Below are 124546 nucleotides of genomic sequence, written 5' to 3' on the forward strand. Positions count from 1 at the left end.
TCTGAGCCAGCAGTTTGATGTTTACCCACAAGCCAGGGACCCCTGGGTCTTTGGCCTACTCCATGGCCCGCCTCTTTTATTAGGTCAGAAGCGGATCTGAAGGCTGAGAAAACACCGGTCCGCTTGACCTTTTACCCTGCTGACGTCAGGCTTGCTGCTTTGTATGGACTTTTCTGTGGATGTTTCTGATAGCCTCTTTAGGGAACCGAAGGAAGAGGGAAAAACTTCACTGAGGGTCTAGAAGAAAAGGGAGGCTAGTGGGAGGGGGTCCTCTTGTGAGTCTGGTGACTTGGGAGTGTAGAGCTGGGGGGATGCTGGAGAGTACCAAACTCTTAGTGCTTTAAAGCAGTTTTAAATGGTGAGAGAGAGAGAGAGAGAGAGAGAGAGAGAGAGAGAGAGTGTGTGTGCTTAAGAGTGTGAGATGTGTGTGTGTGAGAGTGTGAGTGTGTGTATGTGAGAGTGTGTTTGAGACTGTGTGTGTGTGAGAGTGAGTGTGTGTGTGAGAGTGAGTGTGTGTGTGAGAGTGAGTGTGTGTGAGAGAGTATGTGTGTGTGTGACTGTGTGTGTGAGAGAGTGTGAGTATGTGTGTGTGTGTGTGAAAGAGAGAGTATGTGTGTGTGTGTGACTGCATGTGTGTGTGAGTGTGTGTATGTGAGAGAGAGCTTGTGTAAGACTCTGTGTGAGAGAGACTGTGTGTGTGTGTGTGAGAGTGTGAGACTGTGTGTGTGTAAGAGTGTGAGTGTGTGTACGTGAGAGAGTGTGTGTGAGACTCTGTGTGTGAGACTGTGTGTGTGTGAGTGTATACGTACACACAAGTGAAGTGTCTGTAGAAGGTGTTGATTCCCTGCAGCTGAGGTTACAGGCACTTGTGAGTGACCTAAAGTGGAAGAACAGTAAGGACCTTTAACAGCTGAGCCTCACTAATGCTCAAGTCTTTGGTGCTAAAGCTTCCCATGCTTACAAACCCTCAGTGTGCAAGTGGCTCTCAGGCAGTACCTCCTCGGACACACGCTGACGTAACTACCCATGAAAAATAAAGTTTATTTTTATGCTTCCCGGGGATATATAAACCATCAGCACAGGGTGAGTGCGTTCTACGAAGCCAGGGAGAAACTGGTACTTTCCTGGTGCCTGATTCCTGCGCTAACTGACAATGGAGAACAGCATGGAAATAAAGTAGTGATAGCGACAGTTCACTGCTCCTTCACACGTGAGAGTACTGGAGGTCAAATGAATCCACAAAATACAAAGTGTGACTGTCTAAGGCGCAGAAAACTGTGCCTCGGGGAAGTTTTAAACAGATTTCACAAAGACAGGTCAGTGGAGAGGTAAGAGAAGTAAGAGCAAGGCCAGTTTGAACCTGTCCTTTATTCCTGCATTGCCTGTGCCTGCCAAAAGCAACAGGTTCGCCGAAATTATGTAGTATAACAATTCAATAACTCTCTATCCATAAGTGACTGTGTATCTATCCTCCACCAGTTCCACTTCCTGTCCCCCTTCCTTCCTTCAATTTCTTTTTAGACAGTGTGTGACTGTGTAGACCAGGCTTGCCTCCAACTCACAGAGATCTACCACAACCCCTGGCTAATATCTACTTTCCTTTTTGGAGGGCATTTGTGGTTGCATTTCTATGTGAGCTGCCATTGGGTTTTCCACTCACATTATTTTATAACTTCTTTCTTTTGTTATTGTTTTGTTTTTTTCTACCCCATCTCTAGTTTATCATAGAGACATGGTGTAGACCTAAAGGACATTTGTTTCTAATCTTTTCTAATCAGTTTGTCGAAAGATATATATATATATATATATATATATATATATATATATATATATATATATATATATATATTTATTTATTTTTTGCTGTCTGTTTTATAATGGCTGTAAGGTGACCACAAATCATCTTTGTGATTTGCAGGGTAAGCTTACTTTTATGGTATCATTTTATGTCAGTTCTTGTTTTTTTGTTTTGTTTTGTTTTGTTTTTGTTTTCTCCTAGCTCTTGCTGTATTTGCTGGGCAGGGAAAGTAACTCTCTCATTTTTTTATGAAACATACCATAGAAATAACATAAGGGTGGTGTGGTGGTATACGTCTTTAGTTCCAGCACTGATGTGCAGTGTGTGTGTGTGTGTGTGTGTGTGTGTGTGCGCGCGTGAGAGAGAGAGAGAGAAAGAGAGAGAGAGAGAGAGAGAGAGAGAGAGAGAGAGAGAGACAGACAGACAGACAGACAGACTGAGACAGGTGGCCAGAGTCAGGTAGGTCTCTGGATTAAAAGGTTATTATGGTCTACATAAAGAGCTCCAGAACAGCCAGGACTGCATAGTGAGACTTGTCTCAACAAGAGGAACAAAAGACCAAGGAGGTGAGCCCTGACAATATATACATACAAGTAACGTTATACAGACTGAGCAGGCTGTAATTATGTATTTAGTTTTACACACACACACACACACACACACACACACACACACACACACGTGTATGTAACAAGGTAGAAAAGATCTTGATTTTGAAAAAGAACAAGGGAGGTTTAGAAGGAAAATAGGAAATTATATCATTGTAATCTAAAAAAAATTAAAATATAATAAAAAAGAATCTAAACAAATCCTGGTGCCTGCCAGCCTTCTTTGAACAATCTGGATGCTGTCTACAACCTTGAGTGCAGCAGTGTGTACGCAAGCCACCACACTCGGGAGGGCGGGGTGCGTGGCAGACACCCAGGTCAAATCTGGTTTTACCCGGTTTGGATCACAGTTGAGCTCTATCCTTCACGAAGGCAGTAGGGACAAAGCAGACAGAGGCACCAAACCGATATTCTGTGTCTCAGCTTCATCCTTCCCTGCCCCAGGTCCCCTTCATCCTGGGAACCGCCTGGTATCAGTCCCCAGAACTGATCTGGTCAACGGAACAGTGCGTGGCACCCGCAGCCCTGCTGGGAGGGTCTCGCGGAAACTGAGCCCTCTGTCCCGTGCTCCAGTTGCCTCACCAGCGCAGCTCTCCAACACTTGTCTGCTAGCGTCAAGTCCCAGGACACAGTGTGTCTTTGTCTGTTTCTGTCACTGTCACACACACACACACATACACACACACACACACACACACACACACACACCACTGGCGTCCCTGTGTGAGCCCTTTCCAAGAACACTTTGCTTGGCCACCGCATTGCATCTACCTCGTCCAACTTGATCACTCCCAGGGGCTACATTTCAGTTTTGTTTTTAATCCAAAAATTAGGGGTCGGGGAGGTGGTGATATAATCCTCACCTCCTTTACTCAAAACCTGAAAGGGGAGACCTGAAAAGACTGGCGTCCACTATTAAGTTTATTCCAACTTTATTCCAGCCGTTCTGGTTGGCACTGCTTCTGTCTGGTCTTGGTCACAAGCTGCTGGCTAGCTCTGGCCCCTCCCCGCCCCTCCCCGCCCCTCCCCTCCCCGCCCCGCCCCGCCCCACCCCGCCCGGGAGCCACAGCTTGCAGGCACTACTGTCCTTCGCAGCCCGCCAGCGCCTGGGAGGACCATGAGCGGCCACCGCCTCCTGCTGGAGAACGCACAGCAAGTGGTTCTGGTGTGCGCCCGCGGCGAGCGATATCTGACAGGGTCTGCGCTGCGCAGCCTGGCAGTGCTGGAGGGTGCCAGTCTGGTGGTGGGCACGTGAGTAGCCAGTAGCTGGGGACAGGCGGGATGGGGTTCCCGGAGCTAGAAGCGCCTTCTCCAACAAAACGCCTTCAGAGCATCTTTCATTATGATCATTGATCCCGTTATAGCTTCCGAAGTACTGCCTGGTGTGGGTTTGCTTTGCTGCTTCCAGAAGATTCTGTAGACTCCTTTTCTCCCTCAAATCCCGGATATTGATCTAGGTGTGCAGTCCCAACACTAAAGAGGCAGAAGGTGAGGTCAGTAATCTAAGGCTATCCTTGACTGTATGCAGAGTTTGCATGTGAGATCCTGTCTCAAAAAATAAACAAGTACAACAACAACAAAACAAACAAACAAACAAACAAAACGACAGGGTTTCTTTGTCTAGCTCTGGCTGTCCTGGACTCATCTTGTAGACCACGCTGGCCTCAAATTCATTCACATCCAACTGTCTCTGCTTTCCAAGTGCGGGAATTAAATGCATGTACTGCTTTTAAATAACACTAATATCACCTCCGTTGACCCTCTAAAAGCACCCCTGGTGTAACCAAGCATAGTGGCCATGTCTTAAATACCAGCACTCTGGAGGCAGGGATAGGCTGTCCAAAGCTCGCTTGGCATTCATTATTCCAGGGCAGCCAAGTGAGACCATGTCTTAAAACAAACAAACCCCCAGCTGACACGAAAAATCACTCAAACCCTGCATCAGGGAGCTAGCTAATGTTAACATGCAGGCACTTTGGTTCTCAGTCGTTTTCTGAAGTAAATAAAGATGTGCCAACACCCACACCTTTTAAAGCGAAGGAATGGATGTGTATTATTTTGTAGCTTATTTTTTCTCCACTTAGTAGTAAACAGGGAAGCCTCACCATTCCATTAAGAACGTTTAATATCTACTAAAGGACCAAAAATCCTAAGACCTTTGGAAGGTGGTTTCTAGCTTTCTTGAGTAATTACGCTATCAGATGTGTGCTTTGTTCAAAGGTGACTCTAAAACCCACCACTGAGCGACAGCCCACTTTCTTAGAAGACAGCTGTGTGGCTACTGTGGTTCAGAAGAGACCCCCCCCCACACTCATCCCACACAGGCTGAGGCGATCAGAGATCTCCATCTTGGACCTGAACTCATTTAAAGTCCAGTAGCTCCCATGAGCTGACCGGCTTCAACAGGCGGCTCTCTGTAGAGCAAGCCCTTTGCCAGACTGTTTGCCCTGTGGCTCCTGGTTAATGGCTAAGGTTCATGCCAACCTGGACACACCTCTGATAAAAGAAGGGGAAGCATTCCTAAGTCCCAAGGGAGGGCTTTGTGTCTGACCTACACTCACAGATCAGCTTCTAAGCTGGCTGGTCCTTTCCACCACCAGATTTACTGCAAAGTGGGCATTTTATTGAACTTGGCCCAGATAAAAGCTGTCTGGCTTCAAAACTCAGAATGCAATATTTATAGATTAAAATATAGTTTCTCGTTCTCTCCTTGAATTTTCCCTCCTCTACATGCCCCCCCCCCTCCGTTCATGGGAGCTTTCCATTACTGTGACAAAACACCTGGGGCACGAGCAAAGGAAAGTTCTAGCAGGTTTCACTGTGGCTCTGAGGCTTGTGATAGGACCACATGTCTTGGTGGCAAGGTGGGGCACAGGAGATCGAAGACACTTATCCCATGGTGACCAGGAAGCAGAGACACAGAGAAAGAAAAGAACCAGGGAGAAGATACCGTTTTGAAACGCATGCTCCCAAGAGCCCGCTCCCTTCAGCTAGGTCCCAGGTCCTAAATTCTACCATCTCCCAAATACCCCAACAACTTATGAAGCCATCAATGGAGCAATTCACTGATGAGACCAGTGCCTTCTGGTCTCTTTGTTTTTCCAGAACCCTACATTGGAAACCACACTTTCAACACAGGAACCTCTGGAGGGCTCTTCAGAGTTAAGTCCCAACTGATAAGCTGAAGTGACAAATGGGAGTCTGGGAAATGTAGTCTTTACTGTGAATGGTCCTGTATTTTAGGCATAAACTAGGGATCTAGGACTGTGGAAAAGTGGAACACTGATCTTAGAGAAAAAGTAGCAATCAATCTCTTCTACACATGGTTTGGCTTTTTGTGGTCACCATCTCTTTCCTAAAAGCCCATGGAGAGAGAGGGGCAAGGGGAAGGGAGGTAGGGAAGGAGGGAGAGAAAGAGGGATATACAATAAATTTTGGCTAACACCAGAGCATCCAAAACATATTTAAATCATTTATATTTCAGAAAAAAATTTTTTTTTCAGAAAAAACTTTCCTCAAACTTAGTCCCTGTTTCTTAATTTTTATCCCCCTCAGTGATGGACTTATAAAAGCTGTCGGCCCTGCTGACTTTATCCAAAGACAGTTTTCTGGAGAAACTTTTGAAGAACGAATTGATTGCTCTGGGAAATGCGTCTTGCCAGGTACTGATGTTCTTTCTCATAAAACTCTGAAAGCAGTTTTAACAGTGGCTCCAGGACAGAAAAGAGGAAGCCGGTCCCCGTTTGTTTTCAAAAGGATCTTAACCACAGGGTTCAAAAGTATCCCTGGTCCCACCCACTGAAGTTCTGCTCTGCCAATGTGATTTTATGTGGAATCCTTGTAAGGTGATTATAGATTCTCCTTGGTTATTTTTCCTGAAGCTATACAGCTTCCTCGTGGTGTGTTTTCTACTCCTTGGTGATACTGTTCCCAGTTTTGCTCAATAGTAGTTTAGCCACTCTGGCTTCAAGGTTTCTTTGGGAACGTAGTTGCTGAACATGGGAGCTGGTTATCTCTAAGGGATATTTGTCTTGTGTTGAGTTATTCTTCTCTATTAGAACCTCACAAAGTCTCCCCTCTCGCCCTCCTCCAAGCTGGGTGGCTACCACCATGTATTCCGAGCCGTGAGTAATACAGAACAGTCGGTCATGGCCTGAGCCCCTTTTGTCTTTCTTACCTTTGGTTGCAGGTTTGGTGGACGCGCACACACATCCGGTGTGGGCTGGGGAAAGAGTCCATGAGTTTGCAATGAAGGTAACTGGAGCGGACGGTAGCAGATCAATAAAGCACGAACAGGATGTTTTCTCTAATGGCTGCATCAGTGGTTGACCTGTGCCGTGTGCCTTTTTTTACGGTTATCTTTATTTGTCTTAATGAAGAACATAACTGATGATCAGGGCATCACATCTCATTGCAGATGGTTGTGAGTCACCATGGGGATGCTGGGATTTGAACTCGGGACCTCTGGAAGAGCAGTCAGTGCTCTTAACAGTTGAGTCATCTCTCCAGCCCGACCAAACTTAATAGAAACGGCCCCCAAATTATTGTATGATGTATGTATAGAGCAACTGATTTGAGAAAAGAGGTATTTGAAGATTTTTCCACTACAGACTCTTTTTTTTAGAACAGAGTTCAGCAACTCACTGGCAGATTTCTGCTCCCATCTTGTATTTCAAAATCAGTATTTGTAATTTTGAACGCGTAACTTTTGAATGAGTTTCAAGAAATAGTTTGAAAAAAAAAATCACAGTTCACTGCAGATGAATTTGGAAAAACAGACTGCTAAACCAAAATAATAGAATGCCTTACATTAGTGTCCTTAGGAATATGAACGTTGAGAATAACATAGCATGTGGTCATATCAGTTACAGGAGCCATAACCGGCTCCTGAGCGAAGCCATTATCTCATTAAGGGGGAAAAGCGCAGCCTGGCAGTGACATCATACTGTTGTGGAAAACAGGAGAGGAATCCTGTTCTTCTGCTATTGTGTCTCTTCTTCAGCAAATCAAAAGTGCTTTTGAAAACAATTTTATCATTACAATGAATTTCAGAGCTAAAAGGCACCTTAGAGACTGTGGTCCAAGTGCAGACAGGTGATGGAGAGAGTTGGGTCTGGGAAAGGAGGAGCTAGGGGAGCCAGCTGAGGGTGGGGGGGGGAGCTGAGCTGAGGGGGGGGTATCTGAGCTGAGGGTGGGGGGGTGGGGGGGAGCTGAGCTGAGGGTGGCAGGGGGGTAGCCCAAGTCTGGTCCAAAGGCTTGCATATTTTGTTTGGAGCACACGTCCCTATTGTCCAGATAACTAACTATTCATTACTGGAGTTGTAGAAAGAACCTCTTTATTTACTTGAGTGGCAGGAGTTAGGTCCCAAACTCTGTGCCCAAATGACATGGAGTTTGTCCTTGGTCAGTAGAGAGCGGAGTAATTGCTTTGGGTTCCGGAAACACCCTAAGCTTTGTTTTCTCAAACACGCTGAGAGACAGTGAGTGAGCTGAGGCTCAGCTGGCTGTCCACTGGGGCTGACTCCACACACTGGAACACTCCCATATCTAATCGATTGTTACTGCTTTCAGATACCATAAGCCTACCCACCACATGGCCCATCTCTGCCACTCAAGAACCTTTGGGGATTCCCTTCTGCATATCTAGCGGGGGAGTCTTTGAGGGACTATGTGCCTTCCTTCCTGATCTTGCTGTTGGTGCCTGTGCCCTATTGCTCATTAAACTAATTTCATTGATTGATGGAAACAGGGTCTTATGTCACCCAGGCTGGTCTGTAATTCCTCATATAGCTGAAGTAGGCCATGAGCTTCTGATCTCCCTGCCTCTGCTTCCCAAGTGCTGGCATCACACACAGGCTTGCACCATGCCTAGCTGCTTCTTAACCATCTTGTAGAATTTATTTTATTTTAGCTTTATTTTTATTTTTTAATATTTTCTCCTCCCTCCATCCCTCCCTCCCTCTCTCTCTCTTTCTCTGTGTGTATGTATGTGAGAGAAAGACAGAGACAGAGAGACACAGAGAGATTCTCACGTAGCTGGAGTTACTGGGGGTTGTGGGCTGCCAATGTGCACGCTGGGAACTGAACCCCGATCCTCTGCCACAGCAGCACCAGCTCTTAACTCTTCAACCCCTTAATCGTCTTCCAGTGGCACCCATCCGGGGAGGTAGGTTCTGTAGACTTGCCTGTAACCTCCCTGAGTGAGCCATGCGTTCAGTTGGCAGGGGCCACTTACATGGACATTCACCGTGCTGGAGGAGGGATCAACTTCACGGTGGAGCACACGCGCCAAGCCTCGGAGGAGGAACTGTTCGGTTCCTTCCGGCAGCGGCTGCAGTGCATGATGAGGGCTGGGACCACGCTGGTGGAGTGCAAGAGCGGATATGGCCTCAACCTGGAGACAGAGCTGAAGATGCTGCGTGTAATCGAGCGTGCCCGGCGGGAGCTGCACCTCAGCCTCTCTGCCACTTACTGTGGGGCTCACTCAGTACCCAAGTAATCTCCATGGTGGGATCCTGCTGTCACTCGGGGGCGTTGGGAACTGCCAGGGCTGTGTTTTCTGGAGGGTAGAGGCTCTCAAGCACTCCTGCTCTTGCCCGGAAGATCATCGAGAGAAGTTTCCGGAAAGATGCTTCGTTTCTAAAGGCCAGGAGTGGTGCCCAGGTGGTTTTAGGAAAAGGGTTCCAAGGGCCTCATCTGCTTTTCTAATCCTTTAAGAATGAAGGGGGGTGGGGAATATTCCTAAGCTTTCTATTCATTAGTATAAAGAATGGCCCCTTGCCAGTCCTTTCAAATTACAGCTACCAATTCAGATTTTCCACGATAATCAATTAGCATAAAATACTGCAAAAATTACTAGTCATTTCCTCTAGGAGAATAAATTGTGTAGTCTGCAGAGGGGTTTTCATTAATCTGCTCACTCAAGAGCAAATATTTTTATTTTATTAGTTTATTTTTTCTTTTACTTTTCTTCTTTTTCTTCCTCCTCCTTCACCTCGTCCTCCTTTTCTTTTACCTCCCCCTCCTCCTCCTCCTCTTCTTCCTCTCTCTCTCTCTCTCTCTCTCTCTCTCTCTCTCTCCCTCCCTCCCTCCCTCCCTCCCTCCCTCCCTCCCTCTCCCTGTCTCTCTCTCTGTCTTTGCCGTTGCCTTTATCTAAAGAATTTCCGATGCTTTAGGAAGAGTACTCCGTCTCTTTATGCACTTACAGTCTAGCCCTTCAGTTCCTTTCTGTCCTGAAACTCCTGGACAGGAAAGCCCACCGGTCCAGGTCTGAACGGTTGGGAGAGCAGGTGTGTCCAAGCTCTTTGCCCAATCTACTGCTTGAGGGATGGAAGGTGCATATACCTGACCTAGACTTAAGTTACAAACGGTACCTAAGCTCAAGTCATTTCAATTATTTGTATGTTTTACTCTTATGAACTTTGTACTTTGTTTGCTAATTTAAAATTGTGCGTGTGTATCATATACAAGATGTTTGGAAAGGTGCATACATTGTGAATGGCTGGATTGCACTGATATATGCGCGACTCCACTGATCACGTTTGTCTTCAATCAGAGGAACAAAAAAATTAACACTCCGTGCATGATGGTGCACACCTTTAATTCCAGCACTCAGAAGGCAGAAGTGGGAGGATCTCTGTGAGTTTGAATTTGAGGCTAGCAGGTCTACACAGCAAGTTCTAGGCCAACCAGGGCTACATAGTGAGATCCTGCCTCAAAAAACAAAAAAACAAAAACAAAAATTAAAAAAAACCTCATACAACTGATTATGCAGAAAAATGTCAATATTTAATATTTCCAGTGATCTTCATTTTAACTTTTAACATTTGTATTTTTTAAATTACTGAAGTATGAATTGAGACTTTTGAAAGAGTTTGTCTACTGAAGTGATAGTTGTTTTCAAATGGAATATAACATATAGGGTACCCTGCTTGTTTCCCTAAGTAATGAAAGCTGGGCTTAAACGCATCTTCATTGCTAGCTGCGTGACTTTTAAGTGTGTTTCTTAACTGTTTCAAACGTGAACAACACACATGTAAGAAAGAATCACATGTACCCTGTTTTCTGTCCGTGTTGTGGGCAACAGAAATAACTTGTAAATACCCTTCCCCATGACCTCCTCTGGTCCAAACTACCTGTGTTGTTGAATGAGGGACACTGTGCCAAATAACAGGCTGGAGTTGTACAGAAACTGTCTCCAGCTGCTACTGAAGCTTGTGTCTTGATTCCCGTTGGTTTATCCCAGAGTAGCAGATCCCAACCAAATCACATGTCTAAAGTTTCCAAGTGAGTTGGGGTGATGTTAAAAGCTCTGCTCTTGTTCATGACTAACAGCTCCCAAGTTTAACAGAGCATTCCAAGGCTTTCTTCTCTCTGATCCACTCCTGTTAGCAACACAGGAGGCCTTAGGTGATGGCTTCAGGAAAACTTGAGCATAGAGAAGAAGCAAAAGACAACGTGATAGCTCAGGTCAGGATGACCTCTAAATGCCCTTGATACAGAGATGCAGCTTTGTTGGCGTCCCAAAGGCCACACAGCTTAGTGAAGCTGAGCAAGTTACCTCTCTGTTGTGTCTAAGAAGATCCTGGGACCGGAAGTCTCATTGCTGCAGACCAGCTGTGTGAGCTCTGCACAGCTGCTAAATGCTGAGTTCTTTTACAGACTCTTTCTCTCCCTTTCTGAAGCTTAAGCTCATTTGTTTATACTGTTTATTAGCCTTCCTTTATTAAACTATATATATCCTTAAATGTATGTATGGTATATATAATAACATATGTATTAACCAACGCATGCCATATCGCATATATTAAAGAATATGTATATTAAAAATATGTAAGTATCACACATATAGAGAATACGCCCGTGGTGATCTCATTTTCTTCCATTAGAGGAAAAACTGCCGTGGAAGCTGCTGATGACATCATCAGTCACCACCTGCCAAGGCTGAAGGAACTCAGCAAGACCGGGGAACTACATGTTGATAACATAGATGTGTTCTGTGAGAAGGGTGTCTTTGATCTGGACACTACCAGAAGGATTCTGGAAGGTGGGAAAGAGATGGGGTTACAGATCAACTTCCACGGGGATGAACTCCATCCGATGAAGGCTGCTGAGGTATGGCTGACCGCTGCTCTTTCCTGCACACTTCGTTTTGTTCAGAGTTAAGGCAGCAAGTGGGAAGTTTCTGGTCTGGCTGGGCCTAGAAACTTTCTTGAGGAACTAGGAAATGACTCTTTCAATAAAACACTGGCCTTGAAAGTACAAAGACCAAGTCTGATCCCCAGGACCCATGTAAAGCAGTCTAGGCTTGGTGGTTTGTGCTTTGAATTCTGGCCCTGCATGGATAGAGATAAGCTGATCCCTGGAGCTCTAGGCTAAGTGCTTGGTGAATTCTAAACCACACACAAAAAAAAGACCCTGTGAAAAAGAAAGGAAGGAAGAAAGGGAGGGAGGGAGGAAGGGAAGGAGAAAGGAAGGAAGGAAGGAAGGAAGGAAGGGAGGGAGGGAGGAAGGGAAGGAGAAAGGAAGGAAGGAAGGAAGGAAGGAAGGGAGGGAGGGAGGAAGGGAAGGAGAAAGGAAGGAAGGAAAGAAGGAAGGAAGGAAGGAAGGGAGGGAGGGAGGAAGGGAAGGAGAAAGGAAGGAAGGAAAGAAGGAAGGAAGAAAGAAAGGGAAGGGAAAAAGAGGGAGGGAGAGGAGAGAGGGAGTAAGGAAGGAAGGAAGGAAGAAAAGATAGAGAGAGAGATATAGATAGATAGAGCTTGAGGTTGTCTTCTAATCTTCACACATTCACACTCACACACACACAGAGTGAGAGAGACAGAGACAGAGAGACACATTTACACACATTCACAACAGACACACACACAGAGAGAAACTCACACACATACATGCACACAGAGACATGTATACAAGACATATACATAAGACATATATATAGACACAGACACATACAAACACTCATAGACACACTCACAGAGAGATACAAACACACAGGACACACACATACACACACTGAAGGATCCACACAGACATTCATCCCTATACACAGACACACGCATTCATACACACAACTTATTTCTGTTTGTCCTTGTGTCCTCTGGTGGCTGTTGCCTGCACATGCTATGCAGGTGCTTGTGTACTGTGCTACCCCAGCCAAATTGTTTCTTTATTCCCTTTCCCGATGACAGTCATAGAGAAGAAAGAACCCATGTGATCTCACTTTTTGCCAATTTGATACAAACTAGAGTCAGTCATCTTGAAGGAAGGAACCTCACTTGAGAAAAGGCCTCTGGCATGTAGGCGAGTCTGTGGGGGCATTTTCTTGATTACTGATTGCTGTGGGAGGACCCTAAACACAGGGGACAATCCCATCCCTGGGCAGATGGTCCTGGGTAGTATAGGAAAACAGGCTAAGCAAGCCACAGGAGCAAGCCAATGAGAAGCACTCTTCCATGGTCCTTGTTTTACTTTGCATCTCTAGGATCCTGCCTTGAGTTCCTGCCCTGACTTCCCTTGATGATGAAGTATAACCATCTAAGATAAAAATACACCTTTTCCTTCCCATGTGGCTTTTGTCCATAGTCCTTAGGACAATAGGAAAAGGCAAACTCGGGAAGAACTGAGGACTAATTCTCTCCCACTCCACAGAGCCACACTAGCACAGTGCTGCCAGCTCACATGCAGCTTTTAGGACCTTCTGTGATAGCAAACAGGTTGATGGTCTGCTGTATGTGTAACCCTGGGATGGCTTGTGTGACTGTACAGGCTGCCCAGGTTCATTCATTCAAAATTTCAGCAGTGTGCTAGGCCAAAAGTCCAACAGTGAGGAAAGTAATGAAGAATTGATCTGGCTGGCCTGGAACTCACTCTGTAGATCAGGCTGGTCTCAAACTTTTAGAGATCCACCTGCTTCTGCCTCCCAAGTGCCAGGATTAAAGGTGTGCCATCATGCCTGGCTGAGTCTAGGTGTCTTTCCTGTAATCCTAGAGCTAAAGAGAGCAACCACCCTTGAGACATACACATTTGCAAATGTTTCACCCGTGCCTCAAGTTCGAGACTTGCTGTCTCCGTGCCACTGTCAAACTTGACCTGTGATTTGTGTCTCAGTGAACACTACCATCCACTGTCCGTTAGCTAAGGCAAAGACTCAGGCGTCCATTTGAATCCCCACTTCCTTTCACCCACTGTGTCAACCAATCCTCATGCCTGCTCAGATCCATCCCCAAGTATCCCTATATCCCTGTGACGCACACCACACGTGGCTCATACCATCCCCTGCTCTCTCTCCCTTCAGTCTTGCCTCCGCATTAAGGATGCCTTCCAATCTGCTCCCGGAGGCAGTCTATTCCTCCCCTCTTACAGGCTTTAAGGGTTTGAGTCTTCAAAAGATGGTGGGACTTCTAAAAATTGGAATCTCTATATTGAAATGTTTATAGTAATGTGTGATCTTTGTTTTTTTAAAAGAGATTTGTTCATTTATACATATACATATACACTGTAGCTGTCTTCAGACACACCAGAGGAGAGCACCAAATCTTATTACAGATGGTTGTGAGCCACCATGCAGTTGCTGGGAATTGAACTCAGGACCTCTGGAAGAGCAGTTGGTGCTCTTAACCACTGAGACATCTCTCCAGCCCGATCTTTGGGATGAACAAAAAAAAAAAAAAAAAAAAAAAAAAAGGAAAGGCTATCAGTTAACAATTGTATGTGTGTCAAATTGACGAGAGGCCATTTGTGATGGCTATTTTTTGTCAGTTTTACACAGGCTGGAGCCATCTAAAAGCGGGGGGAGCCTCAGTTGAGAAAGTACCTCTGTAAGATCTGGCCATAAGGCATTTTTTTAATTAAAAATCAGTGGGTGGTGCCACTCCTGAGCAGGTGGTCTATAAGAAAACAGGCTGAGCAAGCCCCAGAGAGAAATCCAGTAAGCAGCATCCCTCCATGACCCCTGCATCAGTTCCTGCCTTGTTTAAATTCCTGTCCTGGCTTCCTTTGATGACAAACAATGATCTGGAAGTAGAAGCCGGAAACCCCATCCCCTAGCTAGCTTTTAAGTCCCAGTGTTCATGGCAGCAGCAGAAACCCTAAGACACGGCTTAGAATTTTGTTCTTAGGATAAATTCTGGCCTCTGTGGAGAAAGAGGAACGCTTCTCCACTGTTGGTGGGGTTGTAAACTGGTACAACCACTCTGGAAGTCAGTCTGGTGATTCCTCAGAAAATTGGACCCAGTTATTCTACTTCTGGGCATATACCCCAGAGATGCTCCAACATACAATAAAGACACATGCACCACAATGTTCACAGCAGCCCTATTTATAATAGCCAGAAGCTGGAAATAGCCCAGATGTCCTTCAGTAGATGAATGGATACAAAAATTGTGGTATATTTACACAATGGAGTACTACTTAGCTATCAGAAACAATGACTTTATGAAACTCTTAAGAAAATGGATGCATCTAGAGAATAACATCCTGAGTGAGATAACCCAGTCACAAAAGAACAGACATAATATGCAGTCACTGATAATTGGATGCTAACCCCAGAAAGCTCTGAACACCCCAGAAACAACTCACAGACTATATGAAGTTCAAGAAATACAAAGGCCAAAAAAAAAAAAAGATGAAAAATCATTATGCTTAATCTTTACACACCAAGAAAACTTTGACTATTTTCAGGGTACATCTTGTTTTACACGTACTTTATGCTCATTGTAACTAGAAAGATTTTAAGGCATACTATCAAACCTTTAAAAAAAATCAAGTACTGACAAAAATGTATTCATATACTTTTATGCAAAAATGCTTTTAAAATCTGCACATTTATCTTTGTTTTTTAAAATAAAGTTGTTCAATTAAAGAAAAAAAAAACTTAAAAAAAATTCTGGCCTCTCTACACAGCCACCAGGATCTGGGCCTGCCTTATTTCTCCCTTTCTCTCTCTTGTTTCTGTTTACCTCCCCAGCCTCTCTATCAGAAATCAAGCACAGCAGACTACCTTTAGCATCCTATACCAGGAACCTGCTGTTTTCCTGGTACATATGAGAATATAGTGAGCCATAGTCTCATCCTTGGCCCACCATAGCTACTCTTCCTCTAGGACCCCATCCAAAATCTCTTTAAGATTGTATTGTGCCCTCACCCTGGTTTTCTCCCCACTGACTAAACTTGTGCCCAGCACTTGGATCTCACTATCCCTGGAGGTCAGCACAGTGCCTGGGGTATAGGTAGGCTTCTGCAAGTAAATATTTGCTGACTTTGTTGTATGAATGTGACCCATGTGGTCACTGAGTGACTATTGATTAGAGAAAGCAACTAGTGGGTAAAACAGAGGGAACCCAATACCCCTAATAAGCAAATCTGATTAGGAAAGCAGGCTGGTTGGAAATGCCCCCAAGGGGTTTCCTGAACCAGCAACCTCCCAGACCCTCTGTTCCAGACAACAGTGTCTGTGCACAGACAACAGGGTCGGCGCTCCCTCCAGTTAGAACATGGCAGCCTCCCACGACTTCAGTGTTATAGCAAGTGACAGTTGTTTAACATGGGTCAAACCCTGATGTTTCTGCTGGGAAAAAAAAAAAAAACTTTTAAGTTGATGCCTCAAATTACTTAGAGTTTTTTTTTTAACTGATTTTTTTTTAACCCCACAGTGGATAGCATTCTGAGACATCCGTCTTTATTTCTGTGGACTCTAGAGAAATTAGATTTTATTACTGACATTAGTCCCATTTTTTTTATTCTGATCCCCAGGAGTCACAGAATTGCTTCAGAAAATACAGATTGTGCTTAAGAGTCATTTATTGTGTGTTTCTTTGTCTGCTTCAAGGTCTTTCTCCATTGCTCTGGATAGCCTGGAATCCAGTGTGTAGCCAGCCTAGGCTGCCTGCTATCCTGCCTCACTGCCTCATCTTCCAAGTACTTGGATTACAGATCCACCACCTCACTTTAAAGACTTGTTTTTAACCCCAACATGCTAATTTTCAGATGGCTGTCTGTGACAAACCCTGTGTCTATTTGGGAGCTTGTGCTCAGCAGAAATACTTGACAAGAATTCTTAACAGGGCAGGGGAAGCAGTGTCATCGTGTTTAAGTGAATTGTTGTATGTTAAGCCTTTCCTTCTCTGCCCATCCTGCCTAGCTTGGTGCCGAACTAGGAGCACAGGCCATCAGCCACCTGGAGGAAGTCAGCGATGAAGGCATCTCTGCCATGGCTGCGGCTCAGTGTTCTGCTGTCCTTCTGCCTACCACGGCCTACATGCTGAGGTAAGGACCTTTCTTACCCTGACATATGCCTTTGAGTACAGGTCGTGAGGACACAGACTTTGGAGGTGCACTGTTCCAAAAACTCTTGAGAATGCTGACGGTAGAAACTTAGATGCCAAGAGGTGTGAGAACAGCAGCATAAAGCCATCATCTTAAAGGTGCAACCAACAAATCCATAAAGTGCCGGGTGTTGCTAATACTCTTGTCCACTCCACCACTAACCCTGGAGCTTTTTCTCCTCTTCTAGAACATGAATGTTCCCTTCATCCCTGCATTCTGAAAAAGTTCCACTGGAGACTGACACCTTTCCTCCCCTTCCCTTAGGCTGAAGCAGCCTCCAGCCAGGAAGATGTTGGAGGAGGGAGTCATAGTTGCTTTGGGCAGCGATTTCAACCCCAACGCTTACTGCTTTTCCATGGTAACTACCTTCCAGATATTTTTCTTAACAGGGTGTACACAATGGAGCATATAAAGGTTTACGTTTTTCAACAGTCGTGAAAACGTATTTAAAAATATAAAATGATTTCCTTGAGAAGAAAGAGGAAAAGGGTTTAGTCAGTGGTATAATTGAATTTTTTTCGGCACACACGAATTCACTCAGTTCTGAAGAGATAAATCTCCAGTTGAATTATCTTCTGACACGCCTTAGACACATAAGAGTTTGTAATAAGCCATTTTCCTCCTCTGGGGCATAGCAGAAACTCAGCGAGACTTTAGTGAGTAAGGGTAGAGATAAGCTTCTCACACAGCACAGGGTCTTAAAAAGCTGCAAGTAAATATTAAACGTGCAGTGTTATTAAATATTAAAAAGAATTGCCCCCAAAATTTAAGGATCTTATGTGTAAATTGCATTTTCAATAGCAACACACACACACACACACACACACATATATATATATATATTACATACAGGTGTATAGTATATGATGTAATATATGTATAAGCAATATAAATATATATACACATATCACATACACACAACATAATATGTAAAATGATATATAATATATTACATAGTATATGTAATATACTATGTTACATATAATATGCCATTTATTGTATATACATTATATATTTTGTATATATTATACTTTTTTTGGATTGGGAGTAGAGTAAAATCTGGGGCCTTTTGCATCTGAGCACACACTATTCCTGAGCTATTCCTTCCAGACACACATTCAACTGTCTTTGCTTGTGCTGTGTGGAGAGGCACTCTAGTTGCTACTCTGTTGTTCTCCAGTGCTCTCTCTCCTTGCCTTAGCCGATGGTCATGCACCTGGCCTGTGTAAACATGAGGATGTCCATGCCCGAGGCCTTGGCCGCCGCCACCATTAACGCGGCTTTTGCATTGGGAAAATCTCACACCCACGGATCTTTGGAAGTTGGCAAACAGGGAGATGCCGTCATCATCAATGCATCCAGGTGAGCGCCCTCCCAAGCTAGTGGTGACCACAGCAACTATTAGCTGTCTTATTTGATGCCATGTAGACAGGTTTTAGATCCCTTCTGACTTGTAATTAGTAAGTATCAGGTTCTGTGTAGATGCCACGCTACCCTCTATCTTTACCTCTTTCCAATCAGAAAGGCTCCCTTTTGATCCTCAACTACATAGTAAAGCAAGTCTTCAAATCCTTTTATGTGCCCTGCCTTTCTCGTAGGCCTTCAATTCCTGCTGTTTTCCTGGACTTGGGACTTGTCCCTGGACCTGTGTGTTTGATTTTATGCTTGCCTCCTGACCTCTTGTTTGTTTACAGCTCTATTTATCACCTGGCTCTGATTTATTCATTCTCTGACTCATGGAATTGAAGGACTCTCAAAGCCTCTACTCAGCTCTTCTATTCCTGGGTTCTTAATACTCACCTGTGGTCTGCTACAACCTGGGCCTCCAATGACACAAGCTTGGTCCTAGTGTGTAAATCTAAATGTTGGAGATGTTATGTCCCTCATGTTCAACAGAAGAGAGTAGCTCCATAATTTCAGTCCTTCTAGAAGCATCTCCTCCTTCCATTGAAGATACTGTGCATGTGCTACTCATGAATTAGTTTTTTTAAAGTTCAAGGGCTGGAGAACTGGCTCATCTCATAGAACACTGGCTGCACAAGCATGAGGTCCTGAAACTGAGCATCAGTACCCACGTAAAAAGCCAGGCGTGGCAGAAGGGACCGGAGCTCTGAGCACTGGGGAAACAGAGACAGGGGATTCCCCAGGTTTTCCTACCAGCCAGTCTAGTCAAATAGAGGGACTCCAGGGGTAGTTACAGAGCTGCTTCAAAAAAACAAGGTGGGTGAACAGGAAGACACCGATATGGGGGACTGATCTCCACGTGCACTTACACAGGTGAGCAGGCATACCCACACATGTATGCATGTACATGAACACACACACATACATACACATGCACACACATGCACACACAAGCACATGCATGGAATTCACTTTAAGCTAGTATTAACTGACGTGATAATGCTTTTGATTTATGTGCACTGAAGCAACCATTTGCTTTCTTTCTAGATGGGAACATTTGATTTACCAGTTTGGAGGCCATCATGAATTAATCGATTATGTTATAACTAAAGGAAAAGTCGTCTATAAAAAGTAATAGATCTGGACCAGTGAGATGGTTCAGGGCGATGAGTTTCCTGTCACAAAACCTGATGACTAGAGTTTGACCCCAGGGCTCACGTGGTGGGAGGAGATATTGCCTAAGAGTTACCCTTCGATCTCCACATACTCACCTGCTATGTACCAGGTCCCTCCTTTCCTCCACATAAATAAATGTAATAAAATAAAAATATATTTTAAAAAAAGCTAGACCTGCAAGGGAAGATTTGATACTTTGTATCAAATAACTCCATGTAAGTTAAAACCCTTGGCAGAACTATGTCACTTAAGCCTAATCATGAATCAGTCCTTTAACTATTCACCCCAAACCCCAAGGGATTGACCTGTTTGGCTTGAACATGTATGTGTACTGGATGTTCAAACAAAAGCCTCTCGTGATGAAACGTAGAGTTGTTTTTTGTTTTTTTTCCCAAAGATTGGCTACCGATGTTCTAAGATGAGAGTATGGAGGCAGCTTAAAAATTACTTTTTGGGAGAAACAAGCTTGGTCTGAGAGTCTGTTTTGTTTCTGTAAGTGCTATGCCCCGATGAGACCAACAGTACCATTGCCTAAGAAGAATACAGTCTTCTTTCCCTGCGTTTTGCCTCTTGAGATGTTTTCTAGCCAGTCAGGGCCTTCTGGGGCAGAGGTGTCCTTCCATTTTTAATAATTTTTGTCAGCCCTTGAAATAAAGCTTGAACCACAGAGTTTAAGACTTGATATCATACACAGGTACAGAAACTCTTCTCTACAGACACATTTAAGCCAATGTCAATGAGGTTGTGTTAAAAATCTTTATATTAATTTTTTCCTATATCACAAAGTCATGGAAAAGGCTTATAGTTCTCAGTAAGTATTTGTTGTTATTACCATTGTTGCTAGACAACCCCAGAAGTAGATCAGCAGTGTTATCTACAGAGTGTTTTTGAAATGTTCAAAAAGTGGATTGCAAAATTATTTGCAGAGTGAATGATTCTTCATAGAAACTGGTATTTCTAAAGCCACATCTGTTTGAAAACTTGTAAAATATTTCAGCGATCTTTGTAATCATAATACAAACTAGTGATTTCACAAATAGATGTTAGTTGCCAAATGATTATCAAATTCAGGCTGGCAGGGGGGCAATTATGAGATGTTGTTGGGTTCAGTATAAATCAAGTCAAGATACTGCACTAATTGGGTTTTGCTGCTGCAATACCAGAGGTGGTGTTACTTGTGTAGTGAAGGTGTTTATTTAACTCATAGTTGTGAACTCTGTTGTGGTAGGAGCTCTAGAGAGCCCCTGCCCCAACCCATGGTGCCCTGTCAACTCAAGGCAGACTGCGGAGGGTGAGGTTGAAAGAGCAACCACACCCCCACACAGGAGACAGACTAGGTGGGGTCAAATCCAGGCTTTTATCACGCTGGCCTTTAAAGGACTATTCACAGTCCCAAGAGAAATGTTCTCTCTCTCTCTCTCTCTCTCTCTCTCTCTCTCTCTCTCTCTCTCTCTCTCTCTCTTTTTCCCCCCCCCCACCGTATGTGTGTGTTCATGTGTCTGTCTGTCTGTCTGTCTGTCTGTCTGTCTGTCTGTCTGTCAGTCTCTCTGGCTTTTTGAGGTAGGGTTTCTCTGTCCTGAGACTTGCTCTGTAGACAAGGCTAGCCTTGAACTCACAGAGATCCACCTGCCTCTGCCTCTTAAGTGCTGTGATCAAAGGTGTGCGCAACCACAGCCAAGTGCCTTAGTCCATTTCAAAGACAACTCTTTACCACATGCCGCAGTGGAGATAGACACCTGAAATTCTCACACTGGGGAGGCAGAGGGATTGAGACCCAGGCCAGTAGCCTGTGCTACTTATTGAGGCCCTGTCTCAAACATAGCTGAATAAAATAATCAGAAAAGAGAGGGAAGAGGAACACAGGCCTATAGGCTGTCCTAGGTCAATTCAATTTCATCTCTTTGCCTGCCAAGCAGTCTCATCCTTTGGGAGGCAGTATCACCCTTCTGAGGTGAGACAGTGCCAGCAGGTGCAATGCAGAATAGGCAAGCTAACATGTTCAAGAAAAAGACACACATGAAGTTCTCATCACCATGGTTTTTCTTTAATCTGTCTGCAAAATGCAGAGATAGTGCCCTTTCTGTCTTAAGTTCTAATTCTTAGGTGAGCATTGCCTTTGGAGAATTTATGATCCTATTAAGGCCAGAATGGACATTAGAATGTAAAGGCAATGCCAGACGACCTTAAAGTCTTCCTCCCTCAGAAAACAACTCACTGATAAACATGCTTATTTCATATGTAGGTTAGTTTTTACCAGAAACTGAAATCTTCAGTTCTTGGTCTAAAAAGAAGCAGTTCAAAGGCGAGGCAATGCCAGCCTCTTTTATGGGGTTAAAAACCCAAAGACTACTCTGCAATACCAAAGTCTGTACTGGATGTCTATATTAAGCCAGCAAACCTCTGCCTAGTGAGAAGCACTTCTCACAGAGCAGGCCCTAATGTATATTACGGGGAGGGTTTTAAAGACAACGTAAAAGAACTACATCCTGGTTGGCAGCTGCAGAGGGAAGTAAGCAAGCAGTTATACAGAAGCCAAGAACATGCAGTTTGCTGAGCATTTCAACCCCAAGTTTCTTGAACAGGGTTGGGTGCTTTCCCATGGGACTTTTCAGGAAAGTGGATAGAAACAAAAGATGGCTTCAGCTGAGACAAGATGGAGAAACCTTTACCATGTTACACATCTTAACGAGAATTCTTTTCTACTGATGGGTAGTTACTCTAAATTTTTTAGAGTCTAAAATATGAAGCTACATTTGTTTTGGTTGGTTCTATAGACGCTATCATGGGCAGGGGTCACCTAAGAACCCATGTGCTGGAAAGTACCCTGTGCCAGTCTGGCTTTACTTAGGCACTCTTGGGAGCTCAAAGATCCCACCCCACCTCCACCTTTACCTAAAGCTCACCCTCCTCCAATTATGCTCTCCATGACATGCTTTCTGATTGGTTCTTCTCATTACTACCCCATGGTATTTCTATACATGGCGATCATTTGTTTTTTAATCTGGCTCCCTGCCTGGTCTGTAAGTTGTCAGGGGCAAAGATTCAGGTGATCTTGGTTACCACTTGTTTAGAAATTCATCCGCCAAGTCTTAACTGCCGAACCATTCATTGCTCCAACCTCATGCCAAGTAACACTTTAAAAATCATAACTGGCACACAGGAGACCATAGGAGTGATTTCCTGGCATGAAAATCTTCTGACACTGACAGTTCCTTGAGGAGACCATAGGAGAGATTTCCTGGCATGAAAATCTTCTGACACTGACAGTTCCTTGAATTTCTCCCCTTTCTCCCTTCTCTGACTCGTACCAGCAAATGCCAGTCTGGCCATCTGCTTTAGACCTTCCCGATAACCTAGTTATATTATTGCAGTTGTTTGGTAGTTATCACAATGTGTCCTCGACTAGAGAGGAAGGTCCTTTAGTACCAAGCTGCATACCCAGGTGATGGCCTGGGTCATCCCACACCCTGTGCTAAGTGACATGATACACAAGACAGTTGTCAAAAACTTGACTGGATATAACTTTACAAGTGTGTGTGTGTGTGTGTGTGTGTGTGTGTGTGTGTGTGCGTGTAAGGGGGAGTGTTTCAGAAATGGCTCTGCAGTTGAGAGTGCTCACTGCTCTTCCAAGAACAACCGTCTATAAAGGGATATGATACACTCTTCTAGCCTTCACAAGCACCAGGCATGGCACATGGTAAACACACATACATGCAGACAAAACACCTAGCATATAAAATAAAAAAACATAATGTATTTCATTTTTAAAAGTAAGGGGAAATTGGGCCTGGTAGTACAAACTGATTATCTAATTACTTGGGAAACGGAGACAAGAGGCTCATGAGTTCAAGGCCTCCTTAGTCTACAGATGTTCAAGACCAATGTGGTCTTGGTAGATAGTTCCTATCCTGGTCAGATCACAGATGCTGGTCCTGTAGAAGGATCAACACACCTTATATCCTATCCTGGACTTTGTCTAAGACACTAGACTCTGAGACCTTCCTCCCATTAAGTCTATAAAGCAAAGAGTTCCCATCACTCTGTGGTTTTATTTTGCACCCCATCTTCTCTTGTTGTGCTTGGAGTTATCAAAGGACTTAATTGCCTCTTTCCCACATGTCTTATTGACCGTCTGTACCAAAGCAGTGCCCTAGCTCATTCCTCCCTTACATAAGCATCTCAAAATGAAAACCTAAAAGAGACAATTGGGGATATATAGCTTGCTTGAATGTATGAAACCCTAAATACAATCCCAAGGGAGAGAGGGAGGAAAGGAGGGAGAGAAGGAGGGAGGGGAAGGAAAAGGAAGGGCAAAGCAGCTTTTCCAGCTCACCACTGGAAATTCAGAAGCAGGGCAAGTCCCCTTTGGTATCAGCAACTCAGCCTCACAATGACCCAGATCCCTTCCTGCCTCTGCTCCACCATCCAGCAGGGCCCTGGGTCTGGCTGTCAGTCAACAGACCCAGTTTTCTGTCTGCTCACTCAGGCCAAGCAGGAGAGAAAGATGACTTCCCTTGCTCTCAGGAGACAAAATGCTTTCTTGGAGGTTGCCCATGCTTTTCTTCAAGTCATTAGCCCTGTGGCCATCCCAGGCCTTTCTTGCGCTAAGCAGGTAGAAGAAAGCACAGCACCCTCCACGCTAATGTGTATACTAAGCAGGTCTACCTCCAAGCCCAGCAGACACTCTCTAATCCCTTGTTTTCAACGTTCATGTCTCATATATCAGTACCTTTAACAAAAGTAATCAAAAAGGGCAAATTGATCAATTGCTTATTTTTGTTGTTGTTTGTTTTTTTTTTTAATTTTTGATCAGTTTTTATGACAGTGATTCTTATTACCTTCCTAATGCCACGCAATTTTTTAATCTAGTTCCTCATGTTTGGTGAGTCCCAACCATAAAATTGTTTTTATTGCTACTTCATCACATCATGTTGCTACTGTTTTGACGTGTGAATATCTGTGTTTTTCAATGGTCTTAGGCGACCCCTGTGAAAAGGGGTCATGAGCCACAGGTTAAGAGCCACCAGTTTAAGATACACATTCAGTATAATACGGAAGGTATCTCTTTTAAAGTATTGGGTTTTATAAATTGGGTACATTATTTGATAATGGGGAGAGATCTCAGTCTCTGGCTTGCCATGTAGCATACGTTGGCCACTAGGGAATCAGAAAATGTACCAGCAGAAGTTTTGGAGGACCTCATACTTGCTTGAGGACTCACATTCTCCTGCTGCCCCAAGTGGAGAAGTCCAAGCAAGCATCTTGGGGAAGGAAACTGTGATATACCAGCTCATTATCCACAGCTCTGCAGCAATGAACAGCAGTGGTCTAAGAGCTAGTGATGGTTTATTATATGTTTGGCCCAGGAAGTGACACTATTTGGAGGGGTGGCCTTATTGGAGTGGGTGTGGCCACAGTGGAGTAGGAGTGTCACTGTGGGCATGGGCTTAAGACCCTCACCCAACTGCTTGGAAGCCAGTGTTCTGCTAGCAGCCTTCAGATGAAGATGTAGAACTCTCAGCTTCTCCTGCACCATGCCGGCCTGGAGCAGCCTTCAGATGAAGATGTAGAACTCTCAGCTTCTCCTGCACCATGCCGGCCTGGATGCTGCCATGTTCTCACCTTGATGATCATGGACTGAACCCATATAAGCCATCCCAATTAAATGTTGTCATTTATAAGTCTTGCCTTGGTCATGGTGTCTGTTCACAGCAATAAAACCCTAACTAAGATAGACCTGTTAACCTTTTCTGACTAGATCTCTCAGAAACTTGTGAAAGACTTTCTCTAAGGAGATAGAGGTGTGTCTTAGTTAGCTTCACTTGACACCCTGACGTAGCCTGGAGTCAACTGGGACATTTCCACTGTGGGACTAACTGGATCAGATTGGCCTGTGTCCATGTTTGTGAAGAGTTATCGTAACTGATAATTGCTGTGGGAAGGCCCGGCCCACTATGGGTGGCATCATCTCTAGGTCCTGGGCTGTATAAGAAAATTAGAGGGTGACCCAGTGAACAGCCAGGAAGCAATATTTCTTCCAATAACTGTCAGCCATGATGGGTGGTCCATGGGAGTGTAAGCCGAAATAAACCCTTTCCTCCGTTCCTGCTTTTGCTGGAATGTCTTCTCAGAGCCGCAGAAAAGCAAATATGAGGTGTTAAAATAAATGCAAATAGGGGGTAGGAGTGGAGCTCAGCCAGAGAGCATGTGCTGAACACACACAAGACCCTAGGTTCAATTTCTCCTCAAATCAAAGAACACAATGACAGCAAGCCATTGACAAAGTCTGTCCCCTCTGACCATACTCTTGAACAGAGATATATACAAAACTGAGGGATGGAGTCTGTCAAAGGAAGGCAGGGCTGGACGGGGGCCAGAACCTCTAAAACAGGAGTGGGAGCAGGCATTATTCAATGGAATCATTCATTGCCGGCTTGGGATCAAGAAACTGAGAATAATGTGCAATTAAGCCTGTTCCAGGGGAATGATGCATCTCGGGACCCTGTAGTCTGGGAGCAGCTCAGGGTGCTGGCAAGTGTGTTGTTAACCAGCTGTAGTCTTTCTAGCCATGTCTTCCTGATTCATGCGCATGTTTGCAGTGATGAATGCCAAGTTATCGATCTTAGCCTTGGGATGCCAGAGGGGTCACGAGACCCTTCTGACCAATTACACAAAGCATTCCCAGGAGGTTCCTTATCTGCTTGGGGTAGGAACAGAGATTGAGCAATACATTCGAGGGCCCAGTCTAACCTGTGTCAACAAAGCTCCTTTTAATGATTACCTACTGCAGGCAGTGGGTTGGCCCCCACCCCCACCCTCAAATGCCTCATCTGAGCAATGGGAGGCTGCTTAGAAAAGTTACTAAGAATATGTGAGCCAAGTACTAAGTTGTGGGAAATGACAGGACTAACTTCAGACTTCAACTTGGGCATGTCACCGAGCATTTAGGATAGATAGACAGACAGACAGACGGACGGACGGATGGACGGGTGGCTGGCTGGGTGGGTGGATGGGTGGGTGGGCGGACCGACGGACCGACGGACAGACAGACAGACAGATAGATAAATAGATAGTCCATGTGATAGAGTGCCTGCGTGACAGACAGATGGTCTCTGTGACTGACAGACAGATGACAGATAGACTGAAAATGTGTATGTGTGTAGGTGCACTTGCTCACACGGGCACCTGTAGAGCCAGAGGCAGATGCTAAAATGTCTTGTCAATGCCCACATCATTTGTTTGCTTGAGCCTGAACCTGGAATTCACTGTTTTGCTAGACGGTCTGAGCAGTGGGCACCTGGGAGCTGCCTGTCTCTTTGTCTCAGCACTGGGGCTCAGGTACCCACCACCACACCTGGCTTTTTTACCGTGATGTTGGGGATCTGAACTTGGTTTGGATCCTCACGTTTATGCACCGCCTGAACTAGCCCTTCTCGCTCGAGACTCTTTTCTAAGATTCAGAAGGAGAGACTTTAAGAACAAATTCTGACTTGAAACGTATTTGTCAGATTATGGCCTAGTACAATCAGCCAATTAGAGTTTCCCAAGACAATTTTTTTTTTCTTTTAAAAGTTCACAAAATTTAATGTTTTTAAACAAAGAATGCTCTGAATTGGTTTTCTTAATACCAAGAGTAGAGACAAACCTATGGAAATGTGGCTGTTTTTAAGAGGACGCAGCCTGTTTATATTATCAAGGAAGAAAATTCCACAACCAGTACCCAGTACTCCTCGAACCACAGCAACAAGAAAGCAAGAACAGGGCTCTGGGTTCAGCCACTGCATTGCTGCCGTGGCCTAACCAGGGTATGTTTGAAAAGAAATGAGGTCTACACTTCACAGGTGGTTCCGGGGGCTCTCCTGAGCACAGTCCGATGTGCCTGTCCTCGAGGAAGCCCCTTAAAGGTCGTCAGACTCTGGGATTGTGGCTGAATTCTTTCTGAGAGATTCCAGTGAAAACGCTGTGGGAGAAAGGGGTCTGGACTCTGGAATGTGCTCCATTCTGTATTTCTCAATGTACGGTGCGGCGACCTCCCAAACCTGAGAGGCAAAAAACAAGGCACAAAGTCGAAATATAGACAAGATGTTTTCTACATGCTATGATGAAACATGAGCTTTGCCCCAAATCAAAGCACCCTCCGTGCCTGGTCAAACAGAACTGCAGCTTTCTTGCTTGTTTTTTTTGAACGTTTGACACAGAATCTGTGTCAATTACTTGTTGGATACATTAAAGGGTTTTAAGATACAGAGTCTAAAAACATGCTCATTTTTTAAAAGGTGTTTAAACTCCTTCCTCCTCCAGAGCAAAACAAGTAAACACACACACACACACACACACACACACAAAACCCACCAGAGCCTTGGCAGCTCATAGCAAAATGCCAGATGCTCAGGCAAGGCAGGGTACCACAGTGCAAGACTTGGAAGCTGAAAGGTGGGACAGTAAATTCCACAGCTGTGTTTCCATGGCCACAAATATGCAAATATGGCCTGTGTCCCAGCATATCAGAATCGGATTCCACCCTTCAGTTGAGATACATTTCGTGGAACTTGAATTTGCATGTGGTGATAAGAGTCACAAGCATAGCCAAGTTTCCTCTACATCTGCCAACCTATTTTCTTAAAGCCCCATTTCCCCCACCCCCACCCCGCCCACCAGGGCTCCCTGACAGCCAAGGAATCTTTTCTGCTCCATGACCTTACAAAATATATTCTCAGCTAGTGTGGTGGCTCCTGCTTGACTCCTAATGCTCTTGGTTTTGGCATATGCTGAAAAGAAAAGATTTCTGTTTCACCCGAGAGGCCAGCCTGGGCTGCTCTGTGAGTTCTAAGTCAGTCTGCGCTCCATAGCATGAGATACTGTCTTTAAAACGAATATTTATTCTTTTCGAGCTAGCCCCTCACATGTTTTTGTACTGGTGGCAGAGAAGTGTCCCCTCAAAGAATATGAGGGCTTACTTCAAAATAAGACATGTGAAGCTTACAAGGGAAGTTATTCGCAGAGCAGAATCACAAGTTTTAAAGAGAATCAAGTGATTCTAGAGAATGGGACACTAATAATTCAAAGGGCTTAAAACATTAAAAAATACATATATACATATGCATATATGTGTAAAAGGTATATGTATTAAGTACATGTTATGTACTTTATATAGTAGACATATATAAATATGTATATAACATATACATATGGATTAATATGTATGGAATGTGTATGTGTGCATGTGTGGATGTGTGTGTCTATGTAGTTTAGAAGATGGCTCAGCCTTGTAGGCATTTATAATTACCTAAGTCTATGGTCAACATAACCAAGGGAGATAAGCATTAGAGAAAACAGTATCTTGCCTAACCAGGCAGATACAGGACACAGTAGCAGCCTGGCACTTCACAGTGCCTGCTTCCCTGGGCAGTGTCAGCTGTGCTAACAGCAAGAGAAAGGATTTTACCATCGCAGAGAGGGTTACTGAGCCACCTCCCTCATACTGTCTGCAACACTCCAGTTAAAACCCATTTCCATTTCCAAATCCTTCTATAGTCAGTATGTGGGTCCTATCTGGGCCCTTTGTGTGTGTGTTGGGGGGACTATCCAATGTCTTTTAGAGTCACCTTACAAATCAGTTTCTCTTCCTAGGAACAGTCAGGAGAGAACGGCTGAGACAGAGTCTCTCCACACCCAGCTCCCACTTCACTTCCCCCTCTCCCACCCCTCCAGCCCTACCCCCCACCATAAAGTTGTCAGCTTGCCTTTTGGTCAAGAAGCAACCTGTGTGCTGCCTCGATGTCCGGGGCCATAACGCGATCTTTTATCCAGGGCCTATAGAGAGAGCAGATCTAAGCATCAGCCACAATCGTGTGTCTGCAGACACCCACCGTTCAGAAGTGGGGCAGGGTCCCAGAGACCTGTTGCCTTTACCTTACTAAGGAGCGCACCAGGTCGTACACCTTCTCCAGCGGGGTGGTTGTTTTCAGGGGGCGCAGGAACTCTATGCCCTGGCAGGCTGCGAGGAGCTCAATGGCCAGCACTAAAACAGGGAGAAATAGCTGGTTAAAGTCTGGCTTCATCCTTACGGGGCTGAAACCACCCACGGTTGCTTCTCTCAGGAGCCGACTACACCGACAGCTGGCTTTCTGTGTATTGGTAAAATGAAGTAACCCTACAACCGTGCTTGTAGCTTTTTATTGTTCTTATTTTGAGACAGGATCTCAAGTTTCGCAGGCTAGCCTCTAACTTATTTTGTAGCCAACGGCCCTCCTGCCTTCCATCTCCTAGTGCGGGCATTACACGCATGCGCTATTGCAACCCCTTTATGTGGTGCTGGGGTTGAACCCAGGGCCTGTGCATGCTAGGAGGCGGGCACTATACTAACTGCGCTATATAAGTCCCCGGCCCTAAGTTAGTTTTAAACCTCTTTTTTTTTTTTTTTCCTAACCTCCTGGTTGTATCTTCGTTGATGAGCGGGAGAATCGATTTAGCAGGATAGAGAGGCAGACTTCCTAATCCGCCAATTCCCACACTCACCAAAGTTTGTCAGCCAGGTTTGTGCCGTGTGGATAAGAAGGGAAGTCTGCATGAGTACCCCAACCCTTGCTTGGAGCCCCAGTTTTACTAAATAAAGATGTGACTTTTCTTCTAGGTCCATACTGGGTTATGTGTCCTCTCTCCCTTGCGACTTTTCAGTACTCACCTGAATTTGTAATGTGCTTCAGAAGAAACCAAAAGTCACAAAGTCAGATATTTCTAACACACCATCTGGGCTAACCGCTGTGAACTGACGTTCTCAGGCAGGGGCTGGGGGAGCCACACCTGTGTTAAAGGTCCTACAAAGCTAATGAACTCATTGGAACTTTGTTATTACTGAGGATTGAAACCCAAAGCATCTCAGGCTGACATTAGTCCTTAATAGCCATCAGTGACTATTAGTAGGCTATTAGTATCAATCTTAGTGTCTGATCTATCATCAGCATGACTATGTTGTGAAACCTTCTGGGAACTAGTAACAGCGTATCACCATCTCCCTCCAACCTCCAAACAAAAATAGCACCAGATAGCATCTGAGACTGTGGCAAAGAATTCTCTGCTCTGCTGGAACCACCCACCTGCTGCTCCCGTGCTGGAGAAATGCCTGGATTTAGGACACTCTTTTGTTCTAGCACTGTAGAAAGTTCACCCTCGGTTACCATGTTAGAAACATGGAACTTGGGGCAGCCTAAATCTGTGTTCCTAGCCATCCAAAGACTCCACTCCAGAATAAACTCTTATCCCCTCGGAGGTGAGAGCTGGGCTCCTTATGTTGAGCAGAGAAGGTAGTGGACTTGAACCTGGGTTTAGATCCCATCACTGACGTTAAGACTGTACAGCTTTGAGTACATTGACCTCTGCTTTGGTTGCCATATTTGCCAACCAAATGCCTCCCTGTGGTGACTATTTTATGTTATTATATTATAAATTAAATGAGTTACAAGACTGGGTGCAGGTAGAGACTTATGATATATGTTGTATTACTTCCGAAGAGGAATGGCATTGAGACTGTGCCCCCAAGGACTGAAAGCAACAGGGAACACACATTTGAAAAAAAAATAAACATGAAACACTTTGAAAAACTCTAGAGTTGCCACTTGTGACACATTTCGCTCTGCATTTTGCTCTGTAGCCAGCCGGTCTTCCCTAAGTCCATCAACTTTGTCAGGGCTACGGCAATTCTTCATCCAGATGGATGCTTTTTATACAGTGTTCCTTTGTGAACAAGCCCAAGGTCTACCCTTACTGTGCAAGCTGTCGTTCAAGCACATTGCCAATGCCTGGTGAATCATGGCAATGCCATCTAGTTCTAGGATTCATTTCATTTAAGTAAAATTCACGTGGATTAAAATTACCCAAAGCATGTCAGCGTTTAAGCCTTCAGCGGGGGCACCGAATAGCCACAGAGGTTAAGTGTGGAATAAGCCCCTGGAGAAGGAGGCAATTGTAAGGTAGGAGAAATGGGATGTATAGCTGTTGAGAGACTGTCTGGGAGGACTGCAGTGGGAAGATTAAATGGAGAAGGGGAAGGGAAGGAAGGAAATACAGGCAGGCTCAGCAAACACGGAGGGCTATTTGAAGGGTCCTATGGAAACCTAGTACAATAGACAATTCTTAAAATATATCCATGTACAAAATAAATGTAAATGGAAGCATCACATGACAGGAGAAATGATGCCACAGCTCGACTTCCTACACCACAAAGTGAACACTCACATCAAATCGAGTTGTTGGCCCGAAGGGGCTCCCATAGGATCCCCCCAAACGACTCAGGCTATTTCCAATTCTACTGCTAGCTCTTCACAAACCGACACCTACAAGCCTCACCGAGCACAGAGGAGGTGAGCTGGCGCCTGCCTGGAGCCTTCACCCCATGGGACTGGAAGGTACTGTGCATGCCACTAGGCAGGAAAGCTAAAACCCAAGCCAGGTACAAATCCCTCTGTCTACAATGGTGACCTGCCTGCCTCCTGATACATTGGTACCCAGTGGCACAAAAGGTGTAGGAGCAACCGGCCACCATCTGATTGGACTTAGGGGCTGCTCCATGAGATGAAACCCAGTCCAGAAGCTACTCCAGTGGCCAAGAGCCTGAGACTAGTTAGGCCTAGAGACAAATCAGATAGCATTGTTCTAATAAAAGAACCTGGCAATAAAATGACTCCTAGTATCATTCTGTTGTACTCATAGATCAGTGTCTCATTTGGGCATCATCAGAGTCCTCCTGACATAGATGGAAACTAATGTAGTTCTGCCCACAGCTGGACAATGTGATCTTTGAACACTCAGACCTAAATGAGAAGTCTTCGTGGATCTCCCCTATACCCTAGACCTCGGGGATCCATGCAAAAGGGAAGGTAAAAGAGTGTAAGAGCCAGTGGGGATGGATGACACCAACAGGGGATAAACACACACACACACACACACACACACACACACACACACACACACACACGCACAGACTGTAACAGCATGCCCAGGGCCTGCACAGGTTCAAGCCATAGGGATCCCAGGATGAAGACAGGAAGAGGACACAAGCCCCCATCCCTAACCCAGAAGTTATCTCCAAACCACAACTGCTTGCAAAGGAAAAATTAGTTTTCTTCAAAGGAAAACTCACTGGGTGTGCAAACTACACTTAAGGGAGGCCCGTGCCTAGCAGTGGACAGCCAAACACAAGTTAAACGCAATGGTGTTGGTGAAGCCAATTTTGTGTTTTCGTGGGGTTTGTGCATGTGTCTATCTGTGTGGGGGGGTGTGCTTTTTCTTTTTTTCCTTTCTCTTTTATGTCTGTTTTCTTCTAGTTTGTTTGTTTGTTTGTTTCATTGGTCTTTCTGTTTTCTAGGGAGAGAGAAAGAAGGCGTTTGTTGTTGGATGGGTGGGGGAGGATCTGATGGAAGATGGGGGAGGAAAACCAGAGGGGATACAGTAATCAGAATGTACTGAAAAACAAAAATTTACTGGGAATTAAAAAGAAATGAAAGTACCCTGAGCAAATACATTCCAGTGCTCCTTAGCTGTACTACAGATGTGTGTGTTACTCAGGTGTGTGTGTTACTCAGATGTGTGTGTGAGTTACTCGGATGTGTATGTTACTCAGATGTGTATGTTACTCAGATGTGTGTGTTACTCAGATACCTTGTAAGCATGTCGAGTACTTTTAACCTATGGTCTTTCGGAAAGACTACCCTGACTTTACACCTCTTCCCTCCCTTCTGAGCTCTGCTGCCCAGTGTTCTATGGGAGGGCATTCCCTTTGCCCCACTTTCCTTCCTTCTTCCAGTCAGCTATTGTACTTCAAGTTCTCTGTCATCCCTGGTTTCATCAAAGCCATGCTCCTGTCCCTCATGCCCTTAGTCACCTCTCCACACTGACCATAACCCAGGTTTGTCCCCAGGCTTTGACATCTGTTCTTGGATGTCCCATGTCTTCCTAAACCAACTGAGTGTTCACATACCCCTTCCCTTTCCCTCATAACAGTAATTCATCACACACACACACACACACACACATGCACGTTCAGAGATGGCCGTATATTATTCTTGTCTTAATCTTGGGTTCTCCTTTGAGGATGCCGTTTCCAGTCCCTTCAGATTTGATCAGGTTCAACCTTTTCCTCCTGTAACTCTGCCCTTCATCATTTTGTTAATGACTACAAAGAGTTGTCAAGTTGGCCAGTGTCTGCTTCTCTGAATAGATGTTGGTTTCCGTAAAGGCTGAAGATGAGTTGACCTCATTCACGTTCTTACATACTCTGCTCAAGTGACACGTGTCTTTCTACACTTTCCACACTCCTATGCTACTTACGTGAGCAAATTCTGAGTAGGCTTGGTGATAAGCAGGCTCATGTCTCATGCTTAGAGCCAGCAGTCCTGGATCCCCAAATCGGGAGGTTATTTGCTGAGCACTTGTAATCAAATGGTCATGTTTGTAATAGAGCTGACACTTGTTGGTTTGTGGCTGATTCCCCTGCCATTTTACAGAGAGGACAACATTGATGCGCTAGGCAACCATCTGGACAGACGATGCCGACTTTATTGCTATGCAGATATCTGAGCAATAAAACTGAACCAGGCCCACCTGGTGACACAATCCAGGCAGACAAGATTCTTGCCATTGAGGAAAGACAAACAATCCTAGCTGTGTCAGAGGCACTGAGTGCTCCCAAAACAGAACAACACAAAAATAAGAAGGGGGCATATGCCAGGTGCTGCCCTAGCTGAGGCCAAGGAAGATGTGTGAGAACATTGGGTAGCTATAAGAAGTGGGGAAGGGAGCAGAAATGCCTGGAGTTGGTGCTGTAGGCAATGTGTTTCCTGGCATTGCAGGACATTACTGTGGTTCTGGGGTAGCGAGGGCATGGGAGAAGAGGTGGCAAAAGGTCAGATCTTGCCAGGCTTGCAGGCCTAAGGAATGGGGTCAACAGGGTTTTGAATGCCGGAAAGTAGATGGCAAGTTCTCAGATGGGGCATGGTGTGGTCTGAATGACATCTGCAGATGCTCACCCTGTTTTGTAATACACAGTGACTCCACAGGAGATTAATCAGAAGTAGGGATGGGCTTGATCTGGTGTGTCTGGAAGATGGGGTTGGTGTCTTGATGAATTAGATAGAAGGTGTGGAGATGGATAAGAGGAACTCAAGGCTATGGTTTCAGTGAAGAACTTTCTGCTAGACAGACAAGTCCCGCTGTGGATGTGGGGAAATAGATACATTTAAATTCTGCCAGTAGGCCATGCAGCAGTGTATATCCACTGTGGAGAGCCATCTCCAGATCCCCATAAAGGTGGGTGGGGAGCTACTATATAAACCAACAATTCCAGTCCAGACAAACGAAAACATTCATCCCCATAAAAACTATTGCTGAGCAGCCAAAATGCACAAGCAAACCAGTCCTTCCACTGGAGTGCATGAATTAAGTGTGACTGTTGATCAGGACAAGCAGAGCCGAACGAACCGGGTGGAAACGTGCTAACACACTAACAGACCCTGAAAACAGCATGCTAGGTAAAAGAAACCAGACGAAAGGAACGCCCAGTGTGTGATTCCACTCATGTGAAAGGCCCACAACAGACAAATCTATAGGGACCTAAAATAGTGGTTGCCTAAAACTGGGGAAAATATGGAAGTTGGGGTGTCATAAACTAAAGACGTCAGGGTTTTGGGGGTGCAGATTGATGAAAATGGTTTAAGACTTATGATTGATCAATTCAGTGAATATACTAAAACCTTTGAACTGTGCGCTTTAAAGGGCTGAGGTGAATTATAAATGAAAATAGCTGCCTACAGAAAAATAGAACATTTTTTTTCCTTCTGCTATTCTTTCCTCATGGGACAGGACCTGGGCAATTCTGCGACAGCTCGGGGACTTAGGGAGGCTCTATCTAATAGAATGTTGCACTGTCCCCAAAGATAAACAGCAATTGGAATGGCAGAGAGAGGGTGGTCAAGCACAACTCGCCTAGTCATTTGTCTCTGACAGCAGGGTGAATCTAGATCTCTTCACACCGTTTGAAATCAACACCAGAGTGGGGTCACAAAGAAGCTACCAGAAAACCCAGAATGCCAGTCTTCCTACAGGAGGATGAGTCTGGAGTTCAATTTCCTGCTGAGTCAAAAGCCAGCAGGAAGAAAGCAGGGGCCAAGGGTGATGCTGGGTGAAGAGAGGCTTGGAATCAGGGCACCAGAATTTAAAACAGGGGTGGGGGGCAGGAATGTCGGCTGACAGTCCCAATGGGAAGGCTGAGGTCCTGCAGCTGGGAGCATTTGGATTTGTGTTTGGTGCTGACACCAGCCCCCAGCTGTTAAATATTGTTAGGTGTGGTACGATGGTCAAGAGGAAAGCATTTATAATAGGAGCTGAATGAGAATGACACAAATACATATGTTAACGGGGATGGGGGAAGCCCATACAAAGAACTACGGCCAACTACAGACCCTATGAGCGGTACAAGTAAGTCTCCAACGGGGAAGAGCTCAGCGGCAGGCCACGTGACACCAAACAGCCAGGAAACATAGATAGAACTGACATTGCACAGACCCGAAGGATTACACTTAGGAATACATGTGTCTTGCTCCTTGGCCATCTTGGTTGGGGGTCATCCCGAACATAAGGCAAGAAAATGGTGGCCGCAAAGAAGACAAAAAAGTGTCTGGAGTGGATCGACTCTAGGCTCCAGCTTGTTATGAAAAATGGAAAGTACGTGCTGGGTACAAACAGACTCTGAAGATGATCAAACAAGGCAAAGCCAAGTTGGTTGTCCTCGCCAACTACTGCCCGGCTTTGAGGAAATCTGAAATAGAACACTACGCCATTTTGGCTAAACCTGGTGTCCATCGCAACAGTGGCAATAATATTGAACTGGGCACAGCGTGTGGGAAATACTACAGAGTGTGCACACTGGCTGCCATCGACCCAGGTGACTCTGATATTATCAGAAGCATGCCAGAAAATATTGGTGAGAAGTAAACAAGAAAATTTTCCCTTAATAAAACTTTTCCTTTTGAAGAAAGAAAAAAGGAACATGCATAGACACACGTGCAGGTAATGGTAATTCAAAAGGAGAGCATAAACTCGAAAGAGAGAAATGGGGGAGGGTATATGCGAGAGTTTGGAAAGAGGGAAGGGAATTATGATCTTAAGAAAATATTTGTTTTTATTATTATTTACTATTAATGGCTTGTGTGTGTGCCCATGCGTGCACATGAGCATGCGTGAGTGCTGGGACCCTTGGAGGTATAGCTCCTTAGTTCTTAATATTCAGTGAGGGACAGGATCTGCCTAGAAAGCACTTTAGCCACACTTCCCTCTCCTGCCTAGCGTTTCTGGAAGGGGCCAGAGGACCTGTCTTCCCACCGAGTCTCCAGAGAATACCAATTGTGTAGGCAGTGGCTCTATTTCTTGAAAGACCCAGGAAAGTAATTTGTGGACGAGGCCCACCTCCAGCTGCTGGCTTTACCTTGTTCCACGTGCTCGATGACCCTGAGGGCTTTTCTGGCTGCCCATCCTCCCATGGAGACGTGGTCCTCCGTGGCAGCGCTGGTGGAGAGTGAGTCCACGGATGAAGGGTGGCACAGAGCCTTGCTCTCAGACACTGCAAGACACAAGTGCCAGTAACTCAGCCACCCTAAAGAGAAACCCTGCCCAAACAGCATAGAGCTCCCTCAAAGTCTCCACAGTATGGAAGGCCCTCTCCGGGGGTTCATGATTACAATCCAACTACTAGCTGGCACAGAGCCCCGGTGGGAAAACACATGGGTCAATATTCTCCCAAAGTGGGAAGTATCTTAAAATCCTGGTGAGTTCCGAGATAAGATGGACACAAAAATATGGGAATGCTTATATCGTAAAACCATGCCAAAAATACTAGACACATTCAGCATGCTGGGAAGACAAGTGGGGGAAGGGTGTTGTGGAGAATGACTAATATGACCAGCTACTCAAGATGATTTGCTTACTTTGACGAAAGAGCCAGGTTAGAATTTAGAGATGGTATTGAGAACCAAGGCTGGGCCTATAGCTCTTGGGCAATCCTAAGGAGCTGAGGCGTTGGCTCCAACCCATGCAATTAGGCGTTCTTGGCTTGAACAGTAGCTTCCTGGTAACCAGAGATGTCTGGGAAGTGAGTGGCATCTATGGGGGGGGGTCTTGAAAGCCTGAGTTTCCATATTAGTCAATAATCCTGCTATAGGGCAGATACTGAGTTTGGGATGGTCTCTGAGTTCCCCATTGCTTGCTTTAATAAACTCCCACGTGATGCTGCATTGTTGACCTGAGGCGTTACACCTTAAGGAAGAAAACTGAAACTCTCAAGTTTCTCATCCCCAGCTCTAGATGCTAGGAAAGGTCAAACTTGAAGTCTTCTCTCTTCCCCTGACCTAGAAAGTAGCTCCTCTTCTTTTCTGTGATCTAAGGCAACAGCTGTTCTCAGCCCTTTCAAAGGGGTCACGTAGGACCATTGGAAAGCCCAGATTTGCATTACAATTCATACCAGTAGCAAAATTACAGCTCTGAAGTAGCAATGAAAATTATTTTATGGTTGGGGGTGGGGGTCACCATAGCATGAGGAACTCTACTAAAGGGTCCCAGCATTAGAAAGGTTGAGAAGCACTGGCATAGGTATCCAGCTTTATATTAGGGTGATCAGTTTGTCCTGGTCTGTACAAGATCTCACGGTTCGGTCACTAAAACTTGTATCCCGAGGGTTATACTGACCAGAACCTTTATAGAAAATACAAACTTACAAGTTCAAAAAGGTAAAGGATAGGATCAATAAGGGAAGGAACATTTTCAGTAAGAACACCATCATGGGTGGGTAGCTTATGAGGCTGAAGTCATCCAAGTCAGTCTTCCCAAGGGCCATAACATCCTCTGGAAATTAATTACTGTTGCTCCACCGTGAAGTGAGAAGTCTCTGTGTTAAGGGTGTAGTTTAGAGACAACAGAGGGAGTAAACAGAGGATTCTGGGCCAGAGAAGAAGGTGAACGTGTTGGTCCTTTCTTGGTTGATTGTAATGAGTTTTAGTGAGGAAGGACTTGAGACTATATTATTGCTGAGCTTGGTGTTTCGTGCAGTCCAGCACTGGGAAGTCAGAGGCAGGAGAATCTCTACAAGTTCCAGGTCAGCTTGGTCTACCTGTGAGTTCTCCACCAGCTGGGGCTACACGGTGAGAACCCGTCTCCAAAAGAGATACTATTATTAAATAGAAATGACTGCTTACTTAGTGCTCCTGTGGCAGGCAGAGCGCCAAGACTTTATATGAACAGTGATTTCATTTACCCCACAAGACAAGCCTCTTAGAGAGGGATGCCAGTCTGTACTCTGTGTAGCAGGGAACTGCAGAAGTAATGGTGAAGAGGCTTGCCAGAACACAGTTATAAATGGCAGCTCCGGGCTTTAGAGATTCTCTGTCCTACAGCTCTGTACACCAGGCTGGGCTCGAACTCACGGAGATCCACCTGCCTCTGCCTCCCCACTGCTGGAATAAAGAAAGTACACCACCGCGGCTCAGCTCCACTGGATGCTTTTAATTAGCCATCGTGTTCCCTAGTCCTTAGAGGTACGATTGTTAGAGAAAATACAGTGTGCTCAGCTAAATTGGGGCTTTTGTTCTAGTTGCCATTGATGGTGGTAGTTTTGTTTTAATTTTAGGTGCTAAGTAATTCAAGCAGAACTGGGCATCTTACATTTTTGTTTGTTGAATCTGCCCCACTCTATTTTATCATGAACACAAGATTCTTGACATCAATCAGTAGCAGAAGCAGAGGAACCCTGAGTAGCCCCACTACCCCAGCAGCCTAGTGACTATCACAGCTGGGAGCAGCCACAGCTGCCCAGCCACCATCTTGGCAACCCAACAGCATTTAGGCTGGTACCCCAGGCAGTCTTATATGTACAGCACCTGCCCAGGATGGACAGTTTTCAAGAGAGTAAAGTGGTTCATTTTAAGAAACAGAGTTTTCATCAAGAGGAATGACATCAAGAAAGATATGCAGAGGGCAGGAAATGTTACAGGTCCTGGTGGAGTTTGGGCCCAAGGCAGGAAATACATAGCCCATTACAACCATTGTAGACCGTCTTTGTGAAGTACAGGTCCTCCAACAATTTACCAGCAGGGTTATCAGAATAATGAGGGTTGGGGAGAGACTGGGAGCCTAAGTACACTCACTTTTTTCTACAGAGCTTTCCCCTTTCTACATGCTGGGACCACCCTACTCTAACCCTCCTGTGACAGGCTAGACAGAGCATGCTGGGGGTGAAGAACAAGGCAGCAAGGTAGACCAGAGAGAAGGAGAGGGACAGGAACAGGGACAGGGAGGAGACTGTGTTTCAGGTTACAGGCCATGATTCTGTGGCAGCCTGCCTCCCCAGAGACAGCCTAGAAAGGACACCATTGATGAGGGTAAGAAGCCTAGTGGAGATGAGACCCAAGATCAGCAGCCTCCTCAAAGTGTTGCAACTTCAATTACCCTGATACCCAGAGAAAGGCGAATACCACAGGATGACAAAGAGACTCGGGCAGGCTATTTACCAGCAGAGGATTCATCTGCGAATGCAGAGCAGGGCGGTGAACACCCCTTGTCTAACCACAATTGAATACCTGCTACCAGTTTAGTAGTACAACAAATTAACATAATAAGCAGGTCCAACAACAGCAAGTAAGAAGAAGGAAGCTGAAGACCTTAAGGGCTCTGGGTTTTTGTTTGTTTGCTTGCTTGTTTTTTTTTTATTTTGTTTCGTTTTGTTTTACCATTGGACCAAATTCGTTAAAAACTATCTGCATTGTCTATGAAGCATGCTGGTTTCTTGATTTGTTTTGTTTTGATTTGTTTTTGTTTGGTTGTTTGGATTTTTATTACTTTTACGTAAAGACATCTCCTGATTTTGTTGCTTAGTTTATTTCTGTTTTGTTTTAATGCCTGGTTTTTCTCAAGACACCATTGAAGGTTTATGTTTGTTTGTTTGTTTGATTGGTTGGTTGGTTTTTTTGAACGTTGCTTCATATCTGGTTGAGGATTTTTTTTTTAATTTGTAACAAGTTTACTGCTTGATTTTCTTTTAAGTCAACACACTGAAAGTACCTGTTAATTAAATTCTTAAATTATGACCAAGATGGTAGTAGTGGGGGCATATATGCCTGTGTTTGACTTCTGCCTTCCATCTAACTGCTGTGCAATGTTGGAAAAGCCACCTAGCCTCTTGGGTCTCTGAATATTCATCTGGCCAGTGGAAATTAACAGTGCGCTCCTCTTGGTACTAATGTTACAAAGAAATGAGGAGAAATAAGCCAGGCCACTGGCACTAACTTTGAGGCTTCCTTCTGATGAGCCTCCTGCAATCTCTAGTCAGGAATCATCTGCACAGAAGCCCAGCATCCACGAGACACATTGCTTCTTGAAAGTATTTTTATGTTTCAAAAACATCTTAATCTTTTAGTTGATAGTAGATCCAATAGTATATCTCCAAATTTAATCATTCAGTTTGCCATAAACTATATCATCTCTGTCTCCCTTCCCCCTGTGGATGAAAAGCTACATCAATGAAGGTCAAATACAATGTCAGATTCCTCTCTCAGAGGCGATTGCCTATGCCTGACTATCCCAATGTTGTCTTTCGGCATTACATCGTTTAGGTTTCCTTTTCTCTGGAAAATGATAAGAGTCAACCTGCTTGCTGTGTTACGCATGGGAGATAGAATACACATCAAAGAGGAGAAACATCAGGGCTCCCAAGGCAAAAACTGATACTTCTGGGAAAATTGGGTGGACAGGCTTGTGTTCTGACTAAAGTCCTGTGCTTACCCAGGGCGGCTGCGGTGCAGTGCGCTATCATGAATCCAGAATTGAGACCTCCTTCAGACACCAGGAAGGCAGGCAGCTCGCTGAGGGAAGGATTGCACAGTCTTTCAATTCTTCTTTCACTAATTGCGGCAAGTTCATGGACGCCAATGGCCAAATAGTCCAGGGCCTAAAAAACACCTCAGTTTAGCCAGCCTGCACTGGAATGCACGTTCCGTTGTTAGGAGCACATTTAGAAAGCTTACTTTGGCTGGGTATTCACCATGAAAGTTTCCTCCCGAAATTGTCTCCCCTCGACTGGCAAAGACCATCTTTCAAAACAGGTTAAGGCTTAACATCATTGGCCATCAAAGGTAGGTCCTGCCCCCATTGCTTATTTTTAGTATTGAGGTGGCTGTCACTGCACAAATATAGGGAAAGGACAAATGTTCCCATAAACAATATTTGATATAAAACAGTGTTTCTCATTCTGTGGGTCACAACCCCCAAAGACCATTGGAAAACACAAATATACATTACAATTCATAATAGTAGCAAAATTACAGTTATGAAGTAGCAACAAAAATAATTTTATGACTGGGGGTTACCACAACATGACAAACTATATTAAAGGGTCTTAGCACTAGGAAAGTTGAGAACCACTGACAAAAAGGAACACACACACACACATGTGCATGCAGGCACATGCACATACACACATTTAAGGACACTTGTGTACATGCACATACTTGTGTACACATACACATATACACAAACATGTGCACATATGCAAGCACACACACACACACACACACACACACACACACACGTACAAACGCACACACTGAAGGTAAATTATTTCCATGTAATTGGAACCAAAAGGCATGGGGCATAAAATATTTCCTCTTGAGATCAGAGATGTCAACCCCTGTAACTTTTATAATCTGCCAATTTAACACTTATAGTCAAAAGCTAAAACTATGGTCATGAACCATTTGTTTGAAGTCAAATTCTATTTCTTCCATGGAGATATAAATCCATGCTCCATAGAAGCTGTTAAATGAAAGGTGTGGTTGACAGGTATCCATCAAAAGGTCTATAATAATCAATGCTGGGGTTGCTTTCCCACTCTGTCCTTTGAGTTCCTGCAGCAGCGTTCAAAAACAGATGGCAGGCAACAGATCCTACTGACCCACTTCAGCTGGAGGGAACTTTGGACTCAGAGGTTTGAGTGTCCCCAGAGATAGTTCCAGTCTATCACACACATTGCTTGAGCCAGCAGACACAAGAGCAAAGCAGTAACAGTTTCTCCTTCCTGGCTCTAAAAGTTAATGCATTCTCTCTCTCTCTCTCTCTCTCTCTCTCTCTCTCTCTCTCTCTCCCCCCCCCCAACAATATGTTTAACTAATTTTCATCTCAGTATCAGCCAACCTCTGAATGACAATAATCAGAAAAAACATTGTGTTTATACTGTGTGCTGACTTTTTCTTGTCATTATTCCCTAAATAATACAACAAAGCAACTACTTATATAGTGTTTACATTGTATTAGGTAAGCTAGCAAGGAGTTAACATATACAGGAAGAGAGGTAGGTTATCCTCAAGTATCAGAGGGATTTGCGAGTACAAAGATTTTGCTATGGGAAATGTCCTACACTCAATCCCCAACACACACACTCTTCTCTCTGTCCTAATCCCTGCACTGACTGACTGCTGCTTTAATTTAGAAACTGAACGTGTGTTAGCCTCTTGCTTCCCAAATTTGTAGGTCATTAGATTTCAGCAACTTCCATCTTCCCTAACCCTGGGTGCTGTGGAACACCAAGAACCTGTCCCCTCAGGTAATATCAGCACTAGAGGCACTCAAACTCAACTACCTGCAAATCAAGTCTTTTAATTAAGAAAGTAGAGAGCTTGGGGCTGAAATTATGGCTGAGGAAAAATTAAATAGCAAACTGCCATCCCTATCCAGGATGTTTCTGCGAATCTCATCCCTCTTAACTTTTGAGTTACCCTGTAAGGTCTAGCCATGCCAGCATAGAATTGCTTCATTCTAGAACAAACTCATGAGCTAAGATCATGCACAAAAACCTGTTTCTTCTGGGGAGTGTGTCATCGCTGAAATGTATGGGGCATTCTTAACTCCAAGGATTATCACGAAGCAATGCTAGAGAACATAAACAAAATCCTGAAATAGACTTACAGGATCAGCAAATTCAAACCTCAGGTGAGAAGCCCAACACAGCTGTTGAGTAACCAACCAGCCATCAGCTCAGCCGGGCTGCTCTGGAGTTGCTCTCCTAGCTGCTCCTTTAAGCCATTTTTCCCAGTGTTCAGAATTGAGGCAGTCGTAGAAAGGGAAGAAAGGGCTCCTAAGAGGGTTGCCTATTTGCAAAGGCAGCAATGCCTCCATGAAGACTGTACCCTGACTGATCATCTCAGCTTCCAAGGGCAAAACCAGACTCTCTGGGGGAAAGTGCTCCTGTTAAGAGCCCCTCCCTCTCTAAAGAATGGAAGCATTCTTACCATGTATACAATACAGAAACATAAACTGTGGCCTGAGTTAAGCCCTCCTTAAGAAAGGAACCTGAAACCTTACCTCATCGGAAACATTTTCTACTTAAGACATCCGGCATCACTAGAACCAGACTGCAGAAGTGAAAGCCAGCCTAATCACACAACAGCCCCCATAGTGGGTTTTTAGCCAGCGGCTTTGTGAAATCATATCCACAAATGCTGACGGTGTAGCTTTTAATCTTTTTCGGGACAGTTTTGAAAGCACGGCTTGTTAGGCTCAGAATCTAGCAGAAGCTGCCCAGGCGCTTAGCCTCAGGGACTAACTCATCTAATGACAAAATAAAGTAACTCGGCCCAGACTCTTTAAGAAGGATTGAGTAAGGAGAGCCTATCTCAGCCACCCGGAGAAAACTGTGCATGTGCAGAACGTTGAAAAGATACAGGATTGTCTGTGGCACTGTTCAGTTCTGTAGTGATGATGTCCTTCACGAATGCTATTGTATCGTTCACCACACCGTGGACCTAAGAGCACGATCAAAATAAGATGTCTAGTTAATACCCAATTAAAAATGCTAATATTCTTGTAAGATACTGTCTTCAGGCTTTTCCTTGTAACTAACTGCCTTGAAGTTATGATCATAAAAATTATAACTGATCAAAGTTCTCAGGGAAACAAATTAGAATAAATACATTTGAAAAATGACAAAAAAGTATATTAGGCTAACATGCTAAACATCATGCTTGTAGGAAAAAGTGCCAGCTCTAGCCTCAAAGAATCTCTCTTCCGTACCAGTGATGGGATGTGGGCAAGTTAGGTTTCTGGTTGAAACAGAAACAAATTTGGAAAGACAATGGAAACTTCCTTATTATTCGTAGGAAGTAGATCAGATGCCCCAGCACCATAGGGATCGCACAGATGGTAGCCCTAGAGGTGTTGATGTCCTTGAAGCATAAAAAAACCACACTAAGGATGCTCACACATAAATAGTCACCCTGGACCTTGACCCAGGAAAGCCACAGTACACCTAAGAGCTTCTCCCAGAATTCCAGGAGATAAGGATCTAATGATGTAATCTTGGGCATGAAGGTACTGAACCCTGCTCATCAGGTCCTGACTGGAAAATGGGAGAACGTACGGACTTCACTGCTGAGAAAATTCAGTATTTAGAAGACACTGATAATGGAGCTCCGCCATTTGGAGCCAGGGATCCTACTTAGAGTAGTGGGGGCTCTTCAGCCAGGACTTATTCTAATGACTCAGTTCATCTGGCAATTCTTTCCCATAGATGTTTCTGAACTATGGTTTTATACGGTACTTAAATAGGACTTGTTGAGTCACACAAAATGAGGATATTTACTTTAGGGAAAACACCCTTTTATTCTCTTCACCAGAACTTGACTAACAAATCATTTCTGGAGACAACTGTAATCTCTCATCAGTCAGATCATGCAAAAAAAGCTACACCCACTTCTTAAAGTTGTCTAGGAGACTCTTGTGGGACTGGATCATAAAATGCAGATAACGTAAGCCTCAAGGACTTGACAGTAACTTTCCAGTAAACATCCTAGATTGATTGATTGTCTTTCCCTCTTTCATACTACTTAACTGTTGTAGTCTATGAACGCAGAGATCCAGATAAAGGAGGTTTGGCCTACCCAGTAAGAATCTGACAAGAACTGGAGACATGGGAGTATAAAATATACTATTTTTAGCAGCAGCAGAGAGATAGATTGCATTCGGTCATGACATGATCTGTTTTCTCCCCGATGAATTACTGGGAAAGAGCCTTTGTTGGTCTCCATGTTTCTTGACTTTACCTGTGGACAGCAGCGTAAGGTGTATGCATCCTGAACTCGGTCACAGAACCTGTGGCTCTCTGTGCAAGGAGAGACAGGGGAAGAAAACAAGCAACAAACACGTTATCGATCTCTCCAAGGCACACCGGCATTAACGAGCCTGCTCAAACTAGTCCAGACCTGCAATTTCTGAAGGGTGGTGATCCGAGTCCAAGAGGGACCGGAACCGGAAAGCGACTTCGATCTGCCCGCGGTGAGGGCGGACGGCGTGGATGTCTGGAACGGAAGGAGGCGAATGAGTCTGAGTAATTCAGACATTTGAGTGAACCGTGGAGGGTAGAGGACCAGCCATGGTGCTGGCCAAGCCCTCTGAAGTCCTGGGGGTCCTTACCTATCATGCAGAATATTAGATACTTCAACCCTAAGGTAAATCTCCCCCATCTGCTCAATTGTCTCTATGGGACATATTGTGGTGCTAACTGTATGCAGAGCCCACTAGAAATGTCAGTCAAGAGTCCAGACCCACTCTTAAAGGAACTGGACCTATGACAACAGGGAGCGTGCATAGTAGCTTAATTTATCTGGGACATTTTTCATTCTGCTTCTTATTAACATAGAGTTATTATTACACCATTCATAAACTGTATCTAGAGAGGATGGAAATACTTATATCGCTTTTGCCTTCCCAATTTTCTTACCAGAGCAATCCTAACGTGTGTGTGTGTGTGTGTGTGTGTGTGTGTGTGTGTGTGTGTGTGTAAGGACATGAGTGGGTGCCTGGGTGTATACGGATGTATGCACAAAAGCCAGAGAAATTGTGGATATAATTCTTTAGCTCTTCTCCATCTTTCCCCCCCTTATTTTTTCAGTTTGAGACAGAGCCTCTCATTGGCCCAAAACTCATCAGTTTTGCTAGGCTGGCCAGGGAGCCCCAGGGATCTGTTTGTCCCCATTGCCTGAACTCTGGGCGTGCACGTATGAACCGCCAAGTGCAGTTTTTTAAAGGTCAGCTCTGGGTTGAACTTAGGTCCTTACAAGGACATCCCTAGCTGATCTCTCCTCAACCACTTCCGCTGGAGTCTCAAGACTTACAAACCGACTCCTTAAACAACACCTAGCTTAGCATGCCAGCTCACTGGCCGACCTGGGTCCGGTCGCTTAACTCCGAAAACCAACGTCTGCCTTTGGAACGGAATTGTTCCCGGACACTGACAGAGCTCAGGGGAGCCTGTGGTAGTCCTTGGTCTACTTGGGGTATCTGGGTCTTCTCACTCTTCCCTGCTGCCCACGCCCTCCACCTCCAAGCCTAAAAATGTCAACCGGCTTGCCCCGATGAATGAGTAACCAAAGAGAACCTGCTGACCAGTATCAAAGGCTTTGGTGGTGCCCTTCAGCACCTCAAGGGTCAAGGCAGCCACAATATCAGCTTGCCGGGCAATGGCGCTGGCTCTCTCCACGGCTTCACAGCCCAGGGAAGTGATCATCTGTGTCCCGTTGATGAGTGCCAGGCCCTGTGGGGGAAGGGGACAAAGTTTCCTACTGTGCTTACGGTAATGAGTCCACAGCTAAGTACATTTGGTAGCTTCTGCTCTTGCAGAGTGAAACTAGCCCGTCTGCTGACTCCAGCATCTGTGTGTTTTTGAAAAGTATGGAGTGGTCCTGCAAATTTACGAAGCTGATTAGCTTCCTATCTGGAATCATTAGCCCGGATCTGGCCAAAGCATATCTGTTTACTGTTTGACACCTCCCCCAAAGCAGCCGAGTGGCCTTGAGGTGCACTGTGTGTGTACCATCTTCAGCCCTCGAATTGTTTACTAACCTCATCCTCATAGACAAGGCATCTTAAGAATATCCTTGTCCAAACTTGCGGCTGAGAGCATCTTAAACTGCCTCAACTGAGCATATCTCATCAAGCTCTCTAGAAAACCATATTTGAGGCTCATATTCTTAGAGAATCCTCACGGACTTACAGCATGACTAATCTTAAATGCTCACAGGGAAGCCCTTTCTTCAGTGAGCAGCTGTCAATCTGTCAATCAACACAGAAACTGTGCTTAGTTTGAGGAACCAATGAGGCTGGTATTAAGAATGGAAACAGTACATATGTAAAGATTTGTTAGCACAAACAAGTTTTTCTTGACTTACTTCTTTTGGCTTCAGAACAATTGGTTTCAACCCATGTGCTTCTAGGACCTGTTGAATGATTAAAAGCATGTGCATTGTTATTACTGGACATACTCGTTTACTTTTTAATTTCACATGGAGCCCAGTGAAACACTTTTTAGCTCCAAAGTTTAAAAAGATTAAGCCTATACGAGCTTGTCCTAACTGGGTTCTCAGGGCCAGCATCTACCCCTGTTTAGTTTGAAAGCAGACTTAGCAACTATTAGACTCTTGATTACCTACAGAACAATTTTGCTTTCCAGTTCCTCTGTGTTGGGCCTCAAGCTTTGAGACTCACCCAGATAGACCTACTCTCCAGTCAGGCTGGGCTCAGAACTGGCTGTCCATATGCTTCTGAATCCAAAGCACGACCCCCAGATAGTCCTCTGCCATTATTTCTGCATCTGCTGTCACTGGGGACAAGGTTTGGGGGGCAAATGTGTGTGCCCTAATAAGGAGGAGATTATGGGTCTCCTTAACTAGGTAGAGCCAACATCCCAAGAAGAAAGGGACAGATGTTCATTCTCTTGCATAACAGAAGTAAACAGTGTTGCTAAACTGAGGCTCTCCTGGAGAAGGAAAGGAAGGTGGAACTAAAGTGGGGGCAAGACAGACAGGTGCCCCTTCACTCTGTCCAGTTCTCCAGGTCTGGGTGCCTCTCACTGCAGGAGAGTGGGCTAGGATTGAGAGTAGGAAGAGGAAAGGCCCACAAGTACGGGGCGAGCAGGAAGTTCAGGGTGAGCAGGAAGTTCAGGGTGAGCAGGAAGTTCAGGGTGAACAAGAAGTTCAGGGTGAGCAGGAAGTTCAGGGTGAACAGGAAGTTCAGGGTGAACAGGAAGTTCAGGGTGAGCAGGAAGTTCAGGGTGAGCAGGAAGTTCAGGGTGAGCAGGAAGTTCAGGGTGAGCAGGAAGTTCAGGGCGAGCAGGTCATTAATAGGCTATATGCTGAGGGCAGATATAGGAAACGACTAAAAAACAACCACATGTGTGTGGGCCCTGGAAAGGATTAAAGGGACAGAGAGGGCAGATTCCTAGTGGAATTTTCAGAAAAAAAAAAAAAAAAAAAAAAAGAGGAAACAAAACACTGGACCATCTGCTTAGCCTAGAGCACACTCAGCAGCAGGCAAACTCAAGTTTCTGCCATGGAGAACCTGGGGAGGGAGGGACTGTGGGGAATCACTTTTTTTCTTCTTCCAGCCCTGACTGTCCTTGGTGTTTAACCAAGGTCAGGCTGGTTGCCATACAAAGGTAAGGTTGTGGAAACATTGTCCACAGAGACAGAACCAAGGTGGGCTGCACGAAGAAAGAATAACCTGGAAACCAGGTTCCCCAAAGGATGATCTAGCCTCTTCTTCCTCCTCCTTGGTCCTCTGTCTCTTTCCCTTACAGTTAGACTACCCCTCATCAACTGCTCATAAAGGACACTTTAAATGATGTTGTGGGGGCTGCTCAGTTGGAATCTGTACTTGAAGAAAACGCTAAAAGCTTTGTATATAACAAGCCATTCTGAAGAGCTCATTAAGGAAAATGCCATCCTTTCTAGAGGCCACCGAGCAATCGTTGCCTTTCACAACTCTGTACCTGTAACCAAAGCTTGCAAGTAAATACAATTGTGACCCAGTGTGACCTCCCCATTGGGCACCAGCAGTCCTGTGAGTGCAGAATACATTCCTGAAATTAAAACTAGCAATAATACTCCCCCACTTCCCCACTACATCCACATATCCCCTAGTCTGACTCCTAGTCTGTAACTGAGGAGACAAAACAAACCTCCTGGAGGATCACTATAACTGGAGCTGTTGTGTGAGACTTACGTATTTAGCATCGGCCCAGCCACTCTTTGGGGACCACATCTTTCCTTCTCCGATGAGCCCCAGAGCAAGATGAGAGAGTGGGGCAAGGTCTCCACTGGCACCCACAGTTCCTTTCTCAGGAACATAAGACAGGCAGGAGGCTGCAAGAGAAGTAAGCACCTGTCAAGAGGCTGAACGAGGGTTTGCTTATCTTTGGGTTGCCTGTGAAGTCATCCCTCACTTACAACAGAGTGTAGAGTCCTTTTGTATAATAAACACCCAAGAATAATATCCCAGGCACAAGTAATGCTTAAGAGAACCAGCTAAGCCAGGAAAGGTGGCATAATCCTTAAACTCCTTAAAGCACTTGGGTAGGCAGAGGCAGGTGGATCTCTGTGAATTCAAGGCAGACTGGTCTACAGAGTGACTTCTGGGCCAGCCAGGACTACACATCAAAACCCTGTTTCAAAAATCACACCCTACCCCACCCTTGCCAGGAAGCATCTGAGCTCTTATGAAAGAGGAGGGTGACGGTGGTAGAGGGAAGAAAAGAGGAAGGAAGGCAGGAAGGGAGGAAATGAGAAAGAGAAAAGAAGGGAGGAGAGGAAATGTGGGGGACAGACATCCAGAGGGAAGGACATGGTGCTCAGGTTGTCATGACTCTACTCCTAGAATTCTAGGAATATCTCAGCAACTAGCAACTGATGGTCACACCCTGGTTTATGAGACTGAAAAGTTAGAAACCATCAATGTACAGAATTAAGGGACACTCAGGTGATCAGATTATGAGGAGTCACTAAAAGCTATTGGAGCATGGTTAGAAATGTGTAAATGGCTACTTTAAAAAAAGATGGATTATTCTAGAAATGTGGCCCATCAAAGTATTATTAGCAAAGTTCTTTCAGGGCAATAGATTCATAGGCAAAGCACATATTCTCTGTCTCTGTCTGAGTCTCTATCTATCTATCTATCTATCTATCTATCTATCTATCTATCTATCTCTATTTCTATCTCTCTCTCCAGTCATTCAGCTACTACCCCAAACACTATCACAATTTATTCATGAGCATGTGCTTTTTTAAAGAAATTCCCTTCAAAAGTTACCCAAAAACTGAAGGCTTCAGTTTAAGTAAAACCCCTGATGATTATGTTCCTATTTCCCCAAATGTTGCTGAATGACATCACTGCCAACCATGGACCAGCTTCCTGACTACAGCTGATCTGGGAAATTCTCAGAGCATCAGGGTCCCAGAGATGCCTTAAAGTCTTCTCTCAGAGCTCAAGATTAGAGAGCTACTTGTCTTGGGTTTGAGGCTTGTGGTGCAGTGGATCTGCCTGTTACTATGTAATGGGATCGTTATGGACCTGTGTAGACCACCCTAGTTTAGCCTGTAGGCTGTGCCCTCCACTGGCCAGCGAGTCACACTTATGAGTCCCCCTGTGCCCGTAGCGTAGCAACTCAAGCATTTGGTCTTCTCTGGATGACGGCGAGAGACATTGCTTCCTTTCCCATCCCTTTTCCCCAAGGAGCCCTGAGAATCCCATTGACCTGATATTTTGTCCTCAGCTGTGTGAAGGGACAGCTTCCTGAGCCTTGCAAATCTGATATCATGTCTTATCCCACAATGGCTTCATGACTAGATCAATTATTAACCTTGTCACGTTTCTGACCCTACCTTTTTACAGAGTTAGATTTCTGACCCTACCATTTTACAGAGTTAGATTTCCATGTTCTAGTGCAACCTGTCCATCATCTGGGGAACATTAAGACTTCAGATTCCTGGGTGCCAACTGGAACCATTGTCTTGGGGATGGATATCATCCAGGAATTACGATCGTGGATGACTTGGTTCATTTCCCATTATGTATGGGCAACACTGAATAGAAAGCTCTGTATAGACCTGAACTTAAAGGTATCCTGGCAGGGTACGTGCTTATCTTAAATACTAGATCAAAGCTACAAGATAGCCTGCCCTTCCTGGGAACAATTAGAGCTCCCAGTTCTTGCTACCTGATTGCCGACTGGTTTTACACTCATCTTGATTATTTCCCTTTTCATCTTAGCATCTAGCCATCCAAGTCTACCTCGTGGTGTATAGCCAGCTTCTCTGAAAGGCCGGGCTAAGGATACATTGCCTTACCGTTAAATACTTCAATAACTTGTTTCAGGGTCTCCAAGGAAATCCCACTGTATCCTTTGGCTAAGACGTTGATCCGCAAAGCCAAGAGCATCCGACACCTCTCAGGACTGAGTGGCTTCCCAACACCTACAAAGCAGAATTGCCATTTTCTTGGAGAGAAAAACAAATATCCTGTTCCACCTCCAACCTGCTCCCTGCCCCCACCTTTCAGACCCTTTCCCAATTTGCCAGTCTTCCCCTGGCTTTTCAACACTGGGTGGATGGTGCTCCCCCTTGCCTGTCTTGCTTCTCAAAGCCCCGTCATTCAGGGAACCTCACCAGCCCAAACAGCTTCAGAATACTACTGGGAGGCCTTGGCACAAGCTCCTGCAGTGTGATGGGTCCAGGGCTCATTCCATGTAGCTCGTGCCCCAATGCTAGTCTTCTCCCCTAAATGCACCAGTCTCTTCATAGGCCGGCACACTCTCTCCTATCTCAACCTCATCCTTCTACCAGACACGTTCTGCTTTCTAAGCTGCAGAGGAAGATTGGTCTGGTCTGATGATGCCTTGCTCACACTCCTGGGTCCCGATCATCCAGCCCTTGGGATGCGTTTGGAACACCCCAGCTGTTGTGACCAGAAGCATTGGACTCACACTATACTAGCCAATCACACGTGCTAACATGGGTTTGGAGGCACCCAATACTAGGAACAATTTACCTGAAGAATGGGAACGGACTAAGTTGACCTGAAGCTCCCTGGAAGAGAAAGGTGAGAACCCTCTTAGACATACTCTCTCAGCTGAGAATATAAGGAAACATCAGGGAGGAGTTCAGATGAGCTGCTGCATGCAGGGAAAGCACACAGTAGGTCTTGTTCTCTTGTGATGAGTTGAATACAAGTCAATCCAAGCCTCACACTACCCATCCAGGAACATGAGAAGCTTGACTGTCTTTTAGGGCTATGTGGCTTGATCAAAAGCAGGGATTCTCAACCTGTGGGTCACGACTCCTTTGTGGGGCTCATATATCAGGATGGGTTATGGGGTTCACATATCAGATTATTCTGTGCTACAATTTGTAATTGTAGCAAAATTGCAGTTATGAACCTGCAATGAGAATAATGTTATGGTTGGGGGGTCACCACAACATGAGGAACTGCATTAAAGGGTCAAGATTTGGGAAGGTTGAGGACCACCAGTCTGAAGTGAGCACTCAACAAACGTCAATGTGCTTTTTTAAAATATGTGGACGATCTTCATGGGAACAAAATCTCAAAAGTTGGGGCAGGTGGAGTTATGAGCGTCTGCGTTTGAGACTTACTGCAGCTTATTGGCAGGAATGACAGTCCTGGCAAATTTTCCAAAACCCGTGGTAATGCCATAAACAACTGGAGTAAAAGAGAAATAAATAGACACTCTTGTGATTAGATGTCACTGGGGTCTTATTCCTATGTTTGTCCATGAAGGAAACGCTGGGACATCCCGAGGGAGAAGAGGGTACCTTTTCTTTCTTTTATGATGCTGTCGATGACTTCCCTGGACTGCTGCACTTTCTTCTCAGCAATTGATGTGAGCTAGGATAGCATTGGCCAGGAATGAGCATACGAGAGCCCTCCACATGCGGTAGGAAAGGAAGGGCACTGTTCTAGTGGTCTGCCCCCCACGTACCTTTATCTTGTACCGTCCCTTGCCCAGGTTGACCAGATCCTCGGTGTTCAAACTGTCTCCATCCAAGGCAATGTACTACACAAGAGGGGTGATTTCAGTGAATGGAAAGGAGGACTTCTAAGGAGTAGCCTTGGTTCTGGCCTGACTCCAAAGATATTTTACTATTGTTCTGACGCATTGGCATGCGGGAACACTGGGCAAGGAAAGTCAGAAAAGCAGAGATCAGGTCCCCTAGTACCATTCTGAGCTGGATGAAACCTGTCTTTAGTGTAGTGTTCACTCAGGTGTACCCTCCTCCTCCTCCTTAAAGAGGAAGGGTGTGGTAGGTGGGAGGAGGCATACACCAGCCATGACAGGGCTTCATTTTCCCCACACATAAACACACAGAATAGCTTGCAGCTTACCCTTTCAGGCTCCCGGTATTTGCTGTATCTGAAGCCAGGTGAAGGAACATACTGGTGTGGAAAAGCCCCAGTCCCACCATGTCAGGACCACCCCCCAACCCCCGCCCCCCAGCGCTGACCAAAGAGAATGCAGAAAGGATACAGGAAAACTCCTTCTGGCTGTGATGGAATGAAATCAGGAGACATCACATCCCCTTCAATCACTGAAACATGAAGGGGAGAGAGGAGCCTTGCAGGTCACAGGGTATCACATTAGGACAAGTGTCAGACCCAGGAATGACCCCTCCATGTACTGAGCTTGCGTTTCCTAGCAACAGCACCTGGACCGTGTCTTCCTACGTTTTCCCACGGTTTTAGCATCTTTACGCAGTAAAGCAGAAAGGTAGCCAAGGGATTTAAGTGGAAGATTGGGTCTAGCTTGCTCCCACTTCCACACTGGCAATCACTTACAGAAGGATTCTGTAGTTGCAAGGGACTCTAATCTGCAGCCTTGGGCTCAAGTCCAGACTGTCACTGTGACCTGCCTCTCTCCATCCATTTCAGGCTGGGGAAAAGGTGGATCATAAAGCTAAACTTGAGGCTCCCCCCAAAGGCAAGTTCCCAAGCTCATTTTTCTCATCCTGTTCCCTGACTGGAGGGTGACTTCCTCCAGGACATGCCAAGGAAGTTAGTTCACTCTATTCCCCAGAGGGCCACTCACCCACTTCTACAAACTCATTGTCCTCCAAGGCCACCTCCAGCAGGTCCTCATTGTCCAGCAGGCCCATCCCCTTGCAGCGGCGCACAAGGAATCGCACTTCATCCACCGAGGTGAAGCCACCGTTGTCTGGTTTGTTCTTCATGTAGCGCCGCACGGCCTCACGGCCCAGCCAGCCAACAGTGAGCGTCGCATCCTGGCAGGGCACAGCCAGCCATTCCCCACGCACGTGCACCGTGTACCTAGGCATGGCTCAGCAACTACCGTCCTCCCGAGCAACAGGCTGTGGTAACTAAGGGCTGGCTGCTTTCCTACAGCCCTCCTTGATGCGGAGAGCCTTTATCCTTTACCAGGGAGGGGAGTGCCCTCTGGGTGTGGTTGGCAGGGAGGCTGAGGATGGACTTTCAAAACACACCTCTTCCCTTGCCTTCAGCCATTCACACTTTGAACAAATATTGATTGCGGTCTCCGTTGCTCCTCTGGCCTTTCTGGAAGCTGAACTAGGGGCAGGAGAGAGGGATGTGAGTACCTGAACCCACTTTCAGTGTAGCCTTGTAGGCAGAAAGACCAAGGATCTCTGACCCCGGAAGTCCGAGGTCTTGGCACTCCTCCTGACCAGGGTTCCTAGTCCTCTCCCTTCCGTTCTTAAGTTTGCCTTGAAAGCTGCTTATAAACACCATGTTCCCCTCTTTAGGGAGTTACTCAATTGGTAAAAGCCATCCCCTCGGTCAATTGTGACACCCGGAGTGTGGCAATCCTCATTCATTTATTTATTCCACAAACATGTGTTGAGCAACGCCTCCTGGCCACTGCTCCACAAAAAGAAAGCAGAGATAGATTTTTCACAACCGAAAGTTGTGTCTTAGACACATGAATCACTGTAGCTTGGAGGCCCTCAACTTACTGCCCTAGGGTGAATGAATGGTCTTCCTGTTTCCTAAGCCAAAGGCAAATTCTTTTTTTTTTTTTTTTTAAACAAAGTGATCTTTATTTTTTTCTAAGATTAATTTACTTGCTGGTCGAGACTGGAAAAGTGGTGTTATCTCTTTAGATTTGGGTATGTTACTACACAAATTTCTCAGGAAAACTTGAGTTGAGAGTGAAAGATAGGACAATGTATGCTATATATATTTTTTTATGTTCCAGACAAGAACAAATCACAACTTGGTCGATGGCTCAGTACTGTACACAAATCTGGAACTTGAGCAGCGGCCCCGTGGCGTACTCCATCTTTAGCCTCTTGCTGGGCAAGCTGCCCAGGTTGGCAGGTGCCTCGCTGCTGGCCATTGCTGATGCTGCCACCAACAGAAGCAGCAGGAGCCTCATCTTAATTCAGACAGCCCCGGGACATCTTCAGACTGAGACTGCCCGAAGACAAATTCTTTACAGCATCTACCTGGTATAAATCCTGGCTCTGTGATTTGACTCCTCTGGGTTTCAGCTTTACTCCTCTATAAAGTGGACATCCCAATGGGTGGCTAGAAAAACAAGTCAGTTGGTGTGTGTCAACCCTGAGGTCGGTGAGGATAGATGAGAAGGCTAGAGAAATGTGTGAGATTACTCTCACCAGGACTTGGACTTCAACATTCCACATGCCCTCAGGGGTGTGTGTGTGTGTGTGTGTGTGTGTGTGTGTTTCTTATTTTTGCCCCTGGATATCCAAAATTCAACTAAGCTTTTTCCCTGCCCATAACTGTTTCCCCCAAAAACCCGTCCCCCACCTAATTCTTCCCCACCTGTGTTAAGGAACACTGATAACACAAAAAGAAATTCAAAGAAATGTGTGTGCTTTAGTAATGTGTGTTCTGAGAAATTTGATCATTCCAATAGAAACCCCAGCCTGCTTCTACTTCATCAGAACAGTTACTCTGCAGACACCTTATCCACAGCCAGTGTCTCACCATCAGAGTCTATGGAAATGTATTTATCGGACACCCATACCACGAGTGTGCCCTGCAATTTGGCAACATCTCGATTTGGTAGAGGCAGACGTTACCTTCGGTTCAGTCTTCCACCTCCAGGATATGGCCTTCCACCTTACTTAGCTATCCTAGTTGCTCATGTGGTTCTGCATAAACAGCCCCAAGGTCCTTAGGAAGCCGGAATCTATGTCTGTATTTGGGATGAAACTCATTCCCTGAGTCCTTATGCTAAACTGTCACCTGCTTAGCCCAGCAGACTGATGTGACAAAGTCCCGTGATCATGTGGACGATGGCACCTCCCTTTGTCTCATGCCTCCCCAAAGGGAACGCTCCACATCTTCCCTCTCCTCAGCTTGCAGCTACTTCCCAGATACAAGCCTCATCTTTTACACCTCTGGGAAAACTGTGGTGCTTAGATATGAACCACCTTTATTCTGCCCTCCTTTCATTCATTCACTCATTCATTCATTCACCAAGTCCCTGGCTGTTGTCTCTGTTCACCCTTTGGGTAAGCCACCTTTAGGCTGGGCTGGGTGGAATTCTTTTCCGGACTGTTAGCATAACCATCTTTTCCATCTTCTGTCCTTTCAGTGTTTTGGGTGATCATGTGCACTTGATCTGACACAGAGACAACTCAGTTCTTACTTAGCTGAACTTGAGCGGGTGGGGACATGTCCTTGGTCCTAGGTAAACCAGCAGCACAGGGTGCCTCTGGCGCCCTCTGCCCTTTGCAGGGAAGAAATACAAGTGAGAGAGCTGAGCGCTGGGAAACAGGATTATGCTGCAGTGTAGCTAAATCCACCCAAGAAGACAGCTGTGAAACGGACTGGGAGCAAAGTGGTCTCAGGATTTAAGGATTGGGCAGGAACCATCTTCAGGGTGTTGTCAATCTTTACGTTTTTTTAGGGGGTACCTAGGATGACACACACCCAAGCTTATAATCTAAGACAACATTCTCCTTGCCTAGAGTTTATTTGGCCAGGAGTGGGCTCAACGGAAGAATCTGGAACTGTGAAGATCCTTCCATGTGTAACCCACGGTGAGCCGGGTTCGGAGTGCACTGTGAGGGTAAAAGAAACACGAGACAGACACACCGATGGCTCTGTGTTGCTGACTCTGTGACCCTTAAGTAATTAAATCCCTCTGCTCTTCCTGCTTAGGTTTGTATCTGGCAACAGAAGAATCATACTAGTGCCCCCAAGGTTCCCAAACTGCATATGGAAATGCCCCGAGCATTGCAGAGTGCTCTGTTAGGCCTACCTTTTTATTTGGTTCAAATCCAATCATTTTCAAGGAGTCTCCGAATGCCATGTGCTCTGGGGAGGCAGTGAGGCAGGCTGAGTGGAGGAACACTGGGATGTTCAGGGTGGCCACCTGACCTGAAGAACGGGAGACCGGGGTGAGCTCACTGAAGCAGCGGGCTGGATCCAGGGCTGAGGAGCTGTGGTTTTGTCTGTGCTCTGCCCAGTTGGAGTAAATATGGCCTTCTTAGAGTAGGTGTGTCACCGTGGGCATGGGCTTTAAGACCCTCATCCTAGCTGCCTGGAAGCCAGTATTCTGCTAGCAGCCTTCAGAGGAAGATGTAGAACTCTCAGCTCCTCCTGCACCATGCCTGCCTGGATGCTGCCATGTTCCCACCTTTATGATGATGATTGAACCTCTGAACCTGTAAGCCAGCCCCAACTAAATGTTGTCATTTATAAGACTTGCCTTGGTCATGGTGTCTGCTCAGAGCAAGAAAATCCTAAGACAGGAGTCCTCCTACTAGGGCTCCCACACTTCAGAAGGAGAAAGGAGAATCCATCCTAGCACAGCCGGGCTGGTGATAAGCAAATTCAAGTGCTTGTGTATAAGTTATTTTAAAAAGTAAAATTCTGGGCTCGGGAAATAAGACAGTAGATAAAGTGCTTGCCTCACAAGTTTGATCTCAGAACCCACATTTAAAATGCCAGAAGTGTCGCAAGCCTGTAATCTAGAGCTGCTGAGGTGAAAATGCGTGGGTGTCTGGGGCTTACTGTCCAGCTAGCCTAGCCTACTTGTCTGGGTACCAGTGAGATCCCATCTTAAAACAATATGTGCACGAGGAGCTGTCCTGTGTCATCTGTACATACATGTACAGCTGTGTCATCTGTACATACATGTACAGCTGTGTCATCTGTACATACATGTACAGCTGTGTCATCTGTGCATACATGTACAGCTGTGTCATCTGTACATACATGTACAGCTGTGTCATCTGTGCATACATGTACAGCTGTGTCATCTGTGCATACATGTACAGCTGTGTCATCTGTGCATACATGTACAGCTGCACACAGGCACATGCACATAAAAGAAGTAAAATGAAAACAAAACACAGATCATGCTGACATTTTTTTCAGCTGGCAAATGCAAATGTAAAAAGAATCAGTGTAGCAACAGAACAGCAATAAAATATTAGGTAAGGAATGTGTTCAAGTATTTCGTAATTGCAGAGAACAAGAAACAACATAAAAGTGTGAAGCTTTGGGCTGGAGCAATGGCTCAGTGGTTAAGAGCACTGACTGCTCTTCCACAGGTCCTGAGTTCAATTCCCAGCAACCACATGGTGGCTCACAACCATTTGTAATAGGATCTGATGCTCTTTTCTGGTGTGTCTGAGGACAGTGACAGTGTACTCATGTAAAATAATTTTCTAAAATGTGAAACTATTGGGTGTGGCGGCACAATCCTATCACCTATAATCCTAGCACCTCTAAATAAATATTAACATTTATAAATCAAGAGTTAAAGCACAGGAAGTTTACAAAGAATATACCACATCATTTTTTTTCTGTGAAAGTTATAAAATGTAATCTCTTTTAAAGTTTTTACTTATTCTTTGAGTTTCACATCATGTATCCTGGTCCCGTCTCCCTCATACCCACCCTTCACCCTTGCAACTTCCCCAAATCTCTCTCTCTCTCTCTCTCTCTCTCTCTCTCTCTCTCTCTCTCTCTCACACACACACACACACACACACACACACACCAAAAAGAAATAAAGGAAACGTCTTATCATGGAAGCTGTAATATGTAACAATGTGTCCCAAGTACTGGACACACATATTCACTTGCAACTGTTCACTGCGATGAGTCACTGGTTTGGCTCAAGGGCTTCTGTGATATCAATACCGGTTCCTCATCAGGACTCCTCCTGGTTACCCTGCTGCTGCCCTGTGCCATGGAGATCCTGCAGCTTCGGAACAGCAGGAATCACCCTTTCATGTATCCCAATCGTTGGTGAATGATACAGATTCTGGGGTGGGACAACTCAGCCCAACTGGATGATGCTTCCTTATCTGCATCACCAGAGGCCACCCAGTGCTGCCATCTGCAGGAGGCAGGACCAGCTCTGCTGTGCCAGTGATAGGGCAGGACAGCCATCCCAGGGTCAGCTCTCCTGGCTGCTGCAGGTGGTGAGGGAAAAGGTATCACCTCCAAACCATGCCACCTCATGCCAGACAAGCGGTGTGCTCTCACCCTTGGGGCCTGCTCCCCTGCACCCCGTCAACCATGCCAGCCCTACTCTGCTGCCCAGGTGAGGTGCAGCGAGGGGCAGGGCCAGCTCACCCATCCTCAATACCCCGGGGTCAGCCCCACCAGGGCCAGGGTCACTGTACTGCCCAGGCTATGAGCGGGGCCTCCTCATCTGCTCTCAGGACCCCAGGGACAGTAATCCGGACTCCACAGGGGGTGAGGGAGGCTGAGGAAGGGCATCACCCTTGCACCTACACCATCTCATGGTACCACATTGCTTTTCAAGATGCAGAGAATGTTAGTGAAATCATGAGAAAATAATTTTAAAAAAACCAACCAACCAACCAACAACAAACCCACAAATGACACTTTAAAATACAACGAGAGCTAAAATTTTGTATTTCATAATAGGGTCATTTAAAAAAAAAAAGAGGAATTTTCTGAAATCAGCAACAATCAGTTCCTTAATCCACTTTCAAATCTCTCCCCACCAGCATGGCAGTCACGGGGTGCATGCTTGCTTTGTGCTCTTGGTAGATTCGGACAGCTTGATCATGGGACTTGTCGAAGGCAGCGAGATCCCTGCAGAGAAAAGGGAAAGGGGAGAGGCACCAGGAAGACAGATGGAAAAAGGGACAGAAACATCACGTCAAAGCGAAGGTTAAATCGTAGATCACAGCAGAGTAGCTAGCGTCACCCACATAGAACCAGATAGCCCTGTACAATCTCTGCATCAAATACTGGCCTACAGAGAGAGCAGGTCACAGGGGAAGCAGTGAAGGGACAGACAGCAGCTATTACCAGACTGCGTGGAGGGATGGCTGGCTAAATACTGGCCTTGTATGAGAGAGCATATCTCAATTATGTTGTCTTTTAGAAAAATCTTTTCAACCTCATGTTAACCAAACATTTAAGAGTATCAACATTCTAAATTACAAAAAGGACTTCTGAAAGCTTCATACAGTGAGAATAAAAACAGCAACTGTGGCGAAACAATGTTGGCGAATAAACTGGGATGAGTATATGAAAGGCGGGGTTAGCCATTTTAAGTATGGCTATTAGTTTTATGATATAAGACAGAACATTTACTTTTCCCCATAAAAGGTATGTTCTTAAATTTCTTTAGGTGTGTGTGTGTGTGTGTGTGTGTGTTTGTGTGTGTGTGTTTGTGAGGGAGAGGGAGGGAGGGAGGGAGGGAAGGAGGGAGGGAGGAGGGAGGGAGGGAGGGAGGGAAGGAGGGAGGGAGGAAGGAAGGGAGGGAGGAAGGGAGGGAGGGAGGAAGGGAGGAAGGGAGGGAGGGAGAGCGAGCGAGCACCGTAGCACAGCTGTGGAGGTTGGAGGAGAGCCTGTGCAAGTTGTTTCTCTCCCACTATGTGAGTCCCAGGAACTGAACTGAGGACATCAGATTTGGTCATAAATGCCTTGTCTGATGAGCCATCTGCCAACCCCAAAGGGTATATATTCTTAGTTGAAGTATACATCACTCAATTTGAAGGTAGATGGGTTTTAATTATGGAAAGCTTGTGAAGTTTGCTTTAAAATACCTTAATAACTAGTGTTGTGGCCACATTTAAAACCCGGATAGCAGTCTGCACTGATGGAATTTCACTCTATAGGAACTGAGTGCCAGGCTGCCAGGTTAATCACCAAATCCGATGCTGTGACTGTAATTTTTAAAAATGTATTTCTTTATTTTGTGTACATATTTCTTTATTTTATGTATGCACTTTATTTTATGAGTACACTGTCGCTGTCTTCAGACACACCAGAAGAGGGCGCCAGATCCCATTACAGATGGTTGTGAGCCACCATGTGGTTGCTGGGGATTGAACTCAGGACCTCTGGAAGAGCAGTCAGTGCTCTTAACCACTGAGCCATCTCCTCAGACTGTAATTTTTAAGAACATGGAGCAAATACCTAATCAGAGAACTTAATGGAGATGCTCTTAAATTCCATCTTGTTGCTTAAACACCCCCCCCCCCATTTCCCCAGCATTCCTCTAGAATATGTCAATTGACACTGGACTCAGAGAACTTGAAATATGTGCAAATTTCTCTTCATGTTTAGTTTTAGATTCTTTCTTGCCCCCATACCCACCGGCCAAAGTTTCTGCTTTCAAAAATCTTTCTGCATACCTAAGGCTGTCTTGAGTTTGTCTTCTTTTCATCTCGAGAGCCTTAGCTCACCCTATAGTGCTCCTGAAGCAGCTAACGATGTCCTTTTAAAACTTAAATGGCCACAAGTATTACTTCTTTATTTATGATAACCAACTTGGATGTACTTAGAATTATGTTATAGATGCCATTTTACAAAGTTGTTTTTCCCACTATGGCCTCAGGCATGCTAAGCTTAGCTCTGCCATGAAGCTAGAAGCTAGAGCCACAGCCCCTTTGGAAGCATTTACGAGTCTTTGGATCACCCCCCCCCCCGTCCCTCCCGCACGCACATTCTGACTTGGCCTTACTTGAATAGAGGTCGTGTAAATTTCATCCTTCCTTGTTCAGTTGCCATCTTTAGGGCCAAAGGAATTGCTTCCTCCCATTTCGATTGAATGCAGAGCCGTAACCATCTGAAAGAAGGGTTTGTGGAGGCGTGGGTGGGAAGGTGAGGAGGGTGGGAAAACGAGCGGTACTCCTAAACATTCATGTCATGTGGACCCTTCACCTCACCAACTCACGTCTGCACACACACACACACACACACACACACACACACACACACATACACACACACACACACACACACACACACACACACACACACACGCACACAGTTAACAACTGGAGAAGAGAAGGAGGAGGAGCCGGACCTTGGGAAAGGCCCTAAGTGTTAGGTTTGGACCGTGGGAGTGCTTGTGTGCGTTACAAAGAAAGAAGTAGCTTTGACTTAAACCTAACACTACCAATCTGAATTAAGGACGGTGAACTACTACAGAATCAAAGGTGTCTACCCGTGCCCGCTCAGAGTTGATTTGGCTACTTGGGAAAGGAAGACTGTTTGCATTAAACTCTTCGTCCTAATTCTTTTTTCCTTTTTAAGTTGAGGGAAGCTGAGAACCAAGTCTAGTAAACAAGATTAATATCATGTTCCAGACATCACAGCTATCCCTTCGGCAGCACGGTGGTTATCTACGCAGCCGATGTGTTAGGGTTCTCAGGACTCCTGGGCTCCCGCACACTGCTTCCCCTTCCTCCACGGTGTGAGCTACCACTCGGCTTTCTTCCACAGAGACAAGTTAAAATGATGTACCTGAATCGTATTTCAGAATTGTTAATGGCATTCAAGTTGTACACCTCTTGCATTCGCTTTATGTGCCCCAAGGGAAGAGGTGCCTAAGAGCAAAATGAAGAAGTATGAGGGATCATTTCAACAGGATTCCCTGGAAGAAAGGAGCTGGAGAGAAATTCTTAGCCAGATTAAAGTCCTACATACCTTACAATACGGAAATATGCTGGACAGGGGTAAAAGGAACAGGTGTGAGCTGAAGCAAATGCCTAGCAACTAGTTCCTGAGAAGGATGTTCTGGGCGAGCGGGGATGAGCTACTCTGTGGGGAAATTAGAAAACTGAAGGGGGATTATGCTCTCCTCAGCCTAGACTGTTCCAGAATCCTTTGGGTTCTTCCTCACATCTTACACAGCTTAAACTTAGCCCACTCTTTAGATAAGTCACACTTCCTTCCACTTTCATTGCAGGGGCCTTTCCTGACTGGCTTTACCTGTGTCCATTTCTCCTGACATCACTTTTAGATGACCTATCCTTATTAAATGGCAGCCCTTAACCTTCATGTCACAGACCCCTTTGGGATGAGTAATATGGACTCTGTCCTTGGTGGGGTGGGGTGGGGGGTATTTACCACAGAAATACAAACACCTGATACCATTCCAGGGGATGCCTAACGCCGCCCCCCCCCCCATACTCATGTTAACCCAAACTAGAAGGGAAAACCATTTTGGAAGAAGAAAAGGAGACAGGGTCAGTTGGGACAGACAGAATTTAAGATGCCTATGGAGGACAGGCTGAGGTCCCTGGGATGGTGCTCCCTTCCTACCCAGCCTGCTGTGGCCTCCTTACCTGACAAACTGCCTATGAGCCAGCCGCCTTCATTCTCACTAACTGCTGGGCCTGTTCCAAGCTAGCATATTAGCTCCCACATAGACATATTTTAATTCCAAATCCACCCTGCTAGGCCAGCAATGAGGGCCACCTCCTCGATCTCCTGACCCTCCCTGTTTTCCACACTCCCCTGCCCCACATTACCTTATCCAGCTTTCCTCTTTCTTCTCCATCCTAGCTCACACCAGCAGCACCACTGAAAGCTATCAATCTGATGAAGGGCACACTAAAACCAAACTCTCTCTTACTATGACAGGCCTCTGCTGCCTCACCCAGCCCTGCTGTGTGTTCAAAGCGGGCCACACTCCATCAGTTGAGCCTCCCTCAACCTGACTTCTACCATTCTGCTGGTACTGAACCACGGCTCAGTCCTCTATAAGTCCTTGCTTGCTGATGACGCCTGCGAGGAGTCTTTCCTCGATAATCCACTCCAAATGGCATCTAAAGCACACCGCTCACCACTGCCAGCGCCAGCCACGTGTCTTCCCCTCCCAGTGGATCCCGAGCTTTCTAGAACAAGGATTCTCCTTTCTTACACACGTTTTGATTTGGCGCAGTACTAATCATAAGTCAATAAATGCTCTTTCAAAAAAATGAATTAGTGGGCTATGTCATTTCTTTTCCCACAGCTTTCTTCACTAGCATTTTTCGTTCCTGCAGTGGGGTCAGCACACACACTATGCCTGAGTCCACTGTAACCTCCAGGGCTGGGGGCTGGGGCTCACCTTCTGAAGCACCTGCGCCAGGAACTCATTCAGCTGATGGGACGAGAGATCCTTCAGGTCTGCGATGCTGAATGAATTCAAATCTTCCTCTTTGGCCTGAAATAAACAATATCGGGTTGTTTCTGTTCGGGTGCAGTTTGGTAATACCGTTAGTCTGACATACAGACTAAAGTTAACATGCAGGTAGAAATTAATATGCATCTGCATCTGGGCTTACATAATCCGACACTAAGTTACTACAACCTAAGGGGTGGATGATTCCTACAGTCTGTGTTACTTAAGAAAAGGTGCACCATTCCTAGTAGGAATGCGGGGACTGTCGGCTTTCTTTGCTTTTCTGACACTGTCTGAAGCACTACAGGTGCAGTGACTTCCAAAGCAAAGAAACTCCTCATAAAGCATGTCACCTCATTTATAAACTAATTCAATGCAGAAGAGACATTTTATACATGAGAAAAGAAAAAAAAAGCTCTCCACATTTCCAGGTGTGTTCTCTCACTGAACTTGCAGTTCCTAATTCAATAGTTTAGGTAACCAGCTTACCCCGGGGGTCCCCCTGTCTCTGCCTAGCACTGGGGTTACCGGAGCAGGCCATTATGACACACATACGTAGACCTTTAATATCTGGGAAAACCAACCAAGACAGCAGCTTAGGAGAGCACGCTCACTGTTACCAAGTTCATCTGCTCCTTCTGATAGCTGAAATGTTTAGACCCATCTGCTTTTCTGCTGGGCCCAAAGGAATATCAGGGCGGAGACCAGCAGCAGTTTCTCCAGCACCAGGCAAGCTGCATGCATTTTTCTAATTTAATAAGAGGGCTCCAGAAGACTCCTGTTACAGATTCTGTTTTCCACAGATGGTTCTTGTTCTTTTCTCTCTGACACTCTCTCAGGAAGGTGGGGCTAAAAGATGGAGGCTCACATGCCGAGGTTTGGATACCTTTGGATACAAATAATTAAGCCTTTGGAAATGTTAAAGGAAGTCCATTAAACTACCCTTCCAGCCGAATCTAACACTACTCCAGATAAAACTATCTGCAGCCAAGGATACATGTGTATATTACCAATTCCCTGAAAGGCAGCTGCTTACAAGACTTTAGTGCTATAGCTGGAGTCAGAGAACCTTGAACAAACCAAACCCCAAACATGTGGTGTTGGGTCTAAACTCAAATTCTACTTGTTATGACTTGAGTCTCTGAAAAGCTTACAGTTTGCAGAGTTTAAATGAGACCTCATTCCTCCTTCTTTCCCTCCCTTCCGTCTTTCCTTCCTTTCCTTCTTTCTTTTTTGACACGGTTTCATGATGTAGCTGGCTTGAATCCACAACCCTCCTGCCTCCATCTCCCATGTGCAGGAGTCACAGGTGTGTCGTAAAGCTGGGCTGAGCTAAAGAATCATTGAACTGGTTTCCTGCTTCTATTTCCCGCCTTACTGAGCTTGCTTTGCTTTCACCTTTATCTCTAAAGCGTTTTCTTTCAGAGCCTGAAATGCCCTATGTGCCCCGGGTTTGATCGAAAGTACTCCCACCATAGAAAAATAATTACCCAACATAAAGGTAACGTGTGTCTAAATCTTATTTCTTTCATTAAACTGCCCCAAATTTCTTTCATTACCCCAAAGGCAAGTCCATCTCTGTTTCTTTCATACTGGGAAGCTCAACATTCTGCATGTGGAAGATTGCTAAGAATGTTGACCATGTAAACTTTAAAGATGAATTTCAGAGAGCAACATTAACATTTGTTGCAATCGTCAAGGTAAAGCAACTGTCAAGTTCTCTCTTATTTTCTATTCCAGACTCATCCAGGACTGGTTTCCCTAGGTGTACGTTTTAACACATATGTGTGGAAACTCCTCTTTAAGAGGTTTTCTAGAAACCAGCAGCCAGGAAACTGTCAGATCCTCTCATTCCATAGTTGGTCTTAAAACACTCACCCAACATCATTTATATTCACTGACAGGCATTTGGAGCACATCTTGTGAGTGATGGGGGAGGGGTGAAGACAGCATCACCCCAGGAAAAGACTTTACAAACAACTGTTCACAGTTGAAACTACCCTCATAAACAAGAGGCACCTTTGTTTATCATAATGAGCCTGAAATCTTCCATCACTACTTACAGTGACCCATCTCTGACTTAAGGCGATGCAGGCATTTGTCAGAGTCACGTCGTAACTGGAAGTGAAAGATACTTAAGGTTACGTTTTATAAACATATCCTTCTGCACAGATGTGCTCTTATGCTATAGAAGGTACTTAAAATTTTTAATTTCTTTCAAGATAAAGAGCTCCTGAGTGTTAGAAAAAGAAAGTCTATTTGACTCATTTGAGAACCAAATCCAAATGGGTACCACACTGGATACCACATCAGTAAAGCTTCCGGCCGTCCTTCATAGAGAACACAAGCATCCCAGCACAACCGTCACACACTGAAGGAAGGAGCACTCAGGAGGGGTCAGGACCAATGAAGCACACTCAGCCTCTCTGCCTGGCAGCAACGGTTCTGCGCACTTGGGACAGCACGAAGAACATCAAGTCCCCAATCTGGGGGAACTTGCTTTGGGTTGCTCCAAACACCTATCGAGTCTACAAGCAGGCTAGGTAAGAGGCACTGTCCCAAACAGCAGTTGGAGAGTCCAGAGTCACCGTGTGGTACCCTCATTCCATTCTTTATAGGAAGTGGGATTAACCATTAAGCGAAATGAACTCCCAACCTGAATGTGTCGTGTAAACAAAATCCCTGCAAAGTGGCCCTCTTTATCTAAACATCAAGCCTCTCTGCTGTGAAGTGCTCATCAGTGGTAAGAGGCTGGTAGGGATCTAATATTTTTCTATTATTCTTCTATTCTTTTTCTAAGGAATGCACAGGGAGCCCATCCACAATTCTCTTCGAGGCAGATTCAGCAGTAATAGTAACTTGCTGCTCGGGGACCCTGGCAGTAAACATGCCCTAAGTGCTCTTGTGTGTGAATCTGAAAAGTTCTCCAAAGCCCGATGTGTTGGGGCTCTGTCTTCAGCTGCCATTTAGAGGTGATTGGATCATATGGATACTAACTTCATCCATAAATGAATGAGCTGTTAGGAGCGGAGGCCTAATTGGAAGTAGGTCTCTGTCTGTCTTCCTCTTTCTGTCTTTCTATCTGTCTACCCCTGCACCACTTTCTCTGTGTTCTACGTCATCACAGGTTCAGAGTAATGTGACTGCAGACAGAAACAGAGGCAAACTAGGTCTCCTCAAATCACGTTGGGGATTTTGCAAAGGCAGCTGAGTAATACCAGGCCCACGCAGCCACTGTATCCCCACAGCAGCCGGGCTGCTCAGCACTGAGTTCTAAACACCAGGAGAGTGGGAAAGGTTTGGCTGGTGTCTTTCTTAGGGTTCTGAAACCCTAAGAAACTTCCTTCTCAGTATGGTTGAACGGACTAAGTATGCCAAGTTAGCTCAGGGAGAGGAAGTAAGTCCTAGCCACAAAAAAAGCCCTAGGAAAAGTACTGTGCACAGCAGAAGTACTCAGTCACATGAGGACTCGAGAAGCTGCACACCACAGCACCAAGAAACTCAAGCACAAGGTCTGACCTGGACAGAGAGGTTAAGAGATGCCTCCATGAAGAACTGGTTCCTAAGCTGAGGTTGGAATTATCCATGTAGAAGGAAATGTGTGTCTGAGTGACAGGCTTGAATGAGGGTGGAGAGTCTGAGGGACCCTGGACCACCAGCCTGACTGAAGCAAAGGGGGTGGGATGTCAGGAGCTATGTGGTCCCCGTGAAAGAAAAGATTTAGCTTCAGTCCAAGAACAGGTGAGAGTTAGAGAAGATGGCTAACAAGATGACAGATTGGCACAGCTGTAGGTGTTTGTTATTGCTTATCTGTCTGTGTGTCTATTACCTTTATTACCTTTCCAACTATCTATCTATCCATCTATCATCCATCCACCCATCCTTCCATCCATCTATCCATCCATTCTTCCATCCATCCATCCATCTACCCTTCCTTCCATCCATCCATCCATCCATCCATCCATCCATCTACCCTTCCTTCCATCCATCCAGCTATCTTATCTATCTATCCATCCATCCTTCCATCCATCCATCCATCTACCCTTCCTTCCATCCATCCAGCTATCTTATCTATCCATCCATTTATGATCTATTAACTATCATCCATCCATCCATCTACCTTTCCTTCCATCCATCCAGCTATCTTACCTATCTACCCATCCATCTATGATCTATTAACTATCTATTATCCATCCATCCATCTATCATCTATTTTTTGAGACAGGGCCTCTTTATTATGTAGCCTTGGCTGTCCTGGAACCCATCATGTAAACCAAGCTGGCCCCCAACCCACAGATCTCTGCTTGCCTCTGCCTCCTGAGTCACACTGTGTTTTTAAATGTTTCCTTCGGCTCTATACTGGTACCAGAAAACATCTAGGTGCCCAGCTCAGAGGCCACAGCAGTCTTCCTGTGTGCTGAGGTGACAGTGAGGTGAATGGAGGGAAGGAAAAGCAGAGGAGACATTTGAATGCACACAGATGTGGAGAGCGCTGTAAGAGGCGGGAGTCAGCGCATCTCTTCTGAGCACTCCCTTTCCAGCCTCAGCTCTCAAGAGGCATGTCAAACACACATGACCACAACATCTTTATTTCTACCTCAACTTGTGATGCTAACCCTGCACCTCAATTAAACCGGGATGTTTAGTGGGAGAGTAGTGATAAGGACTTCCCAGGGTCTGGAGGGAAGGCAACCAAGAGCTGGAGCACATTGCAGTCAGCAACCTCACACGACAGCTGAAGTCTAGGGCTTGGGCTCCCTGACTACGGGAAGGTGTTTGATTTAAAAGTCAGGGAAGTAAGGTTCTGGGGTTTTAAGGCTTATTATTTAAGAGTTGGGCAATTTTGGGCAAGAGACTATAGTCAGTTAACTCTAAATTACTATTTCTAGAAATAGGGATAATAACTTATAATAGCTTAAGGATAGCTATAATATTAGTATATACTGTGTAACAGTAAAATGCTATTTTTTTCCTACTGAAAATATGTATGTGTATTTTAGAACAGGTCTTGCTACATGAGCCCTGAGCTCGTGATCCTCCTGTGTCCTCCCGAGGGCTGGGGTGAGAGGCAGCCGTCATAAATAACAGCCTTCACAAAGCCCTTAAAAGGATAAAATATCTTACTCTTCCCCGAGTCCCTCACCATCCTCGGGTAGATACAAAGCACTCAGTCATAGTAGTCCAACAGATCTATTTGTAAACCATGGGAATCTAAGAAATCGAAGCCCCATCTGCTCTCTTTGCTGACTGGTAACAGTTTAAAGAAAGCACATAATCTTTCCAGACACTCCGAAAGGGTTTAAGTTAGGTGTGTCAAGCCTCAGCCCTCAGGCAAACCTGTCCTGAGGTAGCTACACGTGCAGCCCAATACATTTGCAGGTTAGCATGCCATGTAGCAATAACAGGAGGTTGAGCACTTGCTGTGCAGTGGTTTGCACACGACTTTAATCCCAATACTTGGGAGGCAGGTCTCTGAGTTTGAGGCTAGCCTGGACTACAGAATAAGTTCTGGACAGCCAGGGCTACACAGAGAAATCCTGTCTTGGGAAAACAAAAAGCTAAACAAACAAACAAACTGGACAGGAAGAAAGGGAAGGAAGCAGGTTAGCAAGTGAGTACGCACTTGGGTTTGACAGGAGGCAGGCCAGGAGCATAGAGCCAAGCATTCCAATCAACTTGATTGAGGAGGTCCACCTGTGAACAGGAAGCACATCCAGTTCGTGAGAGGAAGACCTGTCCTGAGGTTGTAACACACAGATGAGCAACCGGAAACAAACCCGTGAGTGATCAGACACAATTTAACATGGAGATCATTTCTAAATCTCATTACTTTTGAGAGTTCATATGAAGCAACAGATCCTCATCTGTTTCGTGAATATAACATGACATGTTGACATATGTAAGCAACATGGAACGATTAAATCTAGCTAATTAACACACAAACTTACAGAATGGTAAATTCTGAGCCAATACTTATGATTAAGAACTACACATAGCCTAACGAGTAGTTTTTAGAGCTGTATGGAGCATAGAAAATAGAAAGGATTTAAAGCCGACCTTATCTTTGAAGTGGGAATATAGGAAGCTCTTCCAGTCGTCAGTGGTGACGCTCTGGTAGGAAAACTTCTCAACATAAGCCTTTAAGAATCCTAGAAACACCTCTAGAAATAAAAGGAAAAAAGAAAAAAAAATCAATTCACAGGTAGGCAATTCTTTGACCTCTTTTTGCAGTTGACATTGTTCTGGTAACCACAGAAAAAATCAAGGCGAGCTTTGGACAGTGAAAGACTGTTCAAGACAGCAGGCAGGTCTCAAGATGGGCCTTGAAGTCTGACACAGGAGACAAGAAAAGCCCTCTTTCCAGCCAGGATGACGGAATGATGACATGGAGCAAGAATAACCCAAGTTCTAAAGCAATGACTCATCGATGGAAAAAGGGGGAGTGAGATTCGACAAACAGAATGGAAGGGCAGGCGCCTTCAAAGCCAGTTGAAACGGGGACCCCTCCCAGGCCGTCAGTATAACACTGAGTAAACTCAGCACATCTGTGTGAGAGACAGAGTCACGTGCACTGACTACGAGGATGCAAAACACTGAGCTTAAAAATTTAAAATCCAGATGCAAAACAAACACTTAAGATGGTCAAACTGTCTGGCCTGAGGGGCACACAGTAGTAAACCTACTGGACCACTGTGTTCCCTATGGACAGACCTATGGAAAAGTTTAACTTGTTAAACAACGATCGCTAGTAAAGAAGCAGCGTCATCGGGACACACCGATAAAAGTAGCACGACTGGTCTCTGCAAACACTCGACTGAGCCACTCGGGTTCTCGGGGGGGGGGGGGGGGCTCAGTGAGAAACACACCGCTTGTGCCCCAGGAGTACTTTATTTACTGAAGGCCACAGGGTGCAAGCCTAGAACGGCTGGCAATTTAGATATTCCAAAGGGAAGCCACCAGGTGAAAAGGCGAGGGGGAAAACCCGATGTTGAGGAGGCTAAGACCCGTGATAAGGTTACTGCTGTAGGTGACTTTACGTCTACGAAAACCTGAAGAAGAGAATTTGCAGTGACCACCAGGAACGTCACTGGAGGAAGTGAACCTACGAGTAAGAGAGTGTCTACAGGATCCCTTATTACAGTGTGTGTGTGTGTGTGTGTGTGTGTGTGTGTGTGTGTGTTGTGTGACTGACTGACCACCTACACCTAGAATAAGATCTGGAGCCACTCACATCAAAGTGCTAATAAGGTGACCCCAGGGATGGCGAGGCATGGGAGAGCTCTCGTTTGTCAATCATAAACTTCTGGATTATAGGAAGTTTGTCTATGGATATATGCTATTACCCTAATTCCTCAAGTATAGTGGGATTTTTTTTTAAAAAAAAGTCAAGCCACATTATGTAGATCAAGGGGTTGTGCAGAGTTTTGGGGTGGGGGCAGCATCAGAGAGCAATACAGATGTCTCTAGCAGAACGAACTGCAAATATACAGACTACAGACAGCTTACAATCCGTCTCTACTCTTCCCGTCACCCTCCAAGGGACAAAAACCAACGCCGAACGAAGAAACAAACAAACAAACAAACAAACAAAAAAACCAATGGCCGGGCACGGGCGGCGACTTACCCGGTCCCCCAAGAAGTTGTTCAAGATAGAAGAGTAGCGCGAAGCCCTTCTCATACGGAATGGAGGAATAGGCTACATCGGGGTCCACATCCTTCAGATCAACCACGAGCTTGGTGAAGGGATGGGACTCCCCAAAAGTTTTTATCTGCAACCCAACGAAGTAAGAACTTATCACTGCGCCAGCAAGCTGTCGGGCTGGGAGGTTCTGTCACTTAGGGACGGAACAGGCTTCCGAAACTTCAACTTACAGACTGCAAACATGTTGCTATCACTCCTGGACTCCATAAGAATGGCAAGATACGTCTCTGATATTTCTTGCTAATAACAGGCTTCACGTTGACAAAAGGACTCGAAAGATGACTTAATGTCTGAGCTACACACTTAGAGTTGGGGAGAGTGCCTTTGAAAATTCACAAGTATTCGGGCCAGGCAGTGGTGGTGCACAACTTCAACTGCAGCACTCGGGAGACAGAGGCAGGCTGATCTCCGTGAGTTCGAGCCCTGCCTGGTCTACAGAGTGAGTTCCAGGATAACCAGCTACATTAGCAGCAGAGGTGTTTCTCTGCTCCCAGGGTGGAACAGGGTTATGCATGGCATATGTAAAGAGACAACTATATGGCACCTGCTGCTTTCTCTACTCCTGTAAATATGGCTGCCTTGTTGCTAAAAAGATACTTTATTAACCCCGGTTGGAAATGACTATACAAGGCTACTAAAAGCCCACCCTACTTACCGTATTCTGTAGCTCTCCCCATCCTCCCAAAGCGTGGAAATGTCTGAACTTCTCCCCAAACAAGCGTCCACAAATATGGCGCTCTAAATAGACAGTATGTCCTTCATTTAACCTGAAAGAGAATGAAAAATAAAATGGGTACTGTCCCAGCACACAGGACACAGCATCTTAGCCAAGTGGGTATTTTCTTTTCTGTCTTCCCAGGGATGAGAGCCCTTTATAACATGGCCTTTACACCCCAGTCCCTGCTGCCTAGAGAGGACTAGGCGGTCAACTGAGACGACTGCAAGCCCAGCCCAGCCCAGCAGGTGGCAGCAGAGAAAAGGAGGCTGGCAATTTTGCTTCTGACAAGTCTGTGTTTAAAAAAAAGGCAATGTCAGAAAATTAGCGGCAGGAATGAACTGCACACCTAGACCGCAGGACCTTTTGAAACTCCGTGTATCATAGTGACCGTAGGAGAGAGAAAAAGAGATGTACAGAGGAAACAGTGGTGGTGGCGGGAGGGAGGGAGGAGAAAGATCAGCAAGACCAACCAATAAAAAATAAAGAAAATAAAAAAACATACCAGAAGTGATCCCAAGTCTTGTTAGTCACTAGGTTTCCTGTCCAGCTATGTGATATTTCGTGTGCAATGACCTGAGGAGACAATGTTAAGGGATTAGTGGTCAGACCGAGTACCTCAGCCCAAAAAGCAAGTCCTTATTTAAATTCTTTCTCTTAATGTCACATGACTCGATGTTTTTAAAAACTTATTCAAAAATTATTTTGAGAGGAAAATGCAATTTAATCAAAGGCTACAAATGTATAGAACATACTAATAGATTAGAAACAACTACCACCAAAAACATAGAAAATATTAAATTAAATGAATGTGTAAGTCAATTAAAATGTTTCATACAGAAAATAACAACATTCGTTTTGTAATTGTATATCATATATATTTGGCTAAATTTTTCTTTGATCTATTAAATCTAATTGCTGAAGTAGCAAGAGGATTACCCTAGTTTTCTTTCACAATAATATCTTAACAATACAGTGGCATTTTAACAACTTCTTGAGGGTTAAGATTGTAACAAGAAATTATCACTTACATTGGAGAGTGACTTGTCACCTGCCTACAAAAAAAGAAAACAGCTTAGAATTTCCATCATCAGCTGATAGGCTGCAGCTGACACACCAACCTTACTCTCAGACCTGCTCTGAAGGGCCACTGTCTGTCTACTCTGGTACCTCAGCAGGTCCAAGAGGTAGGGACTGGGAAGCAAAAAATAGCGTCCGTTCCTTCCCTAATCACAAAACACTTTCTCACACCAGTAGGACTAAGGCTTCTCTCTAACTCCAGAGACGGCTTCCCCATTCCCACCCAGCATATCTATCACTTTCTTTCCCTTCTTACTCTCTCTGGGGAATCTCATCTCTGCTTTCTGAGGCTGGAACTACTGGCAGGCAGCACTGAGGTAGGTTTCACCAGGTCTGAGCTCTTGTCTACATGAGGACTTTAAGCACAACCTCCCACTCTCTCCTTTCTTTTAATTCACAATATATTAAAGAAAAGTGTATACTGCCTAAAGTGTTCTATGGCATATTCCAATCTACTTAGGTGCTAATTAAGTCCTTGCTGGATTCTAAGCAGAATTCACAGTAGCTCACTAGGTCCATAAAAGGATAAGCCAGTCTTCTCTTAGACTCTGGGCATTAAGATTGTTTGCCTAGTACATGATTGCCAAGTACAAATGATGTGAATCCTTTGTCTAGATACATAATTTATCCAAATTATGTTGCATGGTAGGGTTACTCTCAACATTTCAAAATACTCTGAATATAACGTTCCCTTTCCCCAATGGCCAAGTCAAATATAACGTTCCCTTTCTCCAATGGCCAAGTCATTCTCATTTGAAAAAGTAAAATTTAGATAACAACAACTAGTAATAAAATTAGAAACAAAGGCTATACAAACAAAAATACATTAAAAATATTACTAGGCATCCAAAGTTCTTCCCATCTGTGTGTGTGTGTGTGTGTGTGTGTGTGTGTGTGTGTGTGTGTGTGCATGGGTGTGTGTCTCCATGTGTTTCCATGTGGAAGCCGGAGAACAACCTTAGCTTCTATTATCCACAGACACATTATTCACATGGGTGTTGAGACAGTATCTCTCACTGTCCCTGGCCAAGGAAGAAGGCTAGGTCCAGGACCTGCCTGTCTCAGCCTCCCTGGTCCAGGACTGGTGTATACAACCACACCCAGGCTTTCACATGGGTTCTGGGTAGTTAAACTCAAGTCCTCATTAATTATGCAGCAAGCATTTTATCCCCTGAGCTACACCCCAGCCCTTTGTCCAGGCTTATTAGTGAGACCTCCATTTCAAATAAATTTTTCTTACCAGTAGAGTAGGAGTTACAAATGTGAGACAAGGATTCTCCATGCCGCCGTACGGGAAGGACGGGGGCAGAACCAACAGGTCGTACTGCCCCCAAACATAGGGACCCCCCAGATCTTCTGCAATTTTAAGCATGGATTCAGTCTGGGAGAAAAAAATGAATGCATATATATCTCCTCTTAATGGTCATAGTAGTCATTTCTTAATGCAAAATGGCTTTCTAAGAAGGCTGCAAGTTAAAAATCTTTATTGAAATGATAAGCAGAAAGTAGTTACTGCAAATGCACAGGATGGTGCTCAGTTATAACATTACCCACAAACCTCATAATTATTAGAAAGGTACATATGACCAACCTCAGAAAACTCATAAGCAGATTTCTCCACCTGCTCTTTCTCGGACCACACCAGAGTTCTTGGGCCAATTTGCCTGCAAAATAAAAAAGCTTCATAAAAAAGAAATTTGAGTCAAATTACTCACCTGGGTCTAAGAAGAACCTAGACATTTTGTAATAACAAACCCTTGTAAAGTAAGACGGGACTGGCCATGGACTGATGGGGAGGGAGGAGGCCAAATAGCTTGAGGTAGCTAACCTGCTGTTAGACACACAGCAGTAATTCTCCACGGAGGCTCAGTCCAGGTTAGAGGAAAACAGAGGCATGAGGTGCCTCTGAAGTTAGCTCCCGACTATGTGCTAAGACCTCTGGGAATGCAGGGTCGTCCCTCAGCCTCACAGTGCAGAAACCCGGGCAGAGACTGAACAAGATAATCTCAGAATATGGATAGACACACAACTCCGTTACGCTGGACATGTACGTAATAAATCAGTGGAAAAGGCAAGAAGTCTTGTCATACAATGTAATGCAGCCAAGTCTTGTGTATAGTATGCCCAATGAAATAAAGTGGCCAGCAAGAGGCACATGCTGCATGATTCTATTTCCATAAAGTAACCAACATAGATTATAGGCATGTAAGCAAGACAGTGGTTACCAAGTATGCACATGTACTGTCCCCAACACACATACGTCTACCTGCCATGAATACAGGTGCACATGGATAAAATGTGAAATAAGAAACTGGGTGTGGTGGCATGCACCTTTCATCACAGCATGTGGGAGGCGGAGGCAGGTAGGTCTCTGGGAGTTCAAAGTCAGCCTTGTCTACATAGTGGGTTCCAGGGCAACCAGAGCTACATAATGAGACTCTGGCTACAAAATAACCAACCTAAAGTGCTTTGGCTGTTGGTAAAACTTTAATTGAAATACCCTATTTCTGTATTATTTCTAGATTCCAAGGGCTTTATATATCTTATCTCACGAGGCTTACGATGAGGCTGGAGGGGCATATTATAGTGTCTAAGAGAAGGAAATGGAGAATGTGAGACATACTTGTTTAAGCTCACATCAGAATCTTGCTCTCAGCCTAAACATAAGGGCATGCTCACTTTACACTTGGAAAACTTAAGGCATAGTGGTAAAGACTCTAATCAAAATTAACTTGCTGCCTGATATTTATAACTATTTGACTTTCTAAAGTTGTCAGCCCAACATCTTGGGCCATGCACAGTGCTCTAGCTATCCACCTGCCTGCAGTTCAACTTGCCTATGGCCTCATCTTTTTAGAGACCTCAAAATCTGTGCACAACTCACCTGCTTTCTAAAGCTCCAACAACTAAAGCAATCAGGTAGCATGGTATGGGAACCTGGAGGAGACAAACACACGCAGTACGCTCTGCATCAGTGCATAGAAATGGGGTAAGCTGGACAGTTGAGATTTAAAATTATGTGATTCTTCTTTAAATCTCCAAGCATTGCTATGAACAACCTTTCAGTCCTTCTCAAATAGCTCAAACGTATGATATAGGAACACTTTAAAACAATCATTTCCCTCTTGTTCTGTGAAAGGAAATAGAAGGCTACTGACGGCAAAACCCAGGACTGAACAAATGTAAGCAGTACATAAAGATTTCTCACAGAGTAACAGCTAAGTACAGATGCTTTTCCCTTATATTTTAGACCAGATATTATATTCCTTTATTTTTTTCCCCTACCAACTCTTAAAAACATTTCCTTCCTAAATTCATTTATATTTTAAACCAACAATAAGTAGATGCCAAAGCTATTGTATCATAGGAGCCAAGGGAAGTAACTGTGGAGACAATTAGGGAAACATATGGCACAGGTAGGTTTATACAGATGGGTCCATTCTATCCGCTGAAGGTCAAAGATATGAGTTCCGTTAAGGCCCAGCTGTGTCGAACTTTTAGCTTACGGGGCAGTAAGACTGTCCTTTTCTGGTAACTCTCCCATTTACAGACTCTGGCCAGCCTCAGCACACACGGACGTGAGGAGCCAACGAGAGAATGAGTGCATAAAGAAAACAGGAAGCTGGGCTGGGCATTGGTGGCATACTCCTTTAATCCCAGCACTCAGTCCAAGCACTTGGGAGACAAAGGCAGGTGGATCTCTGTGAGTTCAAGGCCAGCCTGGTCTACAGGGTGAGTTCCAGGACAGCCAGGGCTACACAAAGAAAACCTGTCTCAAAACAACCAGAAAACAGAACCCCAGGAAGCTGACTAGGATGGATCCAGGAGTGCTGTTGGGCATTCCCAACAGTGCCTACCCAGCAACCTCCAAGAGTAACAAGTAGGCAAGAGGAGGTGAGCGGTCGCCTTTCAAAGTCTACCGTGCTCCAGACTCCCTGGATAGCTGCGTTTTCTTTCAAGTTCTTTTGAGACAAAATCTAGACACCAATCTGATTACCCTCTGGTTGAATCTGTATATCTTCCTGCTGGGGTCTTCTGGGTCAGGGGCTTCTCCGTCACGGATGGCACTCATGAGAGCCACCAGTTCTTTTGGGACAGATACCTAGTCAAAAGAGAAAAAAAAATCCCTTCTACTATGCATCTTAAACTAAAAGTGTAAGTGATTTTTTTTTCTCATCTCTTCTTGACTGTCTACACAATAAACAGATTCTCGACTTAAAATGCACAAACACAGGCTCAGCAACATGGAAAAGCGTCTAAATCGTTAATGTGACAAACCTTTCCGTCCTTCCAGGAATATTAAGAGCAGGAATTGGAGAGAATCTACATAACAACATTTAACTCAGTGTGTGTATAACCTCCTGGGCCTCAGTTTCCCCACCAAATATGGGTAAAATGTCACAGGCTTTCTGCAAAGAATAATGGAAATGAAGAGACCAGCAGCAGCACAAGTAAAACTGACAGCCACCAACTGTCCCCACCACGCCCCCAAACAAACTTAAAAGATGATATACTTGCAGCAGGTCAGAGGATATAGCTTTGACCATCTTACACTTAGAACTTGGAGGTATAAACAGTATTTTCTGAGGAGGAGTAACTACAACTTTGGAAACCGTGAAGTCATTCTTTTTTCTGAAAATCATTAAACACAGGGTCACGAATGTGTGTCCCTTAGCTCTGGAATCCTGAGGACCATGAGTGTTGGTGATAAAGCAAGTGCACACAGGTTTAACCTCCTGTTCTTGCATGGATCAGGCCTCCCAGCTATAACAGGGACGGGCACAGGACAGAGCTCTGGAGCCAGAGTCAGCCAGCAGGGGTCAGCTTCGTCCTCTCACCGTTTAGGTAAAGATGCTCACGGGACATCAGTGGCCCTCAGACGCTAACAGCGTGGTTAGGGAGGATTCAGACCATCTCAGCTGTGAGGTCATTCAGACCTGCTACAGTCACATGATAGAACTCAGAGAACGTGGATGTCCCGCGCCTGCAAGCACGATTTTCTACAGCACTAGTAAAGTATGTCTGGGCCGCAGAGAGACTGGGAAGGAAGCAGCTCCCAGGAATGAACACTGGTCTGAGGAGACCCAGCCTCTCTTCATGAATTATGATACAAGCCTCACCAAAGGGATCAGCAGTGCCAGTGACAAAGGAACTGGACACAGATATGGACAGGTCCAACAGACGCTGCCTGCGACATCTGCACACGGGCGTCATGGCTGCAGGATGTACTTTTGAGGGGGGGGGGGTGGTTTTATATTCCTAAGTCTTTAGATCTAGAATGTTAACTCCTTTTTTGAAATGAAGATAGGATGATTTCTTTTTCTCATATTGTTGTTTAAAACTATCTTTTTATTAGAGATCCAAAAGGAGGTCCACAGACGCAGTGGAAACATACGAAGTACAATAGTCCTCGGAAACTTGAATCGTCTCCCTTTATCACGGCACATTTCCTTACTCGGTTTGGCTATGATGTGCAATGCTTACCTCTGCCGTGTAGGTTAGTTTCACAGAAGGAGTGTCTTGGCAAGGAAGGATCGCCCTGCAGTGGATGGCCTAAGAGAGAGAAAGATACAAAGCAGCTACTCCCTTTTCTCACACATCAAGTTACACAGAAATAATTAAAGTCACAGCACTGATTTCACGTATCTTCTGTCTAAAGAGTAATAGTTTTCAAGTCTTGAGGGATCTCTTAGAGCAGCAAGGATAGATCTGTTTAAGGTGATCAGTTTGGGGCCGAGAAGCCGGCTCACTGATAAACCGCTTGTCAGGTGAGCAAGAAGAGCTGAGTTTGGCCCCTGCCCCGTGGTTTCCTTTTGGTTTTTGATTTGTTTGTTTTCTGGTTTGGTTTGGTTAATGTTGTACCTTTTTTGTAACTCCTGGTCCTGGAGCACATTCCTGTAATCCTGGTACTGGGGAGGTGGAGGCAGGGGGATCACTGGAGCTCACTGACTTGTCAGTCTAGCCTAGTTGGTGAGTTCCAGGTTCAATGAGATTCCTTGTATCAAAACACAAGGAAACAGACTGGAGAAGACACCTAATGTCAATCTCTGGCTTCCACACACATGCAAACCCCACATGTGTACACACACACACACACACACATATACGCACACATTTTTTTTATCTCTCCTAAGCCCTCACAATTCCCTTTAATTGTGACATAAACTGTTCAGCACTGTTGATAGTCACATTCATAGAGGAACTCATTGTAGCCCTGAGGAAAAGGGGCGGGCACTTTTTTGAAACAAGCTTGCAAACTTATCACACTGTCTTGGTGTGTCACTAGGAATATCAGCCTCCCCAAGGCTCTAAAAGACCTGCAAGGAAGCCGTGGGCTTTCTCACCCTCATTTTAACAGGAAACACATCCTCTCCAGTTCTCAAGACGTCAATTTGAGAAGTTATTGACTTGACCTGTCAGTCTGCACCAGACTCTGTAGATTGTCCTGCAACCGTTTTGTATTGTGATATTAATGCCTAGTCGCCTACTATACTCATGAAGGTGACTTCATCTGAACCTTCCCATTTTAATTAGTAAAATAAAGGTGAGAGCAAGGTAAGAGATGTGGAGAGAGAGGGTCAGAGGTCAGAGGATGGGGGACGACTGAGAGAAGTTCCAAGGTGGATGTTGGGAAGGATGAATTAGATCCAGGTGAGCTTAATTGGCGTCAAGTAGCTATGAACATTTAAGGATCTTATAGGTCTTATATCTCATATAGAAGGGCAGTTTGTATCTTTGTCTATTTGATGTAACCGTACTGTGTAGAGGGTTTGTGGATTGAGAGTTTGATATATAAACTTGTATGAAAAGCTATCTGCCGTTAGAGTTGTGATTGTGTTGGGATTTGGGGTAAAGAAACACCCCAGGACGGAGGCAGTAGGGCGGGTGGAGTAAACCGCCAGGGAAGGGAGTTGTGCGGATGGAGTGAGACCTTGGGGGAGGCTTGGACTGAGCGACAGAGTCCGTGCACCTGGCTCCGTACTAGAAGCAGCGCCCAAGAAGTGATACCTCAGGGACTGATAAAGAGACAAGGCTTTCTGTTTTTTAGTATTTACTGCAACAGGTGGTGCCCAACGTGGGGCAAGAATCCACTAAAAGATTTACTATCAGCCTAAGAGTTAGTTAAAAAGTTTTTATTTTCTAAGTAAGAGGGGGGACAGCATCATGCTGAGTCACGTGATATCTCAAAGTACAGGAACCTTAAACAGAGACAGCCTTTGCTGTAGTGTCCTGCAGCTAAAAACCAGACGATCATGTACACACACACACACACACACACAGAAAGAGAGAGAGAGAGAGAGAAGTAGCTATTTGATTCTTTTTTAAAAAATTGTTTTCAAAGATTAAAAAGCTTATTTGCTTGTTTTAAGATGGTATAAAGAATTGATAACAAGTCAAGTTTCTTTTTCTAGATAGAAGTCTGTAAACCAGAAGAGTGAATACAGACATATATTAAGTCAGGTATTAATAAATGAAGATCTGATGCTCTGACAGAGAGAAGGATGGATCAAAATACTTTAAACTAAGGTCCTGGTTTTCCAGATTGCTTACTTACTGATTTGTAAGTGACAATCAGATAAAAACAAGGGGATGGAGAGAGCACATCACTTGCCCTTCCTTCCTCCGCGGCAGTCCGTGGGAAACATGGCTGCCACAAAGAATAAACACAGACTCTGCAGTTTTATAAACTGCCTGTGTCGGATCTACTGTTGTTACTAGGCAAAGGAGCCAGGCTTCATTAGGACAATGTGCTGTACTTAAGGTGAGTATGTATACTAACGCCCCTCTCTGAAGCTCTTAAAAATCCCGGGCTTCCTTAAAATGCCTAGGCTCTCCTAAATATATTTTGTTTTAAAAAAAATTCCATAATATCTATCATAACACATTATGTATTGATTTTAAGAATAAAATAAAAACTCGAAAAACTCCCCAGATTCTACTAAAACACGCTTAAAATGTCATAACTACCCAGGCGTGGTGGCACATCCTTTAATCCCGTGCTCCAGAAGAGGCTGGAGGATCTGAGTTCAAGGGCAGCCAGGAAGGGGCACACAGAGAAACCCTGTTTTGAAACTACCAACACCACTATTAATACTCCCTGCCTGGCCACACCCCACCCCCACCAAAAACACCGCACTTGTTACTCCTGCAGAGGACCCGGGGTCCACTGTCTACACCTACATGCTCTCTGACAGCTCTCTGTGACTACAGTTCCCAGGATCCAACACTCTCTTCTGGCTTTCTTGGGCACTGCACATATGTGGTACACAGACATACATGCAGGAAAAAAAGCCGTAAAATACAATAAAAATTTATGTATATATATGAAAATATATACAACATTGGGATAAAGTACAACCAAAAGACTGAACTAGTTCTTTCTCCAGAGGCAGGATCCCAGGACACACTGCCTGGGTTTTCTCACCAGGCTGTGGACAGGTGACCTGGCAACACTACAGCATTTCTAGACGACTTTCACTGGGCAAGTCAAACTTGAGTAGAGAAATAGCTGTGGCCAACAGCTGAAAACATCCATCAAAGTCACAAAGGCACATCTGCATGTTCCCAGGCAACTGCAACGGATTCTTAATCCGTTTCCTGTACTTTAAACACCACTGCCAGTAAAAAGTATACTTAAAACTGACATTCTTGGGATTTACACGCATTACATTTCTTGTTAACTTTACCTTATAGGTAATTCTATGAGAAATACTGGTTCAAAAATCAGCTATTATGAAGCGATACAGCATACACGACTTATATATTCTTGCCTAAAACTTTTTGCCTTTATCAAGTCATTTTCTATGGGTTTTATTGCTATTGTTTGGGGGTGGTGGAGTGTTTGTCCCCCTTTTTTGAGACAAGGTCTCATGTAGCCAATGCTGGCCTCCAGTTAGTATGTAACCAAGGATACCTTGTACTTTGGGGGTGGAGCGTTGTTAGGACAGGGCTTCTCTTTGTAACCCTGGCTATCTTGGAAGTCACTCTAGACTAGGCTGGCCTTGAACTCACAGAGATCAGTCCGTTTCTGCCTTCCATTTGCCTTCACTGCCTGGCAACCTTGTACTTCAGATCCCTTTGCTTCTATAGTCACCAAGTGCAGGGAACGTAAGCTGCCAGTCAGCTCATGGGGTTCTGGGGACCCCACCCAAGGCTTCAGGTTAGCTACAGCCCTGGCCCTCTTCCAAATAATTTTCTAAGATTGAAATGTCTATTTCAAGCAGTGCCATATGAAGTAAGTATGTTTAAGCCATGCTTAGATACTTTACATATTTAAAATTTGAGTTTCACATACAAAGACCACACAGGGGTGTTAAGAGAACTAAACATGCAGAGCATTTGACCTGACGCCTGGAACGAGAGTCAATGCTTAATGAGGGGCTTTCTTTAATCATAATGGTTATTAACAGCATTAGGACTTTCTTCTTCAGACAAGTTTTGTACTTATTCTTGTAACAGACTCTCTCTAACTGCAGTGTATTTTATCTCTAACTCTACAATGAAGAGAAGTGTTTGAAATCGTGACATTTTAAAGCTATATACTTAATCTATTTCACAAGCGGGAACTCAGTCTTTCAGGGGCGCCTCGTTTTCACTGGTAGCCTTCCTGCAACCAACACATCTGTTTACTGAATTCTCCTCGCATTCACTGAGTCCCCAAAGGATGGACTCTAAGTGTTTGGGAAGTTAAGTACAAATAAGCCCTAAGTACTTCAGTTTACACAGATTGTTTCCAAATTAAAGAAACCCAACTTTAAAAAAAAAGCAGTATTAATAGCAAGATATCAATGAGAATATAAGTTGTTTTTATAAAAATATGAGGCAGGACTGGAGAGATGGCTCAGTGATTAAGAGCACTGACTGCTCTTCCAGAGGTCGTGAGTTCAAATCCCAGCAACCACATGGTGGCTCACAGCCATCTGTAATGGGATCTGATGCCCTCTTCTGGTGTGTAGAGTATATATAAACAAATCTAAAGAAAAGAAACAAAAGAGTGTGCTTGTCCACAGGACCTGCGCGTGCTGAGGATTTCCCAGCAGTCTTGAGCAGCCTTTACCTGGCACTGGCTGAAGAGATACGGGTGCTGCTTTCCTGAAGTCTGTTCGGGAGTGAGCCATTGAAGAGCAGAGGACTTGGGAGACGTCTCAAAGGAAATTTCTATAACAACCTCTTGATTTCTGCGTGAAACAAATACAGAGAGTAATAGAGTATGAATTACACCTCGCAGAATTTGAATTCACAACATGTACAGCAAACAGAATGAGTGATCCCAAGGCCTCCTTGGTTTAGAGTGAGTTCTAGACACAACAGCCTGCATAGATCTGACTCTTGGCTACTCGAATGTCAGTGGTTTCTTCTCACTAGCATACCGATGAATACGGGACGGGGTGATAATCAGCCAAGTGGCCCACAGCATGGCACGTACTTTGTATCTGTGATCTTGCTTTTCTGTGACGGTGGGGATGTGGGAGAACCAATGCCATTGCCCTACCTCAGTGGTGGGTGGCAGCATGTGACCCAGCCCAGTGCTGCTGGATGATATGGTAAGTCACATCAAGGGGAAAAAAGCTTGTAGTGATTTAAAAACAAAACAAAACAAACAAACAAAAAAAACCTCTTCCTCAAAGTAATGCATACATAGTAATAGACTTCTGTGATAGACTACAGGCTGGCTCTGCATCCTAGGGTTTCAGAAACGTTGGCAATGAGGGAGGAGCAAGTGCTTCAGAGCCAGGCAGCCCAACCTGGTCTGAAACCCTGACCCCACCACTGTACGCTAAGGCAATGACCTCAGTGTACCAGCTTCTTCCCTTTTGGAGGGAGTAAATGATTCTGCTTCCCAAGCTATGCTTGGGTTTCCTTTCTCTTTCTTAAAGGGGAGAAGGCATCCAGATACTGGAAGATGGCAGTAGATCATCCTTGGTTCAGGATAACGGCTTCTACTCTTTCTCCTTCCCCCAAGTATGAACAGTGAGAAAAGCTCCCTGTCTGATGATTCTGGCTACTGCTTTCTTAAGTGAGTGACTTTCTCACAGCGTTTCCCATCTGGAACTGCAGCTCCCAGGCAAGGGGTGGCTTAGAGAAGTAGAGAAGATGTCTAAGCACTGACAATGGGAATGGTAGGAAGTCAGCCTTCCTCCGTTAGGCGTTCCGATGATCACTCCAGGGGTAACAGCGCCTAGCCCCTGGGGCAGAGGCAGAGAGTGTGTGGTGGCTTCACGTGTTTCCCCGGGTCATCCAGAAATGGCATGCTCCCCACCGCTCCAGACACCAGTGAAATGACTGACGGGCAGCTCCAGGAGCAGTACCCAGTGCCCTTCTCACCAGTGTTCCATGTACTTCACGTCTCCAGCATTTGAAGAACTTACCGTTTGTCACTGTCAACACCAGTATGCATGCATTACAGAAGTGACCGCCAATCACTACTTATGAACAAATATTAGAAACACGGGAAAGATGTCTGAATTCTGCTAAAATGTATCTCGCCATTACTCAGTCATAAGAAGAGGACAGTATCCATACTTGCTCAGAGCGATGGGAAGAGAGATTTCCATCGGTGACCCTTTGTAACCTTGACTTTCTCCAAGGGTGTATTTGACTTCCTGTCCATTGATCACCACTTTTTCTATTGTAAGGTCTTTTGTGTCCAAAGTCTAAAATCAAATTAAATAAGGAAAACACAGTTTTATGCATCAGGATATACTAGATATAGGTTTACTATACAGTGAATATAAAACTAGCTACTTATAGAAAGTAAAACAGATTGAAACTAAGCGTTAAAGGCAGAGGTATGATAGTTTTAATTGTCAATTTGAGACCATCGAGAATCAGCTAGAAAGAGAATCTCAATAAGGGACTGTCTGGATTAGTTTGCCCTATGGGCATGTCTGTCAAGCATTGTCTTGATTGTGTTAATTGTGACCATGGGTGGCGTCATTCCTTAGGTTTGGATGCAGAACTGAAGAAGTATAGAGATGGGCTGAGTACAAGTAAGCATGCATTCATTCATTCTCTGCTTTTCGCTGTGAATGTGGTGGCCTCTTCAAATTCCTGCCTTTGCTTCCCAGGAAAGAAGGCCTATGACTGCAAACTGTAAGCCAAAGAAACCAGGTATTTCATCACAGCAATTGAACCAAAACTAAATAAGCAGTCAGCAGCAGTGAAGGACCCTTACTTTTCCATGAACATTTTGGGGTTTTGGGACTTGCATATTTAATGAATTCTGGGATGCTCACATACACTTTGGACTAATTCTTTAATCCTCTGTTAGAAAAATCTTCACCTGTGATTTAAACATCTCTCTCTGATTCAGTTTAACACATTAACATTTCGCTGCATATTCTTTGAAAGAAGACAAAGAGCCCAACTCCTACCTTGTAATTTTTAAGCCCCCGAACTGAAACAAATGCTGGCACTCACTAGGCACTATTGTTCTATAGCTAAACAAAGGTCAACTGTGGAAGGCAACGCTGCCTAGCTGAGCCTGCGGAAGGCTCAACAGCCATGCCTACTTACTGTGCCCAATTCAGGGCAGCAGCCTTGGGCAGCAGCAAGTCTGAGTTCCCATCCTGGTAATCTCCCTAGAAACCAGATACTTTCACCACATCTAGCCAACAGCCTAACCAAGCCTCTCACAGTACTATGAAAGAAAGACTCCGCTCGGACCGGACCGTCCAGTTACTAACTGATCTATTTTCCTTCCTTTGTTTTTTAAACTGTGGGCAATCTAAGATGGCTGCCTCCATTGTCCCATCATTTCCTCCCCTCTTCACTGGCTTCTAGCACCTTGGCTACAGTAAATCTCCTTGGCTCCACACTGGAATCTGACTCTCTGTGGAAAGGGTTCTCTGACTACTTTTACACTCCTGCCTCTCTTCTCTTTAATTCCTGAATACAGGCACATCCCAATAATGAACCTTGGCCTTCTCGCTCTTCCTCACGTCCACACACATTTGACCAGACTGTGGCAGACACTTTTGTTTTGTTTGCTTTTCAAGATAGGCTGAACTTTCAGTATAGGCTGGACTAACCTTGAACTCCAAATCTTCCGTTTTAGCACTCCTACTGTGTGCACTGAGATTACAGGGATATGCCACCACACCCTGCACTGCCAGCTGTATCCTTTCCTGTGATGTTAACTGGACATCTGTAACTGCCTGACTAACACTCCAGGAAGTACCATATCACACTAACTGGTTTCTAAAACCGACACCATCACCCCCAGTCAGCTCCCTCCTCTGACATCTAGAATCTTTTATTTGAATTCCTCAAGGAACATTTGGCACGATCCACAAACTGGTCTCCTTCCCAAATCCCAGAGTCATTTCTTTATATTGTCTTTACACTCTTCTCTTGTCGGCCATCACCAACATCCCTGGTCCTAACCCTGCAGTTAGAATTCTACTATGTCTCATCTCCCTACCTTCCAAAGCTTTATTCCCATCCCCGATAAGTCAGAAAAAGGATCAGAAGTTAGAATGTTGAGACAGCCACTCCCTAGTACCTCCCTTAGGCTACTGGATGACAAGTCCAGGAGGTCACAGGGAGATTGGTGGTACTGCTGTTAGTAGTAAGGCACCTAGCATGATGAAAATCCTGGGTTCCATCTCCAGCACCAACACATACCAGGTGTGGTAGTTCATGCCTGTAATCCCAGCACTCAGAAAGTAGAGGCAGGAGGATAAGAAGTTCACGGTCAACCTAAGCTACCTCATTCAGTAATGAGGCCAATCTGTCAAAGACAAATAGGACCCAGGCTCTACCTCTAGATTTCATTTCCCTTTTTCTAGCACCAACAACTCTTATTTAGGAAAGAAAAGTTAGTTTCAAATTTACCCTGAGTATTATCCACATCCCTTCTGAGGAGAATTAGTTCTTTCAAATTATTATTATTTTTGTGGTACTCCAACTATTACTTTAACCAGAACTGGCTCAGCTTTTCATACTTGGATATTCACAGTATATGATTTCATTAATAATTGTTATTAATTAATTAACATTAATTACTTTTGTCCCTTCGTGGTCTAATACTTCCCCCCCAACACGAAAATGGTTTTAAAAATATAATTTGAGTATCTATGTCCGTATCAGACCTTAGGACAATAAAGATAGATTAACTGTGTCATTTTCCAATGGAACACATTCTATTTTCTATATTGTCTAAACCTTTCAAATCTGTTCAGGATCAGAAGAGCTGGTTATTGTGGTGACTACTTTGTGAGAAGCTCCTCTCCGATCCCCTGATTGTTCTGGTAGTTGGTCCTGAACATCTACTGCACCATTGTATTATGACTGAGGATGCTTAAAGAGAACACCATCTAGATTTGCATCCCTTGGTCTAACTCAGGATCTGAAAATAGGAGATGACAGTTTACCCATGAGGCAAGCTCTAAACCAAAACCAGACAGAAAACGCCATTTTCAACTATGGAGCCCATCCCAACCCTCCACCTTTCTTTCCAAAAATTATAAGAAGCTCCCCTTCAAACCTCATTCGTGTCACTAACCATCACTGTCACTTAAAACTGTAGTAGGAAAATAAAGGAAACTAGAGAGCTGAAGAGTTAGAATTAGACACCTAACTAGCACCGACTAGCCACAACGCCAAGCTACTTACGTCATCATTAGAGAATGTCACGGTGTCCCTCTTTAGACAACACACAAAAAAGCTCTGGACTCCTGAACAGACGACATGCAACATTCATAAGTCATTTCGTCTTTTGCATAGGCTGCTGGGAAGTCCCATGCCAACTTTATAGAACACAACTCTGAGTGTGTGAGCCAGCTCTATGCCATGTCTTGAATCCCTTAGATTTAGTCCCTTCTTCTAGACTCCTCTTAAAAAGTATTATACCATATGTTATTTAATTTCATTTTTCCAGGTCTTAAGGATCAGACCTAAGGGGTCACACATGCTAGGTAAACCCTGAATCACAAAACTACATGGCCAGTTTCTGCCCATTTTTTTTTTCAAGACAGGGTTTCTTTGCATAGCCTTGGCTATCCTAGAACCAACTTGTAGACCAGGCTGGCCTCGAACTCTGAGATCTGCCTGCTCGGCCTACTGAGTGCTGGGATTAAGGGTGTGCCTCACCATTGCCTGGCTCAAGTCCTTTCTAAATAAAAGCAGGTTTGAATAGAGAAAGGCTTATGCCTCCATACCATATTTCTATTTTTTAAATTTATCCAGACTGCTTTGAGAAAACACACACACAAACAGGGATATATAAAATGAAATCAAAATCAAAACTCCAAACCATCTTGACGTGATATTCGGCTCAGCCGCTGTATTTAGCAGCACCCTGAGTCTGTGCGGCAGAATTCCCTCCATTCCCTAGTGGCTGACCGTAAGACAAAACCCTCTGGGCCACTAACAGAAGAACATCTAAACAAAACTGGAAATTCCAAGATAAGAAACAAATGCTTGGAATTTACGATCTCTGAGTACCAAGGATCAGTGTACTAGAAAAGGCTTCGAGAAAGGTGGGAATTAGTCCTCTTGTCACACACTGCTGCCATGACACCTTTGGGATGCAGATAGCACTGTTGGCCATGTAGCCTTTATTAGGTTTAGACACTGCTTTCTAATTGAATTTGTTCCATTAATCCAATTCCTCAGTGTCCTGTGCATGCCAAACGCTACACAAGGAATTTGAATTATAGAGAGGAAAGACAGTTTCTTCCTACCATAAATCCATATCAGGAGTTGTGGCTCCAGCCATTAATCCCAGAACTCAGGACCTTGAGCTAGGGTAATCACGTTTGAGGCCAGCCTTGGCTACATACTGGGTTCAAGGCCAATCTAAGCTATAGAAAGATCCTATCTCAAGAAAGGAATCCTTAATCTACTAAGGGAAAGAAACAAGTCAACTTCAAATAAATATAAACAGTACCAAGCATTTGGTCTCAGGCTGTTGCCATAAACAAAGCAAAACCAATTACAAACAGATGTTACTTTGTACTATATTAACCTCTTTTGAAGAGAGCGGAATATTGTAATTCCAGCCCCTTTACTAAACAGATATGCCAACCAGAAATCAGAATTTCAAAGTCTTCCTTCTCTGTAGCTTAGGGGATTGTGAAGATTACAGATAACTTTTAAGACTGGGACACTGTTAAAAAAAACTTGAGCCTCTCAATTCCTGCTTATTCGCTGAGGAGGGACAGAGCTTACTATCTCCAGAACAAAGGGCAGGTACAGTCAGTCATAAGAAGTACTGATAACCAGCAAAATTCTCTTTAATAAAAGAAAACTGAGTCCAAAGACTAAACTTCTGTCCTGCTGGGGCAAAGCCACCTCTGCAATTAAAGATATCAAGTGCGGTACTTCAGACCAAAGTGCAAGTCGGCTTATAAGGAAATAGCTACCTTCTTTGCCTGGAAGGCTTCGTTTTTCTTTCTTACAGCATTTTCAGCAATTATAAGTCAAACAACAACAACAACAAAAATTTTAAGAGGCAAAAATCACTGCTCTTCTCTACACTTCAAATGCGATCAGATATTGACCCCATTAACTTCCCCCCTGAATCCCAGTCCTGGTTGGTTAACTGACATGCTTCGGCAAAGATAACCATTCAGCGCCGCAAAACACACTGTCTGGTTAGCAGGCTGAACACAGCTGGTCTTCTCATGTTCCTTTTATTTCTAAGATGGTCCCCTATGACTTTTTTCTTCAAGGAAAAGGTTCATCCTAAAACCATCAGACAACCATAAGAACACTGACTATCGACTATATGAAACAGATCAAACCATTGAGTGTTTCATGATTCTAAACAAATCTTTATTCAAATGGTTAGAGTTTATAGAAGTACATATTTTATAAGAAGTGCAATAATGACTTGTCCCAATAATGACTTGCTCCTTGAAGCCACTAATTAAAAACTGTATTGGGCCATCCTTAGAAAGCTGGACTATCCCACCTGTCCTTAAACTATCAGAATAACATAAGAAGCAATGGCAGGAAGGGTCCCTGAAGAGCAAGGACTACTCTTGCTCTTAGAGAGTAGAGGCTAGAAAGCTTAAAACGGGATGGATAGGACAGAGAATCCGAAGTGGCTTCAAACACAAGATGTGGGATCTGAGAGTTGGGTGAGCCTGCGGAGTAAGGACGGTGCACTGGGGGCTGGCAAAGTCTGGGGCCTGGGGATTCTGGGAAGTGGGTCAAGGAAGAAGGGGGCCACAAGGTTGAGGGTAGTAATCGAGGGGACGGGGATGGAGGTAGCACGAAGTATCCCAGGAGTGGGTGAGGGGCGAGGCGTGGAGGGGAGCGCTAGATGTGTCCAGGAAAAGAGGAGGGAGCAGAAGACCATCATACGTGGAGTGCGAAGGAGACAGTGCTGATGTAAAAGTGGGGCTGAGGAAGGGATGCGTGTGGGAGCTGAGAAAGGGGTGCAGAAGCCCGAGGAGGGGCGACGCAGGGAGAGCCAGCGATCTCGGGGCTCGCGGGGAGCAGGGGCGAGGAGCGGGAGGAGAGCGGCCCCGGAGAAGCGGCGCTGCACAGGCGCCCCGTACCAGGCTGCGCAGATTATCCTCCTGTGACTGGACCGTGAGCGCGGCGGTCCCGGTCAGCGCCCGGCGAGCGAAGTCGACGCTGCAGCGAAGATGGAGGTGCTGGGTTCGGCAGACCGAGGCTGGAGAAGCCAAGGAGCAAGTATCCGCGACCTCGGGCATGGTTGTGGGAGATCCGTAACACGTCAACCAGATACTCTACCGCCAGACTTTCACCGAGAGCCTGAGAAAGGAGGGAAGCACAGAGGGTAGGCGGCGCGGTGCATCCCGGGAAAGAGAGGCTCCGAGCCTCCGAGAGGTTTAGTGAAGGGCAGGAAGGAACTACCAATCCCATGATGCAGCGCAATCAGGCTAGCGCTAGATTGCATGGGATTGGGGGGCGGTGCAAGGAGGAACGGGGGCTGTCTGCGGCAGGGGAAGGGTGGGCTAAGGGAAAGAAACGCCGAGTGGAGTGCAGACATATCTAATGGAACGCTTTCATTTAGTTCTGTTCAGTTGCAATAGGAACCATGTGGCATCTCGAAAAGCAAAGGCTATTGGTGTGCATTTGTTGAGGGCGGGGCAGTCTTCAATACCTAAAAGGTCTAGCAGAAAGGCAGCTACTGTGCAATTCCTCGTTAGTATAGTGGTGAGTATCCCCGCCTGTCACGCGGGAGACCGGGGTTCGATTCCCCGACGGGGAGGCACAATAACGTTTTCCTTTTCCTGTATTCCCAGGCCTAAATACCTAAACCGGAATAAACATTAATATCTGAGAAACGAATTATGTAATACGCACTGGCCACAAAAGCACTTCTAGCTTAGCTCCGTCTACTAGTAGTGAAAGTCAAAGGAGTGTTCAAAGATGCCAGGCAATTTAATTTTAAACAACTTTTAAGAAGACCTGAGAAATGAGAAACAGCCTGTGATACTCAGCAAGACAGATCACACCCGATTAAGTTCCTGAAAAGGGCTTGTAACATTGCAAACACTGTACGTTTTGAAAGACAGGAAAACTCACCTCTTCTACCTCTTCCCTAAAAGATTTCAAAGACTTCTCACTTCCCCCTCTTGCTTCACGTAGACTTTCTTCGAGTGCTCAATGTAATTTGCAGATACGAAGTTCACTCTGCCACACTAAGCCTCCTAGAAAAGAGCCGAAGGGAGTGGGAATCTGTATCCAAACCAGTGATTAATGTTCACTCCGCTGCCAGATGCTCCCACGATGACCTAATCCAGCCTTGGCTGCGGAAACAGGGCCCAGGGAGCACACAATACACGCAGTTCTGGAGGGGCAAGGATTACCTCTTTAGAAAGGGTCAGAAGTAATGTAATAGCTTCTGTATTAATGTAAGGGGCAAAGCGTCTGAGGTGGGCTTTGAAAGCCATGGGAAGAGTGGAAGAGCCAAGGAAACCACAGGTACTCACACACACACACACACACACACACACACACACACACACACACACACACACACACACACGGCATGGGGTTGTGGGGAGAACAATTATAGGTATTCAAAATCTCACTGTTTAACCAAAATCCCTCAACCTCACATTAAGGTTACTCTGTATCCCCTGTTTGTCCTGGAATGTTCTCTGAGGATCAGGCTGGCCCCAACTCAGAGATCAGCCTGCCTCTGTCCCCATCCCCCATCAAAGTGCTAGGATTAAAGACATGGGCCACAACCAAGTCCCCCTCTCCAGTGCTTGCTTGGTAGTGGAGATATACTTTCTTCTCTGTGGGCTGTCTTTGGTTTGACGTAAATATTAGTTGCCTCTAAACTCTAGTTCTTTTCATTCTTAGAAGTAGGCATTTAGCTGGGCGCATGACTGCCCAAAAGGGAGGTCCTACTTGCTTCTTCTTTGCCTTTAGACCTTGCAATTAGATTCTGACCAGTAGAATGTCAGCAGATTGTCAAGTGGGGTTTCTATGAAGTATCTTCACAAAAACACAATGACAAAAGACTCCATTCTACCCTCCAGAGCATAGACAGAAGGTTTGCGCTGTAACTGCACAGTATAGCATGAGGTTGGAGCTGCGAGCTGAGAAAGAGAAAAGCCAAGAACTAGAAATAGCCCGCCTCCTTAGGACCATGGAACCCCTTGATACACTGCTTCAGATTTCTTTTAAGAGAGAAATACATGCATTTGTTTAAGACAGAGTTATTCTGAGATAGTCTGTCACTGAGGGGAAGCCAGTCTTTGGGAAGAGCTGGTCCTAGCTGGAAGTCCATTACTTCCACCACTTGTCCATGTCTGTCGGTCTGTCCGTTCGCCATTATTTGGGAGTGGGGTATACTGATTTTTTTAACTGAGAAATATTTTTCATACACTAGATTTTGAGCATGTTTTTCCCTCTCCCATTTTCTTCTACATCCTGCCCTCTTTATTGACCGAACTCCTTGTTCTATCTCTGTCTCTCTCTCTCTCTCTCTCTCTCTCTCTCTCTCTCTCTCTCTCTCGTTTTCAACAAAACAACAAAACCAAAAATAAAACACAAGAAAACCCCCCAAAAATAAAAATCAAATCAAATAAGCAGAAAACCAATAAGACAAAAAAAAAAAAAAAAAAGCCAAAGAAAACAAGAAGTCGACAGAAACACGATTGAGTTCGCTTCATGATGACCAACGACTCCTGAGCATGGGGCCTATGCCAAAGTGTGGCTGATACATCCTGTGAGACCCTAGGAGAAACCAATTTTGTATTTGCCAGCTGGTACCACAGACAGAATTTGCTGTCATTTTATCGGGGGCTAGTGGGTCAGTCTGAAAAGTATTGTTTGTCAAACTAGTCTTGCTTCTTTCTTGTGTTCTCTGCCTGAGAATTGTCTGAGATTCAGTGATCTCACTTCCTTACTTAAATCTTTCAAGCTTTCAGGGAGAGAAAGCTAGTTTTTTTTATTCTTTTTGGGGGGGAGGTGTGCCCAGTGCTGTAGGAAACAACTCTTTCCCCACTTGCATACAGGTGACACTAGTTAGCCTTAGTGGATTGTATATAAAGAATATAAAGTTGGGACAGGAGGAGGAAAGAGAGACTTTGGGGGTATTGAAGGTAGACTGAGGGATGGATTTGATCGAAATAACATGCAAACAATAGCAATGACAACGATAACAATAAACTATCCAAGGTCTCAGCAGTGTAGACATGTTATAATATTTGGGCATGCAATTTATATTACTTTCTCTCCATCACCATGACTGTAAAACCTGCAGCCAACTTAAAGAAGGAGACATTTATCTTGGCTCACAGTTTTGGAGGGTTCAGTCCCTGAGTGCGTGACCTTGTGACCTTACACAGAACATCTGAGACAAACAAACACTGTGTTGAGAAGGAGGCCAGCAGGAAAGAGAGAGACAAAGGACAAGACCCTCCATGTACTTGTCACCAGTGACCTAATCCCTCCCTATGTCCCATCTTCTAAAGTTTCCAGAGTTCCCCAAAGAGTACCGCCAGCTGGAGGACAAGTTTCCAGCACTTTGCAAAGACACTTCTTATTCATATATAGCATAATCCAAAAGATTTGGCATCTCTGAAATGAAAGGAGTGAGTGATCAGTAGCACGAGGAACGAAACAGGTTCTGAGACATCTTCACAAGGTCAAGCAGCAAGGGCAGAGAGCAGCTGGAAATATATTCGAATAGACACAAGAGAGGAGAGTATTTTAATAAGGAAAGTGTTCGTTTATGCTTAATTTGTATCAGCTGTAGACAAGAGAAATAGGACAGCATATTCATTATGAGAATTCTTGGGAATAAGATCCAAGGGATAAATGGGTCACTGTTATGCACAAGTTGAAGGGCTTCTGGACTGGCCTCCGTTAACGTTCTGATAAGTTTCCCCAGAGACAAGAGACAGACAGATATTTGAGCCAATGCTCTAACATACACTCAGGAATGTGGTGCAGTCTTTTCTTTTTTCAGGATGAACTGTGTTAACTGATTGTCCTACTGGACTCTCTGCACTCCCCTTACTATTTGCCTTTGCTATTACATTAGGACCACTCAGAATTTTTCTCCTATTGTGCAAATACTTTACTGTGGCAGAATATAAGATTGAGGGGGTGGGGTGTGCACTGAGAGATACAGGCAAGAAAAAAGAAAAACAGAACATGAAATTCCAAGTCCACCTTCCTATTACCCTCTTCTTCCTTTTTCCTCCCTCCCTCCCTCCCTTCCTCCCTCCTTCCCTTCCTCTCTCCCTTCCTTCCTTTCTATTCTCGTTTGTTTATTTCTCTCTCTTTTTTGACAAACATGTCTCTTATTTCCATTTTGTAGCTTTTAACTGATAATTATAGAAAAACAGAGAAGAGGGAACAGTTCCAAGGTGGGAAACCATGGTAGCTTGGACCACAGTCTCAAGTAACATGGAAAAAGTGCCATCAAATCTTGCTGAGATCTGAAAACAGAGCTGATAGGATTCTGTCAGATTAGAGATGGACTAGAAGAGAAAGGGAGGAGTTGAGGCTGATGTCAAGACTGTTGGCGTAAGAAATCAGGAGACTGTAATTTGATTAACCAAGATGGGGTAGGGGGTGCTGTGGGAAAAGTAGGCTTGAGCAGGGCTACATTTTTAACATGGTAAATTTGAGGTGTCGATTCCTCATCTGAGGGGGGATCCTGAGTACATCAGATGCATGAGAAACGAGGTCCTCTGAAGTGGCTACGCTCTGTTCAGGAGTTCACAGATGGATTCACTGATGGAAACATAATGACCACACTGAGATGGAATGTAACGGATCCAGTAGTTGGTTATCTTGACCTTTCTTTAGCCCCTTTCAGCGACTGCTTACTGTCAAACTCTGTGCCTGATGTAGCATTTCTGTGACTACCAGATAAAGGTTCTCACAATGTATCCAAAGATTGCTGGACCCCAGGCTTGGATAATGTCTGAGTCCAAGGAAGAATTTTATGTCTGCTAAGCTTTCTAAACATGACTGTCGACACCACTTTCGGGAAAGCTGAGACAAGAAGACTGCAAGTTGATAGACACACCATGAGAAAACGTCTGTCTCGAAAATCAGCAAATAGGACTGGAGAGAAGGCTCAGCAGTTAATAGCACTGGATGCTCTTCCAGAGGACCCAGGTTTGATCCCCAGAACCCACATGCCAGCTCACAAAGTCCAGTACCAGGGGATCCTACATCCTCCTCTGGCCTCTGAGGGTATCAGAGAAAGTGGGGTACAGGCATATATACACCCATACACGTGAAACAAACACACAAACACAAAAACAAACAGGAAAGACTCTGCTAAAGACATCTGAATATCACAGAAGACAGTCCTCTGCCTCATGCAGTCACCCTAAGTAATGGTTTCAACCACTTGCTTTTGTGACTGCAGCTTTCAGAAATTTTTTTTTCATGGAAGAAACATTGTTCGCGACTCGAGTTTGTGTTCTAGAGGACGGTCAGTGAAACCGGCTGAAAATAAACTATTTTCTTGTTTCAGTGTGGTTATTTGACACAGGCTCCATGGGGTCCTGAGGGAATGCTGGGGGTGGAATAAATGTGATTTGGGGAGCTCACCAAGGAGATAGATAGCACAGAAAGAAAAGCTAGCTATGGAGACGTAGGGAAAATAGCTCCTTATATAGATGGACAGGCAATGGAATGCGTGTCTCAGAAGAGACATTGAGAGAGGATTGTAGAAAGGAGCTGTCAGCTGTGTGGAGTTCTGCTGCTCACGCAGGAAGATAAGGGTTAGCCATGTGGAAGTCACTGAAGTTGTCTGACAAGTAGTGACAGGCTTCAGTAGTGTCGGGGCCATGAGAACCTAACTGAAGAAGGTTCGAGAAGACTGGGAAGCAACAGAAACAGATTTGTGTATGTGGAAGGATTTTATGAAGGAGATCAGAGAAAAAGGGTGTGTCGGGGGGGCAGTTATAGCTGTAGAGAAGAATGAGCGAAGAGAGGCTTTCTGAGTTGGAAGAAATGAAAGTATACTTATTGGCTGTTGGGAATATTCAATAGAGATGAGGTTACTGGAAATGCAGGCAAACGGTGTGGGGAAAGGCTGGGATAATGTCTCCCTTGGCGTCCAGAGGCTGAGGTCCAGGCTACAAGTGAAGACTCTGGCTTTAGCTAGAAGATGGATAATTTACCCATAGCCACAGACGGTAGGCACAGCATGTGCAGATGCAGGTCAGACAGAGGGGTAAGTGAACCGAAGGGGATTTCGGGACCTTCTGTCTCAAGTCGGAAGCATAATCATCAGTCAAGAGTGAGGTAAGAGATGACCAAGGCTAAAGAGGTTACAAGGGAGAAGAAAGAGATGATAAGAAGTCTGTGGCATGAGATACTGGATGGATAGTTTGTGTTCTGGGCACTTCTAAAGGACCCAGAACCTACTTTAGTCATAGATGTTAGCATTCCTTCTAGGCTCCGCAACACAGTTACCTGGCACAGACAGGTATGCCTGACTCACTATAAAATGAATCATTCGCCCCTCCTCACTCTCTTATCCTCTTACTCTATGCCCCTTCTCCATCTCTCTATGTGTGTTCTTGTTCCTAGCTAGCCTCAGTCCTCCTTCCTCTCTCTTCTCTCTTCCCCTCTCTCCCTCCCTCTCTCCCTCCCTCTCTCATCTCTCTCCTCCCTTCTTCTCTCTCCCCCTCTCTTCTCTCTCTGGCTCTCTCCCTCCCTCCCTCTCTCCTCTCTCTCACCCTCTCTCCTCTCTTCTTCTTCTTCTTCCTCTCTCTGCCTCTCTCTGTCTCTACTTCCTCTTCAACACCCCTTTCCCATTCTCTCTCTCTCTCTCTCTCTCTCCTTCTCTCTCCCTCCCTCCCTCTCTCCTCTCTCTCTCACCCTCTCCTCTCTCTCTCTCTCTTCTTCTTCTTCCTCTCTCTGCCTCTCTGTCTCTACTTCCTCCTCAACACCCCCTTCCCATTCTCTCTCTCTCTCTCTCTCTCTCTCTCTCTCTCTCTCTCTCTCTCTCTCTCTCCTTTTGTTCTTAATAAAACACAACAATAAGTTTCAAGTGAGCCAGTCCAGCACCATGTGAATGTTCCACAGGCAGCTACAATTGCCTGGGATCTTTTTGGCAAGACAGTGTACAAACAGGGTGTAGGGGGAGGGGGAGAGGGAGGGATGGGGACGGGACAGTGAGTATGAAAGAGAGTGAAGAGGTGAAGAGGACAGTTTATAAATGAGGTCAAAAGATAGAGTCAGACTTAGTAATCTGGAAAGACAGAGAATGTGGAAATAGCGAGGCAAAAAATAATTATGGGTGGCTTGCTGTTCTGTGTGCAAGAGGAAGATACATCTGACGTGCACCATACCCACAAAAGGTATTTCTAGAAAGAGTCTTAAGACGCTCCCAGCATTGTTTGCCTGGGAGAAAAAGAAGTCTTTCTCGGAACAAGGAGCGGCTTGTTCTGGTAGAAGAAACCCCAAAGCTTTTTGAAATTTGATGTGAAATAATTTATTTACCTTTTCTATTAAAAAAAAAAAAAGTACTGATGTGGAGAGAGGAAAAAAAGTCAATAGACCCAAAACCACAAAAGGAAACAGAAGCAGATTCCTGTCTACCCCACCTACCCTTGAGGCCTCCCCGTACCTAGGCTGACCTGGCTACCTTGAATTTGCCTGAAGCCCCTGCCTTGTTCTATCAGCATAGATGTCTCTGCGTCCTTGACCTGACAACCTTCCCTTCCAATATTGGTAAGGTTCTCCCCCCTTCACACAGGGCCTCTAATCCCGCCAATTGCGCTAGAGCCACGGTTCTCAACCCTGGGGTCGCAACCCCTTGGGGGGTCAAATTACTTCCCCCCCCCCCCCGCAGGGGTTGCCTAAGACCATCGGGACAGAGATATTTACATTATGATCCATAAACATAACAAAAAATAGTTATAAAGTAGCAACGAAAGTAATTTTATGGGGGGATGGGCACCACACCGTGAGGAACTGTATTGAAGAGTCGAAGCAAAGCGTTAGGAAGGGTGAGAATTACAGGGCTCTTGCGTGGGAGCTCAGTTCCTCCCTGGGATGTGTGAGAAAAGTGGAGAAATTACTTCAACTGCCATTGTTTTGCGTTTAACTTACACAATGGTTAAAGCAATACTGACCCGTTTTTCTCCACCGCGTGCTTAAAAAACATCCTTGTGGGACCTTGTACAGGGATTCTGCGCTTACGAGAGCACCTCCGGTCTCTTCGTGGGGACTTGGGGAAGCCAGAAACGCAAGGCACAGGAGACAACGCTCTGCCAACTCTGTATAACAGTCTAAATGGCCTCCTCCCAGCTCCCAGTTGCTCCCCACACTACAGCCCTCAGCGGGCAGTGTCTCTTGTCTCTCTGCCTGTGTGCTCCTGAGGAGATGACCTGAGCAGGACAGACTGTCAGGCCGCCCTTGGCGGAGTCAGAGTAACTCTGCTGGTCAGCTGACTTTCTCTCCTTCCCCACACACTGTGTAAAGGAGGGCCAACAGCATTTTCACGAGAAGCCTCATCAGAAACGAAGAGCCCGGGAAGCTGGAGTCTGCCACATTCACCAGACACTCTGGCGATTCGTGTGCGCACATGGGTGTTAGAGCCACTGGAACCACCAGAGGAAGCTTCTATAGTTCAAGAGTTCATCAGCTGCATCAGGACTCGCTCTTTGGAGATCCGCTGCGCTGACCTCAGCATTCCCCTGTTGTACTAAAGGCACACCCCACAACCAACCGGTAAAGCAGAGAGACCCAAATCACTCATTGCCCCTCTCTGAGCACGGCTGTTCAATGACTGAACGAACTGATAAACAGATGTCACAAGGATCCAGCCTTTCTCTCTTTTTATCTATCTAGACACCTAGTACCTAGTTTTATGCACATTGGTGTTTTGCCTACATGTATGTCTGTGGAAGGGTGTCAGGTCTCTTGGACCTGGAGTTACAGACAGCCGTGGGCTGCCACGTGGGTGCTGAGAATCGAACCTGTGTCCTCTGGAAGAGCAGCCAGTGCTCCTTGCCACTGAGCCGACTCTCCAGCCCCAAGGATCTACCTAGCCATTCTTAGATTCACTGCTTTTCTCAGGGTTGCCCCCTGAGCTTAAAGTTGGGCATAAAGCTGCTATCGCTACGCAGATTAAAAAAAAAAAAAAAAAAAAGGCTCTACCTAGTAGATTAGTAGATTCTCTTTTCCTAAATTCCTTTCCCAATGCTTCCAATCTTGCTCCCTGAGGCTAACTACTGTCTGTGATTCATACCACTCTGACCCATTTTGCTGTTGCTGTGTCGATATTTCTTTTCCACAAGTAGAAGTGCACACCTGGGGCTGGAGAGATGGCTCAGCGGTTAAGAGCACTGACTGCTCTTCCAGAGGTCCTGAGTTCAAATCCCATCAACCACATGGTGGCTCACAGCCACCTGTAATGGGACCCGATTCCCTCTCCTACTGTGCCTGAAGACCCCTACAGTGAATTTATATATAATAAATGAATAAATCTTTAAGAAGAAAGGACATGCACAACTATACTTCCCACACTTGGCTCCTTAGGCTGAGCATTATGTTTGTGGGGTTCTTCCACATTGTTGAATTGGAGTTCTAGATTGTGTCTTCTCACTCAGTGTCGCGTTTTTCCCGTGTGGACATAGCACACTTCAGAGCCTGGGTTATTACGACTGATGTTTCCATGGACATCCTACTGGTGGTGAACAGACAGATATTGTGTAGGCAGATATTGATGTGTTTTGGAGCCTGGAGCTGAACCTGAAGGGACACTAGGCAGCCCAGGCCTGAGGAACACGGCTCTGGTAGGCCTTGCTCTTTTTCCTTGCTCCACCTTGCTAAACTGTTAGGTTACACTCCTGGAGCTAGCCATTAAGGTCTAGCCCTTTATTTGGCCACACCCTCCTCCTGAGGCTGACCACCAAGGTCCAGCTGTCAAAGCATTGAAGTCCAGTCATCCAGAGCCCCCTTTGGCTCACCTACATAACTAACATACCCAATCAAAATTAGACAACTCATCCTGACGTGAGGTTCCCCCTTTACCTTCATAGACCTCCATTTCCCCGTGTGCATGCCTGTCTCCTCTCTATCCAGAGGCAGTCCTGTATCCCATTCCAGGACAAATATCCCTCCCCCTCTCTCCTGTCTTCTCCCCCTTCTTCCTCACCCTCTATCTCTTGCCTTTGCTTCTTATTCCCCGATCCTTGTCTCTCTGAACCAAATTATTCTTCTTTGTGCTGAGAACTTGGTCTTGGGGATCCTGAGCCGATACCAAACCTTACAAAATCCATGTCTGGGAATTTTCCTCTGGGCCTACTTTGCCAAATAAGGGAATTCACTACAGCAAAGGGCCTCTGGGTTTTGGAGGTTTTTTTTGTTTTGTTTTTTTTTTTGGTTTTTTTTGTTTTTTTTTTTTTTTTTTATAAAGGCAGAAGCCGCTTGGTTCAGAAAGAGATGACCGTAAAGGAAGCCGCTGTGGTCAGGTCACGGGGACAAGGCGGTTGCAGCTGTAGGTCTCCATTTCCCCTGCTGCTTCTGTTTCTTATCCAGGTGTTCCTGCCTGCAAGCTTCGCTCTGCCGGGGTTGATCTGACTCAGGAACTTCGGCTCTGTTCATGTCTCCCCACTAGCCATCCGGGGCTATTTCATGACAGCAGGAACGTACACTGTCCCCAGCACCTAGCATGAGGTTTGACGGGCAACTGCAGGATTTCTGTGGGGTGTTGGCTGGCTTTAAGCCCAGCTTCTCTTGTCCATGGGGGTCGTTTCCTCCTACTGGCTCTTAACATGTTTGTATGGATGAAGACTCACCGTGAAAGCTTCCGTCCCGAGAGCTCTTCTCAGGTATAAGACTGAATCTGAGGAAGCACGGTCATGTCAACTCTCACTAATGGCCTCTCTTACTGATTTAGAGCTGAACAAACCCATACAAGGAACCCATGAGTGTATGTGTGTGTGTGTGTGTGTGTGTGTGTATGTGTGTGTGTGTGTATGTGTGTGTGTATATGTATGTGTGTATGTGTGTGTGTATGTGTGTGTGTATGTGTATGTGTGTATGTGTGTGTGTATATGTATGTGTGTATGTGTGTGTGTATGTGTGTGTGTATGTGTGTGTGTATGTGTGTGTGTGTGTATGTGTGTGTGTGTATATGTGTGTGTGTGTATATGTATGTGTGTGTATGTGTGTGTATGTATGTGTGTGTATATGTATGTGTGTGTATGTGTGTGTATATGTATGTGTGTGTATGTGTGTGTATGTATGTGTGTGTATATGTATGTGTGTGTATGTGTGTGTGTATGTATGTGTGTGTGTGTGTGTGTGTGTGTGTGTGTGGCATGCCACATGCAGGCATGCATGTGACTGCAATATGAAGGTCAGGGGTTAGCGTCTGGCATCATTTCTCCAGGGCCATCCATCTTGCTTACGAGCCTGGAGCTGGGCAGATAAGCAAGGCCTCTGGCCGGTGAATCCCAGGGATTTGCTTATCTGTCTGTGCCTGACTGGCGCCAGAATGACAAGTGTGTGTCACGAAGATCTGGGATTGAGTTCTGGGTCCTCATTCCCGCACTCTGACAAACACGTAACTGACTGAACACTGACGCGCTGGCCCTCGGTTGTCTGGCCTTTCTCTTTGTCACACAGATGTGTCTCCGTCTCTCTTTTACATATTGATAAAATGTAGCCACACACAGTTATAGGGAACAAATGGAGGGTCTGGGTTTTTTAATATAACTTGGAATGACCCATCAGCGATAAGCAACCTGTCTAGCACTTTCCTTCAGACATGTGATGTCTTCTGGGATGAGAAGACTCTAGGTTCACCCTTCCAGTGACATTCCAATGTAGCACACTTAGCTCCAAGCTGTAATCACTGGATTGTGCAAGGGTCCTTAAACGGAGAAAAAGAAAGCTTACTCCTTCAGGCTGGGGCTTTGGACTCTGTAGATTGAAGCACAGACTTCCATGGGCTTCCCCAGATCCGGCCTGCCCTCCCTTCCAAGTTGCTTCCTCTTGCCTTCCAGAGAATGCAAACTCTACTTCCTTTGTCGTGAACACCAAACTTCACTCTGCAGCCCCCATGAGGGACATTTTCAGAGAAGGCCCCAGCAGCCTCACCTCTGTCCCCAAACTCTCCATAATCGCCTTTCCTCTGTTGTTCCTTACTATCCAGGTTGTGACCTTTATGGACATCTATGTTTGCAAATCCTAAGTCACTGCCACCGTTCATCAATTCAGCCTTTGCAGATCCACCTACTGTGGGAACTTACTCCCTGAGGCCAAAACTCAGAGCTTTCAGAGCCAGGCATTCAAGACTGACAACTGCAAAAGGTGAACCACAGAGGTGTAGTTTCAACCATGGTCATACAGTTACACTCAGTCCCCCTCCACTTCCTGTGAACAACTGTTGTTTTACAGTTCAGCATTATGTCTCACCTTACCTCAATTTTATGTCACCACCTCTTATGCTTGTGTTTAAAGTATCTCAAAATAGCTTGGCATGGTGGCATATGCCTTAATTCCAACAGTTGGGTGTCTGAGGTGGGTGGGTTTCTGTAAATTCAAGGTCATCCTGATCTACAAAGGGAATTCTAGGCCAGCCAGGGCTATGTGATGAGTTCGTCCTACAAGTGAGTGCAGACCTGCTGCTGTCTGGTGTTCATCTGTGCAAGCCTGAGGTGTGTTTTAGAAGGGACAGGCATCTTAGGTAAGCTGGGTTCCACACATATGTGTTAGGTAAGCCAGGTTCAGGCATGACTTAGTAGTTGTGAGTTCAATGTTAATGAGCTGGTTCTCTGTTCCATAAAGACAAACACATATAAAATGAGGATATATGTAGATTAGTTGATGAAAATGTTGTGATGGGAACCTGTATATTCCCTGAGAACAATGGCTCACAGTTCACTAATTCAGCTTCTACTACAGCTTTACAAGCTATCACTTCCTGAATAAAGAGAATGAATACATATATAAACATATACACATATACACATGTATATACATATATACATGCATACATATATACATTTATACATATACATATAAACTCATACGCATATATACTCACATATATACATATATACATATATGGAGTTATAGGTGCTTGTGAGTGCTGGGAACCAAACTCCGGTCACCTAAGAACAGGATGTGCTCTTAACCATTAAGACTTCTCTCCAGCCACACTCTTCTTTATTTTAAAGGAAAATCATTGGACTAGGGAAAAATATGCAGTGAGAAATTAAGTAATAGCTCACAATCAATCTGTCTGTTTTATAATAAACCCAATATAACAACCTTCCAGAGTCTTTTCCCTTTTTCTTCCACCCCTTGGTTTCTATTTCTAGAGGGCGAACTCTAGAAAGCCCAAACTCTAGAGGCATCCGTGACAGGTATAAGAACAAAACATGTATCTCCAGTACTAACAGACATCCTTAGTGGTTATCAAACAGTCTGGATGCCCACTTGTTCTTAGAAATTTCATAAGCTTACTGGAAAATGAGGACCATAATGTAAAGCCAGTGATGACCAGTATGGGAGACTGAGTGCAGCTGAGGTAAGGCTATCCAGAGATAACCTCATCACAAGTTAAAAATCTTACAAACTGTAGAAGAAATTTGTAGAAAATAAAATTGTAGAAAAAATTGTGGAAGCTGTCCGTGGTGGCACATACCTTTAATCCCAGCACTCAAGAGGTAGAGGCAGGGAGATCTCTGTGAGTTCCAGGCCAGCCTGGTCTACAGAGTGAGGCCCAGAACAGCCAGGGATATTACACAGAGAAACCCTGTCTCAACCACCTCTCAAGCAAACAAACAAAAACAATGGCACTCGTTTTGGTGAGAGGAGTTGGTTTGTGAATATTGTTTTGTTTGCTCTGCTAACCTTCCTTGGAGCAGAATTCTTCGGCCTAGCATTTGCATGTTGCTTCTGGTTCCTTATCACAGAAGCCTGCCTATGCTGACTACGACAGACATGGATGCCAGGCGTAGGACTCCTCCAACAAATGAGTAAATATGGGGATGCGGGTTTGGTCTTGGGTGGAAGAGATCTGAGGCAAAGGCGAGCAACAGCTGGGGTCGCTGTCGGTGGACGGGTAAAGAGGACAGGCCTGAAAGAGAAAGAGGGGAAAGCGGGAGAGAGAGCCTCCCCGTCCCTCTGGAGGACACAGACAACTCTGAGCAGAACTGGAGAAAGCACACGGAGCGAAAGCCGTCCTGTGGAGGCTTCAGGTGGGAATGAGGGACGCATCACTGGGCGATGGATAGAAGCCATGTTGTACGTGGGAGAAAAGCTCACTGCTTGCTGAGTCCTGTGTGCAGGGCCCACTATTCTGTGGAAGATAAGACTCGTCAGCCGTGAAACTGTAAGGTAAACTGAGGCAATGCTTAAATGGTATTGAAAGAGCATTTTGGTTCCTCCTGACTGCTGACAATAGAATAGAAAACAACAACAAGAAAAACAACAAAATAAAACAAACAACCACCACCAACAAAAACCCCCAAGCAAAGCCAAGCAAGTTAAAGAAGAAATTACGAAGCAAAAAGGAACTAGGACTTATGGGGGGTTGCTCAACTTTATATAATGAAAAATAAAAAAGTATGTCTTGAAGAAAAGTATGTTGGGTGTGGCCTGATAAAATGCTTAGTGTGAAAACATAGTCTCACTCAGGCACCCCAACAGAAGCCAGGAATGGAGATGAGATAATTCTAGCACACAGGACCAGCTGGGACTAAAGGGAACAGAGAAACCAAGACAGGATGAGGTAAGTGTGAAAAAAAGAGTTCCTCAAGACAAGAGTGGAAGAACCGGAAAGCCACTGTATCATCCCCAGGTTGCCACCCCCACAGCAAACCAGAATTCATGTACATACTCCCTCTCCACCTTCACCCCAAACCTCCACCCCAACAAGGCTGCCACCCCCAGCTTCAAATAACTCTGCTACTTGGCAGTCTTGTGGGAGGAGCTCTAAGATGACGCTTTAGGGGTGTGAGAACGCTAATTCTGTTTCTAGGAGATCAGAAATGTGGTGCCCCACACGAATTCCCTTCTGAAAAAAAGGAAGAGAGACTAGAGCTTCCTCTCCACATAATAAAAATACAACAAGAGGACGAGAGCCAGGAAGAGACCCTCAGCGAAGCCACATCTGTCTTTGGATCTTTGACCTCTAAGCCAGCCCTGAATGCTGAGAGTTGTTTTTCTATATTGTTGTATCATGGTAGTCTGCGTGGACTAAGATACTCACTGCTTGTGTTCTGAGCACTCAATTGGGGCTGCGATTTGTGAAATGAGATTATGGAATTTCAAGTTTCCCAAGCATCCATAAATTTATGAGCCTATGCATGGTTTTATCCAGGGCTGGGGTTGGGGCGGGGGGAACCGGCCTCTTGAGAAAAAGTAAAGGGATGGTGAGCAAGATGCAGTTGTGTGGACATCTCATAAACCGTGCCTGTAAAACTGGCCAGGTACACAGGACCTCAGACTTTTTCGTCTTGCGCCAGCAGCACTGTTTGCCACACGTGTGTTTCTATCACACGGTGTGAACTGAACTACTGTATCAAGCATGAGAGAGAGTGATTGACAGGAAGGAGCATGTCCAGCGCAGCTGATGACAGGTGGCAAGCTTAGAAACACAAGGCAAGCTCCGAGAAAGAACTCCCACTCTGTTCTTGTCTCCGAAAGCTACCCTCTGAACTCCTAAGCGCAAGGTCAGGTACTGAGGGAAGGTTCCTTTGGGAGGTCATTAGGTCAGCAGGGTGGGGCCCTCATCATTGAGGTTAGCATCTTTGTGAAGAAGCCAAGAGCCAAGCTACCCTCCCTTGTGTGAGGATACAGTGAGAAGGTGCCCACTCCAAGCAAGGAAATGGGTCATCTGCTGGGGACTAGCTCTGCTGGCACTTGGAGCTTGCCTCTGGAGTGATAAGAAGGACATTTCTGTTGTTTACAAGGCAGGTAGCTTATGAGGTTAGCTTTGGAACCCTAGATGGATGATGGTTCACTTTAATCTCTCAGGCATATTTCCAAAGGAGGATGAATCCTTCACAACTTACACAAGGTGACTCTCAAAGCCACCTTGGCTGACGGTCAGAGACACTGGGGTTTCCTGACTCCAGAAGCAGAGGAAATGGAAGGCACTGGAAATCAGTCTCTCTACCCTTTGGATAACATTACAGACCTTGGAATGGGGCACACAGACCAATCCTGATTTGATAGGTGGGAATGACATAGGAGGGCTGAGAGGTGGCAGTTGTCAGAAGACATATGGAGGCTTATACCGTGAAATATTATTTATCCAGCCTATTTTAGAGAGGAAGAAATGGAAGCTCTAGTAAATGAATAGTTATCTCAGATCACTCAACTTGAACTAGCAGAGCAAGGGGGAGCTGGAAGCCAGACAAAGAGACCCCAGGCCACATTCTTTTATTGAATAGCCCTGGACTCTGGCCTCGAACATAGACTTTTTTTTTCCTAACTTCCTTTTGCCCCCACTGCATGAAAAATTGCAAACGAGATGTATTTCCTTTCACCTAGACCGTTTCAAAAGCCATTGTTACTTAAGCAAGGATGTTGGAGGGCTTCCAAAGACTGAAATATACAGAAAACATCTGGCCATGTTCTCTAACACATACACACTTACGAGCATACCACAGGAAGAGCCAGACCACAGATACCATCTCAAAGCTGGACTTGGAATACAAGGCAGAGAAGGGCATGTGTGAGCAGCCTGTTAGACTCTCTCTGTGAAGGATTGTTTTGGATCATTGTGGTCTCATGAAAACAAGTGGGCCAATTTGAGCAATATTTTGCTCAACTATATTTGTAAGATTTGGTTCTTAGGAAACCAGGGCCAGAAAGAGAAATGACATTTTCATAAGATGTGTTACTCTGAAATAATAGCATGGCTGTATACACACACACACATACACACACAGACAAACACATATACACAAATACATACACAAGAACACACATACAGACACACAAACATACACACACATACACAAATACACACACAAAGAAAACACACACACAAATACATATACAGGAACATACACACAAACATACTCACACACACACAAACACACAAATACACACACAGGAACACACACACACAAACACACATATACACAAATATACACACAGGAACACACTCACAAACACAAACATACTCACACAAACACACATGCACAAATACACACAGAAACACACACATACAAAATACACACAGGAACACACACACACAAGGACTCAACATACACACAAACACACATATACACCAATGAAAGAGCTGGAATGTGAACTGCATATGATGTCATCTGTGTTACAATGATCACTAGACAGTAAGACTATGCTATTTGTTTATTCTGATCTCTGTAGACAAATTTGTTGTCTGTTGCACCAAATTATTGTAGACTAGGCCATAGGAGTGTTGTTAATTAACAAGCACACTTATTTTGTGACATCATACATAGGTAACATTTTTAGCACTTGCTATGCACCAGGCCTGTTCTAAGTGCTCTGGACACATCAACATACTTCAGTTAAACATGATAAGGATGAGGGGAATAGGCATGCTCCTATAAATTCAACACTGAAGCTGAGGCAGGAGGATGAACCATCACATGCATGCTAGCCAGGAATTCAATATGCAGCCTAAGCTTGCCTAGTGCTTGTAGCAATGTTCCTTCCTCAGCTTTCTGGGGTTTGTTTGTTTAAAAACAATCATTGGATTTTATCAGTGGGGACTAGGGAGCCAGACACTGGGGTGAGAGTCAGCTAACTTAGCAAAGACAGTACCCGGCCAATGCTTCTCTCTCAAAAAACCTCCTTCAAGGGGAATGTCCCTCCCTTCTACTTCCGGTGCCTCTCCTGGCTCCCTCTCCCTCTCTATGGCTTTTTCTTTTCTTTTATGTATGTGAGTACGCTGTCACTGTCCTCAGACACACCAGAAGAGGGCATCGGATCCCTTTACACATGATTGTGAGTCACCATGTGGTTGCTGAGATTTGAACTCAGGACCTCTGGAAGAGCAGCCAGTGCTCTTCCCCACGGAGCCATCTCCCCAGCCCGGTCTTTTATCTTGATAATCCCATGTTCTCTCTCTGTCAACTGGTTGCTTGCTCTGCCCCTTGGCCTAAGGCTGACTTTACTGAATCCTGTTTACAATACCCAGGCAGAAAGCTCTTGGATGAAAGATGCAGTTAAGGCCACACCACAACTGAAAACAGGTTTTTCCAGTCAATAACATATTCTCAGGGTTCGGAGTGTGACCAAATATCCCGCAACAGCCAGACGTTGACGCCTGGTGTCCCGGTTGCTCTCCATCTTAGTTCTTGAATCGGGGTCTCTCAATGAACCAGGAGCACACTTACTGGCTAACCTGGCTGTCCAGCAAACCCCAGGAAATCCTCCAGTCTCCGTTTCCCAGGTTCTGGGGTTAGGCTTTTTACAACTCAGGCCCTTATGTTCGAACATTTCCTGGGTGAGTCACCCCCTCAGCCTGGCTTGGAGCCTTGGCCAGGCACAGAAAAGCAGAGAGGCCTTTCCTGTGATTCTGCCCTGGCCATCCTCACCACAAGACCCTCTGTCCCTTGTCACCCTGCCCTCTCACCCTCTCACGATCCTGAAAGCTTCTGCTTTAAAAAAAAAAATTTTTTTTAAAGACTCAACTCAAATTTCTGTGAGAAAAATGTCTGCGACTGGGACATAGCTTCAGTCCCGTGTGCCTTATTTTCCACGCCTTACTCACACCGTAGAGACATTCACTCTTTGTTTTTTCTTCTTTCCAGTATTAAATAAAATAATGAAGATGTCATTGGCCCTGGGGCTGTCTCTTGTCCTCTGAGTTTCTATACAGCAAACCACAATTTAAGTTACTTAAATAAAGCAAAAGGAATATATTTTGGTCACAAAGATCTAGGCATAGGCTGGTGCCTGGCTGTGGTCTGGTCAGTCCAGGCCCAGGTAAGACAGACGTTTCTAGATGTTTCTTCTTCGCTAGTCCCCCAAAGCTGGCTGTTGGCTGCACTGGGCCAGGCTCTCTGAGCCTCCTCTAGTTCTCCCTGCTGCCTGGATCACCCTTTGTTCAAAGAAACAGCACAGAATCCAATTCACCTTTTGTTTTCAGTGGGAGTTCCTAGTCTGGCTTCTATCCTCCCTTCTCAGGGTAACCCACATCCCTACTTGGGAGGCAGCTCGGGTGATTCAAGTCAAGCCAAGGGGAAGAATAAACACCCACAGCTCAGAGTGACCATGTGACCCACAGCTGTCCAACTGCAGTGACTCCTGATGGAAGACTGAACAGAGGAGAGCCTCTGCCAGCAGACCTGTCTGTATGGGCTGGAGGGGGTGAGGGGAGAGAGCGGCAGGAGAGGGAGCGTGCAGCCAAATGCAGAGCCCTAAAGGAAAGGGAGAGGGATGGAGCACGCTAAGGATTCTCCATCCTCTGGATCGTATGCTACCCAAATCTGAGATATTGTGTAGTATTGTATTCGCTAACAAAAACCAGCTTAGGCCGGGGAGATGACTTGTTAATGAATGGCATGTATGAGGGTCTGAGCTCAACCTGTAAAAAACTGGGAGTGATTAGGCTCGACTTCCCAGTGCTGGAGAGGCGCAGACAGAAGGCGGTGAATACAGCACAGGTACCTATGGAGGACTGATACCTAAGGCTGTTTCTGACCTTCACATGCAGTGCACACGCACACACGCATGCGCACACTTCCCGTCATTTGCAACCAGAGGAGTATTAGGTACTGATAGGTTTTATCAGTTCTCTATTTACCTTCTATCTCCTGCTACCAATGTGTCTCCCTCCTAAACTATAATTCTTTTTTTTAAAGAATTATTTATTATATATAAGTACACTGTAGGTGTCTTCAGACACAGCAGAAGAGGGCATCAGGTCCCATTTCAGATGGTTGTGGGCCACCATGTAGTTGCTGGGAATTGAACTCAGGACCTCTGGAAGAGCAGTCAGTGCCCTAACCACTGAGCCATCTCTCCAGCCCACTATAATTCTTTATGGGTGGCAGATGGTTGGTACTTTGTTTTTGTTTTGTTTTGTTTTGTTCTTTTTAGTGAATTTAACTAGGGTGGGTTTACAGGACATTGAACTGACAGCAGACATCCTTAAGGAGTCTCAGAAACTTAATTGGAAACATGACCTAGTCAGGTTGGGGGATGGGGGAATTGAAGAGAGACAACAGGTGCTGGACAGCAACATATTTACTGTGTCCTGATGCAGGTGGGCAGGGCAATGGGTAGATCAAAGTGTGGCACCGCCCCATTCTGAGTACATGTGTCCTTTGCCTTTGTTAAGTTTCTCTTTGGCAGCCAGCATAAATCAAGCTTTTGTTTTACCAGCTGATCATGACTGGTCTAAATTCACCCATTTTTGTCTAAATCAGTGAATCAGGCTGGTGGGTAAGCAAGGTAACAACAGGACAGCACAGGGAGCTTTTATCACAGTTTTGTGTCAGGCCAGCAAGACTTCAAGCTTTGATCAGATGGTAAGTTCCTCTTCATCACAGGGAGAAGGCTGCAGGTTTAGGGGAGGGTGGGCAGCTGAGGGGTGGGGGGGGGACAAGATGGAGCACCGGCAGCCATAGCAAAGGCCCCAGGCAAAACCCAATCCCGGAGACAAATCTCTCTCTCTCTGCACCTTTTCTAGGCACCAGCTAAGATGGTGCTTTGTTCCCGGACTTGGTGGCAGAAAGGAGCAAGGACCTTCTTGTCTCCCGACAGCTACTCTGAGCCTGTCTCTGTGGCAGAGTGGGGTGGGAGATACTCCGTTCTAAGTTTGCACTTCCGGTCTTAGCCACATAGCTAGCCTGCAGGATTCAGCGACAATGCCCGTGGAGCAGCCGCTCTTTCTCCGGGAAGAAGGGTGCACAGCGGGGGTGCACAGCGGGGGTGCACAGCGGTGCTGCAGAGGGACTTTGGAGAAGGGAACATTTTATATCAATGCAGACCACTGAGTTAAGCATAAAGCCCGGGTGGCCCTTGAGCGCTTCAAGAAGGACATAGATTTTAGTTTAGCTTAACAAGCTGCAGTTAAAATTTGGGGAATGAGGGGATGGTAGATGACTCAGTGGGCAAAATGCTTGTTGCAGTGGAGACCTGAGCTTCACCCCAAACCGTGTAAAAGCTGGACGTGATACCACTTGCTTTTAGTCCTAGTTATGAGGAAATGGGTGGATCCTGGGCTTGCTGGCTAGGCAATCTAGCCAAATTAGTAAATTCCAGGTTCAGTGAGAGATCCTGACGAAAAAACCTAAGGTGGTGAGTGATTGAGGGAGACATTGTATATTGACATCTGGCCTTTACACACACACACACACACACACACACACCAATGTTTAGTGGCTACTATCTTGGATAACATAACTCTATAGTTCTTGTTCCTCCTGTGTCCCTCTCTCAAGCAGAATGTAGACTTTCTATTCGGCCTTGGCCAGGTGCTCCAAACCCAAGGACTCACGGTGTTAGACGAATGTGGCCGCTATTAGCTCTTGACAGTGAATCAAGGCCAGAATCTAAAAGGAGGACGTGATATGTTACCCTGCCATTTTTCCATCCCTGGTTGATTCCACAGGACTCCTAGAAAGCAGTTACTTTGTAATAAGAAGAACCTCTAGTGGCCTCAGTGACAAAGACCATGTTTGTAGCGTCCCCAAGCCAGGCTCCCCAGTGAAGGCCAATTCTCCTGCTGACTGGCTGCATGTCAGTTGCCTTGTTAAGGTCTCAGGATCTCGGTTTTCTCCTCTGAGAAATAGAAGTACCAGGGGGTTGTAAAAAAGCTTGAATAATTTCCCCATGCAAAGTAGGCCGGAGCCCATGCCTGCAACCCCAGCACTTGAGAAACTGGCACTGTAAACTCTAGGCCATCCCAGATTTCATAGTGAGATCTTGTCTAAAAGATAAAAAGATAGAGGGCAGGGAGAGAGAAAAGGGGAAAGTAACAATCCTCAACAACAGAAGTAATGGGGGTTAATCGGTGTTCACCAACATCTCTTACTTATCAGAATGCCTTGCCCAATCCAAACGGTCCATGAACGAATGAATGGATGGATGGATGGATGGATGAATGAATGAATGAGTTAAGTATGTTGCCACTAGATGGCAGTAGAGCCTCATTTGCAAGGACTGAGCTAAAATATAAACAGGGTGCTTGTTCCTGAAGCACAGAACACAGTGACCCTCCAGGCCACTCCCCACTCACTCCAGTCTCTGCCGGCTCCTTCCTGTCACAAACAGTTCTCCCTTTCTCCATCCAGCGACACAACACCAGACCAAGTGGCTTAAACGCACTCCTTTTCTCTCAGTGCTTGAGGCTGGAAGTCCATTGTCTTAGTTTTCTTTCTAGAGCTGAGATAAAACCCCAAGCCCCAAAGCAACCTGCCAAGAGGAAAGGGTTTAATCTCTGCTTACAGCCTAAGGTCCATCATGAAGGGAAGTCAAGGCAGGAACCCAAGGCAGGAAGCTGGAGGCAGAAACTGAAGGGCAGGCCCTCTTCCCCAGAGGTGGTGCCACCTACAGTGAACTAGACCTTCCCACGATCATTAACCAAGACAAGGTTTGCCCACAGACATGTCCACCGGCCAATCTGATGGAGGCATTTTCTCAGTGAAGGTTCTTTTTCCCCCAGATGACTCTAGTTTGTGATAAAGCAAAAACATAACGTCAGTGTTCAGAGTTATTTCGAACTGAAATAAAGAGATCATTTACAGATTTTCTCCCTCTTTTGTGAGAAACAGCAGCTCTAGGGGTCATGCCCTATGACCTCAGTTAACCCTTAACACTTCCCAAAAGGTCCTATCAGACAGAGAGTTAAGACATCCATATATGGACCAGCAGAGTCAGTCCTGCAAACCTAATCCTTGATGTACTTTCTCTGAGATATTCCCTTTCCTCCCTGCTAAGCTCTTAATCATTGTATGGCTTTCCCAGGATTCCCTATATTGGTCATCAACCGGGAAATTCAAAGAAAACCATCATGAAACAGTAGCATAGACTCACGTGTTCTGATAATGCCAAGGCAAGTGGCAGTACCTGTTCTGTAGACCAGGCTGACCTCGAACTCACAGAGATCCGCCTGCCTCTGCCTCCCGTCATCCTTTTCAGTTTCTCTTCTTCTTATCTCAAAATAAACCTCTTGATGCTGATAAAGAGGCTATTGCATTGAAATCACACATTTTTTTCCAGTCCCTTTGCATGGTCTGAACGTCTCCAAGTAACAGGTAGTTCACCCTTTTTTTTCCATCTTTAAGACAGTGGAACCCCGACTGCCAACATGCAATAGAAGGACCCTTCACCATCCTTGGATCATTTGGCTCCATCTTTATGTAAGTTCGGATGTTAGGTTCCGAGGGAGAGGAGTGCCACATTTGGGAGCAGCGTAGATCACTCCCTCTGAATATTTTGGTGCAGTGTGTGGCTCTGTTCCTTACCATAGATTACATTTAATTATCAAATCAGCTTTCTCATCTTCTATATGAGAAGACTAAGCTGTAAAGAACATGGTAGAGATTCCTAGTTGTTCCCTGATTTCCGTTTTCTCTTCTTTCATTCTTTCATTATTTATTCATTTGTTTTTTCTAGACAGGGTTTCTCTGCGTACAACCCTGGCTGTCCTAGAACTCTTTGTAGACGAGGCTGGCCTTGAACTCTCAGAAACTATGAGGGAGACTAGGGAGTGTAGGCTATTCTTATACAGCCACAGGCCCAATAAAAATAACAAACTTCTGCTAATTAACAGAAAGATGAGCCAGGTGTGGTGGTGCACACCCTTAATCCCAGCACTGGGGAGGCAGAGGCAGGCGGTATAGTATTTTCATGCAACGTGTATACATTCTTACATATACTTCATCCATTTCTAGATGTCTTAGAACATCTAGCATTGGTATAGATGCTTCTCCATTTATGAAATAAAAGAAAAGGCTCCCCCTTTCCCCCTCAACCAACATTTGTTGGTTGAATCCCCAAACACAGGTGACCCACTGTGTTAATACTTGACTTAGAGAGGAGCTCAAATCTGCCTGCCTCTCTGTGTGCTCAGATACTGATGGCAATTCCCAGCCTCTCTTGATGTAAGGTCTGACTTGCTGAACATAGGTTTTGGCTAGTGGGAAATGCGTACTTCTAAGTCTCATGGCCAGCTCCTGTTTTAATGATGATGATGTTGTTGATGATGATGATGATGATGATGATGATGATGATGATGATAATATCACCCATTCTTTACCTTCCCTATGATATACTTTTGTGAACTAGGAGATGTCATTAGCAGTTCAACTCTAAACAAGCACAATGGAACCTCCCATACAGCAAGGCTGGTTCATGGAAAGAAAATAAATACATTTAAAAAAAAACATTTTTTAAAAGTACTTTAAATTATGTTTTTATATAAAGTATTTTTCTGGGGGAGACTTTTTCTGTGCTAGTGCATACACACACATACACATGTGTGTGCATGTGCACACAAATGCATGTACATGCACTAGTACACTAACAAAGACACACATTCAGGGAAGTAGGGAGGGAGAGAGGGAGGGAGGAAGAGAGAGAGGAATTGTTTCCCAAAAGGTTTCTCTGTCTCTTTATAGCAGTGGCTGATGTCTTATAACCATAAAGGAAGTTTGTAAAGAACTTAAATCTTTGACTTTCAAAGCCATTGCAGTCACTAGCTTTGCATTTATCTTACCCTAAGACCTCTTATTAACCAAATAGTAAATTTCCATATCATTTCAGGCATTTAGAGAGTCTTTCCAAGGACGTGCTTCTCTAATAAAGTACAACTCCTTTGTAAACATGTTCAGATTCTTATTAGCTCATGTGGTTTTTCTCCTTCCTCTTCTCCTCCCCCCCCCCCCGTGTTCATCGGTGCTTTGCCTGTGTAAATACCTGTGTGAGTGTGTCGGTAGCCCTGGAACTAGAGTTACAAACAGGTGTGAGCCTTTATGTGGGTGCTTGGAATCAAACTCAGAGGGAGAGCAGCCAGTGCTCTTAACCGCTGAGCTACCTCTCCAGGCCCCCTACCTACCCACACTTCCGATGCAATTCCCTCAAGAAAACTGGAATCTGGGGTGTCACTCTGCTTTCATTGATGTTGAGGGGTTTTTAGAAGGCGAGGCCTGTTGAAAACCTGTAACTACTGGCCCCTGTCTGGCCTCAAGGCTAGAATGATCCCACTGAACTGGTGTGAAGTTGAATAGGAGGCTCAACTTTCAAGAAGTTAGGCCATAGCAAGGGGTGTCCTCTGCAGCGGGAATAAAGTGGTGTGGACCTGGAAGCACCATTTGTGTGTCAATGGCGCCCTCTTGAGTTCATAAGGCTTCATTTGCATGACTAGTTTGAAGTTGTTACAGAGACAAGCAAGCCTGTGACCTAGTCCTTAACACAGCGCTTTCTCCATGGCTTCTACTAGAGCCTCACCCTAGCCCTGTCCAGGTATGTTGCCGGGGCGCTCCCTGAAGTTCATGCTAATCAGTTTGTGAAGCCAGCAATCTCTTTAGATGATCTTGAAATAAAGGCAAGGCTACTTTAGGAAGCAAGGGCAAGCAACACCCTGCTTTCTTCTCCTTTTCTGCTTGTCTACGATGGAAGGGCCAGGCAACAGTGAGCCTCCCTTTACTTCCTGCCATCAGCTGCCTCCTACTTCTGGATTCATCTCAGATCATTCACTACAGGTAATTTACCTCCTCAGTCTTCCAGAAGCAACTCCATGCCCTATGACTCCAAATGCCCTCTTGAGACAGTAATTCCTTTGCACACGGCTGTTTAGCCCTTCCACGAAGGATGGATTCACACATGCTGCCACATATGCACAGACATGCAGGCTCATGTGTATACACACACACACACACACACACACACACACACACACACACACACACCTTCTACAACCTGATTGAAAACAGGACACAAGGTGAGACAGCCACTGTTTAACTTTATTAAGCCAGGGATGGTGGTTCATGCCCATAATCCTAGCACTCTGGAGGCCGAGTCAGGAGCATTACCACAAATTTGAGGCCATTCCTGGTCCCATCATGGACAATTCCCACCCTGGGCACGAAGCTCACAAATCATAAAATATCAGTGCTGTCACACTTGGGTGATTGGCCGTGGGTGAAACACCAAGAATAGTTCCTGGCACCTCGCACATGACACTTACAGACCAGATGTTACCTCTTGAGTCTCCCACCATGAGGCCTGCACTTTTATCAGGGCTTATGAAGGATGACGGTTCAGCTCTGAGCAGTCGCGGCAGCTGTCCCCAGCAGGCTGCCTTCTTCGTTTGCTCTCTGTAATATATCCCTTGCGGTTGAAGTTCAAAGTTTGAACAGAGCAGGGTTAGCCTTGCAAGTTTGTTCCCAGCCCAGAAGCTGCCGGCTTTGTGATGATCCCGGTTGGCAGGAAAGACATCAGGAAGCTGAAACCGACCGGATAATAGTTGCTTTAAGCAGGGCTCTACAGGAAGTGAAGGTGGTCTCTGAAAATGTGGTTCTACCAGATTTTATACACAACAAGGAAAGTCATCCCCTGCTGTTAAAAAAAAAAAAAAAAAAGCCAAGGGTTCCTTTAAGAAGAAATTGACTCCATCTGCAAGGCAGGAAACCTCAAGGCACTTGCTGGACAGGGAGAGAGATGGGTACCTCCCCACAGTGACTCATTTGCTTCTTCTGAACCCAGAAACTCAAGGCCAATTAAGAGTGGGTTTTTGACACGTCTCCTCTTACTATATTCCCTGAGAATGTGCCCTGGGAGCAGCTTCACTTCCTGCCCCATACCCTCTCACGCTTGCCACTGTGGTCCTAGCCCGGTGGCTTCTGCACTGTCCCTGACAAGCTCCGATGCACACTGTGCCCTCCTCTGTCAGTTAGGGACTCTGTCACCCTTGTCTTTCTGGAGCTCTTTGGTTGCACAGACTTCAACATTATGAACCAACGAAAGACGTGCATTAATCTCATCCCAGGGTTCGGGGTTCCCTTTTCCTCACTTCAGACCCACAGGACCTACCCCCGTCGTTTGTGAAGACACCAGGTATACATTGTTAGGAACTGGCTGCTTAATGGCCAAGGGTTTTTCTTGGGAAGCTATGGAGCATGAGAAGGGTGAGGGTGACAGGAAGTTCTGCTGAGCCAACTCGTTCGCTCAGAGATGATTAAGTGTATGTGGGTTTCATCCCCATGAAATTACTCTCCCTCACCAAATACTGGCCCAAACCACAGGCAAACAGGTTCAGGGAAGTAAACACTCTACACGGAGGGATGAAGAAATGACAGGAGATACTTGCTGCTTGGGTTGGTCTCTTCACAACCAAGGGGGCAGAAGGGCACCGAAGCTGAGCTGTTCTGGTGAATTATTCTGTACCCTGTGGACAGTGTAGACTTTGGCCATGTTTTGTCAGTGAGCCACTAGGATCCACTGAGCTGAAGAGACTTGAAGGGTTATTACAGCGAGACATGACTTCTTTTGGCGAGGGTTCCCTTGTCTGGGTTGGCGACAATTAGCTACTTGAATTGCCAATATCAAGTGGCTTTGGTGAGGCACCCATTGTCTCCCTGTCCAGTGAGTGCCTTGGTGTCTCCAGCCTTACAGAAGGAGTGAACAGCTCAGGGCTAGGGCATAGCACAGTGGTGGAGCCCAGGAATCAGTACTGCCAATGAGAAAGTAAGGTAAACAGTAGTTTCAACGGTGAGCCCCCAGGGTTAATTATACATCTTACAGGAAAGGGGATTAGCTTGGGATCCCTCTTACTTCCACCCTCTGTAGAGGAAGCACCTGTACTCCAATTAGGGCTGTCAGAGAAAAGCCTAGATGTGTTAATGTTGAATTTTGGATGGAGAATAAATATGTCAAAACTAGTTTTCCTTAGTTATCGTTTTCTTCCTGTGCATGGGTATTTTGTCTGTACCTATGTCTGTGCATCTTGGGCATGCCTGGTGCAGGAGGAGGCCAGAAGAAGGTGTCAGATCCCCGGTGACTGGAATTACAGATGGTTGTGAGCAGCTATATGAATGTCCAGGTATTGGAGGAGCAGCCAGTGCTCTTAGCCACCTAACCATCTTTCCAGCCTCATGGCCTGTCTGTTAAGCTGACAATATGACATATTTTTATGGCATCTGACAAGATGTTCTGAAGTAAGTATGCGCAGTGAATTGTCGAATCCAGCTAATTAACAGTTGAGTCAGTCCACATAGCTGTCTCCTTGGTAAGAATGCTCACAATCCAGTCCGAGTGCTTTGAAGCGCACAGCACACCGGTGATCACTGTGACTAGTCACCATGTTGCACAATAGTTCTTTAACACACATCCTACCTGTCCAACTGAAATGTGCTTGTTGACCTACACCTCAGATCCAGCCCCCATGCCAACACCCTGCTCTAGTGAGTTCAACTTTTCTCTCTCTTTTTAAAACTTGAATATATTTATTGATTTGTTGTTTATGTGTGGGGTGCTTTGCCTTTGTGTCTGTGTCTTGATCATGTGCATGTGGTGTGCCTGAGGAGGCCAGAAGAGGGCACCAGATGCCCTGGAACTGGAGTCATGGATTTAAAGTTGTGAGCTGCCAAGTGGGTGCTGGGAATTGAATCGTAGTCCTCTGGAAGAGCAGCCAGTGGCATAGGAACATCTTTCCAGTCCTCACGTTTTTCTTTAAATTTATTTATTTGCTCTTCTCTTCTCTGTTTGTTCCCACCCCCCCCCGTGTGTGCGTGTGTGCGTGTGTGCGTGTGTGCATGTGTGTGTGTGTGTGTGTGTTAGTATCAGTGCAGGTCATAGTTCATGTATAGAAGTCAGAAGACAACTTTCCAGGAGTTGATTTTTCTTTCCACTTTGTGTTTGAGACATGGTCAATCTCTCTTGTTTTCGACACTATACAGGAACTTCTGGCCGATTCTCCTGTCTCCATCACCATCCCTTGAGTTTGGATGGCTGTGGGCATCCAAATTCAACTCCTCACACTTGTGTTGACAGATCCATTTCTTCAGCCCTGAGTAGGATCTTCTTGCTGTAACCCTCCTGGAAGCAGTGAAGAAATTCTACAGAGAGACATGTGTATCCTTACCTTTGGATGTCTGGCTCCTGAGATGCTATACACCAAGGAATTGCAGTTTCCTTAGGAATCGCACACTGGGAAGGGAAAAGGTTGAATCCAAGTTACAGCTAGAGGAGGATCTTGTCCACCATGAAGGGAATTCACAGAGTTCTGATAACGTATTGGACCGACTTGCAAGACAGAGACAAGATGAGACTTGTAGGCAGGGTTGATTAGGATTGTTTAGTTATGCATACTTCTTGCTCTCTGTTTAAACCTAAATCTCATGTCTGGGCCCCAAAGATAGACTTGGGGGAGGTCACTAGACCTTATTGCTGTTTTCTCTTAGAGTGGCCACATTGGATCTCTCTCTCTCTCTCTCTCACCCCCCTTCCCCCCACTACATGTGGCTTTAATTGGTGTATTGAGGATTAGTGGCTAAGCTTAGGTGTTAAGGTTGACAACTCCATCACTGTGTCCTTGTGTAGCAGAAAGCCGGGGACAGAGGGATGAGTGCTGCGCCCCCTGGTGGCAGGAGAGCAGAAAAGAGCAACCCCCCCCCCCAGCCTCAAGAACCTTTTATACAGTCCTTCATCCCACCGTGATGGAGACCCCTTACTATCTAACCGAAAGTCCCTCACCTTCTAATACCACCACAAAAACTGCATTCCACTGGGTATTTCGAGGTAGAAAGATTTCATCCATAACAATGTGATAGGTATAGCCTGAGTTTTTGAGAAAATTTTTATACTGTGTTTCATGGTGACTGTACCAATTTATATCCCCACCAACAGCGTGCAGAGAAGAACACATATTTTTAAAGCATAACTGTATCCCACGTAATATTCAGAATGCTAACTATACTAAGACTGGCCGACCTTTATTTAGAATTCCAACTTCATGGAGCATTCTGAGTTTTTAATTTGTCAAGGCTGGCATCCCCACAAGGGACTCTCTGGGTTTCCGGGTTCTGCCAAAGTTGTGAATTAGGAGAATGGTCTCTCTCCTGGTGCTGTTCCATCAGCCTCAGGGAGCATTCTCGGTCTCCCAAAGAGCACAGCCTCAGCTTTGTCAAGGTGTCCCTGAACCTGATTTTGTTTGCAGGCACCCTGCTGGTGCAGCAGTAGCTTCTTCAGTAAGACACACACAGTGGCAAACAGCCTGTCTCATGGGACCTTCCAGGTGGAAACAAGCTGCAATCTGCTCCAGGAAAGGTGCTAAGCTCAGGTCAGTTCTGGTAACATGACTCCTTAAGCTAACTTTGTGGGCTGGAGGGCCTGGGTCCTGTTAGGAAACTTCTCAGGCAGTTGATCAAAGGTTGGCCATTCTGATTTTGCCATTTCCTCCCTCTTTTGTTCTGGGCTTTCTCAAACAAAGGCAAGTTCTGAGAGGAAGAAGTCAGACCACAGCGGTTTTGTAAATAGCTAGAAACTCTACCCAGCTGGGTTATAGTCTCTGAGCTGCAGCTAGACAACCATGGCCTCAGTAAAGACCTAGAGTTAAGTAGTGCTCTTCAGAAAGGAAGGACCTGTTGGCATCTGGCGAATGGGGTTCAAATTGCTTGCAGCCTAAGCCTGGGGACCTGAGTTATATCTAGAGCAAGTATAAAAAGCCAGGCAAACCCATGCATACCAGTAATGCCAGCATGGAGGGGCAGAGACAGGAGGACCCCTGGGGATTGCTGGACAGACCATATAGCTGAATCAAGGTCTGAGTGAGAGTCTCAAAAATAATAATAATAATAATAAGGTAGACAGTGAATGAGAAAGGCACTTGGAGTTCACCTCCTCACGCCTGCTTGGTATTGCGCATGCGCACCTCACAGAGCATCAGAGAGATGCACACACACACACACACACACACACACACACACACACACACAAGGAGGTTAAGGAGCACCGGTTTGGAGAGTTCAAGAGTCAAGACTACCTCTTGACAACTGAAGGCCATTCAAAACCTACTAAAAATGATACTACTAGTATTGAAGATAGCCCTCCGTCTTACCGGATATGAATTTTATGGATAACCCAGCATGTAAAGGAAGATGTTGACCTTTCCGGCCACCCGCTGCTTCAGGGGACAATAGTATTCACAGTGAAAGTGTTCAAACTCTGGTGTGTAACGGATTTCCCATAAGATGGAGAGATCAATACCTGACTCCAGAAGGAGGAGGAGCGGGGAATACACACAGAAGCAGCCCCAGGCCCACCGCAAGGACCCTGGAGAAACTCTTGACCAGGGGGTTGACCCAGATACGGCCGGTCAGGAAGACAAAGCTGGGTGAGCTTCCTTTCCTTCAGCCCTTCCTCTTCATCATTCAAAAAGGCATTTTCATCTGCTACAAGTTCCTCAGACGAATCCGTGTCTTCTTTTTCTAACTCGAGCCTGGATGGACAGTCGAAGAGCATGTTGACGTCATCGTCATCCACGGGGTAGGGAGCAGGCTGGCACTGGGGTTGTGTGCTAGCTCCGAGATGGTCCAGGGATCTTCTTTTACTCTCTTCCTCTTCATCCGGAGGATCTGCACACTGGTGAGCTGGCAGTTAGGGGCTCAGACACATCCATTTTAGGCAGTGAGGCACCTGGAAACAAACATTATTTTATAAAGCTTAAATTTCAGATGTTTTTTTTCTTTCACAAAAGTTTGTATGTAGAAGAAAGTTCAAGGAGTGTGTGAAATTGTGCAGTAGCGTTCTGTTATTGGCAAAAATAATCATGTTAGTAACAGATGCTACAACGTACATCCTCGGCCCAATACAATAAGCCTAATGTAAACAACACTTTAAAGTTTGAAGTATATACATTTAAGCATATTATTCTGGTCTGCAGACCTTTAACTGGTGTAAAGTCTTTAACGTGGAAATGATCCAGGAGTATGTGAAAATTGCAGATTAGGTCTATCAGTAGTGTTTTAACACTACAACACAATTGAGTATTATGTAAGTTTGCCTCACAGGGACGACTGAGTAATCATTCTGAAGTATTGCTCTCTAGTTTTCCTTCCAGGCACAGTTTTGGGATTCCTGTTATTAGTATACTGGATTATTATCTAATTCACGGGTCCGAAGTATAAAACGTTTTGATATTCAGAAAACTTACTTGTAATACTCAAACATTAAAATGTATTCGAATGTTCCAAAATCAGATGAAAAAAATATGAAATCTGATACATTTTTGATTCAAAGCTTTTGGAGTACATAAATGGTGATTGCAACCATGTGGTGTGTACACATTTGCATTTTCCCCTTTTAACACTGTAATACGTATTTCTTACCTTCAGATAATTTTCTTTCTCTCTCTTTTTTTAATTGGATATTCTCTGTATTTACATTTCAAATGTTATCCCCTTTCCCCAATCCCCTCCCCCTCCCATGAAGGTGCTCCCTCTCCCAACCACCCTCTCCCATCTCAGCACCTTGGCATTCTCCTACACTGGGAAAATGAGCCTTCACAGGACCAAAGGTGATGCCAGACAATGCCATCCTCTGCTTCCTATGCACCTGGAGCCATGGGTCTCTCCATGTGAACTTGTTGGTTAGTGTTTTAGTCCCTGGGAGCTGTGGTGGGTTTGGTTAGTTAATCGTTTTGTTCTTCCCATGGGGTTGCAGACCCTTTCAGCTCCTTCAGTCCTTTCTCTGGGTCCTAGTGTTTAGTTGAATGGTTAGCTGCAAGCATCCTCCTCTGTATCAGTATGGCTCTAGCAGAGCCTCTGAGGAGGCATCCATATTAGAATCCTGCCAGGAAGCACTACTTGGCATCAGCAATAGTGCTTGGGTTTAGTGGCTGCATATTGGAGTGGATATAACCTTTGGTGAAAATAATGTTCCCTAGCTGATGTCTCTACAAATAGGTTGGTGCTGAATTTTTCTTTCAGTTTTTTTTTTTTTTGAAATATTTTGTGTGTTCTATTTTGATAAATTCTTAGCAAAAAAGGAAGCTTTCTGGAATTATTTAAGTATATGTACTGTAAAAACTAATGCACATGGGATTTTTTTTTTAATGTTTTTGGCACCTGATTTTTTTTTTAAAGAT

The 124546-nt window shown here is 45.1% G+C and overlaps 3 protein-coding genes and 2 pseudogenes across 6 annotated transcripts in view; 2 read left to right on the top strand and 3 right to left on the bottom strand.

Annotated features, from left to right (window-relative positions):
- Positions 1-3523: 3523 nt before the first annotated feature.
- AMDHD1 (amidohydrolase domain containing 1) lies at positions 3524-19267 on the top strand (the record flags this gene model as incomplete). The annotated part of the gene is made up of 9 exons (XM_080935776.1): positions 3524-3657; positions 5962-6068; positions 6596-6660; positions 8624-8901; positions 11295-11520; positions 16544-16668; positions 16993-17086; positions 17930-18090; positions 19180-19267. The coding sequence occupies 9 exons, from the start codon at positions 3524-3526 to the stop codon at positions 19265-19267; spliced, it is 1278 nt and encodes a 425-aa protein (XP_080791902.1).
- A 7705-nt stretch (positions 19268-26972) lies between these two features.
- HAL (histidine ammonia-lyase) lies at positions 26973-54666 on the bottom strand. The gene is made up of 20 exons (XM_080935309.1): positions 54266-54666; positions 53708-53768; positions 53566-53593; positions 53162-53236; positions 52995-53067; positions 52815-52881; positions 52213-52250; positions 51513-51638; positions 49393-49532; positions 47562-47609; positions 46780-46927; positions 45597-45692; positions 45438-45496; positions 44061-44141; positions 41370-41435; positions 41128-41293; positions 36785-36919; positions 29221-29329; positions 29052-29121; positions 26973-27347 (listed from the first exon to the last, which is right to left on the bottom strand). The coding sequence occupies exons 1-20, from the start codon at positions 54510-54512 to the stop codon at positions 27207-27209; spliced, it is 1974 nt and encodes a 657-aa protein (XP_080791435.1). The 5' UTR covers positions 54513-54666; the 3' UTR covers positions 26973-27206.
- Positions 35948-36294, top strand: LOC308435358 (large ribosomal subunit protein eL30-like; annotated as a pseudogene). The gene has a single exon. The product of its transcript is annotated as a large ribosomal subunit protein eL30-like (transcript).
- A 5398-nt stretch (positions 54667-60064) lies between the features above and the next one.
- On the bottom strand, positions 60065-92713 carry LTA4H (leukotriene A4 hydrolase). Of its 2 annotated transcripts, XM_080935914.1 has the most exons (20): positions 92581-92713; positions 91584-91803; positions 85597-85727; positions 84131-84251; positions 79558-79626; positions 78071-78175; positions 76958-77010; positions 75665-75737; positions 75314-75454; positions 74025-74048; positions 73499-73569; positions 72934-73045; positions 72201-72345; positions 70634-70737; positions 70200-70270; positions 66640-66694; positions 64523-64618; positions 62932-63014; positions 62147-62251; positions 60065-60264 (listed from the first exon to the last, which is right to left on the bottom strand). In XM_080935914.1, the coding sequence occupies exons 2-20, from the start codon at positions 91740-91742 to the stop codon at positions 60147-60149; spliced, it is 1836 nt and encodes a 611-aa protein (XP_080792040.1). In that variant the 5' UTR covers positions 91743-91803; positions 92581-92713; the 3' UTR covers positions 60065-60146. The 2 variants fall into 2 exon arrangements, with proteins under 2 accessions (XP_080792040.1, XP_080792041.1); XM_080935915.1 differs by lacking the exon at positions 62932-63014.
- A 29817-nt stretch (positions 92714-122530) lies between these two features.
- The window catches only part of LOC308434934 (FERM domain-containing protein 3-like), a 57845-nt pseudogene continuing 55829 nt past the window's right edge, over positions 122531-124546 (bottom strand). Inside the window, exon 4 of the transcript in view lies at positions 122531-123050. The product of the transcript in view is annotated as an FERM domain-containing protein 3-like (transcript). The remainder of the gene's footprint in view (positions 123051-124546) is intronic.

The sequence above is a fragment of the Micromys minutus genome (genome assembly GCF_963924665.1).
Source record: "Micromys minutus genome assembly, chromosome: 22".
NCBI lineage: Eukaryota > Metazoa > Chordata > Mammalia > Rodentia > Muridae > Micromys > Micromys minutus.

Bases quoted from the DNA above. Each gene is read 5' to 3' on its own strand.
- HAL (XM_080935309.1), bottom strand. From the start codon at position 54,512: ATGCCTAGGTACACGGTGCACGTGCGTGGGGAATGGCTGGCTGTGCCC. The intron at 45,693-46,779 runs GTCAGCAGGTTC...CTTCCGTTCCAG, and splicing joins CACCAAAGCCTTTGATACTG to ACATCCACGCCGTCCGCCCT. The intron at 27,348-29,051 runs GCAAGCTGACAA...TTTGCCTCTCAG, and splicing joins GGTTGCTTCTTGACCAAAAG to GTTTGGGAGGTCGCCGCACC.
- LTA4H (XM_080935914.1), bottom strand. From the start codon at position 91,742: ATGCCCGAGGTCGCGGATACTTGCTCCTTGGCTTCTCCAGCCTCGGTC. The intron at 75,455-75,664 runs GTTGGTCATATG...TTTTTCTCCCAG, and splicing joins CTGCTTATGAGTTTTCTGAG to ACTGAATCCATGCTTAAAAT. The intron at 73,046-73,498 runs GTATGTTTTTTT...ATTCTCTTTCAG, and splicing joins AAGACTTGGGATCACTTCTG to GTTAAATGAAGGACATACTG.